This window comes from Podarcis vaucheri (assembly GCF_965113315.1).
Source record: "Podarcis vaucheri genome assembly, chromosome: 5".
NCBI classification, from domain to species: domain Eukaryota; kingdom Metazoa; phylum Chordata; class Lepidosauria; order Squamata; family Lacertidae; genus Podarcis; species Podarcis vaucheri.
The window spans coordinates 54,081,095-54,225,273 of NC_138763.1; the positions used below are offsets into that span (position 1 = coordinate 54,081,095).

General features: G+C 44.1%; 1 protein-coding gene and 2 long non-coding RNA genes across 3 annotated transcripts; 1 reads left to right on the forward strand and 2 right to left on the reverse strand.

Moving 5' to 3' along the window:
- Window positions 1-23,610: 23,610 nt before the first annotated feature.
- On the reverse strand, window positions 23,611-75,443 carry LOC309532448. Its single transcript, XR_014219859.1, has 3 exons — window positions 75,353-75,443; window positions 40,334-40,430; window positions 23,611-26,022 (listed from the first exon to the last, which is right to left on the reverse strand). It is a non-coding gene; the product is annotated as an uncharacterized lncRNA (long non-coding RNA).
- Window positions 75,444-75,541: 98 nt separating this feature from the next.
- EMX2 (empty spiracles homeobox 2) lies at window positions 75,542-86,748 on the forward strand. Its single transcript, XM_082222716.1, has 3 exons — window positions 75,542-76,606; window positions 79,439-79,623; window positions 85,162-86,748. The coding sequence occupies exons 1-3, from the start codon at window positions 76,210-76,212 to the stop codon at window positions 85,327-85,329; spliced, it is 750 nt and encodes a 249-aa protein (XP_082078842.1). The 5' UTR covers window positions 75,542-76,209; the 3' UTR covers window positions 85,330-86,748.
- A 4,600-nt stretch (window positions 86,749-91,348) lies between these two features.
- Window positions 91,349-94,304, reverse strand: LOC309532913. Its single transcript, XR_014220069.1, has 3 exons — window positions 93,949-94,304; window positions 93,730-93,850; window positions 91,349-91,748 (listed from the first exon to the last, which is right to left on the reverse strand). It is a non-coding gene; the product is annotated as an uncharacterized lncRNA (long non-coding RNA).
- Window positions 94,305-144,179: the final 49,875 nt, after the last annotated feature.

The following is a 144,179-nucleotide window of genomic DNA, read 5'->3' on the forward strand; positions in this document are numbered from 1 at the left end:
TGAGATGTATAACCTGAAAAATTAATTAAAATTGTTATTTTTTAAAATAAAATATATATTGAACAAAGCTATTAAACTAGTTTGCCCAGTACTCTGGATACAAATGAATATGCCAGCAGAGCTTAAAATAAGCTGCTTGAAGTGGATTAGAAAAAAGAGAACAATTTCTCAGTTCTCAGGATTGGCTAGAGAGGTAGGCATCAGGGAACAGAGGCTGCATTTGGAGACTGACTGATACCACTTTCAAAGTAGCAGCGCCTGCTTGTGGTTCACCTTTTCAATTTATTTATCTGTAAGCAACTGTATATAGCAGTTTCCAGTGTTCCCAAGGAAACCAAACATGCTCTAAAATGTCCCACCAGTTGAGGGAATGTGGAGTGCAAAAGAACATGTAAAATAGTGTCAGGTTTTTATACTTTGCTAATTTAAAAGTATTAATATAAATCTATCTATAACTTGATTTCCCCTGTTGTGCAATGCTTTTTTTCCCTGGAGATTGTTTATAAGGTTATCAATCCAAAAAGAGTTAAAATCTGATTTTGTCACAGCACGGCTCTTGGGTTTTAAAAGGACCAATCCCCCCCGAAAGCTATTTTCTTCAGCTTGCAATGCATTACGAATTCTGAACAACCACTGGTGTTGCCAATTTTGCGGGGGGGGGCATGCAAGGTGTCCCTGGTATTTCCTCCCCTGCTGTTGCTGTGCATTATCTTGCTGTGGAAATTTCTCATCCCCTGCCATAACCTTTGAGTCAGACTCCCTGTTCTGCCAAGGACACTTGTTCTTTTGGATTCAGAGGCCTCCAAACATTGCCCATAAGGGAATGCAACCCTCAGGCTGAAAAACATTCCCCACCCCTAACATAATGCTCACATTATTTTCTCAGTTCTGGTCAGAACCATTTACAAAATGGGTGGCAGATAGCTAGTTGTCCAGGCTGCTGCTGCTGCCGCCGCTGAGATCTCAGTAAATCTCATCTGGAGCCATGCAGCTGGTTTTTAAAGTGCACCCCCCCCCCTTTGCACTGAGAGATCTAAGCAAAAGTTCTGCTAGGAGATCAACTGCAGGAGCAGTCCAGGTGGCTGCCCTCAGCTTCCTTTGGCCCCTCCCTGAGAGCATGGGTTGTGGGTTCTGTATTTGCATTCAGAGTCCCACCCTTGGGGATGTCATTCTTTATTAATGGAATCATCTGGCAGCGCACGTCTGGGCAGGAGACAGTTGCACAATAAATACAAAATGCCTTCGCCCATCCTGGGTTGATTATGAGCAAAACAGTGACATAAAGATGAACGCTATTAAAGGAAATGCATTTCCCTCCAGGAGGAGGTGGGGAAACCCACCCTCCACTCTTAAAATAAATGTCTTATTGATTTTGATGATTTGCTCTGTCTTCAGGTTTCTAGTAAGCCTGGAAAAAGGCTCTAAGGCATTGCAAAGTGCCTCCATATTTAACCACATGATAATGCAGCTGCAGCACAAAGTTTCCTGTACGTATAGTGTCAATAACATTAATAACCACAAGCTAACAATTCCAACAGAAGTATATACTGCAATTGACTTTTAGCCCTCTTAGCAGTACACTGAAGTCATCAGGATACTTTTACATGGCCAAAACTGGCTGTGCCAGAATTGACAAATTTGACATAAATATAATATGTCATACAGATTCTATAAGTATGCAGCAAACATTATATGATGAGTGTAGAAGGGTGCTGGGAAGGTGCTGAAGGTTGATATGCAGGAATTTGGACCAATTGCTTCCACTGGCTTTTATCCTGTTGCCGTTGTGATGGGGAAAACCTTTTCCAGATACGTTTTTGTGCACCAACTGTTTGCCAGAGGATAGTAATTGCATACGATGCAAAGCTTCCATGGAGCAAACTGAACTATGAAAATTATTGCAAATGAGGCTGTTGCTCTGGGGCAGTTAGTTTGGCTGTTCCTTTGCTAATGATGCTGCACAGAGCAACACATTGTAATGGAACTACAGCAGCATCCTGCATGTAGTCCCACCTGCAACCCCACCCTTATGTTGCAAAGTCACTTGCAATCCCATAGTTAGTATAGACAAATGCCTTCAGGATACTGTGTAGGTGAAATACCCCTAGATTCATATTCATCTTGCCTATATGGTATGTTGCAAATGGCATGATGTGTTAGTGCAATCACTGTATTCTCTTTAGGGCTGCACTTACAGTCAACCTTGTAGCAGAAAGCTGTATACAGTATAAGAACATAAGAGCCCTGCTCTCCTGAATCAGGCCAAAGGCTGATTGGTTGACTGTCCGAGGTTGTGGGGAGCGGTAGTTGTTGTTGTTGTTATTTTGCAGATGACAGTGTGTACATGATTCCACACATTTATTCCCCTTACAGATATACTGCCTCCTTGTAGGAGAAATATCATGTATAAAATGAAGCAGTCCAGAGCCCACAATTCAGTCAGGTAAGAATTTGTATACTAATGACTAACTCTGCAAAACTAAATGGTCAGAGTGTTCTGCTGAGCCTGTGATAAATCCTTCTTCCATTCCTGGAATTCTAAGTATGCAGAAGCTGAAAGAACACTGGCCTAGGGTAAATAATGCCTCTGCAAAAAAATACACAAAAATCAAAAAATCCCAGGGTCAACTGTCCACCTTGTGCAAACTGACATTTAGTTAGAATACGGACAGAATGGAGTCACTCTGCTACTCCAAACAACCCTCCATTTTAACTTGTTCCCAGGTTTATTTTACCATAGGCATATTACAATTTAAAGCAAACTAATATAAATGCTAGTATTTTTGTTATGGTAAGTTACAACCAAGTCCTATGCACATCTACTCGAAAGTAGGGTCTGTTGAGTTCAGTGCGACCTACTCCTAGGTAAATGTATGTAGGATCGCATCCCAAGAGAATAAACAATTGCAACTTTTTTGTAGCAAATCTCACTTGTTTCAAAAAGATTCACCTCTTATCCAGGAAGCGGTGTCTGTGTGTGTGTGTGTGTGTGTGTGTGTATTTTTAGCTGAAGAAAAGGAAGTAGCCTTCCCCTCAACTTAGTCCTCCTTTCACAATTTTAAGCTCCCGTGGCTAATTTTCCTTTAAGACAAAAACAAAAAAACAAGACCTGTTGAAATGAGAAGTCACAGAACTGCAGTGTAGTTTGGCCCCTAACCAAAATGTTAATTCACACTTTCTTTAGAAATTGAAAAGGCTCAGTTGTCCTAATACTATTCCAGTTAAAGGCAGCAGGAGACAGTGAAGACTTGCTGATTAGATCAATTAGGTATCAGCACTACTAATCATTTCCCTTATTTGCCTATGGGCTAGCAGTGAGTGACATCTGAGCTACACACAATTAATTAACGTGGCTCTGCAGCACAGAAGGTTTTGCAGATTTATTCAGCACGCCGGCTGTCTTTAAAAGCTGGCATAGACTTCTTTAGTTGTCTCTCCTTTTCCCTTTCTAGAGGCGCTCTACAGGCAGGCTGCTTGGTAAAACTGCAGAACATAAAAGACACAACCTCAAAATATGTCCACTGAGCGTAAATTCCCAACTTAAAAAAAAAAAAACAGTCCAAAAAAACCCTCAGGGAAACTATTTATTATTACAGACAAAGTTTCATGAGAAGCTGGAAGTAGATATGCTTGTAAGAATCAGATTATCTGGATCCATTTCAATCTGGACTCAGGCCCAGTTTTGGCACTGACAAAGTCTTGGCTACCCTGGTTTATTGATTTTCTCAGGAGTAAGATAGAGGGAGTACAATCCTGTTGATTTGCCTTGATCACCTGAGGGTTTTGATACTATCAGCCATGGTATCTTCCTGGATCAGCTCTGTGGGTTCGGCGTCAGAGGCGGGATGATATGGTGGCTCTGTGCCAATCTGCAGGACCATTTCCAGATAGCAGCATTGAGGAACTTCTGCTCAGCTGCATGGCTTGAAAGGTGTGGGGTTCTGCAAGGCTGCATGTTGTTCCCCTCACTCCTTAACATCTGATGATGCTGGAAGGGGTCATCCAGGGTACGGGGTGTTATGCCATCAATATACAGATGACATGCAGCTCTGTTTCTCCTTGTCATCAGAATAAGGTGAGAACCATTATCTGAAGACAGTAATTGGCTGGATGCAGGTCAATAAATTGAGGTTGAATCTGGACAAGGTGGAGGTGCTTGGGCTGGTAACTTTCAGGTCCAGCAACTGAGTATATGGATGGAGTTATACTCCCCTTGAAAGAACCAGTGAATAGTCTGGGAATACACCATGGCTCAGCTTTCTCCATCAAAGCCCAAGTGATGTCAGGGGTCCAGCTCTGTCTGATCCACAGCTATTGCCATTATTGGATAGAAACATCAGCTATGGTAACCCACACTTTGGTAACATGTTACTGTAATGCACTCTGTGTAGTGCTTTCCATAGAGACAGTTTGGAAACTGCAGCTAGTGGAGAATGTGGCTGCCAGTGCGTTAGACCAGTTCAACTAGTTGGAATCACATAATGTTGAATCTGAACTGCTTACCTGTATGCTACTGAACTCAATTCAAGGTGTCAATGCTAATTTATAAATCTCTAGAGAGCATAGGAGCCAAGAACCTGTACTAGCTTGCCTGTGCAATGGGCTTTTGTTGGGTGAGGTATACTGTGCTGAGACATAGAGCAGGTTGTCTGTGTTGTGGTTCCTCAGTTATGGAACACACTCCCCTTGGGGATTTGACTGGCATCTCTGTTTTTCACCTTTCTATAAGGCCAAATTCGTACCAGGCATTAACAACGACATCGCGGATGCTTTGTCTCGCTTTCAGATGGAGCGCTTCCGCTTGTTAGCGCCGGATGCCGAGCAATCATCGATGCCTTTCCCGGAGCATCTCTGGAGCATTGGGAGCAAGAAGTGATGAAAGGTTTAATCGGTGCCGTGGCCCCGTCCACAATGAGATCTTACCAGAAGGCCTGGGCCGACTTCTTAAAATTTCGCAGCAGCAGGCCCCGCTCAGGGCCTTACTCCATTCCCTCAACGAGGGAGGTTCTCCGCTATTTGGCTCACCTTAGGGAGTTGGGAAGGGCCCCTAAAACTCTTAATATTCAGTCCGCAGGAATCTCATACTTTTGTAAGGCCCTTTTTGCCGCTGACCCATGTTCAGCTTTTATCGTCCGTAAGACTCTTGAGGGATGGCGTCGGCAGCACCCTCCCAGCTTAGACAGGAGGAGGCCCATAACATTTGACACCGTGACCCAGATTCACAAGAAGTTACGCTCTATTTGCTGGTCAAAATTTGAGGCGCGCTTGTTCTCTGCCGCCTATTCCATTGCATTCTTTGGTGCCCTGCGCATTGGAGAGCTAGTCTGTGAGGGTGGGTTGGCCCAGTCGCAGAGAGGCTTACTATTAAGTGATCTGCCCCTGTTCGAGTCCGAGCTGATTGTCCAGGTGCGGAGTTCTAAGACAGACCAGCTCGGTAAGGGCGCTCTTCTGCGACTTTCTGCCGTGCAGGGTAGTGGCCCCTGTCCCGTAAGAGACACACGGCGCTTTCTGTATTTGAGACCCAGTGGCCCTGGCCCATTTCTTGTACATGCAGATGGGTCATGCTTGTCTAGACACCAGTTCACGCGTGTGCTGCGGGCTGCACTTGCAGCCTGTGGTTTCCCAGCTGAGGAATTTTCAGCCCACTCCTTCCGTATCGGGGCCGCCACCACCGCAGTGCATTTAGGGCTCTCCACAGAGAGGATCAAGGATTTGGGGAGGTGGAAATCGAATGCATACAAAACTTATGTGAGAAAGAACCTATGACTTGCCGTGGTAGTCCTGACCTTGCCTTTTCCGTCTATTTTCCCTGCAGAAAACAAGAAAGTGCGCATCTGGTTGGTGGGCCACAGTATAGTCTACTGGGCCAAGAACCGTGCTGTGAGTTCCGGTCTGGGGCAAAATTTGAGCCTGCCTTCAAACGTTGAGCTGACTTGGATTGCACGTAGAGGGATGCGTTGGAGCGAATTTGAACCGGCGGTGTTTACGAGGGCTGCCGCCGAGGGGCCTCCGACGCTTTGTTAATTCAATTAGGGGAGAATGACTTGGCATACCGCAAGGCGATCGATTTGAGATGGCACATTTTCGATGATTTGGTGCATTTAAAGGCAGTTTACCCAAATATTACCATCTTATGGTCCTCGCTGCTTGAGAGGAGGATTTGGAGGGATTGTGTGAGCCCCGCGGGAATCAATAAGGCTAGAAAGGTCTTGGAGCGGGCTGTGGAGCGTAGAGTGGCGGATCTGGGTGGGTGTGTCATAGGTCACCCTGGCATCCAGTTCAACAATGAGGCCCTCTACAGATGGGATGGCGTGCATCTGTCAGATGCAGGAAACGATATGTGGTTGGGGGACATCAGTGCAGGGATTAGGGATTGGTTGCGAGTTTGAAGGTATTGGCGGCGAGCTTTGCTCGGGTGGCGGTTAGGCATTGGCATGGGGCAATGGTTAGACAATATGGAGGGGGGAAGGGAGCGCCATCACCTTCCCCCAATGTGAATGGGTAGTCCGGTAGAGGACTCCGGGGGGCGTGGCCTTGTCCGAAGCCTTGCGAGGTTGGGCCCCCGGCACGCCCCCGAGCGGTGACACCCGTGGGATCCTAGTTGCCGTACTTCAACAGGACTCCCACGGTTCTTGTTCAACCCTTCCCGGTCACCATGCCGGGTAGTCGATAGGAGCCAATGCCTAAGGCCAATACCTTCAATTTTCGTAATCAATAAAGTTGTGGCCATTTACGCCCATTAACCTTACATCATTGTGTCCGTGTCTTCATTTCAATGGGGGAGGTGACTTGCCACGCAAAGCCCTTTCCACCCCTGCAGCGGAGAGGGTGTTGCGGGCAGGATCCTCCTCCCACTTCCGCGGGGGCTTCCCTTGCCCCCGCGAGACTTGGGGGAATCCCCGGGCGTGTCTGCCACCCAGCCCGCCAATCGGCGGGCGGGGGAGGCGTGGCCCGGGCTATTTAGGGCCAGGTACGCCCGGGGACCGCCCTCTTTTCCCCCCTTGCCCCAGCTGCAGAGCGGTTTTCCCATCCCTCCCACCCTTAGTTTAGCTAGACTTGGCCTTGCTATGGACTCCGGTTGGTCGCCGCATGGGGCCTGGTAGGAATTTTTCCAAGTTGGCGCAATTTCTTGCCTTTTGGTTTTTTCGCCTACCTCGTAGCAATCGTCACAACTTTCTCGGTATTGGCGGTTAGGCATTGGCATGGGGCAATGGTTAGACAATATGGAGGGGGGAAGGGAGCGCCATCACCTTCCCCCAATGTGAATGGGTAGTCCGGTAGAGGACTCCGGGGGGCGTGGCCTTGTCCGAAGCCTTGCGAGGTTGGGCCCCCGGCACGCCCCCGAGCGGTGACACCCGTGGGATCCTAGTTGCCGTACTTCAACAGGACTCCCACGGTTCTTGTTCAACCCTTCCCGGTCACCATGCCGGGTAGTCGATAGGAGCCAATGCCTAAGGCCAATACCTTCAATTTTCGTAATCAATAAAGTTGTGGCCATTTACGCCCATTAACCTTACATCATTGTGTCCGTGTCTTCATTTCAATGGGGGAGGTGACTTGCCACGCAACTCAGTTATGGAACACACTCCCCTTGGGGATTTGACTGGCATCTCTGTTTTTCACCTTTCTACACCCATGTTATATCCCATAATATATCCCATAATAAAGTTACTGAGATTTAGGTACTTGCACCTCCCCGCGAATCCCCACGGTGGGGTGAGCTCCCGTCCTTCGGTCCCAGCTCCTGCCCACCTAGCAGTTCGAAAGCACCCCCAAGTGCAAGTAGATAAACAGATACCGCTTTATAGCGGGAAGGTAAATGGCATTTCCGTGTGCTGCGCTGGTGCTGGCTCGCCAGAGCAGCTTCGTCACGCTGGCCACGTGACCCGGAAGTGTCTCCGGACAGCACTGGCCCCCGGCCTATTAAGTGAGATGGGCGCACAACCCTAGAGTCGGACACGACTGGCCCGTACGGGCAGGGGTACCTTTACCTTTACTTTTTACTTCCAGTGCAGTCAGTTATTGGAGATTGCCTTGCTCCTAGGTAACAGCAGCTATGCCAAGCCAGCCATGGCTGTTATCAGCATAGGGCCCAGTGGCGGCACCAGAAAAAAAAATCATGGGGAACACAGAAGGAGCAAAATATGTTTCTAGGTGGGAGGACTGTGTCCTACATGTTAAGATCTCTGAAAGAAAAATAACAGTTTATTTCACACTAGAACTGCCATCTTAGGAAACTCCCCCCCCCCCAAAGTTATATATTAGTTAATGTAGGTAATAATTTTTTATTTAGCATGTGTTAACCAGATACAAATTACAGTTAGAGTCACTTCACAAACATGTGGGAATACCTGTATTCACAGGTGAATGTGTATAATACCTGATAATAATCTAAAATCGAAATTGCCCCATTGAAGTTAATGGAAGTTGCATCCTCATAATAGCTAGGATACAGTGACCCTGTTCATGCATGTGCAAGGGCTTCTGGGTAGTCAGGAGGTTTTCTCCTATTTCGTCTCTGTTTCCCTCAACCTCGCTGCCCTGCACACACACAATTGGTGCTTCTTTTGGTGTAAGAAAGGATGTTGGTAAAGCTGGCTCAAATGTCAGGGAGCATTGTTGAATGATGCTGGTGTGTGTGTGTGTGTGTGTGTGTGTGTGTGTGTGTGTGTAAGTGTGGCTGTCAGAAAGAGAGGCCTTAAAAGGTCTACTAGGTCAGGCATGGATGTTGTTGAACTACAACTCCCATCAACCCAGGCAAGCATGGCTGATGGTCAGGGATAAAGGGAGTTGTAGTTCAGCAGCATTTGGTAGGCCACATCTGTGCTACGCTGCATGACTCTTTGGACGTCAGTCAATTTTTCTGTAATGATTTCAAGGGAGAGACTGTAGCTCAGTAGCAGAGCTGCTTTTTCAAGATGGGGAACCTGTGCTGTCCAGATGTTGCTGGACTCCATCTCTCACCATTCTTGCCCATTGATCACACTGGCTGGGAATGATGGGAGTTGGAGTCCAACAACATCAGAAGGGCATCTTGTATTGGAAGGACCAGGTCGCAAGTAATATGAAAGATCCTTGCCAGGGTAGACATGGCTTCCTATGATAGCTCCCCGAATATAAGAACGTTGAAATATTTTTAACCCCTCAGTTGACAGTTAGATTCCTTTAATGATAAACTCCTTGGCCTTCTGGGAATAAGGGTGTAAGAAGATGGACGATACTGCTTATATTATTGTGAGTTCCATAAAACTCAGTGGATATTTTACCTTCTAGACCAGCCTTTTCCTCTTTCTTTATTTCAGCGAAGTGCAATGTTTTGCCATGTATAGTTACAGAACTTCACTTTCAAGGATTCTGTTCATGTTGAGAGTTTGCCCTTGAGATTCGGGCGAAAGCGACTCTCTTGCATGTATGTTTTTTAATTGCCGTTTTTAGAAGGTGCAGACAAACTTGTACTGTTTCCCTTAAAATAATGACACTTCCAGGCAGATCAGATAAATTGCTGCATGCTTTTTATCCTGATGGGGCTAATGTCAGTAGCTATGTTCTAAATGCAATCATTTAGCAATGCCCCCAGAAATCTGAACCAGGCAGCTTTAACCACATCCTTTATTACAGTAAAAGAAGCAGGGTGTGAGTGCAGGGCAGAGGGCTGGAGAGGAAATTTAAGGAGCTCCAGACCTTTTCTAGGTTTCCCATTTTCTATGTTTCCCAGTATAACTAATCATTCAATCTTGATCGATTAGATCAGGACGTTGAGTTAATGGTACAAACCATTAGCTACTGCGCTAGCTCCATAGAAGGAAAATGAAGTCTAGGCCGATTCAGGATTGGAGAAGAAGGCAAAAGAGGAGGATTGGCTTCATCAAAAAATCAGGTGGCCCAGCCAAAGCATCAGAGACTGGGAGCAAGCAGAGGCTGATCCTTTAGGGCAACCTCAATTTGTTGTCCCTATGCCCTTGCCTTCTTGCTTAACAAGTTCAGGGGGTGACTGGCTGTCAGCTTTCTCATCCTTAGTCTCAACTTTGCCCTTGAAGAACTCTGCAGGGAGGGGGGCAAAACTGAAATTAGTGGGCTTTGCCTGTCATTGTCTCTGGCTCCACCTACTGTTGGCCTCCCTGTCTTCCACCCTACCAATATCAAAGGGCACCAGCTACAACTTTTAGAAACCTTGCAATAGGCAGGGATCTAGGAGAAGGCTCTGCTAATTAGCCTTGGATGGAGCCTGAAGTGTTAATTTGAAGGGTGGACTCATATTTTAATTATCTTTTTTTGTTTTGTTTTTATGAAGTTTTGCTTTTATGAAGTTTGTTTTTATGAAGTATTGCCTATATTTTTATACACCACCATCCGATATTGTATAAACTGGTAGTAAATATTTTATTAAAAGAATGAATGAATATAAATGTATGGCAGAGTCCAGCTACCTTCTTTGTACACTCACAGCCCAATTCCAGAAATCTAATTATGATCATTGTAAAGTTTGGGAAAAATTGTGTTTGTGCTCAGAATGTAAGTGTTCCAGTTCTTGCATGATAATTTATGGTATTCACTAGAAATGAACATCGGTCCTTTTAAAGGAAGGTATCCTTCTTTGGTAGGCTCAGAACTTTTTAAAAATTGCTTTTTCAAGGATCTAGGAAACACAGAAGATCTCGCCTCAATCCATCTCCCCTCCCCCTCCCCTCCCCCCGGATATGCATGAAAAAACAGCATTGGCCAAAGTTCCTACTAGTTATAAGGGTGGTGGTTGTTTTTGTACACATGGCAGGCATACAAGATACAGGAAAGTCTCTTGTCCTTTAATGTGCATAAAATCTACCCAAAATCAGGTGCTGCTTTTCAGAAGCGTGGTGCTGTGCACTGGAATTAAGAAGGCAGGCAGCTTGTCAGGGGGCAGAAGATCCAACCGCCATGGCAGATTGTCAGGAATGGATAAGACTAAGAAAAGTTCTTACCAACTGCTTTTCATTCAATAGTCACAGAGAGAGGCTTGGGAATGCAGCCTCTTGGAATAACGATGCTGCCCCGAGTGAGTCTCCACCCCACTTCTCTCCCTTCATGCGTCATCACTACAGGTGCTGAGAAGTACTCTCTGCCTTTGAGCTCTTTGCTCTCCTACTTTCAATGCTTGCCGGGTTCTGGGAAAGGCGGGCGGTGGTGGTCTGGAATGCTTTCTAAGGACACTGTGTCTATCAGCTGTCACCCACCTGGTGCTTCCTCTTCCTCCTCTCCCTTTATTTCCTAGCTTTCCCCCTCATCTTCCTCTGAGCTGTGACCTCCCTCAAACCCCTGTTGTAATTCTGAACTGTCTTCTTCTTCTCTGGAAGGGTCAGGCTGGGGAGGCAGTCTCCACCATTCCTCCTCTGCCCCGTCCCTGACACAGGTCTGTCTGGACATGGCATAGCAGGGCAGAAACAAAAACAATGTACTTGGGTGTGGTGTGTGTGTAAGCAACAGTCTATCCAGGTGATGCTCACTGCTTGTTATATGCAACTGTAAGAATATCTTGTTTCAAGAAATAAACTGGAGCCCAGTAATTTGGGGGGGGGGGAGGAGGAGGTTAACTCTTTCCTTGCCTCCACTTGGAGTTAGCTTCAAGTTGTTTTCCCATGTAGGGTTCAAAATATGTGTTTGCGAGAGCAGCCTTTGAACAGATGGTGCTTCCTTGCCCCTAAGCAAAGTGTTGCAATCTGTACAAAGTTAGACTTCTTTTGTCAACAGTTCTTGCTGAGACGAGACAGAACAGTGGTGGTGTGTGTGTGGGGGGGAATATACAAATTCATATTTCTTAGCTGTGGTGTGAGACAGTGAAAGAGATAGGATATTTTTTTGAGTCAGAGCAGCTGTATTTTTTTTTAATCTGAGGAATTTGATCCCTATAGAATTCTAACTCTCGTGGCCACTTAGTTAAATTACTTCAGAGTAGTCTAATTAATACTAGTGGCATGGCTCCTGAGTAAGTTAGTTTCCCTGCAGGCCCGCCAAATTATACCATGGCTACCTGCTATTAGAGTGGAGCAAAAAGAGATCTCCAGGCTGTTTTCCTATCTCTTCATTTAGCTAGAGTCAGCTGAGGTGAGTGCTGCAGATCAAGTACAATCACATTCCATGATTCTTATCGGAGCTCTAAACAAGTGAACACTCTGACCTTGAGGGAAGAAAATCTCTATGCACATATTTAGCTTCATTGGGGAGTTGCAGTTACTTAAACCCTGTGCTAACACATGTTGCTGAAATCCTGTGTGTCTCTGTGTACGAGGAAGGACAAAATAGGAAGAAATGGAAGAAGGGGCACAAGGGTTATTTATTCTCATGACGATTCTTTCTGTATATTGCAAAGGGGCAGTTTCTGGGTGCTTCCAGGTGGGGCTTAATTTGAAAACAGGCCATAGATAGCACAAAATGTGTCAGTAGGTTGTTTTTAGTGATTGGATTCCTCCCAGAAAAAGTAAATCTGGATTAAATGGGAGGGTTGCAGATTGGCATTTTGATGCCAATAACACACACAGGTGGGTATGCATGATGATGGCCAATCCTGCAATAAACAGCCATCTGTAATCACCATTACTATGGATTATTTATTTTATTTATTGTATTTATATTCCCCCTTTTTCTCCAGGGAACTGAAGGCGGCGTACATGGTTCTTCCTCTCCTCATTTAATTAACCCTGTGAGGTAGATTAGGTCAAAGGGCAGTGACTGGTCCAAGGTCACCCAGTCAGCTTTAGGGCCAAGGGGGGATTTGAACCCTGGTCTCCCAGGTCCTTGGACAATATACTAACCACTGCACCAAACTGGCTTTCAGCTCTCTAGTTTTTTAAAGGTTCCCAGTACAAGTGGCCAAAGCTGTGCTTGTGTGGTGCCTTAATGAGTACTATTGATTTATTTCCATGTGCCCAATTTCAACAGAAGTCTTGTTTTCTGTGAAGTAGTTTGTGTTGCATATCCGTTTTCACAACTGAAAAATACAGGCGCCCTTGTGTACTTATTAACAGCCCTCTGTAACTCATGCCCATTGTTGAAAGCTTTTCTCTGCCTCCTGCCTTCTGTATTAATTTAGCCTGGCCTGACTTCATAAACAGTTTGTTTATTCTCTTAGGCTTTGGTTCTACACACAATCCCCTGCACACATACCCAGAAATGAGTCCCACACTGATCACAATGGTGTTTCCTCCCAGGTAAACATGCATAGAATTGGCTGGAATGTTTGTTCTGAATGTTTCATAGAATAAATGCTTTATTACACCATGCAAGTGTGCAGCTTTGGTACAAAGGTGTTACAGCTCCCATTTAACTAGTCATGGCTGCAGTTCACACTTACTTTAGAGAAGAGTAAGGGCAAAAATAAATTTGATTTTAAATGTGTGAATGCAGTTTTGAATGCTGATAATATCATGTAGATGCAAACACACACAAACACACACACACACACACACACACACACACACACACACGTACCCTGGCATGCATGATGCTGATCAGTCCCACAATAAACACTCATCCCAGTTTTTATTTTCTTAAATAATAGCAACTGGAGTGGGAAATCAGGGGCACTGGACTTAGGGAACATGGATTTGCCCCTTTCCTACTCCTGCAATTCTGATGAACCAACTTTTTGACCATTTCCCACAGGCATCTAGTTGGCCACTGTGAGAATAGGATGCTGGACTAGATATGCCATTGGCCTGACCCAGCAGGCTTTTATGCTCACCACCCCTCCCAAAGCTGCTTTCATCCCTAGGAGGCATCAATGGAAGTTTTCCTCCTGGGCTTAACAGCAGCTGTGGGGAGGAGGTGGTGATTTTCACTGGGAGTGGGAATGGACCCACTTTCTCATAGACCTGATGCCCCACCTGAGCTGTTATTTAGGGTGGGGAGACAGGACAAAAATGCACCCACACATTTAATGTCCCCTCTAGTTAGGCGCATAGTTTCAAGGTGCTTCTAGATGGCAATTTATTGGTGCTGCTCATACACATGTTTGTCACGGCATCCACATGATAGCACCAGCATCCCAATGGTAGTCTGTACTTTCTGTCTTCTTGCATTCAATCTGGGTTTCTGCTTTATGCAGAAACATAACCTGTGATGCATCCACAGTCACCACTGGTGTGGCAGCTCCTTTGTTTGGTGGGAGGCTGGTCCCATGTGGGGGGTGACATTTCTTTCCCCACACCCCTGCTTCCATTTGCTCCTCATCTGAGCACAAGCTAGCCAATTTGTTTCTGGAGGTGCAAGCAGTACAAGTGTGTCTGTTTGCACTGAAAGCGGCATGCTGAAGGCAGATTCAAAATATAAATGACCTCATATGGAGAGGATTACCTTGGAGACTGCAATCACAGAACAGACATAATTTATCATCCTTGTGGAAGTCTTGCACAAGTCATCTTGCCTAAGACTAGGGATGGGGGAGACGCTTGATTCAGGTCTCGTTTGAAGCCAAATCCATCAAATTCGAACTTTCCAAAACAATATGCAAACCAAAACACAGCTATCCTTTGAAATTTGTACCTATCCAAATTTTGCTAAAGCAAACAATGTCTTCAAAACTGCATATATTGGGGGGAAATGTTCAGAGTTTTATCTACAGTTTTATTATGTGCACCACTTGGACAGCTCTTTAATTAGGTGGTTTATAAGTCTAAATAAACAAACAAACGAATGAATGAATGAATGAGTAAATAATATACTATTAATTATGTTTATGTGGTTCTTGTATTATTTTTACTTTGATTGCAAATCATGTTAGGACTTTATTTTAGTGGGAAACCTAAGCTAGCCTCTATTTAAAACAAAATATTAAAACTATAGCTTCCTTTTGCACAATTAGTTCTAGGAGATTACATTTCCTTTCTATTGCTCATTATTGTAATAATGACAGTTCAATACAATTATTTCATGCTTTCAATTCAAACTCGTTATACAAATGGTACAAAAATATACAACAAAGATGCGCCTATAGAAAAGGTTTTTGTAAAGCTGATCCTTAGAGGAAATAGCCATTTTATACTTGTTACCACAAGGTGGCAGTATTGGTCCACTTCATGCAAGTTAGAAATCTATGAAGGAGGAAAAATAAAACACCAAAAAGTTTTCTTACTAATGTTATGTTGCTTATAAGGTATCTGCAGCGTTTGTCCCAAGCCCTGCCCCACCATCTCTCTCTTACTCTATCTATTGAACCTTATTAACAAATATTTATGCCATGTATCTGTCTGTTTCCCATTTGGAATTATGTCACACAAGATTATATATAACAACGCGCCTAATCTGTATCTTCAATAAAATGATATTGTTCACTGATTAAAAAGGAAAACTGAGAAAATGATGAACTGGCACCTTGAATTAGACTGTGATTTATTTATTTTTTAAGGCAAAGGGAGGAACTCTTGTTGCATGTTGGACCTCTGTCAGTTCTCTGTAGGAATGGGGGTGGGGGGTGGGGCGGAGAATTTTGGTTCAGTTTGCATCTTAATGGAAACATAGTGTTATGAGTTTTGCAGAGGGTAGGCTGTATTCCAAGACCCTTCTAATTCCTGAATCCAGCAAGTTTTAAAATCTAAGCAATTCCTAGAATAGCCAGACTAGCTTCCTGGCGAGGTAATGGCCCTCTAAGTATGGGCCATTAAGGTAACAAAGGAAGTGGCTCTGTGCCAGATGTCAAATGGGTGCTCCTCCCCCTCAACGGGCTGGTAGTTAGAGAGACAAAGCCCAGAGCTGAGAGCTGACAGTTGAGTTAGGAGCTGGAAGCAAGGCAGCAGGCCGGGATCAGTATGTGCCAGGTGGCACAACCCAGGCTCGCAGTGACTGCTTTGCCTAACAATGTCAAACTGATTGCATTCTTTTGAGTGACATGTGTTATTGCTGAGAACAGTTTACGCGCTTCAAGGCCACAATCCTGGACAGACTGCTGGAGGAGAGGGTTCTTAATGGCTATTGATGGCTGTCAGGGAACTGACATCGGAGCGAGAGGCGAAGGGGAGGCTCCCAGATGATGCTGGCAAAGGACCCAGCAGCAGGGGGAGAAACAGCTCAGTAGAGGGGGAAGCCAATCAGCGCAACACGGGGGATAAAGGGAGGCAGACGGGGGAAGTGGAGAGAGGGCTCCAGGACTCTTCACTGGATATCAGTGAGGAGAGCCCAGGTCCTCCGCTACCCACGCCTTCCCTTTCTGAATACCAGTTGCTAGAAACCACCAGACGAGAGAGGGATCCTGTGCTCACATCCTGCTTGTGGCTTTCCCACAGGGACCTATTTGGCCACTGTGAGAACAGGATGCTGGACTAGATGGGCCATTGGCCTGATCCAGTACACTCTTCTCATGTTCATATGTAGGCCCTGTTGCAAGTTCTGCTTTTAACTGTTGCTCTTTCTCACACCATTCCCCTGAACTGGCTGCTAGGAGATATTTGACATTCACTTAGATGCTATTCAGAACTCTTTGGTTGATCTCAAAGCCTGGGTTTTAGAAACATCAAACGAGAACTGTAATGGGGTTTATGTTTGCTGTACGTTCTTCATCAGCACCGTACTCTAATGTATCTTTGCATCTCAGCACCCAGCAGATGAAAGAAAGCTGAAGAAACTGAGTCCTCCTCCCAGTAATGTTAACATGTCATCTATAAACAAACTCCCTCCAGCTCAAGGCTCCCTTACTGTGGCAACTTTTCATTACAGATCTCTCAATAACCCCGCCGACAAAATTATTCTGACTTTAAAGGCTGAGCAGGTTATCCCTTTTTCATGCAGGGGGGACCACAAACCATCTGACAGTTTAGCATTTGGGAAGACTTCAGCCCATAGAGATTCAATTAATTTTTCATATGCCCAGAAACAGATTCAAGATGTTCTCTCTCAACTTGGACCAAAAGATCTCGGCCCCTATCTAAGTTCTAGATCAGCAAGCAGCTGACTTCAAATGTGCCAAAGCCGTAATTGCCATCATGTGTGCTCGCTCACGCAGGCGAATTGGAATCCAGCAAAAACAAGTCCTGGCACCGATTCTGCGCGCGAACTTCACGTCCATGTCGTCCTGCCGCTGGAAAGCATCTTCGAACAAGCCCACGCCCCAATTACAACGCACCTTATAAAATAAACAAGGTTGGACCCTGTCAATTTAAGTGTACGGCAATCTTCAAACTGCAAGCATATGTAAAACTTAGGTAAGCTTTGCCCATGGCAGCTTTTTAGTTTTACAGGCATTTTTGGCCGTGACCCACAGAGCTGTGCACAAGGGGACTTTTACACCCACTAAAGGGCCGCTTCTTACCAAACTATCCCTAAAACTCAGGAGTCCTTTCATTGAGAGCAGCCTTCAAGGCAGGACTGAGAGAAGCCTTGTGTGCACAGGTAGAAAATTGCTAGGCCAAAGGCTCCCGAGGCTTTTTGAAACCTAAAGGTAAAGGGACCCCTGACCATTAGGTCCAGTCGTGACCGACTCTGGGGTTGTGGCGCTCATCTCGCTTTATTGGCTAAGGGAGCCGGCATACATGACTAAGCCGCTTCTGGCGAACAAGAGCAGCACACGGAAATGCCGTTTACCTTCCTGCCGGAGCAGTACCTATTTATCTACTTGCACTTTGACGTGCTTTTGAACTGCTAGGTTGGCAGGAGCAGGGACAGAGCAACGGGAGCTCACCCTGTCGCGGGGATTCGAACCACCGACCTTCTGATCAGCAAGCCCTAGGCTCTGTGGTTTAAACCACAGCACAACCCGCGCCCAATTTTTGAAACCTAGCATCATGTTAAAATCAAATGACAGCCCTTTAATTGTTACATCCCACTACAAAGTGCTGCAGTGGGGAATGCTGCTGCTCAGTATTCCATTTCCTGGTTTTCCAGGCTCCGCTCCTTTCCCAAGAGTCAGCATTTCACCATCACTGAACACACTTGGTCCTTACTGGACTATTTTGAAAGTTCTCCCCACCCTAGAACTTTCCCTCCGACTAGTTTTGTATGTCTGCACATCTTGTGGTTCCCCAAGCCTGATACCCCCTCTTGCATGTTGATAGCAGTGCGTTGGCTGCATAAGCAATGGCACTCACCTCTGGACATTGGAACAGAGCAAACGCTGGGCTACAAATGATGGTTATTATACTACGTACGTGCCCCAAGCCTTCTTTTAATATTGGAGGTAGTTAAAAATTATATATATATTTTTGCAGATTAACAGTTTTCTTTGACTTGCTCTTATCCCAGGGAACAAACACACCTTCGTTTCTCAATTCCATCATGGCAGGGGTGTGTTCTGAAAATTTCTATGCAGCCACTGCTAAACTTTTTATGAAAAATGCACCCACATGGGTAGTTAACAGTATCCTACTATGCTTGTTTACGGTTGGGAGTAGTTTCTCTGTTGTGTGCACGGCCAGGGTATTTTTGTTTTATGCCAGTCTTGGATCAGTTGACTTTTTTTTTTTACTCCTGAGAGATGTTAGCTTATAAAAGCAAATTACACATACATACTTGTTGAATTCTTTGTTCCCCAGATGGAAGAAATTATATCTGGATGTGCTTAAGTTTATAAAATCCTGTTCTTTTCTTTTTTCAGTTTCTTTTTATATTTAAGAGATAAGAGATATGAACCATGTTATGGTTATTAGCCTTGCCTCCTACCAAATGAGGAGCTTTTTCATATATTTTGGCTTTGTCTTTCTATTAAGTTGTATGTATCAAATTCTGTAAAGTGCATAAATAAAAAGGAAAAAAGCATCAGGCAAAAAAGAAAAGGAAAGAAAAGAAAATGTAATGAAGCCGATTTGCAAGCGAAAAAAGAGTTTTTTTCTGGAACAAAAACTTTAGGATTAATTGAAAAAACATTGAAGCTCCCTGAGTGACCTTGGGCTAGTCACTTTCTTTCACCTTAGCCCTACCCCAGTCCCTACCTTACAGGCTTGTTGTCATAGTAAAATGAGGGGAGAATCATATATGCTGCCTTGAAGTCCCTGGAAGAAAGGTGGGATGGACTTGTAATAAATACATAGCAGGTTTTTTTAAAAAAACACAAAACAAAAACAAAAAACCCAGCTCAGCCAAAAGTGGTCCTCTTGAGATTTTGTGTGTGTGTGTGTCACAGATCATGATTTGGAATTGATTACTTATTTATTTATTAACAACTGCAAAGAGAGAGAGAGAGAACAGGATTGCTTCATACTGGAACTCTAATAATAATAACATTAATAATAATAATGATGATGATGATGTTTCCATTATTATTCCAATACGTTTCCGAGCACAATTCAAAGTGTTGGTGCTGATCTTTAAAGCCCTAAACGGCCTTGGTCCAGTATACCTGAAGGAGCATCTCCACCCCCATCGTTCTGCCCAGACACTGAGGTCCAGCACGGAGGGCCTTCTGGCAGTTCCCTCACTGTGAGAAGCCAAGTTACAGGGAACCAGGCAGAGGGCCTTCTCGGTAGTGGCACCTGCCCTGTGGAACGCCCTCCCAGGCGTTCCCAGATGTCAAAGAGAAGAACAACTACCAGACTTTTAGGCGACATCTGAAGGCAGCCCTGTTTAGGGAAGCTTTTAATGTTTAACAGACTACTGTAGTTTAATACTTTATTGGAAGCTGCCCAGGGTGACTGGGGAGACCCAGCCAGATGGGCGGGGTATAAATGAAATGAAATGAAATGAAATGAAATGAAATGAATAAATAAATAATATGAAAAATAAAACCAACTTTTATTTGTATCCCTCCCTCCCCGACCAAGACCTGGCTCAGGGCAGCTAACATCAAATATAAACATTGATATAAAATCAAACAATAATTAAATCACCTCTTAAAAACAAGTCGGGATAAAATTAAAATCTGAATTAGATGGCTTTCTGCAGCATTTGGGTTGGGAACAGTAAATGCTCATCAGGCCCAACTGTGTACGCTGATCTTACTCTCCAGTAAAGAGGAGACTGAGTGGAGATATGATGGCCATCTTCAGATATCTCAAGGGCTGTCACATGGACAATGGAGCAAGCTTGTTTTCTCCGGCTCTGGAGGGTAGGGACTGAGCCAATGGCTTCAAGTTACAAGAAAGGAGTTTCTGACTAAACACCAGGAAGAAGTTTCTGAAAGTAAGGAGCTGTTCGGTGATGGAACAGTATCCCTTGGGAGGTTGTGGACTCTTCTTCCTTGGAGGTTTTTAAGCAGAGGTTGGATGGCTGTCCATTGTGGATGCTTTAGATGAGATCCCTGCATTGCAGGGGGTTGGACTAGATGACCCTTGGGCCCCATCCAACTCTATGATTCTGTGGAAACATCTACCATTAATAGATAGTTATAAACAATTTAGAACATGGCATATTTACCCTATTGTATGTATTAGAGAAGAACACAGAAAGAAGGATTGTTTTCTCTTTTGGAAACATTATCTACAATTGTACTCTTTTGTTTTGTCTTCTTTTTAGTGGTCATAATATGAAAGTCGGTAGTTCTCTATCTAGAGGGAAAGGGGAGGGGGTGTCAATGTTCTCAGCCAGCCCAAACCGGCCTGTCTTCTTACTTACAGCCAATGATGTGCGGCTCTGCCTGTCATCTGCTCCTTGCCTTCCTCCCTACCTGTTCACTGATTGCCATTAGAACTGGTTCCCCCCAACCCCCCCACCTGCAATCAGGAGCAAAGTAAAGAGAGAAGGGGTATTTTAACCCCCCCTTGGATCCCAATAAAACCTAATATTTGGGACTTGGGGAAAAGCTACTCCCCGACTGGCTGCAGAAGGCTAGACTTCTAGAAGGAAAGTTGCTATTCCACTTCCATCTTAAAGCCTCACAAGAATACTAGAGGGCTGTGAAATTGTCTACATCTGGAAGTACCTCCAGTTAGTAGCTGCACAGGGCAGAACCTTCTCCATTAAGGCACCCTAGCGAATGGATTTTCTAGTCCATAAGATAGGATGAACCCCATCACTAATGGTATGGTGATAGCTTTTTTATAATAATAATAATAATAAATAATTTATTATTTATACCCCATCCATCTGGCTGGGTTTCCCCAGCCACTCTGGGCGACTTCCAACAGAATATTAAAATACAATAACCTATTAAACATTAAAAGCTTCCCTAAACAGGGAAGAAAGTTTTTTCCCACCACACCTGAAGAGCCACCCACAAAACCACTTAGACCTCTTACATGCCTCTTACATAACAAAAAGCAGCTGCAAGGGGCCCAGTCGATGACAACGGCATTAGCCGCCATGCTGTTCTGCCTCTCTGGAGCTGCTATTTGGTGGCCAAAGGTACTCTGCGCAGTAATTGGCCTCAGTTGTGCTGCTATATCTAGCTTTGAAATAGCAGTCTGTGTGATAGGCACATTGTTTCGTTACTTTGTCTTCTCAATTGTCAGTTTTTATTCTGAGAATTCTATTGGTTAATCAGTTAAGAATTCTTCTCTTTTTTTTTACATCTACCTTTAAAAAACTGGTTCATCTCTTCATGCATTTGCAGGATAGCAGACCTTTCCATACTGAAAGATGGAAAAACTGACAGGCTAAGCAATGAAAGCGAGCTTCTTACTAGATGCACAACAGGCCATCTGTAACATTCTCTTTTTCTTTCACTCCTTTGGTCCCCTGCTGATTAACTTTTTTTTTGTCTTCTGCAAATTAAACCCATGCAGTCTTGCTGCCCTACTGGAGAGTAGTTTGACCATAAACTGGAAGGAAATGTGGCCTTGCTACTTAACGAGCAAAAATATGAAAATAAGCAAAATCCACCAGCTCAGAAGAGGCCGCTCTAAATTTTACTTAATGTCTCTGCACTGTAAAAGTTAATGCAAACCAGTCTCGCTGATAAAATCTGGAACTATAATATTAAAGAGAAGGAATTTGGGGGGTTCTTGTGGTGGGAATAAAGAGTGGCATTTAAATTCTGGGGATTTCCCTCTTTGCTTATGAGCTTTTTGTGTTAGCAGCTACTGCAGGAGGAGGAGGAAAAATCCACATTTCAATGGAGCAGAAAACTGAAGACAAAACAGCATATTGAATTTGGATCAGAAAGGGAAAAGGCACAGAGCAAAACCAGAAGGCAAGTGGGGACCCACAGAGAGAGAGGCCAAAGCGGCAGGCTTTAGGTTAAACAAAAATCCTCCATGCTATTTGTAGTTGAGTACAGAACGGGGGAGGAAGGCAAAAAGAAAAGTTCAAAACCAGATATAGAAGGAAAATAAAATTCAAGGGAGGAAGGAGGGAAAATAGAAGCAAGCCTAATAGGTGTTTGGCTACATTAGCAGCTAAGGGTGATTAATGATTCTGTGTGTTATATCCACTTCTGGGGAACAGCTCCATTAAATTCAATGGAACTTACCGCTGAGCAGACATGTATAGGAGTGTGCCTAAACATGTCTAAGGTTGTGCTGGATTTGACCCATAAGATTTTCAAACAAGCTTTTTTAAATAATCAGTTTCCTCCTTCTACAATTGCATATTCCCCTCCCCCTGTGGATTGACTAAACGCCAACAGAGAAATACAAGCACATATCCAGTAGAAAGAGGCAAGAGGGAGAAAGGTTAGAGTTCTAGGGAACAGCTTTTGCTCACACTAAATCAGTTTAGCTTCAGCGATGTGTGTTCATGTCTTTCTTTGTTAATTTGCCCAATGATGTTGAAGGAAACGCATCCATCTTGCCCTAAATTAAAACCATAGTAAACTCTTTCCTATCCCAACCGCCTGCTGATTCGCCGAGGGTGAGATCATTGGAGATGGTTTAATCTGAAGAGGAAAATCCTCTTAGCTATTTTCCTAAAGACTTGCTGAGTGGGCTAAGTGTAGGCATTCATGCTGGAAGGGTTGGAGGGGAAGAGCCATGAGATTTTCCCAAGCAATAATTTGCCAGAGAACCACATTAAAAAACACAAAAACCTCTTTTTTTATATAATAGAGGAGATGCCTTTTAGGGCAGATCCCAGACATCCTAATAATTTCAATTAGCGTTACTCATATAACCATCCTGTAGCCAACAGGCCTCCATGCTACCGAATTTCAATCCGAACTTTAAATTTGCTTTGACATGGTAACTTCTATATGTTGGGTGCATGGATCAGGAATACCACACAAGACTGAATCAACTCTTGCTGTAAATGTTCTACAGGTCCAAATAAGCAGGGGGGAAGAGACACTTAGTCTGGTTTCCATTTTCATGTGATTCTAATTCCCAACTTCCTTACACAATACGTAAACCAAAGTACAGCTGTCCTTTGAAATTTGCACTTCTCCAGCCAAATCAATGCACAAAAGGGGAGATATTAGGGGAAAGTGTGCATTAAATGCATGTATTAGTGAAAATGACATACATCTACATGGAGGTGTAATTTGCTTTGCTTTGCATTTTAATGCAAACCTACCGGATTCATACTTCCCCAAACAATGCTTGAACCAAAATGCAGCAGTCCTTTGGAAAACACACTTCTTTGAAATTCTGCGATGCAGATCGCCAACCAAAAACTGTACTAAAATGCACCTACCAATATTTGTTAAATCATCATACAAAAATGGATTGTATTAGGGGTGCTGCTTGCAAAAATATGTATTTTTTAGGTAAAGTTGCATGCAAAAATGTTTATTTTAGGAAAACTGCACACTAAGGTTCTCGTGAATTTTCATCACATTTTTTTAAAAAATTGCAAATTGATGCAGAAATATGGCAAACTGAACTTAAGACTGGATAGATTAGAAACTGAGACAAACTGAAATTGTCCAAACTCAGCTGGCAGTGGAATCCCTTCTATGGTTAAATTATCTGGTGCTCCCTTCACCCAATGTGAATAGGGTTTCCATCTTGGCCCTTTCTCTAGTTTTTTCTTCAGCCTGGTGAGGAAGGTTAGGCTGAACGCTGGTGGTTGGCTCAAGATCACCCAAGAAGCTTCATGGCCAAATGGGTACTTGAACCAGTCTCACACTATAACCCCTACACCACCCTGGTCCTACAACAGCCCTGTGAGGAGCTAGGCTTTCCTAGACCTGAGCCTCCCTCCCTCACCCCCTTTCCTTATGCATTTCACAGGGTGTGCTGTGGCTCTGAGTAGAATCCTGCTCTTTCTCTCACCCAAGAATGCAAGGCGCCTAATTACGCAGCCTCTGTTCCCTGTAATTCATGTTTCCCCAAGAGCCCATTTCTCATTTTGTGTTGTATTCCCCCTTCTGTCTCTCACACTCTTTTATGATGATGTTGTGTAAGGTCTCATTAGATTATCTGCCTAATTTGAATTGGAAGGTTCCTGAGAGTAGCAGCCTTGTGTTTGGCCTAATGCATAATACTCCTCATGCTGTTAGAAGTGTCTCCGGGGACTGTATTAAATAGGAGTGGTATATCATTAAGAGAAAGCATCTGGTGGCTTATGACACCTGAGGTCTGCTCTGTCCTGGCATCAACAAAGTACAGTAGAGTATCATGAGCCAGTTTGGCCTCTTTAATGTGTGGCCATTTCCACCCTAACTGTTCATAGCTTCATCCACTTCCAGTAGTGGCCTTAAAAAGGAGGAAATGGGTGATACGCACCATGTTCCACTTTGCATGCATCTGCACAAATATACTACTTATTGATCACGGCGCTTGTGCTAATTGCTCCCACTTTCCAGGGATTATGCTGATAGGCTTTAAAACAGGGGTTGGGAACCTTTGGCCCAGAGGCCACATGAGGTCCTTCAGGGCTCTCCCCAGGCCACACCCCCTCCTAAACCACACCCCTCTCTTAAGCCACACCCCTCACCAGCCCTACTTTATATCCTCCTTGAGTGTTTTTGCCTGCGTTGTTTCCATGGATAATGCCTCTGACTTGCCTGGATGGAGAGGGATGAGAGTGTGTGTAGGAAGTAGCCTACTCTACAAAGCTACATATTGCATTCCTTGCTTTGTCCTGCCTCTCACCAGCATGTGGCCCCCGGAAGTTTGCCCAGACCAGAATGTGACTGGAAAAGGTTCCCTACCACCCCTGCTTTAAGGCCAACACCAAATGAAGAAACCCATAGCTCCAGTAATGCTACCAAGACAAAGGCCACAATTTTTCTGGTGAGCATATCTTGCCCAATTAAAGCAATAGTCCCATATATATATGCTTACCTGTGAATCAGTTGGATCAAACTCAGCAAGACTTACTTCTGAGTCGACGTGCAGAGGGTTGTGCTGCTACTGTCTAAAACTCTACATGTTCTGCATCCATGGTGCAAACTTTTCTGCAATGTCTGGAGTTTTATGACATGAAGCTTATGTATAAGCCAATAACCAAGCATCACTTCCAGAGGCAACGGATTAAAAATATAGTGAGTTGGTTGTCCTGCCACTCCAGCAGTAAACTCTGTTGACTATTTCAGTGAAAAGCCAGAATGGCTGGTTTTTGTTTTGTTGAGACGAAGGTAACAATAGAAACACAAGTGCTTCCTGCCATCTAAAAGAAGATGAAAGTCAGGAGTTTTGTGGTGGCATAAGAGTGATTTAAATGTGCAGTGTGGAAGTTGCCAAAGGCATCTGTAGAATGGGGTAGAAAAGCCCAGCTTGAACTATTCTGAGACATATTTCAATTGTGAATGTGCTCATTTCTTTTAGTCTTTCTGTGGCGGTCAGATTCTGCTCCAAGACATACACTGCCTGACTGCTCAGCACCTCTGAAAGTAAAGATTTAAAAGGGACCTTAATAGAAGGAAAAGAAGTGCTTAGAAGAGCTCAGCATCAGAAAACTCTATTAAGGCTGGCCTGGCACCTAAAAAGAGAGATACATATAATCAAGGGGGATTTGTGAAAACGAGGTGCCTTGGGAGGATTGGGGGGGGGGAATGGACCCATTATTTATTTCACATTTCTACCCCTATTCTTTCTCAAAGTATCTCAAGCAGCTTACAGATGATTTCCAGGTGGTCTCCCACCCAGGCAGCTTGTGCAGCCAGTTCTGCTTCTCTTTGGTGGTGGAACTGCTCCACACGGCGTTCCTTGCCTTCCCATCATTCTCTGGCTATGAATCTGCTGGCAACTTCTTCTGCTCACACTAGATGGCAATATATGAACACAGAAGGATCGGCACATTGCTTGTGGGGGACTAGGAAACAAAAAAAGAAAGAAAGAGTCAATTTGGAATATGGAACACATTTGGAGTAGAGTAAGCATACTTGGGTCTGACAGGATAAAAGGAGGATGAATAGATAGGCTGATAAAACATATGAAATTACCAAACTACACAGCAACAGCCATATGGGCAAATAAACTAAGTATGCTTTCACAGTGCTGATCACAACCATGGGGAAGAAGACTAAGGGAGCCATAAGCTTATTTCTTTTATTCCTCTAGAGTAAGAGGGCAGGCAGACTTCAGGCTTGTGGGATCTACTTTAAAAGAAAGAGCGAGTGTGTGTGAGAGAGATCCCTGGGGTCTTCCCAGCAGGTCAGTTACAAAATGGCAGTGCAGGGTGGACCCAGCTACAAAATGGTGGTTTGGAGGGTAAACTCTGTCACCGAACGGTATTGTGGGTGGCAAAAGCCATATGTTGGGCTTGCCTCCCAGTCCAAATCTGCACACAAGCCATTATAGATCAAGGATTCCAGCATCAGCCCCGCTAAAACGTACTATGGCAGAACCAACTTCCTGCAAAGCTTATCTTAAGCTGCAGAGCCCAACCTTCTGCAGGTTTCCTCAGAGGTAAGACCCAGCACAGCTACTTTTTCAGGCATTATCGGAACACCAGATTTGCTTTGCTCTGCTTGTAAATTCTAAACTTTAACTCGTTTTGTACAAAGGCAACCACTTGCAAAGCTTATTCTAAGCTGCAAGGTGGCATAGGACTGTAGCAGGCACAGACATTTTCTTTTCAACGGCCTTTAGCTGGGTTTAATGCCCAGCAGATAACACATTATTTTCATTCGGGCTCAGCCCTGGAACCTATGAATAGGGATCTCAATGTGTGTGTGTGTGTGTGTGTTTTCCTACAAAGGCTTCTGTGCCATTGTTGCAACTCAGAAAGAAATTTAGCAGGTAAAGCTTTTTCCAGAATGCAGATGAAGCGAAGGAGGAAAGCCTCACCTGCTAAATTTCTGTCTGCCCTGCAGCTGCCAATGGTTCCCTTTCACTGGACGTTCCACTGATATCAGTGGGTTGTATCCCCAGAGTAGACTCGCTGAAATTAATGGACAGGACAAACTATCAGTTGCTGATCCATTAGGGTGAATAGAACACTGCTTCACCCATCTTAGTCTTGCCTTCAGCCAGTGCCCCCTCCCTCTGTTGTTGTTGTTGTTAACCAGCCCAGCGGGTGGGTCTGGCTATCAGCTTCCTCCCTCTTAATCCCTGTAGAACTCAAAAGGTCTTCTATGGCCTGGTTTGCACATCATCATAGGCTACTGAATTATGGTTTATTAAGCCATGGCTATTTTATTAATATTATTATTATTTTATGACGTTTATATCCCACCTTTTTCTCCAAGGAGCTCAAGACAGTGTACATCGTTTTCCCTCTCCTCATTTAATCCCCACAACAACCCTGTGAAGTAGCTTAGATTGAGTCAGTGACTGGCTCAAGGTCACTCAGTGAGCTTCATGGCTGAATGGAGATTGGCACCCTGGTCTTCCAGGTCATAGCCTGGCGCTCTGACCGATACACCACACTGCCTCTCACTGGCTTAGTGTCATGTGTGAACCCTGACACTCTTCCCCAAGGCAGTCAATTATGGTTGGCAGACAATGACTGAGGAGAGATTTGGGTGTTTGAAATCTTGGCCATTTTTTCTGTGGTTATGTGTTCTTCTTGTGTACCCCTCTTAATTCTATCACAGAAGAAGGACACAGAAAATTTTAAATGTTGTCAACATCCTAAGAGAGAGTATCACATGTGCACTGTGAGGGATTTGGAGCCCTTAGAATATGTGGTAGCATTGAGTTCATCCAGGTGAACCATTATCCTACCACTTCTTTGATCACACATCAGGACCAAGCATATGGCCAAATCTCCCTTACCATTTGGCAGGGTGGTACAGAAAACCAACCTAATTCATGGCAAGACAGCTCAAGCCAGGATAGTTGGGGTCATTTGTGCAGGCTCCCTCCCCACCTCACCCCCTCGATCTGCTAGCAGACATTATTTCTCACAATTTATCCTGAAGAATCTTGACAAATAATTAATCCTTAATAGTGCCACAAGGCACAAGTCCTCATTTCCTTTATGTCCTGAGACTAGATTTTCAAGTTGAAGATTGTTATCTTCACATTTTCGGCCAGATGCGTAAAGAAACTTATTATGAACTTATTAACTTTGAGAGAGCTGGGTCAGATTACATTGGCTGAAAGCTGGGTTCCCTGCTTTCTGATAGACTTGATACTCCAACGATAATATTTTAGCTGTTGTATCTATGAAACCAGATGATCCCACAGATCCCAGGCATACTTTGTATGTATAAACAATAATAGACCGAGAGTTTTTTTGCCTTGTAGAAATACATCATTTGTACATTTCAACTTAATGAGCAAAAAAAGAGTTGCCAAGGTGCAATTATACAAAATATATACTGTGCTGATTAGGGATTCTGGTTCTTTAATGTTCTGAAGAAGGCTTTGAGTTCATACTAAATCTTTCTCTCTCCCTCTCTAATGAGATATGGCTTATCTGACTCAGGGCACTGAAAAGATGCAATTAGCTTGGGGAAAACCACAGTTTCATTGGTAAGGAATGAATTTATGTTGCAAAAAGTGTTAAGATGAAGGCTCGATTCTGTTAAAGCTCCCCCAAGAGAGTTATCTTATGGGGATGATGAACCTTGCAGTGAGCAATGTTAATCACTTGAAGATTCCTCAAGCGGGACTCTGAAGTGTATGGGTATGGCTTGACACTACTCCCTAGTGCTGGCTTGAGAAACCTCTTGCTCTCCTGGTATTATTGGACTGCTATTTTTTAAAAATCTATACATACACAAATGCACCTCCACACTTAAGATGCTATCAAGAACTGTCCTTTGTGATACCAGAATTGCTTCCCAGGTTAGATTGGTTTAGGTGAGATCAGGTGTGTCAACTTGGCCCCAGGACCATGGGTGCCTGGGGCCGTGGTTGCCATGCATGGCCTTGGCACCAAATTTTGTGGGTGCCCAGCCCCTTCATGGGGAATTTTGTGAGTCCTTGGGCCCCCAGGGCCCCTGGGAGTTGGCACCTATGGGTGAGATTGATGGTTGGTGTGGTAGAAGCTTTTTCCTGAAAAGCAGCAGAATACACGCATTATGAGATGAGACTAACAACCCACTTTCTGGAATTTCATCAGCTTGACTGTTCCAGCTGATGCGACTCTATATTTATTCTATGGAGCACATTCTGTGGTTTGATATGTAAGCTGTTGCATTCTGGCTGCCTCCTAGAGATCTTTTTGGGTTCACAGAGCTCTGCTGCTCTCTAATCAACCCAGATCCGCCTTAATGTTGTCGGTGACATGCTTGGCCTGCTTAGCAAGTGTTCGGATTGGTAGGTTCATCAGCTAACACTAATAAGCAGAAGAGTTGCTTGCTATGGTATGAAAAACTAGAGTTAATAATCAGGGAAGTAGGGCGAGGGGGGGGAGGGGAATTGCAACAGAGCCATTAAACGGAAAGGAAAGTCTATGGACTGAGTCAGTTTTTACAAATTCCTAGTGTTCATGGAAAACACTGGCTGGGCAGAACTATTTATTTAAGGCCCACCGCTAATGGCTTGATAATTTGGCAAGGAGAGTTCTTTTCTGCATATGACAAAACCCCTGACCTTTTTATGGATCACAGAGTGATTATAATGAAAGATTGTCTTCGACTCTCGAAAACTTGAGATTGATCGCTTTTAATATTCCAAAGTGGGGGCATTTTTAACAGCAGCCAAATGAGTTCCTGAATATGATCAGTATGTAGAAATGGTACATTAGGCATTTGCATACACAAGAAAAGGAGAACTTGTGGTTCTCTAGATGTTGCTGGACTCCAGTTCCCATAATCTCTGACCATTGGTCATGCTGGCTGGGGCTCATGTAGTTCAATAACATTTGGGGGGGCCACAGGTTCTCCACACCAGATGTGCAACCAATTGATTTCATTAGGATTTACTTCTAAGTCTTCTTTTATGTCAAGGATTGTAGCCTTTTTCAGACTGAAACTACCGTATCTCTGTGCAAGATAGGAAAATATTTTTTAAAACAAAACAAAAAATCATTTTCATTTTCATTTAAGAGTAAAGGTAAAGGTAAAGGTACCCCTGCCCGAACGGGCCAGTCTTGACAGACTGTGGGGTTTGTGCGCCCATCTCACATTTATTGGCCGGGGGCCAGCGCTGTCCGGGGACACTTCCGGGTCACGTGGCCAGCGTGACATCGCTGCTCTGGCGAGCCAGAGCCGCACACGGAACGCCGTTTACCTTCCCGCTGGTAAGCGGTACCTATTTATCTACTTGCACCCGGAGGTGCTTTCGAACTGCTAGGTGGGCAGGCGCTGGGACCGAACAGCGGGAGCGCACCCCGCCGCGGGGATTCGAACCGCCGACCTTTCGATCGGCAAGCCCTAGGCGCTGAGGCTTTTACCCACAGTGCCACCCGCGTCCCTTTCATTTAAGAGTAACGTGGGTCATAATTACAGATCATCGATGTGTCACTAAGGATCATGATATTAGCACTTATTTTAATTGGTTACTTTATTGATTAATCAGTTAAAATAAGACCTTTTGCTGATTAAAAGCCTTAAATTGGTTGAATGATGGGAAATGGTTCTGAGCATTTGGGAATATGGAAAATATTGCTCAGGAGGGTTCTTCCAAAGCCAGCTGCACCAACATGATAGTCCATTAGGGAATCCTAATGATGTCATATACAGTGAACTGAGGCCACAACTCCTTCCATACTTTAATATTACATAATTGTTTCGGGGGAGGGAACTGGAGAAGACTTTAAAGTTTAGGGTTTGGTTATATGCCAAGGGCTTGGAACATAAATTTGGTTCCTGGGATATCATTAAAAAAAGAGATTGAGCAAATGAAACACATTATATATGATGGAGTTGAAGGCAATTATGCACATATCTTAAGAGAACAAACTTTAGTGACCTCTTTTCTCCCTTTCCCATCTTTAGCCCATATACATGTGATGGATAAACCTGACAACTTCAGTTTCTCTGTTTCTCATTTTTTTCAAACTAAAGTTCAGTTGTCTACATTTCTACATCAGTTTTCAAACTTCCTTTTTTTAAAAAAAAAAAAGAATGTCCTTGTGAAAATTAGCCAGCAGTTTCACATGCATTTCTCTTAATATACTAATTATTGTATGCACTTTTGCTTAATATACATGTTTTTGCAACCAATTTCAATAATGCATTTTTGCATGTTAACATATGCATTTTCACACACACTTTCCTCTGGTTCATGCATTTCTATACACGGTTTCTGGAGATCTGCATTGCAAAATTCAGAGCAGTGTGACTTTTTTGTCAAAGGATAGCTGTGTTTGTAGTAAAGAGATAGTGCTGCTATAAATTTTCTGCTTTCACAGCTCTAAAGTTCCAGGTGCCTTCACAATCTTCATAAAAGTTTATCCCTCCTCTTGATTTGCTTCTTGTGTGGTGTAGTGGTTAAGAGCGGTAGTCACGTAATCTGGGAAACCGGGTTCGTGTCTCCGCTCCTCCACATGCAGCTGCTGGGTGACCTTGGGCCAGTCACACTTCTGTGAAGTCTCTCAGCCCCACTCACCTCACAGAGTGTTTGTTGTGGGGGAGGAAGGGAAAGGAGAATGTTAGCCGCTTTGAGACTCCTGAAGGGGAGTGAAAGGCGGGATATCAAATCCAAACTCTTCTTCTTCTTCTTCTTCTTGTAATTAATCTCCTTTACATTATAGGAACTGTAGCCCCAAAACAGCTGGAGACCCAAGTTTGGGATCTAGATGAAGTGTGTAATCCTATTTCCATTTACTTGGGAGCAAGTTTCATTGAGATTAGTAAGACTTTTTCCCCCATGTAGACATTGAAGTTGGATTGAACTTATGTCACATTGAAATCAATATCAACCATTATGTCAAGGGGCTAAGTTTAGCCCCATTTATTTCAATGAGAACTCAGGCTGCAATCCTAACCCCACGTACCCGGGAGTAACTCCCAATGAATTCAATAGAATTCACTTCTGAATAAGGATGGGGGAGAAAATTGATCCACGAACTGGTGTATAAATGTGGAGAGCTGAATTTAAGACTGGAAAAAAGAGAAACTGTAATGAACAAATATGTCTATCCCTACTTCTGAGTAGACATGGTTAGGCTTGCCCTGCCCATGCAACTAATTTAGTCCAGGCCCAACCAGTTGTTTCATCTCCTAAGTTAAAATCCTCGGTGTCTTACTCAAGATTGATTCTTCTTTGACCCTTCATTGGTGATGCATCTATTTGCAATGAACAAGCCTTTGCCTCCATCCCATTATACACACTTCTGATCGTAGAAAGCACAATGACATTTTTCTTTTCCTACGCGGGGGCAGGGGGGGGGATTCTTGCTTTAAAGAAATGCCTCCAAAGAACATAGGAATGGATGTGAATCTGCTAAAGGAAATTGTTTTGGGGATGTAAAGGCTGGAGTGGACAGCATGATTTTTACGGTCATTAGAAACAGTAATAAATATTCCAGATTGTATCCAAGAGAAGTGCAGAGGGATAAGTTCTCAGAAGCCCAACAGGATGACAGCCAAAGCTACAGTTGGGGAGGGAAGGGGAGTTGCGGGTGAAGACCCCCAAAACCACCCCCAAAAGAAATATACAATAGACACAGAAGTTTAGTTTAACGTTTTTGGCGTTAATTTGGTCACAACTTTATTGAATTACAGCATGTGAGTGGTTGCCTAGGCATTGGTTCCTGACTACCTGACCCTGCATCGTAGCAGGACAGGACTGACAACTGGACTCCACCAGAGGTCAGTAAGGGAAAACATACTGGGGGAGCATGGAGTTGAGTGCAGGCTCCAGTTCACCCATATGCTCCCAGGGACTCTGGTGTGGCCCTAACCCCTGAAAGGGGATCGGACAAAAGCAAGCCAAGTGCCTGGATTCTTTAACAGAATCCCCTAGCAGCAGCAATGGAGGGGCAGGCACAGCCAACCACTTCCCCTCCGCAAAACATTGAACCAATGCCTAACCGCCAACCTTACATAGTTGTGACGATTTGCTACACAGTAGGCAAAAACCAAATGGCAACAGCCAATCAGCCAAATGGCAAAATTCCTACCAGGCCCCTGCTCCAAGACAGACAACCCCTAGACAGACATAGCAAGGCCAAAGAACAGCCCTAAATATAGGGTGGAAGGGCGGGTGATCCGATGCATGTCGCAAGAAAGAGAAAGCTCCCAGTGATGTGCAGCAGCTTAAATAACCCCTTGGTAGCCAATAGACAACCCAACAGGCCAAATTTCTGCCCCAGCAACCGAGGGGCAACCAATGGGGTGTTGTGGCTATCCAAACGGTCCTGCCCCACAACAGGGAGGCATTTCAGGTGATCTCACCACAACACGTGCTTTCCATGATGGAGGACACGACTTATCTGTACTATTCAGTTAGCTGGGGGTGGAACAATTGGGCCTTATTTGCCTGGCTTTGTATCCATCCCAGTTCCAACTCCTTACTTTTACATCTCTTACAGGGTGATAAAAATCTTCTCATAATATCCTGAATCTCGATCAGAGGTAGTATTACCCCCCACCAAATAAAACCAGATAGATATTTCTTTCTTATGGCTTCATAGTCAAATGTCAGATCTGAAGCGCCAGGGCTGCTATTTTCTTTCATGTTCTCTGACTATCATTTCTGTCACAATCATTATTGCCTGTTATTAAGTTTGCAGAATACACAGTGCTTTACATTGCAAGGGTGGCCCATCCTGCTTTTCCATCTGAGGCAAAATGAGAAGGTGGCACCCCCCACTCCCTGTGCCCCCGCCAAAGTCTCACTTACCCAGATTGTGTGGTGGTGGCATCAGCTTTCCAACAAGATCTCATGAGATTTCATGGAACTCTCGTGAGATCCTGCAGAGAAGGAAGTTACGTGCTCCTAGGGCCTCACTCTGGTCAGCAATTGTGTTGCAGCATTCTGCACTAACTGCAGCTTCCGAGGAAAGTGCAAGGGATTGTATTGCAGTAACCTAGTCTATATAAGGGAAAGTGTGCAGGCAGTATAAAAGGTAAAGGGACCCCTGACTGTTAAGTCCAGTTGCGGATGACTCTGGCGTTGCGGCGCTCATCTCGCTTTATTGGCCAAGGGAGCCGGCGTACAGCTTCCGGGTCATGTGGCCAGCATGACTAAGCCGCTTCTGGTGAACCAGAGCAGCGCACGGAAACACCGTTTACCTTCCCGCTGGAGCGGTGACTATTTATCTACTTGCACTTTGACGTGCTTTCGAACTGCTAGGTTGGCAGGAGCAGGGACCGAGCAACGGGAGCTCACCCTGTCGCGGGGATTCGAACCACGACCTTCTGATCGGCAAGCCCTAGGCTCTGTGATTTAGACCACACCGCCACCCGCATCCCTCTACTTTCCATTTATTCCCTGATCAATTGAAACTGTAATACTATATACTCATAACTAGGAGTAATTCCTATTGAGCACAGCTGAATTTACCTCTGAGAAGACATACATAGGATTGCACTGTTGATATCTTTAAACATAGCTTTTTACCTATATTGATGTTCTGATTGTTCTTCAATTGTTCCCTGCCCCTTTACACAGTTTCTGACAGTGGACCCTGCTTGCACACTCTACCACACGGGTTACTATTTGTAGCTTTTACTCTGGGAACTAAATGCCGTGTGACTATGTGGCGGGGCGGCGGGGAGAAAGAGGATCTTGGTTGGATGCTTTGCTTCTCCCTTCCTTCCTCTCCATAATTCATGTGCAAACTCAAGGGCATGGAAACATTGCCAATCATCAGAGTCTTAAGGAAAAGCCATAGAGAAGGCTTAACTAGCAGGCAAACCTTTTAAGGGAACAGGGCAAGATCTGATCTATCATCAACAGGAATTAATGTAGGAATAAGCTCAGTAAACACTAGAACATTTAAAAAGTGGGACTAATTTCTATCATTAACTGTTAGAATTCCTTGCCATGTGAAAAGGTCCCAGCTGCTCCCTCCAATCAGCAGAAGTGGACCAAAGCAAACATCTCCCATTTGTCGGCTCTCCAGTTGTCACTTTCTGCCTTCCAGCTGGAAGGAAAAGAGGCTCTTAATGGTCATTTCATGCCTGCCAAACAATTCTTGGGATTGTAGTTAAGCTTTACTCAGAGTAGACTCATTGAAAGTAATGGACCTATGCTTATTAATTTTGATGGGTCCACTCTAAGTGGGATTAGCATTGGACACAGCCCTTGATTCAGTTTTTAGTTTCTTTCTTTTTTCTTTTTACCCCCCCCTGCAAAGTATTTCACTTTCATATCATTTGCCCAATTTGGGGCCAAACCACACAGGAATTGCTCCATCTTCATGATCATAGAAATCACATATCTAGAAATCACAGCCATAGATCAAGAAATCCATGATGGACTGCTGAGTTCATAGCTACCACCCACAATGTGGAAACAGAAAATATTAGATTATTTACTATTTTCATCTGCTAAATATGATGATGCTACCTTTTAAGTACAAATCCTCCTGAGAAAATTAATGCAACAAATACCAAAATGATATGCAAAACAGCACAGATTAAAATGTAATGAGCCAACAATAAAATCATTGAAAGCACTGATGGGATAATAAAGAAATTCAGGATCCTAGAACTATGGTTTTCCCTCCTGCTAAGTTATATTCAGAGAAGACCTATCAAAGTGAATGCACCCAAGTTAGTCGTGTAACTTAGAATGTACCTAAGTTAGTCATTTCAATGGCTCAACCCTGAGTAGAACTAACACTAGATGTGACCCAGTTCTCTCAAACATACTCTTTTGAACTAGATTAAGTATCCAGATTGCTAGGCTCTGTTTTCACAATCAGACTCTCAGGTTGAATTTTCAGGCTAGTGCTCTTGGAGTGCTTTCTCAAAGCCACTTCATATAGATTAGTTAACCTGTAACACACATTTAACAACTTTATGACACTCTCTCACTCTCTCCCTCCCCTGTGCATGCGCGTGCGCGCACACACACACAGGGATCCTCAATTCCATGATGATCTGTGACTTTTAATCTGGACGAATTAACCGTCAAAGTCATCATAATCACTATTGGCTGAATCACATCACATCATTACAATGAGAAATCGGGGACAGGGGGAATAGGTTACACAGTGTATGGTTAGAAAATGATTCAACAGACTGATTGGAAGCTTTGCTGTAGAAAATTTAGGAGTAGAAAGGATAAGAAATGGAATATTTGGAATGAGTTGAATACTTAGCAGGAGACTCTGGCATGCTGACTCGTGGTGTGCATTTTTGTTCCATAGACTTTGATAGGTTGGCTTTGTGGGAAAGAGTTCTCCATTTGTACTGTGTCTTTTGAGAAACATTTTGTTGTGTTAGCTGAAGTGGAATGTCTAGTATGTGCTTTTTGTCTAATAGCAGTGTAACATGCTTGTAGTTTTTGATGAAAAAGGCGATTTTGTGGCCACTGCTGGTCAATGGGATTTCATAACAGTGTTCCTTGCACACATGCTCAGTACAATATGAACCTGTTGTGGGAGGTGGTTAAAGCGGGTGGGCGTTGAATGGAATATTGGGTGGAGCTAGAATGACTCGAGCAGAGCAGGATGGTTGGAAATTAAAAGAGTAGCTGTGTAAGGAACAGAAAATGAGTGATGGATTGATATAAAAGCACTGACAAACCAGGCCTCAGCCTTAAAGAGTTTATACTTCAAGTAGGTCAAGTGTGAAAAGATACAGGAAGAAGAGATCACTGGAGTAAAAATCATTTGAGAGGCATGGGGTGGAAGAGGGGAAAATTGCAGCACCTGGATTTCTGATGGGCAACTTTTGAAGGAACAGGGAAGCCTTTAAGGGAAAAACAGGAGGGAGATTTAGGGAGCAACAGTGTGACGGTAAGTGCTTTTATCTTCTGAATTCCTCTTTTCCTATTTCAACTTTGAAAGGATTCGCCAGTTGACCTGAAAACTACCAGCTGGACCCACTCTGGTTCCCTTTAAAACCATACAATGTGCAGGATTCAGCTGGGGTGATGGTGGGGCATGGGAATCAACCCGAACCTTTGCTGATGTCACCCAAGGAACCAGCTGTTCCAGGCAAAAAAAGGCAGTGGCATCCAGTAGAAGTTAGCAACCCTGTTAAAGACACAGGAGCCGGATGAAGCAAAAAGCAGTTGTTGGCCTTTATTTCTAATCTTGTTTCACTTAACAACATAGGGGTGCACCGGTGGGGCTGTATGGAGTAACAGACCTAGTAGCACATCTGCAACCTTGCAATGCACAGCAGCCAGGGCAGAAGGTGGGGGAGGCAGATTGGTGTGACAGCCTGAAATTGGCACAGCAACCAGGCTTGGATGGAGATTGATGAACAATAAACCTTTCAGTTTAATATGTTGTGTTCAGGGCTTCCCATGTTTACTCAAGCTCTAAAATGTCAGGATATTACAGCTGTTAAGCACCACACCTTCAACAGATGTGTTATTTAGGTAATATGACTAGGGAAGGGTATCTTATCTTCTGGATCGTTCCAGCTTCATCACCTTTGGAGCTGGATGGTTGTCAGTGGCGGAATGGAATCACTTGTCTGGCTCAGATGGAAGAGCAAACCACAGTTTCCTTCTGTAAAAATAAGTTGCACTGGATTTCAGGCTTGTGCTCCCACTCCTCTCCTCCTTCTCTGCAGTTGTGAGATCAGAACTTAAAAACAACAACAATAAATAGCACCTTGTAGGCAAAGCCACTTACTGTTTTTGCTTACAATAAATCTTAGTCTAGGGAGTCATAGTGTTTTCAGGAAGGCTGCCGAATGCAGACCAGTGGAAAACAAATTTCATTGGCAACAAAAACTCTTGTAGCCCTCAAATTAGAATTTCATCACTCATTGGATCATTTTTGCATGCAGTTTTCCCCTCTCATAAATTGATAAAAGGATGGGTGTCTGTGTAGGGAATGCAGAATAACTTTTTTGGCACAGCACAAAACTGAGAGCAAACCAGAATCTAAGACCATAGTTTGATCCTGGCTCACTCTCATTATTCCACAGTTTAAAAATATTAAAGTTTCCAAGTGCAGGTGTCACAGGAAACTGTGGTTAGTTTGCATTTTCTTCTTCCTATTTTAATCTCCCTCTTGTGGGAGGAGAAAGAGTCCTAATCCCTACAGCTTGTTCACCTGAACCAGGTGATAAGAGTGGAAGTTATTCTAGGGATTATTTTGTCTAATTTTGTGTGTTGCCAGAATTCCTTGGTGTTCATTATGCTTTCAGCATTTGAACAGAATCTGCTAAATTACATATTAAATCATTTATGCTTGAAAATGCATTCCTAAAAGGACAGATATATGCAGCTTCAAATTTTTGAACAATCAAATTCTTTAGTCTGCAATCCTTCCTTGCACACTTACCTTGGAGCAAGCTCCATTGAACATAATTAGGCTTACCGTACTTCTGAGGAGAAATGTATAGGCTTGTGTATAGGCTGCTACAACCCTCTGCCAGTAATCCACCGTAAACATTACTCACCTAGCATAGTCTAGGTTATTTATTTTGTTGTCTGCCATGCTCAAGTGCAGAATGCAGTCAATGTAAATTTTTGAATGTGTTAATAATAGTAAGAAAGAGAGAGGGAGAGAGAAACTCTGCCACATAAATTGGATGCAGGAGGACAGCTGTAGACCGAACAGGAAGCGCTGGCCCAAGGCTAAATGAAACAGCTGTTGCCATTGTTCTGAATAGAAAGTGCCTTTGCAAATTCCACACAGCCCAGGATCAGAAAGCAGATGTTAGTAATTACAACACATGAAAAGAAGGGCACAGGATCAGGCAAGTGACGAAAAAGCAGCAGGACCAATAGATTTATAACTCACTGCTGCAGACCAGCAACTACCAAGGAGAGTGTAACAAGTGTCAGCATTTAGCTCTCCTTCTTCCTGTAAAGTTCACACTAGGGGTGTCATCACTCATTGTCTCCCCATGTTCAGCTTGCAAACAAATAACCAAATGAGCTGAGCACTGTAAGGTGAAGGTGAAAGAATTCTGTGATTTATCAAAACAAAACCTCCCTAATTCGACTGTGTTTAAACAAGGCTCCTTGGAACGCAGCAAAACCAGTACAAGATACTTTATAGTCAGTTAACTTTCATTTTTTGCTTTGTATTTATGTACATAAGCCTAGATTGGTGTTTTTTCTTTATAATTTTGAATTTATTCTGTGTTTGCTAAATTGTTGATTTTTGTTGTTTTAAATTTACTGGCATGTCCCGTATATTTGCATTTCCAGTGTTCTCTTTTGTAATGTTTTGAATGTTTGCTATAAGCCACATAGCTCATTGTGTAAAAGCAGCTTCTAGGCTTCCGGTCCTGCCTGCCTTAATGGAGGCAGCCCCCGCGACAGCGGGAGATTGTCTGTGAACAAAAAACAAGCATGGCGGAGGGTAAATCAGCCTTGCAAATACCCCCCAGGGATGGGGGGCAATGGGCTTCACTCGCAGTTCGTCTCAGTACCTGGCTCTCACGCCAGCATGGAATATGGGAGGCAGGAAGGTGTGGAGTGCAAAAGCACTTCACCTGGCGAAAACCCTCCTACACTGCCATTAAGAAACAGAAGTTCTCCGTTTAATTGGATCTTTAATTGGCTTTAAAGTACTTGTGTGTGATGGGCAAGGGATGCAACAACATACTGTGCAATATACCAGCTACATAGATCAAAGGTTTGAATTGAAATAAGATTTTATTTGGCATGAGAGTCGGCTGGGGAGAGGGAAGCCCACAGTTTGTTTATTCTAAGCTGTTTTTATATATTTATGATTAGGCAACCCTCTCCAGAATATAACATAAAAAGATATTTACAAGTGAGGAAGGGACATTGGAGCAATATTGATATTAACTAGCAAAAATGGAAACTGTGTGTGATCTAAAATAAAGAAAGGAGGGGGAGAGGAAGCTCAAGTATGACTATGTTAGAAAGACAGAGTAATTCCCCTCACCTCCGTTTAAAAACAACAGACAAGGAAAAAGAGACTGAGATTTGTGTGTGCTACTGACGGAATGTAATCTAAGATAAAATTTAATTAAGCCATAAATCTCTACTTGGAAGGAAAAGAATTTGGAGGCTGTGATAAGAACGCTGGAGAGATTCTGGGAATTGGAAAGGAGTATTCAATCTTCAGCGCATTTGAAAACTGCCCACCTTTTTCTAAGCAGAGGAGGAAATGGCAAAGATCTCCGGTATGTTTTACTAGTGAGACAGAATGGTTTCTAGCAGACGGTCACCTGTTCGGAGACATTGAAGCAAGGGTTGGAGAGATAAGACCTCTGAGAAACTTCAAGATTCGGTTCCTCCACAAGCCACGATGGGAGAAAACAACAGCTGGGAAGTGAAAGAGACAACACCATAAATGGACAGAAGGAATCTCCAAAGACATAACAGTTTTCACATGCAGGGCAGAATAAAGATAATAGTTTGAGTTTCTCACTTGAAGCTTTATACATTCATATATTGTAACATCACGAATGGAAAGCATTAATTATGTAGATTATTATTAAAACTGAAAAGTAACTGACATTAATTAAGATTATGGAATGTAGTGATAAAAAATCGGAAATGCACCCAAACCACCATGCGGGGAGCCACTTTAACTAAAATGTATTAATTGGAAGTTGGTTGACATTTTGATAATTGTACAATTTGGGAATTAATTGTTATTGTTACAATTTGGCTATTATTGGGGGTATATTGGAAAGATAGATAGATAGATAGATAGATAGAGAGATAGATAGATAGATAGATAGATAGATAGATAGATAGATAGATAGATAAAGATATCTCAGCATATAAGTGAAATCAATCAATCAGAAATAACATGAACACTATTTTGAGGTTCACTTCCCTTGCATAGTGACAATCATATGAGAGGGGGCAAGCCTGTTCCACCCAACACATTGCTTTGAATTCTATTGGTTCTGGAGTCTATAATGAATTTGAAGCTACTGGTTGATTTTTGCAGGTGCCTTCTGGACAACTGGTTTCTTATTCTGTAGTCTCTGTTATTCCCTTACTGATGCACATCCATGCCCGGTGTGCCATTGTGTGCCAATGCCACTGACGCCAGCACAAGGCCAAACATGACAAGAGACTCTTCTGGATCTCCAGCATATTTAAGGAATCTCATCCTCCTCCCAGAACTTCTACTCCAGTTTTTCAGCAATTAATCCCAAGATGCAGCTCCCAAGTATTTTTGGCAAATCTGATCACAGATGACAAGGTAGGTTGAAATTTGACATAGTCAATGTTGTGGACATTCTGCAGCAGTGGTTAGGAAGACGTCTGAGTGACACATCTCCCTTACCCTTCCAACTTACTTCCAGCTACCCGGTGAATGTGCTGATCAGCTGAGATATGTGGTTATTGCCCCTTCTCTACTAGTCAGCTTAGTGGAGTCTTGCAGGGGGGTGGGGAGCAGAAAAAAATTGCCTGGGGCCTAAATCAAGCCCCTTGGACCAAACAGTGGACCAGTAAGATGTCAGCATTGCTGCTACAACACCAATGTCAAATATGGCTGCTATGGCTGAGAGATTTTTATACCTTTTTCTTTAAAAACAGGGACTGTTTCCTGCACTTTTGGTTGGGGGTAAATCATACAAACAGCAGCGTAATAAGCTTCCATCCAGATATATAGCTTAAATTTCAGCCATAAATAGGAAAGAAGGAAGAAGATGTGATGTTGTGAGCCTGATATTGATTTTGATAAAGCGTTTTTAGGCTTAACATCCTTTGGACATCTTCTCTATTATTTAAAACCATGCACACATTTAATCAGAAAAAAGAACACACACCCCCACAGCCCATAGCAAGGAGCACAGACTGTAAGAAAGGTTAGTCAAAAGGTAAACCATGTGTTTGCCATCTTTGCTCCTGATATGGAAACCATATGCTTAAATACACCAGCAACCATACTTAATATAACACTTTTTTTTATTAAACCTGGTTTTATAAAAAGCTATCCACCATTCTCTCTGTTAGTGACTTCCAGATAGGTCACATATTCCTCACTGCAACTATCATTACATATTTAGAGCAAATTAGACAGCCCGATAGACTGGTTCTGGTTATTACTGCATAGGAGCAAGGGGGCATCTTATTTTTCTCCCCTGCCCCTGATAAATTAAAGGAACTGTAATGGGCAATTTCTGCAACCTGCAAAAAGGCAGGCCCATCTGTGACTCATTTAGCACTAAAAAAGAAGAAGATTTATTTTATTAATTCAGGCAGAATTTAGAGAGAATATAGATGCCCCCCCCACTCCTTTTTAGTTCTCCTGCTCACGACTGGGAGAAGAAAAGGAAAAACCCAACCTTGCACAGACATTTCAGGAATGAAAAACTGCCAGCATGTTGTTATTATAAGAGCAAAGTTTGCTGCCTTGGTGGTGAGATAGTGGATGGTTGCCTGGCCAACTGGAAGAACTCTGCTCAGGAATGGCTTTAATATCCTATAGGCCCTCTGCCACCATAAAGCGCTATACAGAAATGAAGCACTGCAAAGAAAAACGGGCTGGAAGAACAGGCTGCTCTGCCTACCTTGGTAAAGCATCAAAGAGACAATTTGCAAAAGCCCATTATTATTATTTTCAAATTAAGTTCTTTGGAATTATTCCCGTGGTATGATTTCAAAATCAGTGACAAGTCGTGGAAAAATCTGCCTTCCTGCCATTGGTAAACTGCAGAGTATATACGCTACATCAGTCTTCCCCAATCTGATGCCCTCCGGATGTTTTGTACTTTGGTTTCCATCAACTCCAGCCATTTAGTTCAACACATCTGGAAGACACCAGGCTGAGGGAGGGCTGCTCAAGATAATACAGGTATGTTAACCTTTCATGCCTACATGATTTGCTCTTTTCCTGAATGAGCAAGATGGTTACACTGTGATAAGATTCCTTCTTCCACCATTTCCCCTTGCATGTTGATGGAACCTTTCTCCATGGCTTGTCCATTTTGGATTAATCAACTTGAATTTGTCTTGCAATCATTAGCACAGTGTCACCACCCCACCACTTCTATCAGGCATTGGAAATCTGTGGCTCTCGACATGTCAGACTACATCTCCCAACATCCTTGGCCATTGGCCATGCGGGATGAGGATTTTTGATGTTGGAGTCCAACAACAGTTGGAGTGCCACAGATTCTCCATCCCTGTCTTAAATACTCACTTGAAAAAGTGGGAAGTGCTTGCTATTATAATGCTCTTTCATAAATGTTCTATATATTTCTGGACCCAAGAGCTGGCAAATGCTAGTGATAGTAACTGAAGAAACAGAAGTTTCATAAGCTGGAAAAATAGGGAGTTTGTGAGCCATCATTTGAGCAACAGAGCTACACAACACCCTATTGGCCAGATAGAAACTTGATTTTTTAAAGTGCTCATACACAAAAGGAAGCCTAGATTCTTATGATTTTTCTGAACCTGATGACCACTAGGGTAAAAGTAAAAGGTAGGTAAAGGACCCCTGGATGGTTAAGTCCCGTCAAAGGTGACTATGGGGTGCAGTACTCATCTCGCTTCAGGATGAAGGAGCTGGCGTTTGTCCACAGACAGCTTTCCAGGTCATGTAGCCAGCATGACTAAGCCGTTTCTTGTGCAACGGAACACCGTGATGAGTGTCAGAGTGCATGGAAACGCTGTTTACCTTCCTGCTACTGCTTGTACTGGTATTCTTTCAATCTGCTAGGTTGGCAGAAGCTGGGACAGAGCAACGGGAGCTCACCCGTTGCATGGATTCGAATTCCTGACCTTCCGATCAGCAAGCCCAAGAGGCTCAGTGGTTTAAACCACAGCGTATCCTGACTCCTGGGTAGTATGAAGGGTACAAGCAAGGGAGACAGCAGATTAACTGAGAACATGTCTGGTTTGTTCAGACCACATAGCAAGTCTGACTTGAAGCCTTTGATGGTGAAGTGAGGTGGAGTGGTGGTCAGGCCTACCAATGTTTCAACAGGATCTTATCATAGGTCATATCTGCATCATATATTTAAAACACATGACCTCCTAAAAAAACCCAAAAAACCAATTCCTGGGATATATAGTTTAAAGGTGGTGGGAATTGTAGCTCTTTGAAGGGTAAAGTACGGTTCCCAGTGATCTTTGTGGTTTAATTGCATTGTGTGGATATTATCCTAGATAGCAAAAATAACTAGGGTGGCACATAGCCTGAATTTCTGAAAGCCACCACCGCTGAGAACTCTGTATGAGTGCAGGAAGGCTAGAGCTTTCTTCCTGAATGTGTATGGGGAATGGTCTGTATGCCTGGTATGGCAACCCATTGAAGGCCATGCCAGCAATTCTATTAAGGCCTATCCAGGTCCTTCTGGTCAGCATGCCATTCTTTCCATCAGCCTCTGATCTGTGTGTGGTACACAGGCTGGATCTCTGCTTGATGGCCCCCAGGCTCAGGACAGGCCTGGGTCCTGACACACAGTGTGTTTCCTTATGGAACGGTATGAGGGGAATGGAAGCAACACCCCTTCTACCCCCGCCATTGCTTAAGAAGAGCTTTCCGTGCAGCAGTGTGTGGAGTTAGCCCCAAACTCCAGTCTCTTTATCTTTCCTGACAAGCAGGAAGAATGAAGAAGATCAAAAGCAAATGAAAATCGATAGGATTAAGGTACTGAAATTCTTCTGTTTTGCCACAGGCTGTCACTCTAACTCCACGTCCTTTGCAGCTGGGCAAGATTTCTCTTTAGATGAAACCAGATGAGAGAGGAAAGGCAGCCAGACAAAGTAGTTCAGAAGTTTGCTCCTCCTTTTTTTGTTGCCTGTTTCTGAAATATAATCTCCCTGAAGATTTGTTTGGCAGTCGAAAGGCCCCCCCCCTTCAGTAGAAGAGTAAGGAACATTCATCTTGATAACACACATGCTGAGCTATAGGGAAGTAGCTTGGTTGTCGGGTTGAGTACGGCCAAAAAAAATTAGAAGCAAATCTAACGACAGCTTTAATGTTGCATGTGCGGGCCATTTGTGCACCTGCACAAGTTTGGGGAGAGGGAGGGGAGTCTATTTGCACATTGAGAGTTGCTGAGTCCAGCTGGGGAAAAGCCAAACTCCACAGTGGACAAAGGATGAGGGTGCCTCAATCGAATCTTTCAGATGTTTCCATTGACACCAGCCAGAGATAAAAGCCCAGTACAAACACTCCCCCAGGCTTCAAGCGTCTTTGCATAGTCTGTTGATGCCTACGCTCTTCTCCCATGCAGATAATGTCTGCTAAGTTCCTGCCTGTGCGGCAAAAGCCTTCGCGTGTTGCAAGGAGTGGAGTCTCCAACCTCTCCTGCCGTGTGGAGGTACACCGCATGTGATTCCCATGGCTGTAAATATTCAGTTCACATGGTGGTTCTCTTTCAATAAAGCAGGGAGGTGGTGCAGATTGGACACAACGCTATGTTCACATTGGAGAGAGGTACACAGAGCCCTCTCCCATGTGAAAATCCTGGCTGCTACCCGAGTGAGCATTTGAAGCAGCATAACCAACATTTTTGCGCTAGCGAGAGGCTATGGCATGGGTGGGATGGTTGGTCTTCTGCCAGCCTTTGAATAGTCAATGGGGATTGTTTTCTTGCTGTCCTTCCATTTCAAAAGCAGGCCAAGGCATACAGAGGGGGAAAGGAGGTGTGAATGGGAAGGCAAGAGATGAAAAGTGCCTTGCCAAAGGTCAGTGGGACAGATCCAGTGTCCTGGAAAGTGTGCACTGCTGGACAAAGCTGAATTTTCAAAGGCCCAATGTTTGTGGGTCGGACAGACTTAAACTATGATAATCATAAGTATACTTAGTACAAAGTGAAAGCTATACATACCCCCTATTCTGTTTTTAGGGTTGTCTACCGGGATGCGGGTGGCGCTGTGGGTTAAACCACAGAGCCTAGGGCTTGCTGATCAGAAGGTCAGCGGTTCGAATCCCTGCGATGGGGTGAGCTCCCATTGCTCGGTCCCTGCTCCTGCAAACCTAGCCATTCGAAAGCACGTCAAAGTGCAAGTAGATCAATAGGTACCACTCTGGCGGGAAGGTAAACAGCGTTTCCGTGCGCTGCTCTGGTTCGCCAGAAGCTGCATAGCCCTGCTGGCCACATGACCTGGAAGTTGTACACCAGCTCCCTCGGCCAATAAAGCGAGATGAGCGCCGCAACCCCAGAGTCAGCCATGACTGGACCTAATGGTCAGGGGTCTCTTTACCTTTACCTTACTGCTCCACCTGGTAAAGCTGTGGGCCACAGTCTAAGGCAAATAATCTCTAGGTTTTGTGGAGGGGCCATCTAGATAGAGGAGCTTGTGTCTTGAATATTGAATGCCCCAGGTTCAATCCCTTGCATCTCCAGGTAGGGATGAGAAAGGTTCCTGTCTAGCACCATGGAGAGAAACTACCACTCAGTGTAGACCAGGGATGGGGAAACCTGCCACTCTCCAGATGTTGTTGGACTCCAGGCCCCAGCCAGCATGGCCAATAATGAAAAAAAACCAACTATCCTGGAACGTGGCAAACAACTGATAATCTCCTAGAAAAGCACCCTCTGCCCTGCAGAAGCCCACCACCATTTTTTATGTACACATGCTATTCCTAAATTTATTTGACCCTCCTAAAAAACCCCTAAAAGACTAGTGGGCAATCCTCCTGCAGCAAGGCTGTCTTACACAATGCATGGGGAGAGGTTATTGTGAAACACCTGGATCAGACTTAGCGCTGGGAATAAAATCTGAATTAAAAAAATAAATAAATCTGGAGAGGAGTCTTCATCCAAGTCACATGGTCAGAAACTTAATAAGCTGCCTTTAAACTCGCCTTTTTCTGGGAAGCCTTTGGATTCACTCCCTAATCCCTATTGTAACCAAGCCAAAGTACATCTAATGGAAGTCATCTTCTTGTCTATTCATGACTTCATTCCTCCCTTCCTCTGCTGTTTTCCCATGTCGATTTTGGACTGTAAGACCTCTGGGGCAGGGAGCTATCATACCTGTGCTTTGCAAAGTGCAATGTACACAGATCAAGCATGGTGAGCATTGATGAAATGCAGCCTTTGAAGCTCTCCTGAGGCCACAACCCTCCCTGGCCCTGCTTTCTACCCTACTTCAATGGTTTTTGTCTGGCTGGAATCATGGAATTGTAGAGTAGGAATGTGTCCTTGTCCTCTGCTAATGCCTCCTGCTTGCTTGCATGAATGGAGGAAGTGGCAAACTGTACACAGCTGAATTTTGCATTTGTTGCTCCACCCACTTTTGCTTCTGGCCCCTTCCATGCTGGCAGGTGGCCCTAGAAGGTTTCCCAGGAGGGACTGTGGCCCTCTTGCTGAAAATGCTCCCCATTTGTGACATAGATGGTGCTACATAAATAACAGCAATATGATAAAGACGATGCTGTCAAAACATCCTATCTGTATTTTAATTATTATTTAATTGGTTACTCACCATTTCCAACAAATCCAAACACTTGTGTGAAAGGAAAGTAGAGGGCAAGGCAAATTTGTCTGCTTTATAAGACACTGTAAATACAGTTTGCAAGGGACACCGATGGGAAGATTTTTAGCAAACGAAATAAACTCACTTGAGTTCTGCAGCAAAAGGCCCATTTAGGTTTTCTTTCCAGATCACCTTGGGGGGGGGGAATACATTCACATGGTATGGGAAATGTTTGTTGTTTCTAACCAGCTTCATCTCAACCAATCCACCTCCGCAAGCTCCAGTGTTCCCACAGATGTTTCTTGCTGGTCAAGAGGAAGCCACCCTAATTATGATCACAGCATTCTGTCTTTGTAAAAAAATAATTATGAATATGAAGTGCGAAATTAATTTGTGTGAAAATGCTCCCGTGTGCCATGCAAAGCAGAATATTTCTTCAAGCAAACCAACTCAGGAGCGGGAGGATTAAAAAGGAAAGGAAGAAGCAATAGAAATTCTTGAATTATTAGAATTATTGTGGTGTTGTGAAAGAAAACCAGAAGACTCGGCACGCGTCCATCCATAATGCTGGCTAGGAGCAGGCGCAATTATCATTATCTATTGTGGATGCCCGCCAGATGTTGTTGACTCCAACTCCCATCATACCTGCTCATCAGCCATGTTGGCTGAGGGTGATGGCATCTGGAGTACATCAATACCTGGAGTGCACCACTTTGGTTAATCCTGATCTACTGCAGTGAAAGAAGCTCTGTGTATACGCCTAGCAGAACAGAATGCTCATTACTGAGGTATCAACTGATACAGGACAGAACCAAATGCTGGTTCCCTGCTCTGAGTATCAGTTTGTGTGCTCAGTGTCTCCCAGATCAGAAGCAGCATCTGTTCTTGTGCTGTTTCTGGACCTCAGAGGTGTATCCCAGAACCCCTGTAATGCCACAAAGTAGTCTGAAGAGTGCTTTGTTCTAGTGAGGACCAAAGAAGTGCACAAAAAAGAAGGTCCATGCCAGAATCATTTTGAAGAGTTAAGGGGAGTGGGTTGTGTACTCTCAGTTTGCGCAAAAGTTGGGACACTGGGCTGAATGCAACAAACTTGTTCCACTAGCAGAAACCATTGCAAGGACTCTCACTAGTGCAATGGGGGGGCATGCCTCCCCCAAATCTGCCATGGAGGGTCAGAAGAACTCCCAGAACAGTACAGGTGGGAGGGTGATAGTAGAATGTTCTGTTGGGCAAGCAGACATGATTGCTCTGAGGGAACCATCTCCTTAGTTCCACACTGAATTCCACCCTCTGGAAGGCACAGGCAAGAGTCATTCATAGTTCCACCAGAACTGAGCCCCAGTGCAGAAATTCATAATCTGTTGTGGCATTGCAATATTCTTTCCTCCAGGTTTCACCCATGAGGGCCATCTCCTACCTTCCCCTCATGTTGAGAAACAACAAGGGCCACTGCCTTTATGAGAAAAGAGCTATAGCTGAGTGGCAGAGCATGTGTTTTCCGTACCGAAGTTTGTTTTAAATCCCTGGCATCTCTAGTAAGGGATCTTAGGTAGCACACCTGGAGAAGAAATCTGCCTAAGACTTTGAAGAACTCTTACCCATTGGGGACAATAATGGGCTAGAGTTGGGTAGCCAATGTGGTGCCCTCCCGTTGTTGCCAGATCACAGCTCTGAATATCAGCCATGCTGGTTGAAGCTGATGGGAGTTGTAGTCAAACAACATCTGGACAACATGACATATGTGCTCATACGGTACATCTTTGGTTCACTTCAGCTGCAACCCTAGAATGGGGAAAGGCATGCAGGTGGGTCATTCATGTCTAACAACCTGCTGGGCTCTTGCCAGCAGGGTGGAAATGAGGATGGAGGAGTGCTTTGTGCTCTTCCATCCTTTTTTCCTGAAAGGGAAATAAATGAGATTGTCTTCTGCCAGCTCCAGGGTGTATGGGTGTTGGGAAACTGGGAAGGTATTGGATCTGTCAGATCTAAGCTTGCCCTGATCCTCCACAGTATTGCCAACACACCCCTAACATTCCACCTTCTTGACTCTACTGACTTCAGAGCTTCAACATTGGTAGGACCAGGGCTCTGGAAGTTGCTGTGGTGGTGGTAAGAGTTTATCTTACCTGATATCTCAATCTAACCTTGGAGAGGGAGAGCTAATGCATGCCATGGCCCCTTAGATGGCTTTCCAGGAACCATAAAATAGGATAAGTTCCCAAGCAAGAAGCAGTGTTCAAGATCTACATGCATGATAGATTCCCTTTCCTTGCAATACACACCCCTTGCTGACTTCTGTCATCAAGCATCAAGGTTTTAATGTATTTTTAATCTCTTTTGGAAGCGTCCCAGAGTGGCTGGTGAAACCCAGCCAGATGGGCAGGGCACAAATAATAAATTATTATTATTATTATTATTATTATTATTATTATTATAACAGTATTAGGTTATATTTGCTGCTGAGGTGTTTAGTTTGCTGGCTGACACTGTAGCTTGAATCCCTTTGGGAGACTTTGCAGATTCTTCCCTCATTCCACAAACAGATTGATATCTGAATCATGCAGTTCAAAAAATTGCCCAAACCATTTAATTTAACCTGCTGCAGATTCCAGGGCTGGTTGGCAGGTGTCATTTAGAAAACTTTTCATGCATTGTGACAATCATTGACCACCTACCTGCTTATCCTTGCTTTATTTGACTTGTACATTGTAAATTCTGTCTGTGCTTTGTCAGTATGTAAATGATAGTGTTATATTTCCGGCTGATTTTATTGTAAGGAGCGGCTCATAAAACAGTTTATTTGACTTGTTTAAATGAGATATCAAAGGGCTTCCCAGTTACACATATTGTGATGGAGAAGTATAAATGATCACATGCAGATAGTAGAATTCTCATGTGCTCAAGAGGGTGAATTTCCATGCATTGTTACACTTCCTTGCCAATTTGGATGATCTTTCTTTTGTTTTAAATTTTATTTTATTGAAGTAGGAGTACATACATTGCAAGATGAAAAAAGCCAAGAACAAAATACAAAGGTGGATACAAGAGCATATAGCACACATAAATAAAGCCATAATCCCATAAAACATGAAGCAGATTACAGCTACTATCACAAGGCAAGAAGAGCTGCCTTTCCAAGAGGAAAACTGAGATGAAGGAGGATGAATTCTTGCCTCCCACCTTTGTTGGTGAAAAACAGGGATGAGGAACCTTTTGCCCTGCTGGCATTGTTGGACTACAATTTCCATCATCCTTGACCATTGGCTATGCTCTCTGGGGTGATGGGAGTTGGAATCCAACAACATCTGTAGGGCCACAGATATAACAACCTCTATGGAAAAGATTAACAGAACCCACATTTCAGAGATGGGATCTTGCCCTCCATACCTCTTGCCAGTTCACTCTGACACATTAACTTTTTAGACAATGCCAGAAACAACATCCTTGTGGATCAATTCTTGGGTTGACTGTACAGATTAACATGGTGAACAGTGTGTGATATAATCTCAGAAACTGGTTCCCAGAATATCTTAACAAGTCCACCATGTGCATTTCAGAGACCGTTCTCCTTAGTGTCTCCTCAAGCACAAGGAAGACACTCATTGGCTAATGTGATGAAGGCAGATGGTGGTAAGGTACCATCTATGTATGAAGTTGACTTGAGCAAGTCTTTGGCCCGTATGAATAACCTGTGGAACTCTGAAACAGGGATCCCAATGACCTTTTCACACATAGTTTTATTTTAAATCATCTGTTGGAACGAAACCTTTAGTTTTGGGAGCTGAGGCAACAAGTACATTTTCAAACACTGTCAGATATCTTTTTTTAAAGAATGCCTTTTAATGAAAATCCATAAGATGCATCGGTTGGCCCAGGAAATGATCAAGACTAGCAGAAGACTAATGCTGCAGCCCTAGACAAAACAAATGATCAAGCATTGCACACAACATTGCACAGCAATAGTGAGACCAGACAGTGGGAAAACCTTTTTCTCTATTTTCATAGTATCTCTCCAGCACAGACCAATTTGGGGTTATTTTATTCTATAGCTATTTAAAGCCAAATCCCACATTTTGAAAGATTCATTCATAAACATCTGTGTGGCACGAAGCCAGCAGAGCTACTTCATCTGCCTAGGCTCACTGAAACATCCAGCTTGGAATGGTTCTCTTCCCCCCACCCCCTTGCGTATTGCTAGCCAGAACAAATGTGATCATCTTTTAAACCATTCTTGTGCTTTCATGTGGTGTTTTGGCATATTGGTGCCTGAAGTGTCCTTAATTGTTGCTGTAATAACAACATGGGCATCCTTTGGCTTGAAATGGCATTCTCTAGCTTACGCGCCTACAATTCCCATTACTAGCAGGATAACTGAAATTCTTCAGCAATCCCATATTTGCAGCAATTTATTCTAAATCATGTTACTCAAGGGAGAAGTGTGCACAAGACTTTAGAATAATTATCTTGCTGGAAATGTGCAAAATTTAATTCCAAAATGGTTCTTAAAATGAAATCCTCAATGAAATATATAGTGTTGACATCCTGGACCATTATAGTTATTATTTTTTCAGAACATTCTGAGTCTTTAATCTTGAGGGAATTATTTGGCATATCTCTTCTCTGATGTCCCTGTTCAAGTAGCCAAGAATCTCGCTCTGTTTGATATATAGTGAGTCTTTAAATCTTGTCTTGGATAGGGTTCCAACATTCTAGACTGGTGAATATCAGGAGACAATGGGGATCAATGTAATTGCGATTTCCATCAAAACCCTGTGGGTTTCAATGCAAATTAGCGGTCAAAGCAGTTCTTGGCTCCTGATGTTGGGGAATGCACGTGACCTTTCCTCCCTGTGATTTTCTCATCAGTAGAAATTTTAGTAAATAGGAGAATTTGCTTTTACTACATCAACTTAGGAATCTCTTTACATTTTAAATGATGTGTGTTTGTATGCATTTAAGTGTGAGTGAATGTGGGGACAGGACCTTTTCTGTAGTGGCCCCACAGTTGTGGAACTTCCAACCCTGAGAGATACAATCAGCCTCCTTCTTGCTGTCATTTAAGCATGCTCTAAAAACATATTTATTCATGACTGCTTTTAGTGACATTGTGTAAGGGGGTAGGGGGCTCAATTTTTGTTGAGAGGTCAGACATGGATTAGAATAAATGAAATGTTGTTTGATCTTTGATATGGGTTTGGGTTGTTTTTATTTGTTTTAAGATACCATGGGAAGATGACATATTTTAAATGCTGCATGTTAAATAGAACTAAATAAGTGGATTCAGGGCCTTTTTTTTTCTAGAAAAAGATGCTGGAACTTGTTGACCCTTTTTTAGGGGGAACACGCACCCCAAGTTGTTGAGTGAGTTCCAGCTGAAAAAAGCAGTGATTGGATTCTTATTCACATGCCAATCTCCCAGCAGTGAGAAGCTTCAGAGGTGCCACCACATACCTTGGATTGGCTTTCTCATAGTGAAGATCACAGAAGATGGTTGTGTCTTTGAGATATGTTGACTGTACATAAAAACAGGCTGAGCATAAAATGGAAGAGCTCACAGCATCAACACTCCAACAGATCTTCCTCCCATACTAGATTTCTAGGAGTGCACCCAAAGCATAGATTTGGACACAGCACAGAGAACAGGTCAAGCTGCTGTGCCTTCTGGTTCCAAACAAGACTGGTCTAAGTCTATTGCTCTCCCACATTTACTGATGCCATCGCCTCCAGCCAAACAAAGAGGAGCCTGCCCCTTTTAGCTCCTTCTGAAAGTATCTCCATCTTGTAGTTCCGTGGAAACCAGTCACTTGTGCTCTTCATTCATGCAAAGGGGTAAATTAACCGAGTTAGCTAGAGTCATCAACTTAACAAAGGGACTGGTCTGACCACTTTAGCAGCCTCATTTTCTGTAGAATCTTACAGATATAAAACCACAGGCTTGGACCAACCCCACCATCCTATGACAATATGCATGCTTTGGCCTTGCCTGTTGCTGGTATGCATACTCTCACCACTTTCCCCCAAAGGAAGCAGACAACCAGGGGGGAAATATTCCCCACCTATGCTTCAGAATGTTTCGGCAATCATCTCTGAATGGTACCACGTGGTATAACCTCAGTTTTATTTACATCTTGCTCAACTCCTTAATATATATTGCCAAGGATGCAGCTTATTCGTCCACTCCTGACTCTCTTTATTTAACATATTGGTCTGGATTTGAGAATGTTCCCTTCCCATATAAATTAGCTTACACTGATTCATTAATGTGTTTTTCTGTGTATCTATCTCACATGATCATATACTATATTTTTAGCAGGATCCCAGGCTCGGGAAGCTTTCAGGATCATCCAAGCTTAACAAAAGAGGCAGCTGTTCACTATTTATTTTTATTGTCTTTGTTCGATGTATGTCCACATACCCCTTACATTACATACCATCCATCCTCTGTAGTTAATCAGGCAGGGATCTTCAGTAACTATAATTCATTCATCCTGACTGTGTTGTGCTGCTTCTTTCATCAGACACATGTGAGCGCAAAATTAGATCCTGCACTGGACTGTCACCCGAACTTTATTGTTTTTAAACTTCGGTCAGTCCTCCATTTTACCAACATAATGTTTATGTGGAATAATTATTTAGCCTAGAAACACAGAAGACAACTAGCAATAGCACTGCATGTTGTTCAGACTCAGTTCCCGGACTGCCAAGTCTCTTCTCTTTCACAGTCTTATGCAGATTCCTTTATGAGATCACCTCCAGGCAAGAATGGGAACAGAAGAGAAAGACATGTCCCAAGGGCAGACTTTGGTCTTTCAAGGCCAAAATTTGGATACACCCCCCCAAAAAATCTCACCTTCCCTTCTGCTGAATTCACTATGTCAGAGATTCCTGAAAAGGCTACCTGAAATTAGCATTCCAAATCATATCACAGGTTAGACAAATGGCTACAACCTTGAAAGATTGTGATACGATAATCTTGTCATTGTCCCATACAGAACAACGAAATTGAAAAAAATCTACACCAGACATTCAAAAACCCACAAGCCTGCTATCCCAGCTATCCCAGACTGGTCAGCCCCTAAAAACTCTGATACCCCATAATTGAATACAATATACCCACATAAAGACTACCTTACACTGCGTTTAAAACCAAAATCACATTTGGATAGAAACTGTTTCTCAGGTGGCTAGTCCTAGTCTTTATAACCCTGTACCTTCTTCCAGAAGGCAGAAGCTGAAAGAGATCATTTCTGGGGTGCGCACTATCCTGCACTATCTCTGCAGCTTTCTTATGGCACCTGGAATGAATGGAATTAATCAAATAGAAGAGAGAGGAAAGAAATGCTTTCTCCACCCTGTCCTTTACTGTCCTTTGTTCTTTACAACTCATACAGGCTGTGTGCACACCATACATTTAAAGCACCTCGCTCCCCTGAATCCTGGGAACTGTAGTTTGCTTCTCATAGTGCTACAATCTCAGCACCCTTAACCAACTTGAGAGGGAAAATGTGGTTGAAATATATGGTGTGTACTCAGCCACAGTGGTGATACAGTGCTAGGGATGCAGGTGGCGCTGTGGTCTAAACCACTGAGTCTCTTGGGCTTGCCGATCAGAAGGTCAGTGGTTCGAATCCCCATGATGGGATGAGTTCCCGTTGCTCTGTCCCAGCTCCAGCCAACCTAGCAGTTTGAAAGTATGCCAATGCAAGTAGATACATAAGTACTGCCGTGGTGGGAAGGCAAATGGCGTTTCCATGCGTTCTGGTTTCCATCACAGTGTTCCATTGCACCAGAAGCGGTTTAGTCATGCTGGCCACATGACCTGGAAAGCTGTCTGTGGACAAATGCTGGCTCCCTTGGCCTGAAAGCAAGATGAGCGCCACAACCCCATAGTTGCCTTTGACTGGACTTAACTGTCCAGGGGTCCTTTACCTTTACCTTTTAGTGAAATTTATTCCTCCAAAGATTTGGCCTTCAGACTATGAAAATAAGGGGAGGGGTATCATATTAATTCTAACAGGCCTTGAATTATATCTACTTTCTAACTCGGGACTCTAATAAAGTATAAGCAATCACTGTTGCCATTTTGGAAAGAATAATAACTATAGTGAAATCCTATATTAAGCTGCTTCGTTTAAGTATATGATGTATGCATTATAGACAACGTAGATGAGATGCGTATACACATTCCAGAGCCTTCAATACTTAATCATGCAATGATTTATCACTTACCATGTGCTATAATGTTGCATAAGATATAGAACATAGAGGTTTTTTTGGTGGGGAGGCAATAAAAATGTTGTCAACACATGCTAAATGTATACAATTTTCAATTTTAGTTTTTCTGGGAATTGGAAAAAAGGCCAGTATAGTATTCTATTACATGCAATATCAGAAGGAGTAGATTAGCAACACAATCCAGTTTATAGCACCATTTGACATGAAACTCTCGCTAGCTGGCCACAAGAATTTAAAGACATTCAAGACAAAGATTTTGGGGAGATTAAAGAGATTTTGGACTACCATGAACACATTAGGACAAATTCCACCCTAACCATGTTATTCTGGGCAAGAGACTACCACTTGGCTTCTTTGTGTCATGTGTAAAATGGGAACACTGACCGAAGAGCTATTGTGAAGAAAATGAGTAAAAAATTGCCCCAACGTACTTCGGGCATTAAATGTGCCAAGTTTATGTCTGCTATTAAATATCGAAAAGCCTTTGGTTGGAATTCAGTGTGGCACTATTACAAATGTTTTGGCTGCACAAGTATATCAGTTTGCCAGACAGAACAATCCCCCTTAGCCTCCCCAATGAATTTTGGGGAGCTCAAGGGGAGGAGAGTAGAGAAAGCCCCATTGTACTAGTGCAAGCCCTTGCATAGGGCTTCCACTGATGGAGTTCATTAGATGAATCCCATCTTTTATGACTATCATAACTGGATAGCTCGGTTTGTTAGCGCATGGTGCTGATAACACCAAGGTTGCAGGTTCGATCCCAGCTGCAGATTCCTGCATTGCAGGGGATTGGACTACATGATCCTCAAGGTCCCTTCCAACTCTATGATTCTATGTTCATTAACTCCACATGTATGATCAGTTTCTTTCTTTACATGTCAGATATCTTAACGAGTAAAAACAGCAAATGTCAGTGATAACAACAAACGTATGTGAAAATGCTATTTCATCATGCTTGCTGTAGTGAAGTCTTTCGTACTAATTCCGTAAATTGGTAGGAAGGCAGGGGATAGTCACACAAAAAATCAAACTGCTAACTAAACAAACATAAGAATGTTTGCAGTTCAGCTTCTGTTAGAGAAGGGGAAATCAAATAGGAAGATAAATATGGCCTCATCACTGCTAGTCTTTGATTTATGAAGTAGATGATGTCTGTGGATCACTGCTAGTCATTATCATCATCATCAACAACATACTGAAGACATATTTATACAAGTCTTTGTTTGGCTAAATTGCTGCAACTGAATTTTCATATATTTCAAAATCTTGCAAGCTACCTTATGAAGGCTGTGTGCCCTGAAAAGTGGGTCTGAAGTCTTTTAAATAAATAATAAGAGATGGAGCCAATTTTACTATGAATCCACCATGCCTCCAAATGCCAGCTGCTGGAGTAAAACAGTGGGAGAGGGCTATTGCCCTCACATCCTGCTTGTGGGCTTCGCATATGCAACTGGTTGGTTGCTGGGAGAAACAGGTTGCTAGACTAGATAGGTTTTTGGTATGATCCAGTTCTTCTTATGATCACTCATGAGTATCAGCTGGTTCAGCAAAATATACTCCTGAACTATGGACAATAATCTGTAGAACAGCTTGGTCCCTGAGAATGCTGAATTGGGCTGTCCTGGAACATTCCACTATTCTGATGTAACAGCAGATATATTCGGAACAGCAGATATAGTCAGAATTAATTTTTACTTCTTGGATGCCCAGGAGCAGCTCTGAGTTCTAGCCATGATGCTCTTAAAAGTAGTAAATTACAGACTAGAGATGAAGTGTGTTAAAGTGCACTTAGGCATTGCAGAAAGTGATTCATAAACCAACATGAAATGCTCTTAATGAGAAACGGATTACAATGTGGTCCAGATTTACAAAGAAGGGCATTAGATTGCAGCGTATAACATGGTTATGGATTACTCAAGGCACAATTCACTGAGCTTAACTTCTGCACAAACTTTCATTCACTTTGTCATTACACTGTAATAAACTATTTTAACACCTGCACTTGACATCTGTGCAACCAATATTGTTGTCGGATTTTTTACTTCATGGGCACATTAGAGTCTGGGGAGGCTCGTACACAGGATCATTTTGTGAGAAATGAAAGCATAACTGAACCCATTTGATGTATTATAGTAGTTTAATATTATTTTGGAAGCCGCCCAGAGTGGCTGGGGAAGCCCAGCCAGATGGGCGGGGTATAAATAATAAATTATTATTATTATTATTATTATTCAAGAAGGGAATATTATTATTCAAGAAGGGAATATTATTATTATTATTATTATTATTATTATTATTATTATTATTATTATTATTCAAGAAGGGAGACAGATCCCAGGCTGCACTGCTGTTGCATGGAACTGAGCACAATTTGAGGGGTTGCTGGTTTAGATAGCTTTTTAGATAGCTCCACCATCACCAACAATATTGCTGTGTATAATGTGATAGTGTGATTAGCACAGGCACCATTTGGATAGTGACTAAGGTTTCATTCATGACAAGATACACCATCCCCACTACAAGTCCTTGTGATTCTAAACTATCATTCACAGCTACTTCTACAGGAATCTTCCTTTGAAGAATCCGAGACCAGGGAGAAGAGTCGGTGGAAGAAGACTGGAAAAAGTTTAAATACTATTTACAGAAATATTGTAAAATTAATGAATGTTAGAAGAAGAATGTTGGAATGAAGTTATATGGCTTTAGTAGAAATGTTATAAGGAATTAAGTATAAATAGATTAATAGAATATTAAAGGAAAAAATAAGGTTAGAATGTTAAGATAACTATAGGATAGAAAACAGAGGAAGATGGAAAGGAATTGCTGAAACAATTAATAGAAGTGGAATACAAAAAGGGAGGTGTGAGGAGGTTGTTGAAATAAGTGAATTAAATATATTGAAATTATTTGATGTGTTTTAAATTGCTTTTGTTTTGTTTTGTTAGTTTAATGTGTTAGTGTTTTGTGTTAGTGTTAGTGTTATGTAGTGTTTTTGCATTGTATTGTATTGTCCATTCTTTTTCTTTTGTTGTTTTTTGTAGTGTTTAAATTGTTGGAAAAGCAATAAATATTATTTTTTTAAAAAAGGAATCTTCCTTTGACTGTGGTGGCATATGCCTTGATTTCTCTTATCTTCTTTTCTTCTTTAAATGGGGAAATATGGGGTAACAGTTTGATGAGGATGGCATGGTGTGGGAAGCACACAACGCCCATATGCAAGAGCAGCACACTAGTCTACAATAAACTGCTGTGCAGAAGCACCGATGGCTTTAAAAATTTAGAAAGCCTCAACCATCTGCTGTATAGTTTGGAAATTGTCTCTTGTGTCTTCATCCACACTGCTGGATTCAGGGGTGCAAACTTGAATAAAATATGGGGGAGCAGGTAAGTCCCGCCCTGCATAATTGATCACATGATGTGGTGCGCACACACCATTTCAATGCTAATGTCCACCAAGTTTGCAGAGGGACTCCTAAGATATTTTATTGGTGGGATGAAGGGACCTTGTTGGCAACAAACCACATAATAGGCAAAGATGGGAGTCTGAAGGCAGGCTGAGCCCTCCATAGTACAGAACCCCCATTGCAATGAAGATACACACAATTCATTGGAACTTTTATGTCTCCTTGAGTTAGTTAGGCATAAACAGAAGGAGTACAACAGATTCGCCCTGCCTCAACCATCCATTGATTGGGAATATAGGGAACTGCCATATACTTGGTCCATCTAGCTCAACATGGTCTACTCTGACTGGCAGCCACTCTTCAGGGCTTCAGACAAGGGGCTCTCCCAGCTGTATCTGGAGATGCTGGAGATGGAACTTGGGATATTCTGCATGCAAATAAATGATCTACCACTGAGCTACAACCCTTCCATGTAGATTCCCTAGTCTGTATTTCAGAGGGCCAATTACAAAAGTGGGTTGGCTAGAAATCGTAAAAACAAATGAAGTAAATTGTAAACATAATAAATTAAGTAAAAGATCAGTTCTCAGACACAAGTTGTCATTCATGGGTAGGATGCAGTGGTGATGCCAAATTTCAGAATGGGGGGAGGGTCAAAACAGCCCCATCCTAGTAATGACGTATTAAGCTTATTTATGCTCTAAATTAGGGACGCGGGTGGCGCTGTGGGCTAAAGCCTCAGCGCCTAGGGCTTGCCGATCGAAAGGTCGGCGGTTCGAATCCCCGCGGCGGGGTGCGCTCCCGCTGCTCGGTCCCAGCGCCTGCCCACCTAGCAGTTCGAAAGCACCCCCGGGGGCAAGTAGATAAATAGGTACCGCTTACCAGCGGGAAGGTAAACGGCGTTCCGTGTGCGGCTCTGGCTGAGTTTTGAACCCACCCTTCTCCCTCTTGAGTTCTACAAGGGCAACACTGAGAAGGAAGAAGCTGACAGTTCCTGGGCTGGCTGCAAATGGGAAGGCAGGCAGGTGGGAGCTGGCTGAGAGCCTACTAATGTTGGTGGAGCACTGCTGCATTCACCCTCATGGACCAGTTTCCACTGCCCTGGTGTGCCCCCCTCTTACTCCTGGCAGAACTGCTGTTGTTCTCCACCCCCCCCCCCATTTCACTCTGTGCTACAGTTCCCAAGAGCCACTGCAAAACCACACCACCCTCATGCAGGCCAGTTTAGAACTCTTGGGGGTAGGGATTTCCCAACAATGTTCACAATTGGTTGCTAAATTATAATTCAATATGATGAGAGTTCAACCATCACTAGGCAGATGCCGGCATCGGAAATGTGTTGCACTCATAGCTTTTTATGGAGGCTTCTGTGAATGGCTTTTGTGAGTAGCAGAAACAGATTTGCATCACCTGTTTATTGCAGACATGTTCCATTTAGGCTGATTGAGAAATAATTCCTTTAAGTGGTCATGCAAAGCAGCCTTGGCTAGCTGGGGAACCCTAGCACATGTGCAGTCAATCAGAGCTCCTTGCAGCTTAATAATTGCTACTGCTATTTGCTTTGCTCTCTGTATGGTAATGAGTTTCAAAACACATTTAAAAAAAAAAGTCTGAACAAGTTTCAGCAAGCACTTAGACCATCCTTTTCTTGCAAAAGAAAAAAAAAAGCATTGTAGTGGCAAACAGATGTTAGTTTGTTGATGCAATTATCCGCAGATCACTTTTCTACAGTTATTGTCCACTTTTCTACAGTTCGTTTAGAAAGAGGAGTGGGGGAGAGAGAAAGGTTGAGCATAGCAAAGGTCTTTGTGCTCTGCAAAGATTTGGTTATTTAGCCTCTGTGATTCTGAGCGACACTAAAACTTCACTAGAAATGTTACAACTACAGAAGACCCTTCCATGCAGCAATTAATGTGAAACCTACATGTGGATTATGACATGCCACAATCATCTCACATGTGGGATCTCATACTGCTTTCCAGCACAAATGCATGGCCCAGCCTTCCTCAGATGTACCATTTGAAATGCTAGTGGTAGTAGGAGGATACCTACATGTTCAGAGGCTTTTCACTCACGTGTGTACCCTACAGTTTTTTTCCCAGGTGGCCAGCTAGGTAGAGCTAGATAATTTTAGGCTCTGAATTTAATCACCTTTCAAGGCCTCCCTCTTTAGATGGTAATGTGTATAACTTTACTTCCTTCAAAGTGGGAACCCTGTTTTCTTAGGGGCTTTCCTGCTCATTCTGCTGAGCCGGGTTGTGGACCCAAAGTCTCCTCTTGGTGGCACCACTGCTGACGGTCCTATCTACATCTTCCCTAATAATTCCATGGTTTCAATGAAGCGGTTCCCATGAGCCAGAGATAGCAAAATACAGAATTCTACTGAGCGCTGCTGACCCCTTGCCACCATCAGCTTAGTTGCAACCTAAGAAAGTACGTCCCAGATGAACTTTGATACACTGGAGTAATCCTTGAGAAATGGATTCCGATGACTGACCTTTTTGTGATGTGTGTGGGAATTGTTATTTTTGTGTCTGTATGGTTTGTGTACATAATACTGTTGCCATATGATATCATATCCTCACTTATCATTGCATCTATCAAATCTCTGCATAAATCCCCCCTCTGTTTTTAAATTATCTATTGGTTAGATCATTTTGGAATGGCTAAATATGTGTGTGTTGAACATTCTCTCCCAACTTCCCTCTTTGGCTCCCCCTCCCTCTTTCACCCACCCCCAGGAATTTTCTTGGAAGTAAACCCCACTTCTTGTAATGGAGTGTGCACACCTCAGTGGTTTAGCCTTGAGGTGTTACCTATTGTGCAACAGGCTGTTTTATCATACACTGTATCTTCACAAAGATCTTCTTTCGTTTGCATATCCTATTGAACATCTAACCATCTGTGCTGGCTTTAAGATCAATGCCCCACCCCACCCTGCATTCTATAGGAAAAACCTGTCGTTAAAACTTGACCAATTAAATCTCTACAGAACATATTTTTCCTTTCAGGTCTGTTGTCCGCTGTTCTTGCCTGATGTGAAGCCAATATTTCACGTTAATGGTTGTGAGATCATTCTCATTGCTCTCCATGGAAAAGGCTGGTGATCCCCCCCCCCCATTTTATTTTGGATGCTTTATTTTAGTCTGGCTAGGGCTGAGAAAGGGATGAAAATGAACTCCCTGCCATGGTACAAGCAATAATGACCTCTGTAAGAATTTCAGATCTGTAATCTGACTACATTTTATGTAACGATCAGGGGGCAAATATAACTCCAAAGTCTTCCGCTGTTGAGTTAACTTAAGTTACTTGAAGGAGAGTGTAACAATGTGTATTTGGGCAACGACTGCTTCTCTTACCATTCCCAGAAATCACAGCATCAGCTCACAGTGGCTCTATGTCCCAGCCATTCGTTTCAAGTTATCTTTTATTTTAAAAGTTTACACACCCCAAAAAGGGGCCCGGAAAGAAATTAGAGTCAGACTTGAATATTTTTATTATCTTTATTAAAATATTTTATTTTCAATTTACTTTTTTCCAAAATGATTTTTAAAATCTGTTTCTAAAATCCTTAACCCACTGAATAAGTCCAACGCACAGTTTAAACGCACTGCATCTTTTCTCCCAATCCTTTCCAAAAGGATAATGATGTGCATCTTTGTAGCTAGAAAGGAGTTTTTGTGATATTAGGCCAGGGATATCCGATGTACACAAACTCACACAGGCTCACAATGTATACCACCCCTTCGCCCAACTGCAAAACTAACCACCCCATTTTGAACAAACTTGAAATCGCTCCACTCTCTCACACACAACCAAGAAACGCAGTCTGGAGCAGCTGACCAATGAGCCATTGATACCACAGATCGCCGCTCTAAGTTCGTCATCGCAACGTCGCCTGCTTTCTATTGAGTCTGGTCAGCGAGGCAACCTGCGAAAGGATCGCGGAAAGGAGGCGGAGGGCGGTCCACTGCACTCCTGTTTTCCTGTCTGTGGAATGCAACAAGGGAGCAATGTTTCTCCTAGCTTTCAAGGACAGGGGAGTGGATTGAGGACGAGAACTTTCAGCTTGTACCTTGTGAAGCCGAAACATAGCATTCTCCCAGATCTTTACGCACACTTATGCGCAAGCAAATCCCAGCTGGAGCGTGGGGGCAGGCTGTGTATATTTCTCTCCCGCTCCCTTCCTGGGACGTAGGGCATCCAGGTTGGCATCCAGTGAAACATCCTTTCTGTTTGGGGAGGACAGGAGCCCTTTCAAAAGGACGTTTGCTCCGGAGAGGGTCCCATTGCGCTCCAAGGCTTGCTTAGACAGAAAGTACTCGCCTAGAAGTCAGTTTTAAAACGGTCGGACGTTCAGTCCGAGGAACCTGGCATTTTATCCCGGCTGCGGTGCCAAATACCCTAAACCTCGTTTGTCACTTAAAGAGGTGTCGGTCGGTTGGTTTGCTTGTGTCATTACAAGCAATGATTTCATCGGAGCCTGTTTTACGAGCGGCTTGTTTCAGGGGCCTCTGGGCAGAGGCGTCTTGCAGACAAGAAGAACCAGGCGCCCCGTCGAAAACCAGCCGCAGCGCAGCTTCAGAAACGTGGCTTCGCACAACAGAAAATCCTCCCGCAGCCCCACTGCCTGCTCGCCCCCAATGCTTAAGCTAAAAATGTCTCTAATTCCGTTTCGGAATCGAGCCAACAAAACAGGTTGCCCTGTGTGACGTTAAATTAAACAACAACCCACGAACCTCCGAGTGCGTAAACTATCACGAACAAGGCAGTCTGACACACGAGACCCAGTCCGCGCCGTCTGTCTTCTCTCGGGTCCTCTAGTTTGGACTTCCCTCGAGTCGTTTTCGTGCCATGTGGGGCCACACAATTTAGGATACCTTTTCAGCTGGATGAAGGAATCCCGTAACCCTTGTGTTCAAATACCAGTTCAGTGTCTTCTGACCTAAGCTAGCTCCCGTAGACTCTCTGGCTTGCATAGGTATGCAAGACTGGGTGTGTCCACGGGGGAGATAGTCGTAGATAAGCTTAGGAGTTCAGACGTTAGGTGCCCGAAGGAATATGAGAAGGTAGGACTTTTATGCTCAAGAAGTTACGATGCTGCGCACACGCGGAGCTTGATCCACATTCCAGCGGACAGGGTTAAGCTGATCTTAAGGTCCCACTCAGTCAATGGAACTAGAAGCGTCCAGTCCTAAGCGCGCATGGACTCAAGTGCCGCGGGCAAATCCTCAAGCGCACAGCTTCTGTACCTTGACTTGAATGAAAGTTTATGTAAGACAGGCTTGTTTTAAAAGCCACAACGGGAAGAGGAGAAAAAATGGGAAGGGGTTCCCGATACAATTACTCCGGAGCAAAAGCTCTTTGGAGTCAGCAAAAGTGACTGCAAATCTTTAGCAAAGTCGTCGCAGCTTCGGCTGCGCTAGATCCTAAGTCCTCTTACTTGGAGGATTAGCTCCGGGGGATTTACTTACTCTGGAGTCTAAGTAAACGTAACTCAGGGCGTGCCAGGCATTCAAAAAGGGTTACAAAAAAGGAGAATCGTAGCTACGGATCAAAACGGATTAGGCCTAAGGGAACTTTTTGTTCAGTTTCAAAATGTTCCCAACTTCCTTTTCACGCTTCCATGAAAGCTTTCCTTTCCTTCTATATCTGTCAAATACTTCACCCCAAACAAACCTATTTCTGTCATTAAAAACTAACAGAATTCTGAAGCTTATTTTTGTGACCCCTCTCATAGATGTCCGCTCTTCAAAACATTACCTGACGAATTTAGGATATGGGCATTAAGCCGATGAGCTAAATGGAAGTGGGAAAACCTGAAGGTTTACTTCTACATAGTGGCATAAAGCCTGCTTCTCTGCAACATTATTAAAAATCCACAATAATAAATAGGCTTTAAGGTTTAGATGCCAGACTGGCACCCTGGTTCTGCCCCACCCTTTTAAAACTTACTAAGAATTTCACTCAAAGAACTTCTCCCTAAATGGGCTTAGGGAAGAAGTGTGAAGTTAAGGCAGAGACTGGGAACCGCCTGGCCCATTCCTTTTGGGTTGAATTTACTCCCAAAGGCACACAGCTAAGGAGCCAATTCTAAAGCCCTGAGCATGCCCTCTTGCACTCCAGAGACAGGAGCCGTTTTCTCATGCGTAACCCTATTCAAAAGAGAAGGAGCAGCTCAAGAGGCTGGGGGATTGTGGATTGCAACTTGGACCTGTTTGTACAACTGCAGTTCCCTAACCAATAAGCCGCCCTTCATTACTGGACACCGTGTTTTAAAAAATCCCAATATTGGAGATTTCTTGGGAAAGGAGACAAGGCTCCCAGTGCACCTGCGACCTCATTCTAGCCTGTTCAGAAGACCTCTTTGCGTTGGTTTAAACGTCACATTCGTATTAGGCCCAGCCAAACTCCGCGCACAGGAGAAACGCCAAGTTCTATCTCAGCGCGTCACGTCTCGGGAGCGAGCGTGGGATTGCCGAGCGTTGCTGTTTGGGAAATGCACAGTTGGGTGAGGGAATCAGCAAAGGTGTGTGTGTGTGTGTGTGTGTGTGTGTGTGTGTGTGTCTCAATTCCGCATACTTATGTTCCTAGTCATAAGATGCCACTGCAAGCAAATTACGCTCTTGAAGCCCTTGAAAAAAGCATGATTTAAAACGAAATAAGTATTAATTAGTATCCTAAATGACACTTTAATGTGCTAATATTGAATCTGTGCTTTAGAAGCGGGGCTGACTTATTATTTGAATGTGTTCTGTCTCCTCGGTTAAATTCCTTCTGTCTGTCTCCTCTGTAATTCACGCTCCAGACTGCTGGAAATGGGGAGAAAGGGGGGGGGAGAGAGAGAGAGGCTGCAACTCAAAAAATGAAAGCGGGAGGGAAAGGAGAAGGTGGGTGCAAAACCAAGCTCATCCAGGAAGGCCTAAAGCTCGTCCAAGCCCAGAAGAAGCTGCGATCCGCAAACCGCTTCAACAGGCGCTATGAGTTGGGGGTCAAGCTTGAATTCGCTCCAGGCCTGGGTGACGCCACTGAGCCGACTCAAGGTGGCTCTTTCTTGAATGGGGAAATAAGCAAAAGGTCTTGAACACCGACCAGCGGAAAGAAGCCCGGCCGGCCTATCTGGTTGTGGATCAGTGGTAGCAGGAAGCGGCTCCGGCGGGAGCGCGTCCGGGAGCGCAGGACTAAATGGGTGCCATTGGATTGTGGATAAACTTCTCCACAGACGCATACACGAAATGTCCCGGATGTTTCTTCACCCCAGGGGTCGAAATATTTCTCGTGCTTTCGTTTGTAGCAACGAAAGTATCCAACGAACTAGTCACACGTGACTTCAAGTACGAGCTCTCCATTTTAGCATGAGCTTGACTTGCGGGCCCCTCGCAGGACCCCGTGGAAACCGATAGAGGCGTTTGCCACTGACTTCAAGCGGGACACATGCACTGTGTGAAATCCTTGCCCGCGATAAATGGGTGCGCTACCTCGCCACCACTGGTCTAGAGGCTTCAGAGCACTTTGCAGTCCTGTGAACTCAGGAACTATTACAATAATCATATCTCTATCTCTGTCCACACCTACATACACATCCTTAATAACCGGTTATTACGCTTCATGCATCTGGCGATGTGGCCTGTACTATAAGAACGCTGGCTAACCTTTAAGGTCCTACAAGACCCTTCGGGTTGTATCCAGCTAAATTTCGCTTGGAGCAGACCCACTGAAAATAATCCACCCAAGTTAGTCGTGCCCCTTAATTCCAATGGGTCTACTCTGAGTATGACTATAGTTGGAGTCCCACCCTTAGTTGACGTTGCGCAGAGATTTGTTGTAAGGCAGACCAAGAAGACACAGTAATATCTTTCCCCATGCAGTATTACAGGAGAGAAAACGAGGAGGACAGTGTGTGAATGAATTTCAGCCCGGCAAAGGCACGGGCAGAAGGAATACATTGTGTGAATTAGATGAATATAATACACATCAGCATCTTGTGCACCATCTATTCGAGGACCTATGAAGTTTGAGGCTTCTGGGCAACCGATCAGGGCTTTCCCCCTATTCTTCTCTAAAGGAATCTGGAGAGAAACGGCCGATATTTAGGGCAGTAGATAACCAGCGGGTTAGCCACCCCGGTATATAGACTCGAGGCCGAGGGGCAACGCGAAAAATGGCATGGATCCTTCCGAAAAACGGAAGTCTTCGACAATGGAAGCTGCAGTACTATCGGTCATCAGATGTGCGAGTCTTTAAATTGGCTTGGGGTTTGCGTTCATTCTAATCATTCTGGATTTCGCCACTGCTGGTACACCCCCCTCCCCCCCCAACCACGAGGACTAGAAACTTGTAAATACGAATCTAATCTGAAGTTTCCAAATGCTTAATCCACGCAATCTACGCTTTTAAAGGTTCGAGCCAGACTCTGCTAGAAACCACAAGAAAGTTCCCTAATGATTTTAATTATTATAGCGAATGCCCATTTTAAAGATGCTAAGAGACGGAGGTGGTGGAATAATCACAGCTTCGTGGTGGAGGTTATTGCAGCACCGAAGGTACTGTGCTATGATCCTTGGAAAGGTCTTGCTTGGGAATTTCTATGGACGTTATCTGCCTTCTTCCTCGCGCTAGGAAGGACTAGCTGGGCCAGTTAGCCTGGCGAGGCTCCTGATCCTTGTCGACGCGACTTGGTCCGCCGAAGGCAAAGCGAGAAGGGGCAGCTGGAGAGAGCGGTGGGATTTGGAGAGAGCAAGCGAAGAGGTCGCTGGATCGGGCTTAAGAGTTCCGGACATCAGGCATGCATGAGGAAGTGGGAAGTGGGCTCCAGCGACGGGTCACAAGTCCAGCAGTTTGGAAAATTTTCGTGGAAGTCCCTGTCCAAACGGAGATCAAGGGAGCTCTTCCAGGGGGAACTGGCTGCCTGGGGCAACGTGTCCAGGTTGCTGTCGCGCGTAAAAGGCAGCGCAGGACTTCGCGAGCGATCTGGTCCCAGCCGGCGCGGAGCGGGGCAGCGCTTCATAGCCCTTAGTTTATTATCTAGTCTAGTGGGTCTTGGGGTGTGTGTGTGGTGTGTGTGTGTGTGTGTGTGAGGTTTATCGCCTCAAATCCCTAGACTAGGAATCAGGCACATCCCGAGTACAGTATAGATCAGGTGGAAAGGAAAAGTCGCTTCCTCTCCTTACCTCAGGGTTTTGCCAGATGCAAAGAATGGGAGTTTGATTCCCACATCCAAAGGAGAAAATTGGGAAGATGTTCGCCTGAAAATACAGACTTCAACGGAAGTGATTTGCAAATGAGGGGTCCAAAATCCATTTTCAAATGCACGCAAAGGTTTAAATTCCAAGAAAAGGAGCGGGATGGATTTTGTTGCTGCTGCAGCAGCAAACTGGTATTTCAATAGAGCCCGGATAAAAACATTTCTGGAATGTAAGAAAAATGTGGAGAGTGGGGGGGCGAAGAGCTATATTCCTCGCGTCTGATTTTTTTAAAAATAAAATTCTGGAGAAATCTATATATTTGGCACCTATAATTCGGAAATGCAAAAGACAGCAGCACCAAATATAAATTTCGCTAACCAGCATTTTGGCAACTAGCACAGGAAAGATGCGACGTTTCACTCTGTTTTCTGAGGAGTGCGTTTGCCATCCCAATTCCAAATATACTTTGATTTTTTTTGGGACATGAAAACGACAGAGAGTCTCGTAGCGCCTCTATGGTGGCGTAAGCTTTCCTGACCCGCTGTCCACTTTATCGGGTGCAAATTAGTCCCCATTCCATTGCAAATTAGTCGCAAGTGCTCTTTAGGATGGGGTACTAAAGCGCATAATAAGATACAGTAGATGAGCCAGGTGTGTGTGTCTTTAAAGACACTTCCCGTGTAAAAATAAGTTTATAATTTTCTTATGCGTATGATTTTTAAAAATAGCAAAATTATTATATCACGCCTTGGATATAATAACATCTCGAAAGTGTAAAACACCATGCATTTATAGCAGTGTTAATGATGAACGGGTAAATTACAAGAAACGTGTATGTGTGTGTAGAAAAAGATCTCTTCTTCTGCGATAGAAGATCTCTGTGTTCGAGTTTTCCAGACGTCATCCACAAGGCGGCGCTACATGCACATATATTTTGTTAAAGGATGAAAGAAGTATTGGTTAGAGAATACTTTTTTCAAAAACGTCTTTGCTGAACACTAGACTCTTAAAAATAAAACATTTGGTAATGAGCACACATTGTGGAAATAGCTTAAAGCCCAAGTTAATTTGCAAAAGCATCTGAATTAGGAAAGGCATAGAAATTATTTTAAAAATTATTCTTAATGTAATAATTTGTTTTCTAACAAAATTGGCATTTTCTCTGGCCTGTTAGAACTTGTTTATATTAATATTTAGGCCACGCTCTTTCAAAATAATGCGAATAAACAATTTCCATACAAAATTAGAGAGAGATGTTTCGTGGAAAGTTGCATCTATCCTTAACATGATTTGAACCACATTTTGCTTCTCTCTGAGTAAATGATACTATGAAAAAGAAGAAAGAGAGGGAGAGAAAAATAGTTTTAAACACATAAAATGTGCTGGGCAGAGTGCCGCCAAATTATGCTCGATGGCTGGAGCTCCAATCCGATTAAGGGTTTCAAAATTGCTAATTAAATCCTTAAAAGTTTCCGGCTTGGCTCGCTCGATTTTCTATTATCATTTAATTTCTGCTTCATATCAGTAATCTGATGCGATATGTAAAATAAGGCCGTTAATGCGAATTAATCAAGACCCTCACATCTTTTCTTTTCTTTTCAACCCTTCATCCTGCACATATATGCCCGAGATCTGGTATATATTTTGATACTGTTTGACTGCTGCTGGATTAAGCAAGACCAAGAGGGTTCAGCCACGCCAGGACTGCAACCCTGTACACGCGCAATTACTTCGAGGTAAATTCCACTCTAACTGGAGGCGGCCTCTTCCAACGAAATGCGCTCTGGACAGGAAACCAACAGTTCATAAACAGAATAGGCAGGAAGATTTGTATCTGACAGAATTTGGTCCACTACAGCCAAAAGGGACAACGATTTCAGTCCAGTATTGGGATCCAGGAATACAACTCCAAAACATCCGGGAGTGACCGCCGTCCCACCTACATTTGTTTACTAGTCTGTTCCTCCTGTTTCTCTGCTTCTTGTTTTAATGTTGTTAATTCACAGTCGGGCTACAGGGGGATCAGCCTCTGGTGGTTCGCTCAGATGATTATATTTGGACATCACGAACCACTTTATGACTCACGGAGTTTCATGGGAACCCATCTGACGCGTAAACGCCATTACTCCGGTTTAAGCGCCCACTGCGTCATTACAGTGTAGGAGTAGGAGCCTGGGTCCTATCCTGCAGGCTGTACAAAACTGGACCTCCGAGAGATAGTCCAAAATTAGCACAGGGCAGACCTTTCAATCTCTCTGCTGAGCAACCCAAACCCAGATGGTCTGCAAGTCGGAAGACTCTCCCCCAGGCTGGCAAGTTGATATCGCTTCCCCCCTGCTCTGCTCGCTGTTATTGGGAGAGTCGGTGTGTGGACTCTCTCACTTTCTAAACTGGTGTGTGTGCAATATATTCGGGGGTGGGCTGAAAAGGGATTTCCCTGTTCCAAATAGACCGTCCAGACTTTTAATTCTGACTCTGTTAGTATTAATTTTGAACATTAATTGCCCAGTTACCCAATTCTAATTCTTGACGTCGTGTGGTTCTTAGGGGATAGGAAGAGATTTGTGAATGTTAACTTGGATCTGGAAGAGAGAGGAGCAACTTGAGAAGTTTGCAGAGAGATGGGCAACTAGTAGATCGATTATCTCTCTCACGCACAACCCCCCCCAATCCCGCGCATCTTCCCCCAGCAAACCCAGAGAGAAGGGCAGTACCAGGAGAAATAAGCCGTTACCCCCCATCCTAAAGAGGCTCAATGAAAAATGGGGTGGGGACGCTCCATTCTGTTCAAGGATGCATGGGGATCCTTCTGGGGATCTGGACCCGAGAGGATCCCAGGCTTATTGGATCCCTCTGTGCCTGTTGAGGTTTGGGAACAGAGGAAGGTGGGGAATTGCAATTCACTTTGGCTGGAGGTCTCGCTCTCACCTCAGACAGCTAATCCACCTGCGCGCTGCGGAAAGCAGCTTGCGAGCCTCGGGCGGGGGCCGCCTGGCCTGACCCGCTGCCCACGAGCCTGGTGTCCGGCTTCCAGCCGCTCGCCTCTTTTATCCCGCCGGCCCGGCCCGACCTCGGCTCCCGTCTGATCTGCCTGCGCCAGCCAAAGAACGGCAGAAGGGCAAGGCCCGGGCCATCGCAATCGCTCCGGCTTATGGCGCTAAAGACGCTTTTAAAAGGGGGCTCGCAGCACGCCTAAATCTATTTGCGGAGATTTAGGAGCTGCCTTGTGCATTTAAGCCACGTAATTATCCCTCCAGTTCCCAGCCAACCAGAACCACCACCACCACCCCACCTCAGCCGCCACCCCGGCCCTGCTCAGCATTTTATTGTGGGCGCAATCCTGATCCATTCCAGTCAAGGGCGCCTGGGCCTGGGCAGCGTCTGAGCGACCTCGACGGCTCTGGGTTATTTCGTCAGGCTGGTCGAATTAATAATAATAATAATAATAATAATAATAATAATAATAATAATAGGAAGAAGAAGAAGAAGAAGAAGAAGAAGAAGAAGAAGACTAAAAAGAAGTGGACAACTGTGCGATGAGAAGAAAGATCACTGGGGTTGTGGGGTGAAGGTGGAAAGACTCAGATCTGGAGCTAAAAGGGATCTCATCTTGGAGGGGGTCCCAGAAGTCTCAGAAAAGACGGGGAGGTAGCCAGAAACGCCAACACTAGGGCAAAGGTTGGGCTTTGGGAAATAATTTCTAACCCCACATGCAGCAGGGTCAAGTGAGCGCCCTATTCTCCCCTCGCCTTTTCTGGCTCAACTTCCCCCGCTCCTCGTTGTTGTCACAAATATGCCAACCCTCTCGCAAAAGATCCTCTTCCCTTCCTGGAATCCAGAGTTCAGATTCTGCATGGTAATTTTTTTGCCGGTGCCTCCAGCAAAAGGCGCGCCAGGCACCGGCCTAGGAGAGAGATGTCGGGCTGCGATTATTAACTTCCACAGAGAAATGTCCTGGCAAGAGTTTCCTAAGGCGGCGAGCGACGCGTTTTCTAAAACCTAGCTCTGCCCGAGAAAAACTCGCGGGATGATGAGGGCACCGTCCGGCCGCCGCGTTGTCGGGAAACAGCGAGGGGAGATGGTGGGCTTCCCTCCCCACGTCCGAGTTCGGTCTCCGTTTTCCACTCGCTGTTGGTTTAAAAACGGGGGTGTTGGGGGTGAGCTGGATCGAGACTTCCTGCTCCGGATCTTGTTAGAGGACGCGATACCCCTTTTACACAGAATCCCGCGGCAAAGCCAGCTCAAAGAGGGTATCTATAAAGAGCCACGATTCCGGGACTTTTCAGCCGCGCGCCAGGCGACCTAGAAGGCTTTGGAAAGACCAAAGGCTTCCACTCAGACCGGCCATTCATTCACAACGGGGATCTCTCTATACCTGCGCAGAGAAGCAACTTTTAAGGAACTCGTTTGAAGGCATCCCTCGCGTTCAAAACAGGCAGGCTGAAATTTCCTGGCTGGAGCTATTTAAATAGTCAGATTTCTTTCTATGGGATATGCTTGTTTGGGAGGGTTCTTTTTTCTGTTTTTAAGCTGGTTTCCTTTCTTCCTTTAGCCCCGGGCTAGATTTTCCTCGCCACTATACGATCCCTTTTGAACATTTCAGACAATAGCAGGACTAAGGTTCTAACTTGGCACCTGGGTCATCCGAAGCATATTTATCTGGCATTCCTGGCCCCGCCATCCCGTTGATGGCATTAAAATACACACACACATCCGGGTAAATCATGGTGAGATCTGGGACCTGCCAATCTCTTTGCATTTGTAAATTCCCCTTATTTCAGCGAAACGCCCTTTCATACTAGTGCACTGAGGATCGCAGATGGGCGCCCTTACCCAAAGGATTTAAGAAACACACAATTCCCCACCCCCTTCCCAATAACCTACACCGAAATTAATGAGCTCATTCCCACTTCCGTGATGTCAGAGTGTAAATATGGTGAAATACTTGCTGCGGATCCCACCAAAGTCACTTGAGTTTCAGTCCAGACATACACGCAGGATGACCTGAGTTGTGGATTGGGCTATATGACATTTTAACGTTGTCTAATTTTCTCTTGAGTTTGCCTGTAACCCCAACATCCATCTCACCCCGCTTTGCTGGACTTTTAAAATTCACTTTCCATAACATTTGCGGGTGAAGGAAGAAGTAGAAATTGGTCGCTTTACGACGAGAGTTAATCCTTTAAAAGACAAGCGGGATTTTTTTTTAATTAAAAAAAAAACCTTCAAATGGGTCGGTGGGTGAAGGCAAAGCAAGGCGGCTTTGAAAAGAGTTGTCCATTGTCTTTACGCTGCCCGTTTCGATTTTTAAAAAACCAATTAAAGGCACAATAAATAAATGACCACTTTATAGTTTAGTAGCCAGAATGTTGTATTGTATTGCAGGATGATGATGATAACCCCAAAACATCAAACGCAGGGAATAAAGGCAGATTAAAGAAAACACACACACACTCCCGTCTTCTTGGTTGCATACAGCTGCCAGCGTTCCTAATCTGTCCACACACTTCCACCCACATGGGCTGCAGAGAAATAGGTGGGATTTTTGCATAATTAATAGGGCCTAATAATAATTTTAGCCATATGCAAGCTCCATCTACGAGTTTATATTTATACCCAATTTATTTCTAGCTTGTGTGGCATCTGGTCGTAAGCATAAAAGCAACGCACTTTATACTGTCTCAAGTATGTGTGCGTGTGTGTGTGTGAAAGAGAGAGAGAGAGTGAAAGAGAGAGAGAAATTATACACAAAATACGGGGAATGTATATTAATTCACCCCCTTAGTAACTCCAACTGAAGGAGAGACTCCTCATCTTATTGCTCTAGTGACACAAAGTCTGGGTTTTTTGTTTTTGTTTTTTGTTGCTACCCGGACAATGTGATTAAAATATAATTTTGTGTGTGTGTGTGTGTGTGTGTGTGTGTGTGTTCCTACAAGTTACAACGGAAAGGGCAGGATATATTTCGACTTATATTTAAATGAATGTGATAATCAGGGTTTTTAAAAATAAAAAATAAAAGTATTCCATCAAATAGCTTTTATTAAAGGGATGCTGGAGAAACCATGAAAGGGAAAACTTAAAAGCTTTTGGAAACAAGCTTTCCCCTCCCGAGTTCCATGTAGACTCCACTGTGCATCCTCTGCACCTTTCGAAATAAATCACACCGCAGCGTAATAGATTTAAAATACGCCAGATTTTTTTTTAATCATTAATTGAGAACGTGAAAAATACCTGCTGGTACTTCACTTTAGAAGAGTGTAATTGGTAAAAATAGGAGGTTGATGAATAGATAATAGATCCTTAACTACCAATAAACAGTAAGCAGCAGCCAGCAGTACTAGGATGTGATCATAATTATTCGACCGCAGCAGCCAATGGGAGCGGGAGGACTCGGCCCTAAAAATCGTCCCCAAACGCCGCGGTAATCTCGAAAATGCGGACAAGGCCGGATTCGCCGCCCGTCCCTCTTCCGGAGTCCCAGCTTTGTCTGCAACACCTACCCTCCTCCCTCGTCATCATGCTGCCCTGGAGATCAGCAGAAGGCGGCGAGCCACACCCCCGCTCCCCCCCCCACCCCCGCCAAAAAGGTGTTTGGGGTTTAGCGTTTGTCTGGGCGCAGAAAACTCCTGGAGGTTTCCTGGGCGAAAACAGCTCCAGTAAGTCGACGGCTTCCTGCTCTGTAGGGCGGTTCTGAGGAAAGGGGGAAGCGAGCCACCCCATGGCTGAAGATCAGCTGGGGGGACCCAAACAGAACCGACAGAGAGGGCGGACTCGAAAGGCGCTGGGAGAAGGAGAGTACAGCAGGCGGTAGACATTTGCCACCACTTCCAGCACCGAGAGAAAATCCTCGCCACAATTCTTCAGTTGGGCTGTTTGGGGAAAGCCAGATTTCCTCGCCAGCTCAGGCGAGCGAGCTCGGTGTTGAACCCCAAGGAAGAGTCGTCGTCTTCCTCCTCCTCCTCCTCCTCCCCCGCTCCCTCCCCCCCCCCCGTCAAAGTTGTGAAACCTCCCACGCTCCTACCTGCATCCTGGAGGGATTTCGACTCCGCTCACACGGGTGGGACCTCTGGCAGGCTGCGTCTGCTGCGTCTGCTGCGTCTCTCTCTCTCACTTTCCCCCCCTCTCTCTTCTCTCTCGTGACTTTCACCCCCCCCCTTCCTTCCCGTTCTCCCCGGCACAGAGCGGTGGAGTCCATTCCAGTCCGGGCCCGGATCCATCCCTCCAGGATCGCGCCGGCCACAAGTTCGCCTCTCCCCTCTGACGCACTTTAAAGAGTCTCCCCCTTCCACCTCCGGGCGAGTAATAGCGACCAATCATCAAGCCATTTACCAGGCTTCAGAGGAAGCTGTTTATGTGATCCTCGGCACTAATTAGGCTCATGAACTAACAAATCGTTTGCACCACTTTGGGCAAAGGGACCCGATCGCAAGCTCGCTCGCGCTCTCGCCTCGTTCTCGCTGGATTGCCGCTGGACCTCGCCGGGGCCGCCTTGGGCGCTGCACAAAAAAGGACAAGACGGAGGTGCGGGAGGGAAGGGAGGAGGAGGCGGAGGAGGAGAAGGAGAAGAAGGGGGCCAAAAGAAGAAAGGCAGAACTTCGCCCAGCAACTTTTTCTCTTCCCCACTTCGCTTTCCCGTCGCGCGGATGAAGTGAGCGCAGAGCTTTGCAGGGCGCTCGCCTCTCCATGTGGCCGCACGGCTCTCTTGCTGTTGCCGCTGCCACCGCGGGCGGCTGCCCGGCTGCCAGACTCTGGATCTAGGCGGGCCCGGCGCCCCGATCGTCTCTGCCGGACCTCGACGCCTCCGAGGAGGAGCCGCGGGCGCAGCGGAGGGCGCGCCCGCCGCCCGGTGGCCCCGGTGCCGGGCGCTTGGCCGCCAGGATGTTTCAACCGGCGCCGAAGCGCTGCTTCACCATCGAGTCTCTGGTGGCCAAAGACAGCCCTGCATTGCCCGCCTCCCGCGCCGAGGATCCCATCCGGCCGGCGGCGCTGAGCTATGCCAACGCAAGCCCCATGAACCCTTTCCTCAACGGCTTCCACTCGGGCGGCCGCGGCGTCTACTCCAACCCGGACTTGGTCTTCGCAGAGGCCGTCTCGCACCCGCCCAATCCGGCCGCCGTCCCGGTGCACCCGGTGCCTCCGCCTCACGCCCTGGCCGCGCACCCGCTGCCGGCCTCGCACTCCCCGCACCCGCTCTTTGCGTCGCAGCAAAGGGATCCCTCTACTTTCTACCCCTGGCTAATACACCGATACAGATATCTGGGCCATCGGTTCCAAGGTAAGGGCCGAACGGAGGGGGTTGCCCCACCCCCCCTCAGCTGCTGGATTTCCTATTGCACATATTGGAGGGAGGGAAAGGGGTCGGGAAGACCCGGGAAAGTGCAGAAATCTCTCCGACCAAGGCAGAGAAAATGGGAAAGGAAATGTCTCTTTTTCCAAAGGCCGTTTGTCTAGGCGACGCAACGAAAGCAGAGTTGAGGATAGGCGTGGAGGGGTGTCTGTGTGGGGCTGGGAGAGGGGGCCGAAATTCTGAACCTCTCTTAGTTCAGTTGCAAAGGCGACTATTTGCAGAGGAAGCGAATTCGAGTTTGTGCTCTTTTTTAGAATGTTGTTAACTTGAGCGATTGTCGGAAGGGTTGGGATCAAGGGACAGGCAGCCTAACCCTCCCTCAGTTTGGTCTAATGGATTCCCTCCGCAGTCTCCCTGATCCCCTTCAGGAGGATCGTTATGGAACGAGGGGCTTCAGGAGTGAGTCGGTCTCTGCAGCCCGTTCCTTGAAACTTTTTTAAAAAATCAATCTTCCCTAAAGAGTGAGTTCAAGAGGACAACCCCCCCCCTCCAGTGAATTAGCAACCGAAGGTCTTGTGAGAAAAATAAGAGCTGAAAGGCAGGTAGAGAGACAACAGGGGGAAAGGGGGGGTGACAATACTAAAAGCAGGAGTGGGCGGGGCAGAAACGATTCTCTTTATGACTTTAAAATGATTTAAAGAAAAACCTCGCAGGTAAATTTCTCCTTTTAACCTCCCAACCAAAGTCGACTTCAGCGGAGAAATGTGGAGTCAAGTCAAAGAGCGAAGCTTTCTTTGAGAGGCTCCCAAGACAGCCCAAAACAAGGCTAAATTGCAGAGTTAATGGTGGTTTAATTTTTTAAAAAGAAAAATGGGCTCCCCTTTTATTTCTTGGGAACAAAACCGATAGCCGTTCCAAGGCACTTCCGAAGCTGCCATCTCATTCACGCTCCAGTGAAACTTTACTGGGAAAGAACGCTCAGTTTGAAGTCAATGACTCCTAAATTCTCAGTGGTTTTTGTTTTAAAAGGGATAGCACTAGAATATTTCCCCAATATTTAATTTTTTGCCTCTCCCATAAGCTCACCCCGACCATCTTCCAGAAAAAAAGAATAACGAAAACAAGGCAAGAATTGGAAAAAGATTTTGTAGAGAAATAACTTTCTTCCTTTCACTTTTCCATGGTTTACACGGACAAACTAACAGGAGAGAGAGCACAAACGGGCAGGGCTAGAATATTGCTTTCGTGTGTCCTCCACCCACCCCCACCCCCCATGCAGGAGAGAGAAAGAGAGAGAGAGAGCGAGCGCAGAAGCCGTTTGTCTTCGGGAAGCCAAACGTTATAAAAACGAGTTTGAAGGGTGATAAGGAAGTGTGGCCCGCACTCAGTCAAAGGAGACCCTCCTACCTGCCTCTTACCCCACACTTGTCCTGTTAAGACCTGGAGCTTCTGGGGACCCAGAAACCGGGTTTGTTTGTATCCCACTAGTCTTATTAACTTCCTTGCTAAGTCCCCCCCCCCCCAATCAATTAATTTTACAAAGTGCAATAAGGAGTAACCAAAGGGGTTGGGAATCCATGCAAGCACCTCTTTTGAAATTGAATGGTTTCCAAGAATAGGGGACGGAGAGGGGGGAGGGAAGGGAGGGAGAGAGTCGATTAGGGTTATTAGTATTATCGTTATAACCTCTCGGTGGGAAATGAGGGGTTTCGTTCACCCAGTCATTTCCCCCGCTGTCGTGAGCAGCTTTCTGAAGGAGGCTCCATCGCAAAGGAGGGATTTGCCTGCCTTGTTATTGTGGCCCCGCGTCGGATGAAACGACCGAGGCGCAAAAATAGGTAGAGCGATTGTGGGGATGGCGGGTGTCTCTGCAAAAAGCCTGGCGAGGAAACTCTTCCAGCAATTGACAGATGACAAACGCGGCGGCTCTGTGGGCACTGGAAAGAGAGCCCCCGCCCTCCTCTTCTCCCATTTTCAGACCCCATCCCCATTTAAAAGGATGAGTCTGGATCTTTTTGCTTTGTCAGATGTTCGCCAAAGCAGCTCTTTCTACTGGAAGTTTTCAAGGCGGTCGAAGGTGGCGACTTTGTACCTGGTGCAGGTCTTCGAAAAGATGGTTCTTGTGCGGATTTTTATTTTATTTTAAAGTAACTACCTGCATGTAAAAGGCGGTGTCAGAATAAGATGATAGGAAACTCCTTGGAGGAAGAGAGGGGGGGGGTGCCATTTTTCGAAACTGGGGTTTCCTAGAAGAGTGTTGCGAATTCTCCTCCTTAGCTCGCTGAATGTTGGCGAGATTAATTTCCTTGTGAAATAATTGGTTGCTTTCTTGTGTTGAGGGGGCTCTTTCCCCCTTAATCGGAAGTCAGCTGTCCCCCCTCCCCCTTGCACACCTAACCCCCCCCCCCACGCGTTCCTTCAAATACCCAGAGTTTTTGTTTTTTAAAAAAGATATACGAAGCCGACCAATTGGCATTTCCTCTCGGTCGCTTTCTTCCTTGGGAGACATTCTCTGAGTGAATGTTAGTTTCGTTCTGATCTTGCAGGGTCTGCACCTTTTGTCTCTCTCTCGCTCTCCTCCCCCCCCCCAAAAAAAAGTCAGTCTGCTGGGTGAGAATTTAAGCACATGTTAAGTAGGGAAATCACTTCCAAGCAGAGGTGCCAAAGACAGAAAGGTTTAAAATAATGGGAAGACTTTCCGCTTCAAGTTCCCCCCTCCCCTCCCCCCTCCACCTTCGATTAGACTAGAGATGCAAAATGCTAATAAGTTGGCTTGCTTGGCTCATGAATGTTTGTTTTTTTTTTTGTCTCGGAATCCAGGCAATGAAACCAGCCCGGAGAGTTTCCTCTTGCACAATGCACTAGCCAGGAAGCCCAAACGGATCCGCACCGCCTTTTCCCCTTCCCAGTTACTGAGACTGGAGCACGCTTTTGAGAAAAATCACTACGTCGTAGGGGCAGAGAGGAAGCAACTGGCGCACAGCCTCAGTCTCACAGAAACTCAGGTGAGGTGCAGGAGGAGCGTCTCTACCCGGCAGGCCGCTCCGGCGCGCGCTCAAAGACAAGGCCTGGGCCTCTGAACAAACCCCCACCGCCCTGGGTTGAGTTTGCAAGGGCTGCGGGGGGCGGGAGAAGCCAGGTTCACGTGTAAGAAGATAGAGGTGTAGGCTAGCGTGGGAATTCTAAATTCTGTCCCTGTGTGTTGGCTGCCGCGATTCTTTCCTTCCTCCCCATCACAAAAGCATTCTGGATCTTTTCCCAAAGATTTGTCTTGTTTTGTTTCAGAAAGCTCGTGGAGTATTATTGGCATTGTTACTGTATTAGAAAAATGTATGTTATGTCAATTATTATTATTGTAGAGGCTACCTGTTTAAGCCAAAGTAACAGGATATTTCGCCCCAGCGGCATGAACAAGATTTTTATCATCTTCTATCAAGGTAGTTCGGTTTAAATAGCTTCCGGATCGTACCGTTGGGATTATCCAGGGTCAAATTTGAAGGCGGAGAAATAAATTGCATTTCTAAATTGAACTCCATTTAATTAAAGAAAATGAGGAGTTTTGAAATATTTAATGTGTGTTTATCGCTGAGAACTATCCAATCGATTTTTGGTTTGGTTTGGTTTTATAGTTTGTGAAACTGCGCAGTGCAAAGGGAGCGTTTGCTTTGTTATTGGAGGAGCAGACTTGGTTTGGGAAATGGGTGTTGTTCGTTGTGTCTTTTTTCCTGAATGTAGGATTTAAACGATTTCAAACTATAGACAGAGAGACCTCAAGCGGAAAGTTGGGAGTTCTCCCCCCCCTCCTTGTTTACTTCTGAAATTGAAAGTAGGTTCCTCCATACAGTTAACTCCATATAGTTTAATCCATTCCCCCATTTACACCAAATTAACAATAATTAAACCCTTTCACAGTCGCAACCTGAATACATTCCGATTCCATTTCGGTAGAAGTAGACTCTGAGCGAAAGTGTTTCGAATACTTTCTAGTGACGTTCTATTGACCCAGCCCGACGTTAAATACTACGCATTTTAAATGTGAGATAAATATATATCTACACACACTCACGTGTTCAGTTTGATGAAGCGGGCTTGAGTCCAGGAAAGCTTATGCCCCAACAACCGTGTTAGCCGCAAAGTTCTTTGCGTGTTAACTGGACGCCCCCCAAAACCCCTGCATTTTGCATCAGAGCAACAAAACCGCTTTAAAACCCCCGTCTTTAACAGTGCTGCGGACCGGGCGGTTTATTTCCCGGGGGCTGGCAATATTGGTCGTTGTCTCCCCCCTTTTCTTTTTCTTTTTTGAAGCCCTTCCCTGCCAACGGCGTATGTCCCGCTGACCCTCCAGCAAATTGTGCCAGTGAAATAGAATGATAAGGTTTGGGGAGGGAGGGGGGGGACCACATCAAAAAGCTGGTGCGGAGGGCGATCCGGCGATGGGAAGAATGGCGTTGTTTGACAGTCGCCCAGATGAGACTTGCGCTCGTTTCTTGGAGAGTGTGCCAGGCAGAAAGATCAATTGTGTGAACCTTGCAGTGTGCGCGCGCGAGATCAGATCAAATTAATCTGTTCGACTGCCCAGCTGCCTTGCTGTATATATGTGCGTACGTTTCAAACCAGATGGTTGGTTTGGCTGCTCGGGTTTTTTGTTTAGGATGCATGCCGTCGTTCTTCTTTTCTGTTTGTTTGTTTGCTTGAGGGGCTCCGTCTCTGGCCTCCCCCCCCCTCTTTTCAAATATCTCGATTTTCAGAGGCTTTTGTTACTGCTCTCCTCCCTTAACAGAAGTTCGATGGCCTTTTCCAAACGCTTTTCTCTCTTTCCAAGACGCCGGGGCTATTTCGAAAGGAATGTTCTCTCCGGGGCTCTGCATTTCAAGGAAGCGAAGAGGGGGAGCAAGGCAGAGAAGAAGGAAAAATAGGCGCAGCTTAGTTCAAAGTTCCCAGTAAACAGTAACGTTCTTTGGTCGGATTAAGTTGTAACACTTTCGCCCCCCCTCCTCATTCTCTCTCTCTCTCTCCCGCCCCCGTCCCCTTTTCCTGCCTTTCTTTGGGGGCGCCTTAAAGAGGGCCGGGCCTTTTGTTTTAAAGATGTCTCCCCTAACAAAACCCCCAGTAAATGGGTCGCCCCTTTGATGAGGTTCGCCGAACAAGGGCCTGGTCACAGCCTGATTTCCACTGGCAAAGGCCGTATTTAAGGTGGTCTTTGTCCCGCTTGATTCCGAAGCTGGTCGGGGTCTATTGTGGCGGTGTCAGGCCTCCAGCCCCCGACAAAACGAGCGCCCCTTTGGAGACCAGGCGTGGAGAAATGAACCGTCGTCCCCTTCAATTAGCAAACTGAAAAGCGAATTAAACTCGCCCTTGTATATCCCCCCGCTCAGCTATTTTAAATGGGAGGCTTTTTTTTTTTTAAGAATATGAAAATGCGGCCGAGATGTGGGGAGAGGGAAGGGTGGGGGGCGTCTGGCAGCGAAGGGCTTCTGAAGGGGCAGCGAAGCGGGTTAAAGGAGCTTATTAAAATGGTCCCGTTTTCGGATTTACGTCCTCCCCTCCCTTTACGGGCAGCGTCTTTATCAGGCATTTTCAGGCCGAATCAGAGCAGAAAGTGCTTAAAAAAAAAAAAAGCCGAACAGTGTTTACCTTTGGCCGCAACGAGGAACGTGTGTGTGTGTGTGTGTGTGTGTGTGTGTCCCTCTCTCTTTGGAGATAATTTCGGGATCAATACGATCTGCAATTAAATGACTGACAGGGTCAGCTGGTTATGTTTAATTCAGATTTAGGCGAGCCAAAGCAAATTCGTAGGGGGCTTCCCTTCTCCTTTCTTCCCACCCCCTTCCCCGAGATACTTGAAGGACCTCCCCATATGGCTTGCAACCCGGGCCGCTGTCACCGAAGCATCACCGGGAAATATGTCCTTCTTGCCCCTTTGATGATGAGGCAGGCAGGCTCGGGGTACAAAAGACACGTCGATTTAGAGCAGGCAAATTCGAACCTCCTACTTAATTAACGCAGCTCTTCAGCTTCCCCCTTTTATTATATTTAATTAAGGTTGAATAGTCCCCCCCCTCCACCTTTAAAACCTGAAACCGGGTTCAGCTCCTTAGGAAAATATATCCATATTGTAGGTTTTAAAGACCAGTTTTACAGCCAGGAGTTTATAAATACGGACGTTAAATTTATATAAAACCGGTTATGAGATAAGTGGTGGTGAAGATTAAAAAAATGCAACCATCTCGGTTTGGTTAATTGCTTGATTTCGAATGGCTGCCGATGCGATTAATATTTGAGGGCGGGGAAGGGGGAAATGCCCTTAGAACTCTCAATGTCCTTCTCAATCCCATCGTTTGTAATGCAAAGTGCAGTTGACACGAGTATCAAGAGAGAGCTGCCTGGAGAGGAAATATGTGAGCTTGAGAGGAGAGACCGGGACACGGCATTCACACACGCACCATTCATAGGTGCACGGAATACACGTGTGAGAGCAAAGCGAGTCGGAGTACGTGCGGTGTTTCCAAAACGCATCTGTAGCAGATAGTATGGGCGAATGGGTTCACATCTGCAGAAAAAGTGTACATTGCAATGCATATATGTATAGGAGCATGGTGCAGACCTGACTGCCACAGAGTGGCAGATCACCCACATACAGATGCGGAGAGGGGGGGAGGGACGGGACGCCACAAAATATTGTCCTTTCTGCTAGTAGATCACATGCACAGCGTCTTTCTAAAGCCAGACAGACGGTCTAAATTTGAGGGCTGTATATAGAGACCTGCGTGCATATGGGAATGGGCACGGATTGCCCAGTGGGGCGATCTCAATTTCTGCTCACAATGGAAGTCAGTCTGGCTGAATCCACGGGGCTCGTTTCCAAGCAAATTTATTTAGGATCGGAATGTAAGGCTATACAGTAAACAAGCGAACTTATATGGGAGTAAAATCACTTTTTAAGGCTAGGGGACTTGTTTCCGAGCGCAGCCTTTCGGCCTACGGTTGACTGGGGTTATAAGGAAGATCAGACGTGCGCTGCCTATAAGTTGCAGATCCCCCAGGCATTAGGATGGGCTCTAATGACTACTCTGGAGTAAGTCAGTGGAGGAGCATAGACTCGGTGTTCTCCTGAGTTGAGCGAAAATACATCCACGGCGGAGACGCCGGCAGGATCTTCTGGGGTTCCAGATCGCGTGTAAACCTCTGCACACGAGGGCTGCCTGCACCTGGGGAGGGAAAAGGGAGAGGCTCCTTGTCTGGGCCGTGCCCCGCCTTCGCGTCTCCATAGTTACACTTCCGGCTCTCAGCGCGACGGGGCCACCGCGTGCAAAAAGAGAGGATCGCCATAGCTGTAGCCTCTGCTTCGGAGTAAAGCCAGATCTCCACTGTAGTCATTTGTTTACACTGAAATTCAAAATCCAGTTCCCCCCATTGCCATCCACAGCGGAGCTGAAGCGAGATGCTTGGATTTCCAATGCATCGGCACGATGATCCTAAACGATTTGTTGTTGTTTTTTTCCTGGGACGTGAACCCTTATTGATTTCATATGGAATGTAATGCCACAAATGAGTTCAGAATCGGGGTGAAAAGCTGCAGTCCTAAGTTGAAATCAGTGGGGGCGCATTTCCAAGGGCTGCGCTCAAAGTGGGGGATTAGTCTTAAAACCCCAATTACTGCGGCTTAACTGAGTCCTAGGCGAGGCAGGAGGTGAGCTCCCGTGAAGTCAACGAGATTGCCTTTGATCCGGGCATTGTCTGTCCAAGCAACAGGAAGTCCCATTAATTTATATGGCGTTTACTTCCCAGTAAGCATGCAAAGCAGGCGAGAGAAGCCACATCTCCTCCAGTCCTGCTATAGCCAGAGGATTCTCCGAATCTGAACAGAGCTGTGTTTAGTCCACGCGATTGCTTAACAGCAGACTGAGCACAGCCCGGCCCCTTCCAAGCGAACAGCCTTAGGATCGCACTGCGTGGCCACACGGCACTTCCAAGGAGAAGGTATCGAAGTCAGGGAGGGGAAATTAGGAAGCTTGGAGTGCCTGACCTAAATACCCTTTTTTAAAAAAAATCGATTTCAAACCCGACCTTGTTCCTAATTACTCAGAAGCAATTGGTTTGTTTTAGTGCTTTGCGTTTTATAATGAAGATTTTTAACTGTTGTAAGCCGCCTTGAATTCCTGCTTGGGGAGAAAAAAGACGGGATGCAAATACATTAAATAATCATCGCAATAACCCCTATTGAGTTCACGCGCAGAGGGTCGTTGTTGCCGGGTTAGTGGGTGCTGCTAGGGCGAGATTGTCCCACTGCTGCTACGCTGTGTCCATTTTACCCGAGACAGACATGTCTACCTGATGTAAACCATCAGGAGACCAGTTTCCGAAGCGAGGCTTATTCTCTTTCTGCAGTGGACCCGGTAAAGGTGCAGAAACCGCCCCTTGTGTTGTGTGTGTGTGTGTGTGTGTGTGTGTGTGTGTGTGTGTGTGTGTGAGAGACCCTTAGGCCACGCACACCCGCCGCCCGGGAGCTGACAGTCCTGCTTGTGTTGTTTCCCTTTCTGCAGGTAAAAGTTTGGTTTCAGAACCGAAGGACAAAGTTCAAGCGGCAGAAGTTAGAAGAGGAAGGCTCCGACTCCCAGCAAAAGAAAAAGGGGACTCATCATATTAACCGGTGGAGGATCGCCACCAAACAAGCCAGCCCGGAGGAGATCGACGTCACGTCGGACGATTAAATAATCTCTCACTTTAAAAAAACACACACAATAATAGTAATAATAAAAAGACCACGACGACGAAGCGGCGGCGGCGGCAAAACTCCCGGCTGGCACTTGACAGACTTTCCCACGAACAACTCAAGTGTTAAAGGCTCGCGACAACCGCAGGAAAGTGAGTGGCGCGGCCAGGGCGAGGGACAGCAAACCGGCTGGATCCCACCAGGCGATTCTCGTTGTTTTTCTGTTGTTTTTGTTTGTTTTTGTTTCTGTTTTAGAGAGGGGCGAGAGCCGGCCGGCCAGTTTAAGCGAGCCCAGAAGTCAGTCCATCAAGGGTGGGGGCCTTGGCTGGTCCTGCACTGGTACAATTTTGTTTTAAGCGCAAAAAAGAGAAGGGGGGGGGGAGGGGAATCTGTCAATCAAAGCCAAACCACCAAGACGAGGTGATTGACCAATATTCCGTTTCTCGCCATTCGAACTCAGATCGCTCCAAATTTTGAAAGGGATCGCATACACACGCAACCGTACCGGGACACTTTGCAGTTGACGAGGGATTTTGTTCTTATTAATGATGATTCTGAGTGTCTCCCAGGCTTTTAGGAGAGAGGATCCCATACCCAGCCAAAATCGACACACCTGTTTCAGAGAAACTTGAACTGCATGCTTTCTTTTTAAAAATTTAAAAAACCTCGAGGGAGGGGGAAGAAGAAGGAGGGGGGTAGGGCCTTTTTTTTTAATGGTCCCTAAAGTCAGACATGAACTGCGCTTCCCCCCCTCCCCTCCTCAGAGACAGGTTCTGTGTGCTTTTTAAATTTATTTTACGAGAAACTGTGCAGTCTGTAAACCTTTTTATGATAACTTCTGGCGTCAACGTGGTTGTGAAAACTCAATGAAGTAGCGGTAACAAATTCTAATTTTTTATTTTATTTTTTTAATTTTGTTTTTGCTTCCCCCTCCCCCAATGGATATAACCTTTGAAGAAGAAAAAAGGGGATGGGTTGTTGAGGGTGGAGGGGTGGGGAAGGGAACTTTTGCTGCAAAAACAGACAATAATAAAAAGAGAGATTTAAAGAAACCAGTCCCCACATTCTAAAACTTCGATTCCTCCTTTTAATCCCCCTTCTCCTTGGATGGGGGTTTGTACTCAAACTCCCGCAGGACTTCAGAAGGAGCAAGGGATCTTGCAGATCCCTCTGTAGAAATCATTTCGACCCAGGCCCGTTTTCATTGGGGACAAATTTCAAGCACTGATGTTGATGATCCAAGATTATAGAGCTACTAAAAATGACAAATGTTTCCTTAATGTCTTCTTTACCAGAATGTAAATATTTTTGTGTTTTTTGTGTTTAATTTGTTAGAATTCTAACACACTATATACTTCCAAGAAGTATCTCAATGTCAATATTTTGTCAATAAAGATTTATCAATATGGCCTAACAACTTTAAGCACAGTTTTTCCCTTCGGAAAGGTTAAGTCCCTGCCACTTATCTCTTCTCTGCTGGCCCATAGACCCGATGACCTTGATTTGATGCTAGCAACAGGCAGCCACCCCTCAGGAGACGTTTAAATAACAGGGAAGCCCAATAGAGATCTCCTCACTCTGACCATCAAACGCATTCCTCCCCCAAACCGTTCCCAGAGCAAACGGAGGACTTTTTCTACAGTATGTCAGAACCGGCCCAACTAAATTCTAAGTGCGCATCTAAAAATGAATTATGGATTTCACGAAAACGTATGGGTGTGAATTCGTGTGCCGTGCATGTGCAGGCACCAGAAAGTCAGAATTACCGTAGCTGCCTGCCCTGACTGTGCAGCGCCTACGCGGTGGCAAACTCGGGTTTGCTTGAGTGTGTGTGTGAAAGGGCCCCGTGATTCACAGTAATCGGAAGTAATCTTTCCTGGAAATAAATGGGCTCTCCTTCGTGGGCGGTGTTTGCATAGCTGCTTTTTTAGTTCCGGTAGAAATTCAAATACTCTCTGACATTGGCTTGTTGATCGCTCTGCTGGCGAGTCCAGGTACCTATTAGTCAAGGACAGCTTTGTTAAATCGGAGGCTCCACTTGAATCAACGCGAATTTACTTCCGCGTTAAGCGGGGGGGGGAGGGAGTATAGAGCTCATTTGGTCATTTTTCTTTCTTTAAAAGCTGGCGTCGCGGTTCCGTTCCTTCTTTTTAACCTCGCCTCCAACACGCGCAACTGAACTCTTTTCAGTTCCACCCGAACTTCCTGCAGCTTTACACTCACTTAACTTGAGAATGCGTTCCCGGTCTGACTCAGTGGGGCTTACTGTTGAGTAGACGCGGATAGGATTGCGCTGCTTCTGGCATGTTTTTAGGATAAACGGAGCACGACGCTTTAGAAGCAAGTCTAAAACGAGGCGTTCCGCAGCTGTAGCAGGCTTGCAAGTATTCATTGGGAGCAGGAGAAGCTGGTAGGATTTTTATTTGTTTCCTTGTCGTATTAATGTTTATACTTTCCGAGAGAGAGCGAGGTGGGGACATAGGAAGGGAGGGTTGCCAACTTGAAAAAGAAAAGGGTAAAAAGTTTTCCCTAATCCTTGAGGAAGCTAGCTGGCTTTCTGGGGTGCCCCAGGTTGTTGGTTTTCCCCCCCTCCCCCCCAACAAAAAAATTAATTCATGCTTCATTTGCTCCTTAGCCTGATAGGCTGCATTAATCAGTTTTCTTTCCATTGACAGCGCAAACCTCGTCTGCAGTGTTCCAGCTACAAAGACTTTTTTGTCGAAGTGCAAATCAGTTTAGGCAATTATCATACCAGGAATATGAAGGGGAAAGAGGAGCCATTGCCCAGTGGTCTCCTTTAATCTCTTAATCCGTGGATCCAGGGGGGCTAGTTGGACATAATTTAGGACAATCTGACTACCCTTTACACTGTGATAAGGCGAAGTTACAATGCGTCGCGAAAATACCAGCTTTGTTCAGCATCCTGCCTTGAAAGTTCAGATTAGGCATTCCGCGCACGTGCGTGTCCAGTATATGGCGCTATGGAAATTCGGTTTAAAAGGTCCGGGTCGGGTTCTTTTCTTTTTCAGGCCTTTAAAAAACAATGATGATGATTAATCATAATAATTATAATGACCGTTCTTTGTTTCTCCTTTCGATCCTAATGGGTGACTTTCCACCCAGAGAGCAGTGAGAAAGAGAAGGTGCCCTGGGAGAAATTCCCTCTTCTGTCCCTTCAACCCCGCCGTTTCCCACTCCACATCTAGGAGCCAAACTCCTAAGGTAAACTTCTCTTCGCCTTTCTCTTTCTTTCTCCTCCTCCTCCTTCATCTCTCATTCTTTCCCCTCCCCCAGCCTTTCTTCTCCTCCTCCTTCTCTGTCTCTCCCTTTTAAAACTCCTCTTCCAATAAAATCGGGCCACGGGAGTTTGATTTCTTTAGCACCTTAAAAAAATTTCCCTGCTATAAAATAAACAATTGTTTCATTTCATTTCATTTTTTAAAAAAACCTCTCCACATTACCCATCTTCCTAGGCTTTAGTTCTCGAAATGGTTTCCTATCTTGATTTTTTTTGGGGGGGGGGAACAGCTTATGAAAAAATGCAGGAGCTTCTCGCTTCGGATAAATAAATAAATAAATTTCGCCTCTTTCTTCCCTTAAACCGCAAAAAGGGGGGGGGGAGAGGAGATTGAAGGAAAGGGGAGAAGAAGAAAAATATATATATTAAGCGTCCTATGTAGCGTAACAGCAATAAAATCTTCAGAGAATGCTATTAGCTTTGGGGGGGGGGAGGGAAACCCCTAAAAGCTTTATTACAAACCAAGCTTTGAAAATAGGGGGGATTAGGAGTCTGAAAGAGTCCCACAATGGCTAGAAGAAAAGGTTTCATGCTAATGAGGTTAATGCCCTTTGTATCTGAGGACTCCACAACTTCATTACTCGCTATCTCAGGCTCCACCGAGCGGCTCAGAACACTGCAGCCCACTCCAGCTTCCCCCTTCCCTGCCTAAAGAAGGATTTGATAGCAGCTCTGTTCAAACTAGATAATTATATCTTTTCAAGTCGGAATTAAGATAAAGAAAGTGAAGCAAAAGGCGGCTCGCCTTGATCCACTGCAAACAATTTGGGCGCACTTTTCTCTCTCTCCCTCCCTCCCTCTCCCTCTCTCTCTCCACCCCCCCTCCGCCCCCGTTTCCATAAGAAGCAGGACGCTCGGAATTATTAAGTCCTCATTTGCTTTATTAATTCATCTCTTTTAAAGTGCGCCCGGATTACGCAGGCCGCGCTGTGGCTGCTGCGCCCGGCGCTGGCGTCCGAAGGCGGGGAGGGGACCAACTTTGCGCCCCCCTCCGCAAAAAAAGATGCGACCCGATGGGCCGGACCCCGGGGGGGGGGTAGCAAAGCGAGGTCGGGGACGTGACAGTGGCGGAGGTGGAAAGTGGGAAGCGGAGGCTAGGGGAGGCGGTGCGGGGAGGAGGAGGAGGAGGACCGCGACGGGGGCTGACCGGGCGCTTTCCCAAAGTAGGTGCTGGAACGACTTCGGTCGCCTTCACTCCTGGTGTCTATCTAGAAAATGCTTTTCTCCCTGGCTCTGCCGTCTCTCGCCCTCCCTCTCGGCCTCTCTCTTTTAGCCCGCTCCAATACTTGGTTGACTAATAAATCCTTTCAATAAGACTCACTCCCAAGGAAGCGCACCTGGCTTGTGTTCCTCTCCGTGACGCACGGAGGGCGATCCAATGCCGTGCAAATAGGTTCCATGGATGTAACTGGGGGCTAAGCCCTCGTTGCTTTTACACACACCCAAGCAGCCCAATTCAGTTCCAGACAGTTTATACACCCTTTGAGCCAAATGGGGCTTCATTTTCACTAAGCTCACCTCATAGGAGCCAACTCCTAGGGGCCGTGGGGGATTCAGCCCCACAAGGAAATATTTGTGGCGGCTGCGCCCCTACAGAGTTGATGGGCATTCCCATTCAAATAGTGTTTGTGCACTGCGTCATGTGATCGATTATGCATGGCCTGGCTTACCTGCCCCCCCCCCCCAATATTTTATTCCAGATGGCACTTCTGGCTCACCTTGCTTTTTCGCCTCTCCCCCATTCCCTCCCTCCTCCATTTCCTTAGGTCTCCTTTCTCGTCCCACTGATTTTCCTTTTTTTTAAAAAAAAAAAGTTGAAATGAGTGCGCATGCGTGGTTCTCTTCTGAATGGAGTGGTGGTGCGTGCTTGTGATACTGTGAGGCTCATTCTCGTCTTACTTCGGATCACCAAGCCACGGTCCCGAATGTGTGTTCTTAAAAACCTGTGTCTTGCGCCGTCCCCGGGTCCGCGCGCCCCCTTTTCAGTCTGCAGGGCAGGTTCAGAGCAGGGCGCCCCGGTCACAGCTGGAGGCCTTGGTTGCATTTGGGGGCGCGTCTTTGATCTGGTTCGGTTTCGTTCTGGGGCGCAAACGTGCACCAGTCAACTTCCGACCCAGAAAAGGTTGCTCCTGAGACGTCAGGCCTAGACTCGGAGGTGGGGCCAGGTTCGCCCAGAATTCCACCCCGCCACCTCCACACGCGCTTCCTAGGAAGTCTGGAGTGCTTTAAACAGGCTTTGGGAGGGGTCAGCCAGGAATCAAACCTCAGTCTCCGAAGACATGTCTAACTGGGGTGAAAAGGAGCCTGAACAAGGTTGTCACTCCAGTTAGACTTGTCTTTTGAAACTGAAGTTCTCCCCAAGTTCTGGCCTAGAATCCCAGAGGTGGTAAACCGGTGTACCTTGCGACTAAATGCTCTTCCAGATAAAGCTAACGCTCCCTGCACGCAGACAAGTAGCATGTCAAGGAGAAAGCTAGATCAGAACCTTCCACTTCCCGGCTTGCTTCCCCTAGTCTTCGGGTTAATAATAATAATAATAATAATAATAATAATAATAATAATAATTTATTTATACCCCCGCCCATCTGGCTGGGCCTCCCCAGCCACTCTGGGCGGCTTCCATAGAAACCAAAAATACAGTTAATTCCAGTGGACTGACTTCTAGCAGTGCAAGCGAATACAAATTTCTGCAGAAGTCACTGCCAATGTGCAGGGCTTTTTATTATGCATGTTTAGGATTGCGGCTGTTATTAAGTATGTTTAGGATTGCAGCCTAATAGACGGGCGCATGGAGAGAATTATGGAGCGTTTCCCACTTCGATTATTTTCCAACTCGGGTTAGATGTTAACTATTTCTGCAGAAACAGAACAATGTATACAATGTATGCGAGGCCCCAGTGGCGGGTTTTTTTCCAGGGGTCTGTGCGCATGCGCAGATATTCACCAACTCCTGCGCTGACCATCTCGGATATTGCCTTGATATTTTTCGGTCGTCTGGGTACACAGGCCTGGGTGTGATCTCACGGAGGCCACTCCCATCAGTAGCTTTTGCCGTTCTCGCTCTGATCCTAAACCCAGTGGCGCAAACCTTTGCTTACCTGGGAGTAAGTCGCGTGGATCTGAGGAAGTATAGAATTTTAGAGTTAGAAACGGGAATCTTTTCGCCCAAGGTGGGACTCGAACTCACAAACCTTGAGATTAAAAGTTTCCTGCTCTGACCGCGCCCCCTTGCTTGAGCTTGGAGACGGTCCTGCGATATTGAGGCTGGAGATGGCAACTCTACAACCAAGGCAGAGAGCCCTGTTTTGTGGCAAAGAATGTGAATGCTTGTGATTATAATAAAAGTAAAATCCAGAAATGAGCGGCAGAGGTTAGGATCGCGATCCCAGACTGATTCCCTTTCATTTGGGTATGCCTTGCTATGAGGTGAGCACGCCAGAGTGGGATCCGACCGGAAAACCGTGTGTGCTTGGAAGTTCAGCTGCCTGCAGACCGACGCCTACGCGGGTCTCTGGGAGGAAGCCTCACCCAGTTCAAAGAGACTTATTCTCTAGTACACATGCCTAGGCTCAGACGACTGGAGACTATCAGGACCGTGAGTTCGAGCCCCAAAATGTCCTGGATGCTTTAGATGAGCCTTGGATCCCTTCCAAAACCACAATTCTATGATGCTGTGATGACCCCGGAGTCCCTTCCAACGATTCTATGCCGGCATTTAATGGGTACGCTCTCATGAACACGTGTTAAGGTGCCGCCGGTGTGGAAACACCCTTGTTCCCTAGTCTTTTGTGGTTTGGACTCTGGAGAGCCCCTGATGATTTAGGCTTTACTCTGTCGGCCCCAGATTCGTTGGGGGGGGGGGACTCCGGATTCTAAAGTGGGTCTTCCTTTCATTTCAGTTCCCCTTCCGCCTGCTTTCTCGGAAGTAAACGAGATGTTCCGTAGCGTGTGCAGAGAGCCTGGACCGACATCTCCCGAGCGCTCAGTTTCTCTGAGCACGCGGGCCGGTCACCTCTGGGTAATGAATGATCTTCGCCCCCAGCCCCAAAGGCGAACCGCTTAGGCGTGAGGTTAGGAAATGAGACGGGAAGCTCGGCTCGCCTCTTCCCGCGCCCATCCCATTGATCCAGCCCCGCCGCTCTCCCCTCTTTCCCCTCCAGTGTTTCATAACTACTTAGAGCTCATCATATATCAATTGATTTACTTCTCCAAATAGCCCCCGCTGCGCCGTGGAAGTCGGAGTTTAGAGGACCTGGTGACCCCGAGCAATAACCTCGCTCCTTGCCGGAGCTTGTCCTGCTAGGACGCTCTCAGCCATTAAAGCGCAGCGCGGAGGGAAGAGAAGCAGCACTTGAAAGCGAAAGGTCTGATTAATCGGAGGCAATGGGCTTTTAATTGGCCTTTTGTGATTAGCGCTTGAGCCAGGGAAGCGAGATGTCAAACAGCACAGAGCGGATCCCAGGACCCCCTCCAGCTTTGGCCAATATACTAATTCTCCCTTTTAGATTGGCCGGGACTCCAGAGCTTCTTAAACTCGCTGTTAAGTTTCTCCCCGCCACTGAGGAATGACAGCAAGGTTCTTGAACATTCCTGGCGTTTACCTTCAGGTAAACGTGTAAAGGATCTGGGATGTCAGTCATTTGCTTATGCCCAATATCTTTGGCGTAAGTGGCTTGAGGAGTGAAGTTTGACACCCTTCAGTCTGAAACAGGAAATTGAACAATGTGCAGTCCTCGTCTATGTACCTTTTACTCAGAGGTAAGTCTCCCTATGCTGGGCTTTCCAAGTGGACCATCTCTCCAAGCTCACTTTCCACGGAATGAAGTTCCACTGACACCAGTGGGGGCCTGCTTCCAAGTAAAAGCTGTTCAAGGAAGGGATAAATGTTCCTAGAAGCTCGATCTGCAAATCACTTAAGCCGATTTCATAAACTGATTGTCACAGCGTGCGCTAATCAAAGGCGCTTGCTTCCTCCGGAGACTTAAACCGGATTCGTACCGTGTTCGCTGGTACGAATGTGGGCTTACAAGGACATAAGTGGGTTAGAAGAATCGGGCAAGGCCCCTTGAAATTAATGGGAGGGAAAGCTGTCGGACTTACTTTGATTTCTGTTGAATAAATCTACCTAGGATCGGAGCATACTTGACAACAAGTTTCCCTGAAAACGAGGGGGGGGGGGAGGTTCCCACGTGCTTCGAATCCAAGAATGCACGGAAGTCTTCTGGGAAAGGAATAGGAGCGAAGCGAAATCAAGGAGCGATGCGTGTAAATAGGTGGGTTTAGGGTCGCCATAGGCCTAGGACGCAACTCTTGGCTTACCTGGGTGCTGCCTGGTACCTTGGAAAATTCTAACCTGAAGTGCAGAGGGGAGAGTGTCAAAGAGGCGGCTGTCATTTGACGCCTCGCCTGAATTTAATACGCCGGCAGGTGCCTGGCTGACCCGTGAGCTCACAAAAGCCTTTTCTTTTCCAAATCAACACGGCTCGGACGAGTCTCTGGTCTGGGAGCCGCTTTCGCCACATCAGCACCTGACGCGCATTTGAGCATTGTTTGGGGAGAAATCCACGGACTTCTATCACCTTCTTTGGGCATCGTCTGTTTGCGGAACAGCAGCCTTATTTGAGCGCTGGGACTTGGGCTGTTCTTTAAAGTGCTTTAAAGGCATATTTTTAAAGGAAGGGTTAAAACAGTGTGGGGAAACCGGGCAGGTCCTCATCTTAATATTCTAACTGCAGGATTTTCTCTTCTAACCCGCAAGCAGGCGGTCCCCTGAAACCAACGAGACTTCTCCATTAAAAGTTTAGGAATCTCCACTCATCCAGCTGTTTCTCAGTCACAGCAGCCAATCTTTCCATATATATATACCTGTAGATAATTTCTTCATTCACACCTTCCCCTTCTTTGGCTGTATGGTTACAATTAACATAATTTTCATTCATTCATTGACTCTGGCCAGTCACTTTCCCTCTGTTCTCATCCCACTCATGCACGCTCCAGCTCGATCAGAGACAGGATTTCCCAGGCGTCGATTCCTCCTCCATCTTTGCCCGCCCCCCCCATCCCTAGCGACTGAAGGAGAATCCGCCTCCTAACCAACTCCCTCATCACTTGGGCTGTTCCCTTTCGCCTCTTCCCCTCCGCAACCTTTCTCTCACGCCGGTGTTGATCAACATTCCGAGTGCAGAGGGGTCTTATCCTTGATGTCCACTGCAACGTATTTGTTGGAGCAGTTTCAGTCGCTGTCAGGATCCCCCGAAGGGCCGCTTTTTTTTTTGGAGGGGGTGACCTGCCCCAGCCCCAGGCCTTCCAGCCTTCCCTTCCCTGTCTGGGGAAAACCGGCTAATATTTATAGCTCAGCTCTCCATTGCACTTGGCTGGACCTGACGTCAGGAAAAAGGAAACTCTCTCTCTCTCTCTCTCTCTCTCTCTCTCTCTCTCTCTCTCTCACACACACACACACACACACACACACACACTTGATCCGGCCTGCTTCTGAAACTGATCTTGAAATGAGAGAACAGACTCTACACAATTCCCATGGCCTTGACATAAGGTACAGCGATAAATATACACCACTAATGAGCAATTACCATATAATCACCTTCCAATTAGTTCGCATAATGATGAATTAAACATTCTAGCCGGCTGGATTAGGTTTCTTACTTTGTATATTATTTACGAAGGCTAGCTTCTGCCTAGCACCAAATATCAAATGAGATAGGGAATTTTCTGTTGGGGTTATTAGACATTCATATCATGTCCTCCTTTGGGGCTTTAAAGAGGGGGGAAAAGTTATTCGCTGGTTTGTTACCACTAGCCTAGCAGGAAATTCTACCGGAAAGGTACCGGCCACCCCGTCGCTCTGCTTCCCCTATCTCTAATTTAGGAGAGAAAGTGAGAGTCTTCAAGACAGTCAGGCTTCACCGTCCAGGAGCTTCTCATTTATGTTACTTGGCTCTGAGAAAGAGAATTTTGCACGTGGTCGGTGCGCTTTAAGGCTCAAACATCTTCCAGGTTTCTCAGTCCGGTCCGCCCGTCCCACCCTGAACTGTTATTTATTTCCTTGCAAAAAGCCTTAATCAACATCAAAGGCTGGAGGTACCAGGCGCCCCCTCCCCGTCGGAATGTTGTGCGTATGTTTCTTTTCTTCTCCTTTCCACCAGGACAATGAAAGATCAGCGAAGCTTCTTTGAAATGGGGAGGAGGACTAAAAGGAGCCTCTCAACGTCCGCCGGCCGCTGAGGGGCGCCTTAAGGGCCATCCTACGGCCCAAAAGAGCGAGGGGGGGGGGAGCCTGGGGGTGTGGGACTTTGAGCAACTGCCGATCCACTAGCTTGCAAAGTTTGGGGGGAAAGTGGGGATTCCAGACTGGTTCTTTTCTCTCTTTGGGTCGTTTGTGAATGCCTTTCTTTTTCCGAGGTCTGCTTTCATCGTCGTCGATGCAGCGGAGCGAAGGAGAAAGGTTTTGGAAATTCAACTTGAAGTCGTGGTGGGAGAGAAGGGAAAGTGGCTGCGTCTTGGCTGTTTTTAGTTCTCCGGTGCAAAACTTGCCTACCCCACATTTTTAAGCCAGCAACATTCAATTCAGATCAATCGTTCATTAACACGGGGAGCTGGGAACGCAAAAGAGCCGTTCTAGGTTTTTTGGGGGGGACTGACCGACAGCAAATGCTTTGAGAGGCTGACCCAAGCTGCCACTTATGAGCAGGCTGCCTCTGCTCATTCCCGGTGGACCCAATGGGCTCGATCCAGCCACAATGAAACAGGTCGGGATCCATTCGATTATACCCGGAGAGAATAGTGGCGCAATCCTATAATGCTTCCTGAGAAGTTAAGCCGCTCTGAGTTCAGTGGGGTTTATTCCCAGGTAAGTGAGCGGAGGATTGCAGCCTAAACTTGCATTTCATTCCCCACCCCCCACCCCATGGCATTTCACTTAGGCTGCATCGTATCCCATGAAATTTTCTATCCGCAAAATATTTTGTTGCAGGGTTCCTGGGCCAGGACCCATGTAAATAAGGCAGGAGAAGAGAAATGTTTCGCTCCTAACTCTTGAATTTCTTGCCGTTTGTTGGTTTTCATTGATGACCTTTAATGTGCTTTAAATTAGTCATTGGCCTGTAAAGGAAGCCCGTGTCACTCGCCCCACCCCTGAACAAAAGGTTTTCAATTCCTGGTTATCAAATGAGCGCGGGCACAGACCTGGCGCTCGAAAAGCTCATTCAGTCGCGATTCTCACATCCTTTCGACGCGTTTTTCCACGTAGATCTCAAACTTCCTAGCAAATCGGTGTATGCCTTAGCTCCTCAAACCACATGGTGGGGGAGGGGAGGGGTTTTTCTAACATACCAGAACCTTGAATGCATTTACTCTGGAGTAGTTGCCCTTAGGGTCAAGCCTGGTTTACTATAGGGAAAATGTGCAAAGGATGACAACAAGTTTAAAAGAAGGCTGATTTGAAGGCGACAAGGTTGCATTGAAGAAACTTATTCTTGAAAAGATTTCCATGCCGAGAGATTGTAATCTGCTCTGATCTTAATTATGGAAGAAATATTCAGGAGCAATTCGCACCAAAAGACAGGAAGAAGTTGCGTTGGAAAGTTCTGCCAAGCATACGGGGTGGGAAACAAGAGACCAGAATAAGGTCCCATATAACGGAGATAATTGCATAGGAGCAAGGAAAGACGTTGAAAGGAAAACGGGGGGAAATCTTAACATTTTTTTCTCCAACACGGTCTCCTCCCCTCTCACTTTTGTACTTTTGCTCTAAATAGTCTACCTCCCCCTAGTTCACGTGAATGCTGGGGGATGTAGAGATGAAAGACTTTTTTTTTATTTGGGGCCTTTTAAAAAGAAGATGGTAGAGGAGAGGAAAGACCCCCTCCCCCAAGCATCAGTAAAGTAATACCTTTATTAGGATAAACGAAAGCCTTGCAAAATGGCAAGCAAGCTTTCCGGTTCTTCACTGTTGTTCAGTATGGATAATAAGAAAAAAAAGGGGGGGATGGCGGAGGGGACAAAAGAGAAAATCCTAGATATGACTACAGTTGAGGGGGAGCTGCAGGAGATCAGTCTTAGTAACTGGTCCAAGTCCGGCAGCCTCCTCAAATACTGCAGCGGCAAGTTCGGTGGGTTTTAATGGGGCTTACACCCAAGTAAGCACGCCTGATACTATAGAAGTGCCGCCCACCTCCCTTAGATTCCTGTGTGTGGCCGTGGGAACGACTTTTCCGCGAGCGTAAATGTGCTCTGGAGACGAAGCCCTAAGCGCACTTCATCGGAAGAAAACCCCGTGGAAATGAACTAAAGACGCAGAGCCGGATCCTATGCACGCTTCCACGGAAGTAGGTTCCGCTTCACTCAATAGGACTTCCTCACGAGTGAGTCCTGGTGGCGGGTAGTCGGGTTTTCAGACTCGCTTTCAGGTAAAGATCCGGTTGCGTACCTGGCTTGAGCGCAGGAGGAGGTGGGTTTGGAGGGGTGAAGCCGTGTCCCGGAAGGGGAGAGCTGTCCGTGGGCCCGTGGCCTGCGCTTGCTTGGCTCACCAAAAGAAGGCGGCAGGGCATTTCCAGACGGTCTTGGGAATCTGGATCTCATTCATCTAGCTCGCTCATTATTTGAGCAAACTTTTCAGGGGTGGGGGCTCTGTTTAGAAAGCAAAACCACAGGGCTTGACTTTCTTCCTCGAGAATGAGGGGAAAGAGGGAAAGGAGAGCGTTCTGCTTATTATTCTAGCATTTGATCGCAGTAGGTACTAGAGCCAGAGAAGACACAGCAGTCTCGAGGACTCCAAAGAGAGAGAGATTCCCAGATAAAACTCCCCGGCGAGTTCCATTCATAATCTCGCTAATCGCTGTTATTTTACTTGGCAGATTGGTGTTCCTTACTCTTGCGGGCGAAATTCAACCCAAACCGTAAACCTCTCTCAGAAAGGTTGTTTTGGTCGTATCCAGTGGGAGGGAAAAACAAAACTCCGCTGGATTTTTTTATTAAAAAAAAACATTTAAGCTTTGGGATCCTGCTTTCTCCGCTCCCTCTTGCAGCCCAGTCTTATGCACGTTTACGTGGAAGTAAGTCCCACTGCGTTTAGTGTGTTGTGCTTTTTCCTAAATTAAGTGCAGAAGAATGGTGTGTGGTGGTGGGGCGGAGGGAGAAGAAGTTAGATTTGTGCCTCTATTTTTTTTTTAAACCTGAACTCTCCACCCCTTCCTCGCCCGCCAAGAGCCACAATATTTACCCTTGCCTATGAACGTCAAGAGGCCCCAAACCAGCTGCTGGTTCCAAGCGTCTGGGAGTAACACTCTGTTACGGTATGGGAAAAACAGAGTCCGAAGATGTACTGCAGAGAATAAAGTGCTGGAGGTCTTAAAGTCGGTGGGATTAGAGTGAAGTGGGAGTCCACAACCAAATGTATAGTCCCATCCAACTGTATGTTTACTGACTCCGAAAGTTCACTGTGTTCAGTGTAGCACGAGGTTGCAGCCTCAGCCACAGTTTCTTGGAAATAAGCCCCATTGAACACAATAGAGGTTATTTCCATGTAAACACGCAGCGGATTGAGATTTTTCCAATCCTAAATTATAGTCCTACTGAACCTGCATCCCAACAGGCTTGTAAATTAAAAAATAAATAAAAATATTCTTGTTTTTATTCTGTGGATTTCAGTGAGGGTTAATTCTATGGAAGCCCAAGCAGACTTACTCGTGAGTAAGCCATATAAGTTTACTGAATTTAGTGGGACTTGTTAATAAAGATTGTGGTTTAAGGGTGTTCAGAATGACAACCTGAACGCAGCAGTTGAACTCTGTGAGACTCACACTCTGGGGTTTCCGAGCACAATTCAAAGCGTTGGTGTTGACCTTTAAAGCCTTGGCACAGTATACCTGAAGGAGTGTCTCCACCCCATCATTCTGCATGGGCACTGAGATCCAGCGCCAAGGGCCTTCTGGCTGTTCCCTCACTGCGATAAGCAAAGCTACAGGGAACCAAGCAGAGGGCCTTCTCGGTAGTGGCGCCCGCCCTGTGGAATGCCCTCCCACCAGATGTCAAAGAGATAAACAACTACCTGACATTTAGAAGACATCTGAAGGCAGCCCTGTTTAGGGAAGTTTTTAAAGTGTGACATTTTAATGTATTTTAAATCTTTGTTGGAAACTTCCCAGAGTGGCTAGGGAAGCCCAGCCAGATGGGGTACAAATAATAAATAATAATAATAATAATAATAATAATAATAATAATAATAATAATAATAATAATTAGAATTGCCTTCTTGGTGTGTTAAGCACTTGATGTGTTAAGCACATTTACAAGCTTCTCCTGGGATTGCACTCTGACTCCAGCCAACCCCTCCATTGGAATTTGCATAAATTGAATGACAGTATTCCTTCTTTTATGCCTCTGGGGGCAAAGTAACTTTAGGCTGCAATCCTATATACACTTCCCTGGGAATAAGTTCCTTTGAGTTTTGCTTTGGAGTAGAAATGCATAGGATTGTACTGTTAAAGTCTCTGGCGCATATCATTGGGAGTCTCAATATGATGCTATTCTGTTGATTGTGGGATGCAAATGGTCCACCTCCTTCGATTTTAGGGAAGTGGGCTGGACTTAACAACTTCAGATTAGATAGCCTGTTGTTGCCCACAAAGCCACTGCAGTTTAAATGTGGATGGAGCTGACCTGTTCCTGAAGCGCCTGGGAGCAACATCAGGCAGGTGAGTGTGTGCAGTACCAAGCAAGAGGCATGCTCCTATCCAGTTCCATACATGGAGGTTGTCTTGGGACATATCCAGAAGACCTTTGTATTATGAGGACTTAGGAGTGGTGCTAGACAGCTTCCCCATTGGATGCAGTCAGTGGGGCCCAGGCCCAGGCCTGGAATTGGCACTTGCCTGTAGTTAGACCATTGCAGTTTCATAGATTAGAGCTCTGTAAGAATTAACCACAGTTTACTGGAATCAGCACTTACTATAGAAAGCTGGCTGACTGATGGAGTGGGAGATATGAGGCCATGCATCTCCACCTGAGATCTACGTCACTGACTCAGCACCATGTAAAGTAGCATGGGGATATCTAGGACATCACAACTCTTTGGAGTCGGCTTCTTGCCAGATGTAAACATTGACAGGTCATGGGGATGTGACCCCAAACACAGATGATCAAGTTTCACCAGCATTTCCGGAGAGTATATAAGGTTGAAGCCTACCTGGGCCACTGGGAGTCTCAATGCAGACCTTGCTGTCAACACTGGGTGCTGCACCAACAGCCTGTGAGGCATTTGACTCATTGTCTTTTCCCCAAAGGGAAGGGATTCTTCACCAGCAGAGGAGACCATAAGATGATCTGTCTGTTTGCTCTTGCTTTGCTCTTTACTCTCCTCATCTTGTAAATAAAACATGTTAAAGAGAAACATTGGTGGTCTTCATTGACTATCTGAGTCCTAAAGAACTGCTGCCTTTGACAAACAGGTAGCAGCAGAATGCAGGCATGTGAGGCGAGGGAGGAGGAGACTGAGACGCCCCACCACTTCTTGGTGATTGGTCCCTGTTCCTTTGATTTGGAAATGTTTTGGGTGGGGGCTCTCCCAATCCTTCCTCACCCTCCAAATTCCTCTCCTACAAGGATCCTAATGACCTTGGGGGCATTTTGAGTATAGCATGGCTATTTTAGGAGGCATCTCCTTTAAGTCAAGGGAGCAGCAACATTCAATACTGCTGGCCTTCTGATTGGGAAAATATATGGTCCAGTCCTTGATTTATTAGAAGACGTCAGCATTTTTTGACACTCTGGTGATGGTAGAGAGGATTGTGTCCTCCTCAGGACTATCACAGAGGCTTAGAAAGAAGCCCCATAGAAACAAAACCCAACCTCTAAGCCTCCCAGTCTCATTGACCTTTTGCTGGAAGTAAGTTCTGCCCATTCATTCTTAAATACATAAAGATGCTTGGGAATTTCCCATAAAACTGAAGAACGGGAAAAAAAATCCTGTCTTCAGTTTTATGGGAAAATCCAAAAGTTGTTTTGTCATCCAAAAGTTGTTCAGAGTTAGGATACTGAAAAGACAAAGGCTGTCCACACATCATACATTTAAATCACATACCACACCCAAGAATCATGGGAACTGTAGTTTACCCATCCCAGCACCCAGTTTTCACAGTTCTTTGGGGTAGGGATGTGCATTAAATGTATGATGTGAAGTGCTATTGGAGGTGGATGAGGAATAACCTGAAGAAAAATAGGGGAGGATTTGGGCCTCTCCCCTGTATGATCAGTTAGCCCACAACTATTTCCACTTGCTGAGTCCCAGCTCCTACTCCAAGAGGCAGCTAGGACTGCTGAAGTCTTCAATCCAATCCACACATTCAAAAAATGCTGTTACTGAAAATCCACTGAAATCCACCATGAATCACTCATAATCTGGAGCACATGGTTTGTGGGAGAAGGTGGTTAAAAAGCAACAGCTGTGTAGGTGCTGGTGAGCGATACTCACTTGTATTCAGCTGACCTAGATTGTAAACGTGCCCAATGCAGATAGTATTACCTGTGTTCTGTACAAAGCTGGCATTCTATACACTGTAATTACCATTTCTAGAAAACTGCCGCTACTACTACTAAGTTAACACAGGAGTAATTTCTGCTGGGCTAGGATTAAGATCCAGGTGGAAAGGAATCACTCCAATGAAGATGCAGCAGAAATTATCTTCTTGCAGGGCTTTGTGTGTGCTTGGGCTTTGCAAAGCAGAGACGAACTTGGGAGACTTCTGGGACAATGGCTACCCATTTGGTCAATGGCTTAGCTATATGGATCATAAGTGACAAACTCAGTGGTGATCAAAGCTTGTTTGGAAGGTCTCTCTCTCTTTCTGCTTAGGAGCTTCAGGGTCACCTTGCTCAAAGGTATCCACAAACTCCCAACCACAGAACCTGACCTGGGAAGTTCCAAATCATCATTGACCTTCTTTCACTTAGCTAACTTCGCCTAACTGATTCAGACACCCTTTTTACCTGGGAGTAAGTTCCACTGAGTTCAATAGGACTTGGTTAGAATGACTCTGTTAGTCTTTAAGGTTATATGTTATATGTTGGTCTTATTGAGAAGAATGTGACTGGTGGAAGCTGGAACAAGCAATTTTATTTATTTATTTTTTTAAAAATATTATATTTTCCGTTTTTCCATTTTACAGCATTCAACAATGGATATAAATATACTCAAATCAAATATTTTCTGCAACTTCCCTCCCTACCTTTCTATGGTTTCTTATTTTTCTATTATTTTCTTACTGCATATCCAAATTTATCCTTTTTACAAATTTATCAAGTATAATTCCTTTAAATTTCTTACTGTTCGTGTTTATATCAATCCTGCTAACGTTTTTAATTGTTTACAATTTGTTTTCATATGTTCAATAAATTTTCCCCATTCTGTTACAAAAAGTCTATCATCTTGTTCTCTTAATCTTCTGGTAAGTCTCTCCATCTCTGTGTGTTCCATCAGTTTTAATTGCCTATTGTCTCTATTTGGGGCCAGTTCCAGGCATATATCATTGAGGCAGTTGTGGCTGCATGCATAGTTTTTTCTGGTCTTTCAGCACCTCTTCTCTGAGTATACCTAGAAGAAAAGCTTCTGGTTTTTTTTTTAAACAAAGGTTATTTTCAACATTTTTTTCAATTCATTATGGATCATTTCCCAGGAAGTTTTTGCAATCTTACAGGACCACCACATATGAAAAAAGGTAACTTCTTTCTCTTTACATTTCCAACAAATATTGCATTCAGACTTATACATTTTAGCCAGCTTACTTGGCGTTAAGTACCATCTATATCGCATCTTCATATAATTGTCTTTTAATGCATAGCACGCTGTAGATTTTAAATCTCCATTCCAGAGTCTTTCCCACACTGTCATATCAATATTATGACCTATATCCATTGTGCAATGTATCACTGATGATTTGACTATTTAATCCTTTGTTTGCCATTCTAATGATAATTTATACATTTTAGACATTGCCTTTTGATTATTCTTTAGCAGGTCGTTTTCTAATTGAGAGGTTTGAGTTGTAAAACCATTTTTCTTATCAATCTTGAATATCTCATTTAGTTGGTGATATTGTAGCCAGCTTGTTAATATTCCACTTATTTCTTCAAACTTCTTTAGTTTAACCTCCCCTTCCACCCCTATTAACAACTTCCTGTATGTTACCCAGTCCTCTTCCATGTTCTTTCCCCCCTACTGCTATCACTTCTACTGGTGAGAGCCATGGAACAAGCCATTTTAAACCAACTCAGTCAAGCCACCAGCTGAGTTTACAGTGATATCCTATGCATGCCAGCTCAGAAGTAAGTCCCACTTAATTCAAGCAGTATGCTTTCAATATACTTTTTTAGGCCTGTGGCCTTAACTTTCCTTTCTGTTGCCTGAGTTACCTTCCCTTCCCTTCCCTTTAAAATCAGGGTCACACATGGTCTCCTTTCCCCTCTAGCCACTGTCTCTTAAGGATGTGTATTCAGGAGTAAATCATTTTTTTGAGTGTAATGACTTGTAGGTGTGTTGAGGATTGCAGCTGTAGGTTCTTCCCAATTAGGGATGTGTAACTATGTCAGTTTTGGTTTCTCTCAGTTTCTAATTTTTCCACTTTCTACATTTCTACATCAAAATTGCAATTAAACAAAATCTTATGAAAGCTCATCACCATTTGAGTGCAAATTTATCCTAATATGAACATTTTGGCATGCAGGTTTGCACCCATAGACACATTTGTTTTGCAAAGCTTTCCCGTCTAATATAATGTATTTTTTTTGTATACTTCACTCATATATGTGTTAAGTTCACATTTTATTTTAGCTATGTGCAATTATGTACACATTACTTGGTTGGAGAGCTGCATTGCAAAATTCACAGATGTGTGAATTTCAAAGGACAGCTGTGGTTTGGTTTGCATCTTGTTTCAGAAAGGGTGTATTAGGTACCGTAAGTTTGCCTTTAAGCACGAACTGAATCAAATTTCTCCCCATCCCTACCTTGAATTTGCAATCCCATCCCTAATCTGGCTAATCAGAATTTCAAACCAATGGAATGATGTTGGAAAGCGAGGGGGTCCATTGTGGTGGTGGTGGGCTCCAGGACCAAGACAGCATATACAACTTATTTTCTACAAAAGGACACTTACATATCTCCCACCCACCCAATGATGTTCTGTTGATCACCTTTAGAGGCAATGGAATTATTGGAGGGTGGGAAATAGCTATTTTCCTATGCAGTTTTTAATGGAAAATGCTGCACCTTCCACAAAGCAAAATCAAGGCAAATCTAAAAGGCGGCCACATTTATTCCACAGGAGCCCAAGAAATGCCAGAGCAAAGAAAGGCAGCATTATAGAAGTGTTGGGTGGCTATTTGGACAGAACGCCAGAAAACTATGCTGTGCATATGTGCTTGTACATGTCTGTGTCAATGCCTGTGTGTCTGTCTACTGAAGCTTCTTTTCCTTCCTCCCCCCTTACAGCCATTCCTGCTCCAGTTTGGTAAATGACTGTAATTATATGTTTCTATGGAGGGGGAACCCCCCCCCCAACAACACAAAAAGCGGCGTCAAATAATTTAAGGCAGTTCAAGTGGAAGGTCTGTCAATTCTTTAAGTAAATGATCCTGTGTTTATTCAGATGTTTCTCCCCATAATTGTTGTCTGGAGGGAAAAGCTCACAGGCTAAACCCCAGTCAGTCTCCGAGGCTTAGGAGGAGACGTTGATTTGGGACTGATTTATTGAAACAGGGTGAAGATGAGGGAGGGGAGGTGTCTTTCATTTCAGCTGGGCTTCGGCAATACATGGGGCCTTTGCCAAAATAAGAGGTGGGACGGGGAGAAAGGAGGAGAGCAGCTCTGCAGCTCCATAGAACCATCTCCAAACGGACTGCCACTGATTCATTGTTTGAACAGGTTGAAAGTCTGATAATGAGGTTTTGATGAATCCTGGACAAATAGTCTTCCTTCAAGCCTGATTATACTATGCAGAGAAAGGGGATGGTGCGGGGAAGGAATGGAGAAGGGAAAAGGCATGGGACTCAATAGGAAGAGGCTACTGCAGAACTGTTGAGCCCTTGCACCCAAACAGCAGTAACATAGGGCTGTAAGCATAACATGCATGTAGCTCCCATGCACTGTTCATCAATCAGGCGTTTTATTGGATTGTTATCACCTGGCATGTGAAGGAGGAAAAATGCAGGTTGGATGATGATGTAATCTCTTTGCCCTCTGTCGCTAACAACTGGAACTTGGAATCCAGTGGAATTGATCAGAAGTAGGTTCCAGAGCATAGAAGGGAGGGAGGCGGTATTTTTTGCACAACACATAAACCCCTTCTGCCATTTTATGCCACAGGATGTGGAAACACTCACTAGCTTATGTGACTTGAAAAGGGCATTGGAACATTTGAGGGATGCAACTTGCTATGTTGGATCAATGGAACCTCTTGGTGAACCTCCCACCTGACAGGGCAGAGCTTTTAGTGGACTGATGTTGCACCAAGCAATGACAATGTAAAGGTAAAGGGATCCCTGACCATTAGGTCCAGTCGTGGATGACTCTGGGATTGCGGTGCTCATCTCACTTTACTGGCCAAGGGAGCTGGCGTACAGCTTCCGAGTCATGTGGCCAGCATGACTAAGTCACTTCTGGAGAACCAGAACAGCGCACAGAATTGCCGTTTACCTTCCTGCTGAAGTGGTACCTATTTATCTACTTGCACTTCATGCTTTTGAACTGCTAGGTTGGCAGGAGCAGGGACCGAGCAATGGGAGCTCACCCCGTCATGGGGATTCAAACCACAAGAACTGTTTGTTAGTCAGAGTTGCCAGCATGTGATAGCCAGCTTGTTAACTTGAACAGAAATTCGGTTTTTATGTTGGGAAGTGACACCCCTCCTGATCAGTCAACTCCATTTATCAAGCTTTAAACTTGGAGCTGTACATGAGTTCGAGTTGAGGCAACCTCTGCACTTTTCTGCTGTGTCACTCTCTAGAAGTGTGCAGACTGTGCCCCCTCCGCTGTTTCTGGATCACTGCCTTATCTTACATGACCCACAACATACCCTACCACTGCTTAGCCAAGCAGCAAAAAGAAGGCAGGGAAGGGCTCCAGATATTATTATTATTATTATTATTATTATTATTATTATTATTTATTAATTACCATCCCACTATTTCTCTGAAGACACCTTTTCCCTGCAGTCCAGCCCCACTCAGTCATGATCAGCTGTTCCCAAGTCAGCTGAGCAACACAAGATGGATTGCAGGGAGAGGAAAAATTCCTGATGGACTTTAACAACAACATTGGGTCAGTCAGCAGGGGGAAAGGGCTATGAGCGAAAGAGTGTGAAGAGACGAGACAAGATGAGAGTTCCTTTGGAGTAAAGGTGGGATGAAAATTTAATAAATAATAACATACATGTCCAGTGATAGAAAAAGAAGACCATCTTACTCTTTCATTTGCTATATGGGTAGCTTGCTTTGAGAAATGCTCATGGTCATTGCTTTTATATTTTCCCTCCAAGGGTCTTTCCCTCCCTCCCTCTCTTTCTTTCTTTCTTTCTTTCTTTCTTTCTTTCTTTCTTTCTTTCTGCTTCTCAGCAGGCTTCTTTGAATTAAAGGCCAAATTCACGAACAAATTGCACATATGGGTTTCATCATTTCCATACTTGCTGCATGCAGTTGTATAACTGTATTGTGCTCATTAGGATAGAAAGGGAGGAGTCAGAACAATTCCGAGAAGAACAGCTCGGGATTTCCCCCCTGGAATATGAATGAGAAATCATAGCAGCAATTGCTAGAAATCACCACCTTCAATAATGCAAACAGAAAAGGCCAGAGATGTACAGAAATCAGAGCCTTTCAATAGCAAATTATCAGGCCTCTTTAGAAGAAGCCTTGAAAGGGTGATCAAGGCAGCATGAGGCACTAACACTAAAGTATGAGTAATGGGTCTACCACTGTGTTGGACCATATCACTTGTTTTCCCTTCTTGACCTCTCACTTTTTCATTTTTGCAGTCTTGAGGAACAGGTGTGTCTCTCCAAAGAAGGCACCTGTGCCTGTTAAAAGTGACATTCAAACCTTTATTTTCTGAAGTTATATGAAGCTCCCACCTTGGTGAAGCTAAGCAGGTCTGGGATTGGACAGTGCTTGGTTGGGATACCTCCTGGGAACCTTGGATTCCACAATGGAAGAAAGGAGAGATATAAATGCAAAAGAATAAAATTTGATGAAAATCAACTTGATTTCATTTTTTGGGTGCTTGATTAGCTTAGGGAGTGCAGTCTTGCAACATTTCATCGTACTTCATTCTGGTCCTGCTGTGTATGGTGCAAATTGCATGTGGCACCAAAGTCCTGTGCCATAGCAATCTTGTTCCATCTCAGACCCCTTCTGCATCCAGAGCCTTCACTGGGCATTGGCCACATTTCCATACCCCATGTTAGCCTTCAGGACTGGACAGAAACTTGTTTCCCTAGAAACGAAAGCAAAGATTCTTAAAAGAAACTGTCCTTCCTTTCCCTTCCTTCCCCACTTCCTGCCATTCTACAGCATATGGATAGGGAACTTGTGACCCTCCAGATGTTGCACTACAAACTCATCTTCCCTGCCCATTGACCATGCTGTCTAGGACTGATGGCAGATGGAGTCTAACAACATCTGCAGGGCCAAAGGTTTCCCATCCCTGCCACAGAGTGATAATGGAATTATAAACTACACAGAGATCTTGTTGAAGAAGCAGAGGTGCAGATTAAAGAACGTGGGGTACGTAACAAAATGGATATATCTAATGAGCTGCATTTAGAAGTTCTGTCCTCCTGACTCATTGGTTTCAGAGCCTTGAGCAGTTATTTCCTGAAGGCATTCAGTCTTTTCTCAGCAGCCTGGAAGGCTAGAAACTTGCAATGAAATAATTAAAAGGTACAGGAAGGTTCTTAGGCTCCCGAGTGATTTACACTGCACTGCTGTGTTCTGTACCATGTGGCTCAGTAGGCTTCTAAACGTACACCACTGCATAAATTTCAAATGCTGACAAATCCATCCTTCCATCTACTTTATGTAGGTTTGAAGTTAAAGGACAGGGCTCCACCCAGTTGAAGTCAATGGTATGAGAACTTATAAGGATATATTTGTTGTAGAGCACTGATACACAGTTGGCAAGAGAGTTCTAGTTCTATTATAACTTTGGACCTGGATTCTTAATAGGAGAAGGTGGGAAGCACATGTACTTGGTCTCTCTCCTTTTTGTTCACGTACAAGCATCAGCCTGGTTAGTCCCCATCCCTTCTCCCTGTTTAAATTCTGTGTCTGATTATGATTCTGAGTCCAGAATTTGGACATCAGTTATCATCTGCTTTCCTAGCTTATTGGTGCTCACACCTGGCATGATCCTGCTTGGATTTAGGGACAATTCACATAATTGTGTCATGATAGTGGTCAGATGATTGAGCTACAATTAGCTTGACATTTTTGGTGTGAAGATCATGCTTATTAATTTTTTAAAAAAGAGATGGGTGACCCCATGGCAATTAGAAGAAGGCACAATTTGTAAGCCTTTGTGAATGAAAGCTCAGGTGAAAGTTTTCCTTAGTTTTTTTTCATATTTAAGTTTCTACTTGACTCTTGTTCTCCAACAGAGGTGCTCAAAGTAGCTTGCAGAATCCAGCACTGATTAAAAAAAACCCTTATCATTAAAATAAGAGAATACTAAACTGAAAGCTGCCTAAAAAGAGCACTCAAACCATGGTCATGTCATTAGTGCATGTGTATTAATTAGGGACACCTTGGCAAGATGGTCTGCTTAATGCATTGCTCCTCCTTCCAGGTGTATCCTGAGGCCACATGTCTCTTGTTTACAAACTGATGGCATTACAAACTGGAACTGCAGGCAGAGACAGTGGCTGTGAGGGAAGAGACACCAGAAGCAGTGTCAAATACATCTGCTCCATCATAACCGCTGTCTTGGATAGATTAACATATCTGGTTCCTCTGTCAAAAGTGGGTGTTTCTGGTTTGGATCCAAACTTTTAAATTAATTGATTTAGGAAGGAGTAACAAAAGGGTTAAAGTAAAACCATTCAAAGCAGGTGCCAATGGCAGACACTGTCATTTCTTTGAGTGACCAAACAGTTAAGTATGTGCACAACATCTGAGCATGTTCCTTGATGGCGGATAATGCCACCTGATGACAGCTGCTTGGTCATGTCAGCTGTGCAGACACAAAGAAAGAGTCCTTTATTGGTAATGAATCTTGTTTTTAATTATGAACATATTACCATTTTGAGACCTATTGGAATCAGAGCTTGATTTACATTTAGAAAGAGGCTTGATTTGTATTGCAGAACAGGTAATTACATGTCTTGGTAGCATCACCACAATTTCCCAATGTGTCGCTGATGCTTGTCTAGAGGAGCTGGCTCAGTCCCTTGTAGAAAACTTTTGACTTGTGGGCTGAGCTCAACAGGTACTCAGCAGCATTCTTGACACCTGTCAGAAGCAGGTAGAGTTATTTCTTTTGCTTTGTCATCACCATGTCAATGTGATTGTGTGAATTGTCCCTTCTGGATGGCCCTGGACCTACATGAGCTTTCAATGTCTCTAGAATCTATTAATAGCCCACCACCATAAGCATTGCCATAATCTTTTGGTAAGTCACCTCAGAACCCCTGGAACAGCAAAGCAGTGTATTGAGCAAATAGAAATGTTTGATACAGTCATACCTTGGAAGCTGAATGGAATCTGTTCCGCAAGTCCGTTCAACTTCCAAAACGTTTGAAAACCAAATCACGGCTTTTGATTGGCTACAGTAAGCTCCTGCAGCCAATCAGACACTGTGGTTCCAAACCTGTCAGACATTTGGGTTCCAAAAGAACGTTCGCAAACCAGAACACTCACTTCTGGGTTTGCGGCGTTCAGGAGCCAAAACATCCAAGTTCCAGGGTGTTTGGGATCCAAGGTATGATTGTATATGGATTTGTGGGAAGAATGGTTCTGTTTGCCAGGGTACTCAGTTTAATTAACATACAATTTTTTTGTGGGGAAGGGCAATTTTTTACCACACTGCTTTCATCCTTAAAGCCACGTGTTGTGAGAAAGTTGTGCAATTCCCTTCAACTATTCATTTGGAAATATGTTGGCTGACTTCCACCACCTCTAGCTTATCACCGTTATGATGCTTGAGTCTTGCACCCAGCCTTCAGAAACACTACAAAGAAATTGATATGAAGATGAATTCAAACAGTGGATAATAAGGAATAGTACCCTCCCCATGTGATAATTCTTGAGTGGGTTGCGCAAGCAAAGATTCTAGGACAGCTGGTAAGGTGCAGCAAATTACAACCTCTAATGCAGATCAGCATTGCAAATGTGCAGATGTTTGGGGGTCAAGTTACACAACAGGGCAGTGCAGATGAACAACACAACACACAGTGTGCGAGCCCTACGATTGCTGCCAGATAGAATGCTTGGCATTGATCACAATGCTGGCTCCTTTGTGCATCTAAATTACACCGACACAAACTCCCCAAGAGTTAATGTGTAACTCACACTGCTTTACATATCACCTATGCATCTGACCTTTTTGTCGGTTATGTATCTGAATTAAAAGCCCTCTACCAGCTGAGCATTCAAGAGAGAATGAGATTCTGAAAAAGGAGAGCCTGGAACTGTTTTTGCTCCTAATGGAAAGGTTATAGGGCCCGGGGCAACAATAGGGGTTTGTAAGGGATTGTGTTCCTCTTGAGTCTGTGAGCAAGAATGGACTGCAGTCTGCCTTCAGGCGAGTCTATCAACAATGTGCTGTGTGTAGTACTGGATCACAATACTTTTTAAACCATATTTCTAGCATTCCTGAATTCCTCTGGGTTTCTCAGAAACGTCTCAGGGATTCTCACTGTTTTACTGAACTAGCATGACAGGAACATGCATAAGATCCCTTTAGCAGCAGAAAGACATGCTATAAATGGTTCCAGCCATTGTGGCGCAGTGATTAGGCTGTCAGGACCTGGAAGACCAGGGTTCAAATCCTCACTCAAGCATGAGGCTCACTGGGTGACCTGGGCCAGTCACAGACTCTCAGCCTAACCTACCTCAAAAGGTTGTTGTGAGTGGAGAGAGGGAGAATCATGTACATCACCCTGGGAACCTTGGAGGAAAAGTGGGATATAAACGAAACAGCAATGACATCATCACTGACATTAGAATCCAGTGCTGCACGAGGAAACTTCTGTTCATACAATGGGACTTCATAATCTTTCCCACTGCAGTCCTCCATGTGCCCTCAAAGTGTGCTATGGAGGGTTGGAGAAACCCTATGGAGCACACTTTGGGGGTTCTTGGGGGCTGCAGGAGTGACAAGAGGTAGATGAAGTCCTGTTGCACAAGCAGAAGACCACTGATGTTCACTAGGGCCATGAAACTATTCTGGCTGAATTCCAGATCCCAAACTGAGTCAGGCTGATATTGGGGTGACCAAAAATGCAGCCAGGGTGGGTTAAGGCAGCCCCAGATGACCCCGGGTTGGATTGGGTCCCCCTGGAATGGTTGGATAGCGAGGTGGTGATGAAGGAGACATGGGTGGCTTGCCTGAACTGTCTTCCCTTCTACCAAGCATGTGTTTAATTAGGGTTTAAAATAAGGTTACCAGGTTCCCCCCCCAAAGAATCCAGGGGCATGTTTTTTTGAAAAGAGAAAAAGATTATTTAAAAAGTGTTGTTTTTTTTAAAAATAAGAAGTAATATCTTCTCTTCTGTGGTCTCCTCTGTCGTACGGCCTTCCTCTGGGCCCTGGCCTGCTCTCTTGGAGCGCTACCCACCATGGAGTAGGCTAGGGTCAGGCCTGAGCTCGACCACATGTCCTTGCCCTCCCGGTGTTCTCCTACCTTTCTCCCTCAGTGGCGGCAGCAGCATGGCAAGGTCAGTTCTCCCCTCTTTTTTCTCCTTCCTCTTTCTCTTCCTTATCCTCCCTGCGTTGGCTCCAGGGTTTTCCTGGCCCCAGAGTGCCGCTGGGCAGTCTGCTGGGTGCTCTCGCTCCCGGCTTGATTTGGGTCTGGGGGGGGCAGCAGTCCCCCCAGCTGATGTGCCGGGAGTCCCCGGTTCCCCCTTGGCAGTGGCGGTGGCAGTGGCAGTCTCAGCAGCCCACAGCCAGCCTGGTAGCACGGTTGGCTCTGGCTGGCTTCAGGAGCTGCTTGCTGCCATGGTGCCTGCCATTTTGCTGGAAATCTCCATATGTTGCATCTTGTGACATTGAACCAATCACGCAGCATTCATTCCCTACTATTAAATCTACAACACTTAAAATATAAATCTGGGGACGTTAAATGAAATCCGGGGACATTCCGGGAACGGATTTTGTCCGGGTACAGATTTGTAAATCTGGGGACTGTCCCCGGGAAACGGGGACGTCTGGTAACCATAGTAAAAATGTAATTAAATGTGCATGGGTGGGGGGAGAGGAGGAGATGCAGGAAGACTGCCTACGTCTTTTCTACCCACCCTCCCCTTGACAGCATGTTTAATCACAGTTAAACCCCAATTAAACACTGTGTGAGGTTCTGTGATTTGATTTGGGGTCCAGGTGTGGGGCAGGTGGCCCCCAGATCATTCCAGGCTTATTTGGGGACACCCCAAAGTACTGATTGAGCCCTGAGTCAGATGGGGGTGGCAGCCCCCACAGCCCCAGTAGCTAGCCTTATTTTACTGAGATCACTTATTCCCTACCCTACTATGGCCACAGTAATCTTTTCTGCACCTTTCTCACGCTAGTATTGTATTATCATTCATTCTAGATTTTCAAAATTTAGTTATGAAGCAGACATAGAGCTGTGGAGGGAGAAAGTAATAGAAGGATAAGGGAGAAAGACAGATGCATAATTTCATGTTTCCATTGTGCCTTGGTTGTCTTTTTTTCCTCCGGTTTCATTATCCTAAGAACATTGTTCTTGTTTGTTTGAAGTCACACCCAAATTGTAGGGATCGGCTCAAAGTATTTTATTTTGCTCTGCTATGAAATGCATAAACATTATATTAATAGGGCCCAGAAGGCAAAGAATGGCAGACTTGTGTCTGAGAAGAACACGTTTATTCCAATATGAAGCCCAGATTAAAATTTCTTCATATGCTCATGTGAAAAATATTTTTAAAAAACCTTGTCAAAACATTGAGTCATCATCTTTATGATGTTGTTGTTTATGGCTGTGTGGAATATAGAGCCAGCTTTTCCTACTGTGGAATCTAGCCAGATTTAAGAGTAAATGCCTCCAAGATTTTCTGCTAGGAAAACTCTACCCCCAAGTGCCTTTGACTGACATACAGATTTAAAAAACAAAAGCCTTGCCTTTCCAACTGGGATGCAAATCAGGTTTTCTAAATTAAACACCTTGGGCTTTGAGATATGGACTTTTATATACAGTGGTACCTCGGGTTACAGACGCTTCAGGTGACAGACGCTTCAGGTTACAGACTCCGCTAACCCAGAAATATTACCTCGGGTTAAGAATTTTGCTTCAGGATGAGAACAGAAATCGTGTGGCAACAGCAGGAGGCCCCATTAGCTAAAGTGGTACCTCAGGTTAAGAACAGTTTCAGGTTAAGAACAGACCTCCAGAATGAATTAAGTTCTTAACCTGAGGTACTACTGTACTGATTTTTGGAATATAGCAGCCATTAACTTCCCTCTGAGAGCTGACTGGGACTGCAATCCTATACTAACTTTCCTAGGAATAAGTCCTACTGAACTTGATGGGGCTTGCTCCTGAGTAGTCATGAACAGAACTGCATGGTAAGGCTACAATCCTATACACGCTTACCATTTAATTTGGTGGGGCTTACCTTTGAGTAGACATATATAGGATTGCACCATAAAAATAAACTAAAATCCCATCCCAGCACTCAGTCTATCTAAAGTAAACTATTATCACATATATGAGGAAAACACCTGCAAACTGAGAGGCTAAAACTGTTTCATTCAAAGTAATTGTTAACTGCTGAGATTCATATCAGTGTTTTTTCCCTCAAATACATTTGAGAGGGAAAACACACTAAAGAACTCTGGGAACATCACCCTCCAAATATACATAGAACTTGAAAGTAACTGAGAGTCAAATGGCATAGATTTTGCCCCACAGAAGAGAAGTTCCCCTTTTGCTGTGGAACCTTGGGAATTGTAGTTTTGCGAGGGAGTGTGGAGAAGCTTGAGATCTCTAATAGAAACTGCTTACCAAACTTCAATACCCAATATTCTTTGGAGGAAGCCATGACTGTTATTATGAGTATGGAAATGCTATAAATCAGAAATGTAGATAGGCCATAACAAACCAACCTTTCCAAGGAGAGGATATCCTATAGTCAAGATTCTCTATTACATTCGTCTACTTATTTCAGAATTCTTATTATTTTTTAAAGTTATATCGCATCCTCACTCCAAAAAGGGCCCAAGGGTGGCAAACAACAAATTACAAAGCATCATAAAAACCAAGGCATGTTGGAAGAGGAAGGTATTCGGTAGGTGCCAAAACAAAACAAAACAAAACAAAACAAAACAAAACAAAACAAAACAAAACAAAAACAAAACAAAACAGCAGAGACAGTGCTTGTCTAAAGTTTAAAGAAAAGATAACGTGTTGGTGAGAGGAGAGACATTGGACCATCCCTGGCAGAGGACCTTGAACCCATCCACTCCTGATTGGCAAAGAACCCAGAGGAGACAAGAACAAAGTGCTACATTGTTTCAACCTATCTTCCCCAAAGCACTGTGATTGGAGACCCCTACTAAAATCATTCTTCCTGATTAGAAGCTAGACTTGTCAGTCACAAAAGAGCCCCACCTCCAGTTCTCATGTTACCTTTTATATGGCAGAGGTTTCACTTTTGACAATTGCACTCCCTGTATTTTTCTTAAAAATCTGAATTTCTGAAGCACCTCAAATCGCTTTGGAGGCTCTTGCTTTTGTTCAGGTGTGTCAGACAGATCTTGCTTCAGACAACCCTAAATCTTTCTGAAGGAGCCTCCTATGGTTCACGATTAACTTGAAATAAATGCATGTCCCTACTTTATGACCCAGTCAGAGAGTGACAAATATTTGACAGCCATGTGGGCACTATCCCTGTGAGGAACTACTTTTCACTTTCATCATAACTGAAAGCAGAATGTGGGAAACTCTATAGCTTTATGCATTTTTATTGTGATACAAATTTGGAGCTGAACCAAACAACCAGCCCAGCCCCCATTTATAATTTGACACAATTCAAAGCCAAGACAGTGCATTTTTAGTTTGATACTGCAATTGCACAATTGAATTCTCAGTGTCTAAATTATAGAGGAAACAGGTAAACTGATCTTCCTAGCATAGACATCTCCACCCCTTCACCCTCCAGTGGCAGGAAACCTCATCCACAGCTTACTGCACTACTAGCAAAATAAACGGAAATGCTTGTGCTAATGCTTTTCACACTGTGCACCCTGGCATTGCTTTAGAGTTTTCTTTTCTTTTAGCCCACCCAATGTCAAAGGCTCCAGATGGGCAACAGTGCACAGAAAATATGACTAGGTTCCAAATAGCTGCTTAGGCTGATATAAGAGACTTGGACTGAGGAAGGTTTTTTTTTACTCCCCCTCCCATAAATAATAGACCACCATGCCATGCCAGAAACTCTCTTCCCTCAGTTTGAAATGCGGTTTGTCATGTGGCATGAAAGCTGTGGATTTTCATGAACAAATATAAAGCCCCCTGCAGCTCATAGAACAAGTCTCACAGGGTTCAGGATGAGGGCCACACTGTGCTCGATGCTCTCAGACTCCTCTGAGTCAGTGGAGAATCACAGTTCTGACCTGTGTAGAAAAGGTTCCTGAGCTACCTCAGTTGGTTGAGCATCTGCTTTGTATGCAGAATGTCCCAGGTTCAAACCCTGGCATCTGCAGGTAATGCTAGGAAAGAACCCTAAAATCACGGAAGGCCACTGCTAGGGGACTGTACTGAGCTAGGCAGACCCATGGTCTCACTCAGGCAACTTCCTATGTTCCTATGACTCTTGATTGCCTGCTATCAGGGTTGTTCACATATGGCAATTTGCTTTGAAAAAAAAAGAAAAAAAAGTGTGACTTCCGGAGGCGGCGCCATCGGCAATGGCGGATTCCCTCTAGTTCTGAGGGAGTAGCTCCGCGGAAATCGGGTCTTGCCGCTACGGCGAAGCGGGGACCCCTTTGAAATCACAGGCGGGTAAAGCCTGTGACCGTGGGACTCGGCGGGCACCTTTGGCGCCCCCCAATCTGCGAGGGAACCCTGTAAGGGGCTCCAGAGCGAAATGGGGAGTCTGGCACGGTGCTGAGAGTCATCTGCTTCTTCTGTGGAGTGAAGCCGCACAGCTGTCGCCGGAGAGCGCTGACCTTTTTCCTGTGACAATTCGGCTACTAAACAATTACCCGTGAGTAGGTCAAGTTTAAAGATCGGGGAATTTAAGAAAAAAAAGGATTAATTTGGCACTGAAGCGGGAAGGTGTAAACAGGAAGTCCGCCTTCCGTTTCTGTATACAGATCAAAGCAAAGACTGTCTAAGCTAAGACCTGGAGAGTTGCGTTAAAAGGACTTAAATCCTAACGTCAAATCAAAAGAACTCCCTCCCTGAATTGCAGGAGAGGGGAGGGAAGAGGGGAAAGTATTTTTTGCCTGCAAAAAAAAGGGGAAAAAAGGAGAGAAAAGGGAATAAAGACCACCATTTAATCCTTGGGAACGGACTGCCAGGATCAATAGAATTGCTGTATTGAGAGTCGCACTGTTTATGAACAATGTAACTTTTTGACAGTTAACTCTGCAAGTGAGATACTTTTATTCTGAAGGGCTCCTTTGGACTTGAAACTGTTGCTTATTTTGTTGAAGGGGGACTTTGGAAAGCTGGAAAAGAAACTTCATTGTAATACTATTGACTGTTACTGTGTCCCCCTAGTGGAACACTGAAATTGCTACAACTAACTGGGGAATTTTCTATTTCTAACTGGTTAGGGAAATTTCCACTGCAAAACAAGCTTTGACCGTGGGACTGACCTTGATCCTCAGATAAAGTGTTATGGCAAACTTGTCTCAGGAAAAGACAACAAGATTGGGCAAGGTTAGACTGCAGCAGACCAGTGCAGTATTGCAGCAACGCAGAGCATCTGCACCTGGCCCTTCTGCACCACAAGGGGAAGATCCTGCACAAGCTGGGTCAAAAGGAATGGCATCTGAAGAGGGATTGACTTCAGTATTAAGTAAAATCTATGAAACCTTGGAAATGTTGAGCAAACAAGTTACTGAAGCAACAACTAAAATTGACCAAAATACCACTAGCATTAATAACTTGGGGCAGAAGGTGAACTCAAACACAGAATCTATTGAAAAACTGCTGCAAGAATCTACTTCGAATCGAAAGACAGCTGAGGAAGCAAAGGAAAAAGCATCGGCTGTAGAGGAAAAGATAACACCGATATGTAAGCAGCTTGAGGACCACCAGTCGCTTTTGTCTATGATTGAACTGAAGGAGAAACAGACCAATTTGAGGATCAGGACGGTACCTGAACTTGAAAAAGACAGCCACAGAAAGAGACTGATATAGACCAATTTTTAAGAACAAATGGATTACAAAAAATTTCTCAAGAAAATAAGTTAATGCTGAACTATAAAATAACGGAACAGGAGGTTGAAGGTGCCATCCAGAATATGCAGTTGGGCAAATCTCCAGGGCCGGACGGTTTAACCTCAAAATAATATAGATCTTTGAAAGATTGGTTAATTCAACCACTAAAGGAGGTTTGCAATGAAATTTTGGAGGGGAAAAAGCACCAGAGTCGTGGAAGGAAGCTTACATCACACTTATACCAAAAACTGAGTTTGAAAAAACCCAACTTAAGAATTACCGCCCCATATCCCTGCTTAATGTGGATTACAAAATTTTTGCAGATATATTGGCTAAAAGATTGAAAAAAGTTTTAGTTGAGGAGATACATAAAGACCACACTGGCTTTCTCCCGGGTAGACACTTGTATGACAACACGAGAAATATAATTAACATTTTAGAGAAGCTGCAAGTGAACATTAATACTAAAGCAGTTTTGATATTTGTTGATGCGGAGAAAGCCTTTGATAATATTTCTTGGAGTTTTATGAAGAAAAATCTTCAGGGGATGGGGGTTGGTCAAGGTTTTGAAAATGGTATAGGTGCAATTTATTCAGAACAAAAGGCCAAATTGATTGTTAACAACGTGGTGACAGAAGAATTTAAGATGGAGAAAGGGACACGACAAGGCTGCCCAATTTCCCCTTTGCTTTTTATTTCAGTCCTGGAGGTTTTGCTAAATATGATTAGAAGGGACCATTTGATTAAAGGTATTCAGGTCGGAGCTAAACAGTACAAACTTAAAGCTTTTGCAGATGATTTAATATTGACATTACAGGAGCTAGAATCTAGTACTAAAAGAGTATTAGAATTGATTGAGGAATTTGGCCAAGTGGCAGGATTTAAGTTGAACAAGTTAAAGACTAAGGTTCTTGAGAAAAATTTAACACCGTTCGAGAAAGAGAGGTTTCAGAAGGAGACGGGTTTAACACTAGTTAAGAAAGTAAAATACCTGGGGGTTAACATGACTGCTAAGAACTTGAATTTATTTAAAGATAACTATGAGAATTGCTGGTCAGAAGTGAAAAAGGATCTTGAAATATGGTCAAATTTGAAGCTTTCCTTGTTTGGTCGAATTGCTGTGATAAAAATGAATGTATTGCCTAGAATGTTATTTTTGTTTCAATCATTGCAAATTTTGGACAAAATGGACTGTTTCAAGAAGTGGCAAAGAGACATTTCTAGATTTGTCTGGCAGGGCAAGAAGCTCAGAATAAAATATTAACTGATGCAAAGGACAGAGGTGGATTTGCCCTGCCAGACCTTAAACTTTATTATGAATCAGCGGCATTTTGCTGGTTGAAAGAATGGCTGCTTCTTGAGAACACAGACATTTTGGATTTAGAAGGTTTTAATAATGTTTTTGGGTGGCATGCATATTTGTGGTATGACAAGGTTAAAGCACATAAAGCATTTAAAAACCATATTGTCAGAAGAGCATTGTTTAATGTCTGGACAAGATATAAAGACTTACTTGAAAATAAAACCCCAAGGTGGCTATCACCGATGGAGGCGAAGGCTCAGAAAAAACTCAATATGGAGGCCAAATGGCCAAAATATTGGGAGATTTTGGAACAGGAGGGTGACGAACTGAAATTGCAGAGTTTTGAGAAATTAAAAGACAGAGTGCGAGGTTGGCTTCATTATTATCAAATAAGGGAGGCCTACAATTTGGACAAAAAAATTGGTTTCCAGGTGGAAAAATCAAAACTGGAAACAGAACTGTTAGATCCCAAAACCAAGATATTATCAAGAATGTATAACTTGCTGTTGAAATTGAATACTCAGGATGAAACGGTTAAATCTGCTATGATTAAATGGGCTCAAGATGTTGGACATAATATAATGTTTGCTGACTGGGAACAGTTGTGGACCACAGGTATGAAATTCACGGCATGTAATGCCTTAAGAGAGAATATTATGAAAATGATATATAGGTGGTACATGACACCAGTCAAGCTTGCAAAAGTATATCATTTGCCCGATAATAATTCTTTCACCTTTGGTGGACGTGCCCAAGGATTAAGGCCTTCTGGGAGATGATCTATAATGAATTGAAAAAGGTATTTAAATATACCTTCTTGAAGAAACCAGAGGCCTTCCTTCTGGGCATGGCCGGCCAATTGGTGTTAAAGAAGGATAGAACTTTCTTTATGTACGCTACAACAGCAGCAAGAATACTCATTGCAAAGTATTGGAAGACACAAGATCTACCCACCTTGGAAGAATGGCAGATGAAAGTGATAGACTACATGGAACTGGCGGAAATGTCTGGCAGAATCCGAGACCAGGGAGAAGAGTTGGTGGAAGAAGATTGGAAGAAATTTAAAGACTATTTGCAGAAATATTGTAAAATTAATGAATGTTAAAATGATGTTGGATTGAAATGAAACCGCTTTAGCAATAAGGTTAAAAAGAATATGTAAAAATGGATTGATAACTAGATGAAAATACGAAGTTATAATATGTTAAGATATAGAATTAAGAAAAAAACAAAGAGGGAAGGGATTTGCTGAATTAACCATGTGAACTGGAATATAAAAAAGGGAGGTGTGAGGAGGTCAGGAAACAAGTAAATGAAATATAAGACATGAAAATATTGATTTGTTTTTAATTGTTTTCTACTTTTCATGTATTTTGTCTTTGTATTTTTGTATTTTTTTCTTTTATTATTGTTATTTTTTTTACTTTTTCTTTTTAATTCTGTAACTTTTTACTGTCTGTAAAATTTCAATAAATATCACTTCTTTAAAAAAAAGAAAAAAAATGTGTGGAAATGAGACACGTGCCCTTTTGGGGGCAATGGAAAAGTGTGCTTGGCGGCAAATTCCCAGCAAATGTTTATATTGTAAAAGAGGTATTAAAACTCAAGTTTTACAGGCAAAACAGAAGCTATTGCACTACAGTGGTGTTTTGAGATCAAAATACAGGAAGCCTGAAATTTACCTGTATTTAGCTTGTGCACATTCCGCTTTATGCATGTTGCAAAAAAGAAAAAAAGGAAAAAAAGGAGTGGGGTTCAGGGAAAAATGAGTTTGGCAAACGTGTTTTGACTATATGCATACTGGGTTTTAGGTGTGATCCCCAAAACATACCCCACATGTAAGTTGTGGACTTACTGTAACCCTTTGACAAGAGTTAGTTTTAGAGATCATTATTTGCTCAGGGCTCCAATGAGAACTGGGCAAGAAAGGCTTGAACTTGCTTTGTTATTGAAACCAGAAATTCTATCTACTTTGGCACAGTAGCCTGTGTACACATGGATAGGCATTTTCCCCCATGTAAAACTGTTTTTATTTATCATATTTGTATGCAACCTTTCTTTTAAATTGTTCAGGAAGGCATAAATGGAGCTTACTTATACCATGTCAAACTATTTATCTGTCTAGTCTAGTATTGCTTACTTGGACTGGCAGTGGCTCCCTGATGTGTCTTGATAGCCTTTCCTACTACTTACTTCCTCACAGTTAACACCAAGGACTTTAAGCATGCATAGCAGGTGTTCTACTACTAAGGTATAGTGCTTCCTGGAATGGTTGGAATCAAGAAAGCTGCCTTATACCTGTTCTCACTATTTGTCTATGTAACACTATCATCTGCTCAGAGTAGCAGCTTTTCATGCTTCAGGTAGACGTCTTGCACATCACCTGGTGTCTGATCATTTTCATTGGAGAGGTCAGGGAACTGAACCTGGGACATTCTGCATACAAAGCATGTTTTCCATCACTGATCTGTGATCTGAGAGTCAGTGGCACACCCAAGGTTTCCTAGACTTCCCTGAGCAAGGTTGAAAGGCTACTACTACACCACATCTTTCTCTTTGTACATAGGTAAAAATGCCCCGTGTAAGAACACTGTACACCTGGCATAAAGTTGCTCTGCAGCGGAACTATAACTGACCAACTCAACATTTATTTCCATTAAAAAAACAGTAATTTAACAGTAAACGCCAGTTCTGCTAGCTAATGAGCATTATATTAAATGTCAGACCCAGAATCTTATCCTCTCATGGTTAGGATGTAAGTTTAAAACTCCTGTGCTTATTATGTCATTTCAAAGGTGGTTAATTTAAATAAACTTTTCATTATCTGTTGATTTATGGCAGCTAAATGAATGCAATAAAGCTTCTCAGATCCTTTTCATGTGTGTTATTGACAAAAACACTCACCAAAAGAAATGTGAAAATCTGTCTTTGTAAACTTTAATCCTTGGCTTTGGCATGTGTTTTGAATTTAGCAACTCAACTGAAATGAACGTAACTACAGAAACTCAAAAAGTCAAATGTGTATATTTCATTACACAAAAATATTCATTTCATCACTCAGTGGTAATCATCCATGATTTATATGACCTGATTTCTGGGGTCTGACTTTATGTTCTTTCAGAGTTCAAGAAGATGTGGACGAGGGTGTCTGTATGAGAAAGCAAGCCAGAAATGGCAACATTTCTGATTTAGGTCATTCTTTCTGCAAAGAAATCCTTTGAAAGCAACCAGATGCAGTGTAAATTAGAGATGCTGTGAAAAATATTTGATTTTTTCCATTAAATAATGCTTTCCGGCATGCCAAGATATCCACCAGATGAGCACAAATCAAATATTTTCTCTAACATCTGACATACACACAAAAAGAGTGTGGATTTTTTTAAAAAAATAGATATAGGAAAATTTCCATTTGCTATTTCTACATTCAGAACTTTGTCTCAAACTTACTCACAGTTTATCACAAACATTTTAAGCAGTGCTTGAAACCCTCCCCCCTTTCAATTGTTTTTTAAATGTTTGTGTATTGATTGAAATTGCCCCCCTCTCTCACTTGCCCTCAGTGACTTCATCACAAAGCCAAATCTGATTGGCTATGCAGACAAATCTGAAAGTAGCATTATCCCATTTACTACATTATCCCTGAATGGGTGGAATCATCAATAGGATTAATCCAGAAATAAGGGGGGGGGGCGATGACATGACACAGTGATTAGATAGAAACAACTGAGCTAAACAGAGGTGGAAAAATGTGAGCATCTACAAAATCTAAGTATTTGAGGTGGCTGGGGAATAAAAGGTACTTTTGCTATTTTTATTCCAAAAAACAACCTATTCAATTAATGTTTTATATTGCATAAATATAAAATGATTTAGGTGTGAAACTATCATTTCCCAATCCAGGAAAACAGTGTGTTATATAAATAACAGTTTTCACCTTGATTCTTAAGAAATAATTTGGATGCAGCTCACTCTGATATTCTGTGAGATTTGTTTATACACAAACACTCTGATTCATAAAACCTTGGGTATCAGATGTATGTATTCAGCCAGCACTTCTTTCTGATTCCCATATCAGTAAACAACCCAAATCTCATTTTCAGTGCCTGATCAGATTTTTTTTTTAACCTTGCGCTCAGTTTTAAAAAATGTTTGGTGATTCATATGAAACAAGAAGTACCAACTGCAGCAAGAACAGAAGAAACTATTTATCTGCACATTTTCTTTATCTTTCTCATGCATTACGTTCTGGCAACCCGAAACCCTAATCTACAGTAGGAAAGGTTTGTGCACATCTGCACGATTACCTCCATCCTTGACAGCAATGCTTCACCATTTAACTGCTAAACCATTTAGCCATTTTTGAACACAACTTTTTCTTTTTCTATCCAGAGGAATCAGTTTGTATTTAAAGAGCTGGAGGAAGAGCTTTGAATGCAAACCACTTTCTCTGCAGAGGGGAAAATGCACCACTTTGGGGATCATTTTTCTCTCTGCTGGGACTTCAGGGGTGTTCCTGTAATTGTCAATCAGTTTAATCAATGGTTATAGGGAGCTTCTTTGAAGGTGCAGTCCCAATGCCAATCAGCTGATTGGTGCTGAAAGCAAGTGTCCAAAGGAGACTGAAAGCAAGTCTCCAAAGGAGGTTGGTTTAACCATTGATCAGGTGGCTAGGAGTTACAGAAACCTCATTTGAACATTGACAGATGTCAATGACCTGATGCCAGCTGCTTGACAGGTGGGCAGTCCCACTTACATGTCAAAATTGACCCATGTGGGAGAGTGCCCCCCTCTTGATTTAGCTAATCTTTCTTCCTATTTTTACATGTATCCGTGCCCCCAAAATTTATTTACAACTATAACAGAAAAAAGGAAGAGAAACAAAAATGAGCAATAGTAGTAATGAAAAAATCCATTGCCAGCTGACATTGACAATAATAAAATTCAGTAGGCAGTCCAAGTGTCCAAACAGGTGTCTAAATGAAATGGATGATTATAAGCCATATGTTCGCACTCATCACTAGTGGATGATAGATGCAGTGGCGTAGCGTGGGTTGTCAGCACCCGGGGCAAGGCAAGTAATTTGCTCCCCCTAACCCGTGGATTTGCGCCCCCTAACCTGTGGATTTGCGCCCCCTAACCCTAACCCCCAGATGTTGCGCCCGGTGCGGCCGGGGCCCCCTGCACCCCCCACGCTACGCCACTGGATAGATGGTGGATTGTTGTCTTTCTAGTCTTGCAGTATAAATTTCTTACACACCACAAGGATTCAGAATCTGGGTTTGTCGTCCATGTGTTAGTCCCAGGAGCACAGAATATAATTTAAGACCGTGTGAACGTCTGCAAGTATCATTGATTTCTCCAAGACCATGTTGATATAAGCAATGATTTCTGACCGAAAAGAAAACCACACTGGATTTGCCCACATCATTTGCCCCTAAGAGGCATTTTATTTTAATTTGTTCAGTTTAATAGTTCCGTGTTTTGTATAAACCTGTGTTCTTAGTGATGTGCAGGCTGTTTCTCTTCTGCAGCAATCCTTTCTTCCATTCTGTGCTTGTGGAGTGTGTTGAACAAACTGCATATCATGTCTTGGCAGGGGTGTGTGTATCCCAATTTGCTGCTAGAAGCAAGATGGAAAGTGCTGTTTTGCCCTGCTGCAGCCAGCACTCCCACCACCACCTCCCTGCCCCTGCTGCCATTGCCTGCTCTGCTGCCGCTGCTGCATCAGCTGCCAGTGGAAAAGCAGCACCGTCATCAGCGCCAATTTGGGGTAAGTTCGTGCTGAATTGGGGTGAGATCTTGCTCCAAAAGGACACAACCTTGCTAAAAATCAGTGCCGATGGTGGCGGAACTTCTCTGCCACTGGCAGAGGCAGTGGGGCAGGCGGAGCACCCATGGGCATGCTTCCTGTGGGGTTTCTGCTGCCTGAAGCAGTGGCATCACCCTGCCTAATGACTGGGCCGGCTCAGTCAGGTCTAGTTCTGTGATGATTACAGTGGTACCTCAGGTTACAGATTCCACTAACCCAGAAATAGTACCTCAGATTAAGAACTTTGCTTCAGGATGAGAACAGAATCCGGCAGCGGGAGACCCCATTAGCTAAAGTGGTGCTTCAGGTTAAGAACAGCTTCAGGTTAAGAACGGACCTCCGGAACAAATTAAGTTCTTAACCAGAGGTACCACTGTATTTTTAAACATATAAAATGGCAGGGATCCATGAGCAAAGGACTTGGATGAGGATGGGTGGGCATGGGAAGGGGCTGTGTATCCCTTCCCGTGCCAACTGTTTGCTCAAAACTGCACCCCAGCATCTTGGCTTTCCTATCCAGAGGGAATAGAATGCAGGTCCATTTTTTTCTCTGCAGGCAAAAGCAATTATAATGGGGAAATATTCAGTGGGTGACTGGTCGGTGAGGAGAGAGTTAAGCAGCCCCTTTCTGCCCTTGGTGCCTTCACTCAGCCAAAAGCCACCTGAAACTTATTTGCATTAAAACACACAGAGATACAAAAGATTCACTATGGAACAATGTAACATGCAGTTGGGTTCCGAGAGCTTAATGCTTGCTCCCATGCTCTGTTTCCATATACACACTACTGCTGTGTGTAAATGAGCCCTCAGAAACGTGAACCTGATTTAACCTAACTTTCCAATCTTAGTCAAAGTGTTACTTTACCCAGTTTTCAAGTCAAATCCAAACAAAAGCTTTGCACGTGGATTTAGGCTTATAAATCACAGGAACGGTACGAGTGTGAAATATATATTACATGCAGGAAAACTATGTGAAAAGAGCATTATTAAAGGTTGTTTCTCAAAAGTTAATTTATAGTTTAATTTATGGCTCTTGGGGAGCTCTAATTCTGATTCGTTGTGACTCCATCTAGGGCAGCAAATGAGGCAGACCACTTATATGAAAAAGAACATACATTTTATTTGTAATAAATAAATAAATAAATAAATAAATAAATAAATAAATAAATATACATGAACAAAGGGCTGCCTTAAGGCTGCACCAAAGTTTATAAACCTGTAAATTTCCAGGTGATCCCTGACTTTAAAACCTAAGGCAGCAATCCTACAAACATCTGCCTGGGAAGTTAGCCACACTGAATTTCGTAGGGCTTCCTTCTGAGTAGACATGCACAGGATTGTATCCATAGCAGATGGATAGTAATATTAACAACAACTGGAACAGCAGCAACTACGGTGCATGAATGCATGTGTTGTTCAAGGTTTTGGTCTGAAGAGAAAATAAGAAAAGCAAATTCTGATTTATGTAATTAGCACAATCACTAAGTTTTGAAAAATCATTTGAGGGGCTTCAGGTCTGACTAAATACAGTTTGGCTATGCTTGATGATGGACCGGGCTGCTCATGAACTTGTACCATTTCAGACTGCAGGGAGGGTGTGTGTGTCATATAACTGAATATTCCCTCCTATTAAGATAAACACACAAAACCTCCTAGCATAGAAAACTGGATGGTGCAGAGAAGTGGCACTAAGCTGACCCCCCCCCGCTACCGTTTTTTTTTGTAGGGACATTTTCCGTCATGCATTTCCTCTGCCTTCAATCTGAAGCAGAACTTGATGTTTGTTGGTGCGGAGCCAACTCACAAATGAGAAGCAATATAAGTTCATTTTCCAAAGCAGAGCCCAGACACATTTATTTATTTATTTGATCCAAGCTATAAGAAATATCATATTCCCTCATATGAACCCGTTCGGGTTTTGAGATCTTCAGGCCAGGCTTTTCTCTTGGTCTTGCCACTCTTACAGGCACGCTTAGGGTGGACACAGGAAACGGCCTTCTTGGTGGCTGCTCCCAGACTTTGGAATTCCCTCCCTGGATGAGCCAGACTGACTCCCTCCTTGTTGTCCTTCCACCGGCAGGGAACTGGCTGCTTTTAATGAAAGGGCTGGTGCCGTGCAGTTTTTATTGTAAAGCGTGTTCTTACTAAAGGAGAGCACGTGTTGCGGATGGGGCCAGGCAAAGCACCCCATAGTTGCCAGGCAGGATAGATTGAAGGGGCCTGGCTTGGATTGGTGGTTGGTGTTGCTGGGGTAAATTTGATTCCCAATTTGGGGGTGGGAACAGAGGTTATTTAAACAAGGTTCACAGCAAGCTGCTTTCTCTTTCGCTGTGGGCACCGGATCACCCGCCCGCCCTCCCTTGATTGGGCTTGTGCTTTGACCTTGCTATGCCTGTCATGGGGTCGTCCGCCTTGGTGCGGGGGCCTGGTAGGAATTTTTCCATTTGGCTGATTAGTGTGTGCCATTTGGTTTTTGCCTACTGCGTAGCAAATCGTCACAACTTGTAAGATCGGTGGTTAGGCATTGGTTTAAATTGGTTGGTGGAGGGGTATGGATTGGCTGTGCCTGCCCCTCCAATGCTGCTGCTGCACGGGAATTCCATTAAAGGAATTCAGGGGCTTACCATCCTTTCGTCCAAACCCCTGGAATCGGGTTTGGGCCGGGTAAGCCCCTGGGAGCATGCAGGGAGAAGCTGAGGGTCTGTGCCGCAGCTCCAGTTATCCCTGATCTTGTTCCTCCACACTGGCTTTCGCTGGAATCCGGGAATCAGTGCTGTCCCCCAAGGCGGGGGGACGGGGGGCGGGACAGATAGTCATAACCAATGCCTAAGCAACCACTCACAATTTGTATGTTTAATAAAGTTGTGGCCAAAATTATGCCAAAAACCTTAAACAAAAATTTATGAGTGATGTGTGAGTTATTGGGGTAGGGGTGTTTTGTGGGACCTCATCACGCAATTACTTCTGTGTTTTAAACAGATTTTATATAGTTTTAACTCTATAAATGCTTATTTGTTTTTAATGATAGTCCCCCCCCTATGTTCTCAGTGATTCTTGTTTTTATCTGTAAGCTGCCTTGAGTCCCATTGGGGGGAAAAGGTCAGGTATAGCTTAACAACAACAACAACAGGATTCATAGCCCACCCTTCACCCTAAGATCGCAGGGTGCTTTTTTCTAAAAAAATGTTTAGAGGTACTCTCATTTTCCTACTCATATTGAAATACTGCCCCTCAGTGAAGCCAAACTTAGATTCACAAGATGTTTAGGGGTATGCGTACCTCTGCGTCCCCCCAGGAAAAAGCACTGGTTAAAGACAAAAGTGAGCAGAAGAATGGATATGACTTTTACCTTTGAACAGCAGGCTTTATTCCAGCTGCACAAAAGCCACAGGCTTCTAAACACATACACACACACTCCCCCCTTCTCCATCCAGATAACTAAGAAGCACAGACCCTCCGAGTGTCCCTATTTTCCAGGGACATCCCTGATTTAGAGAAGGCATCCCAGTTTCTGATTTGATCCTGAAATGTCCCTCTTTTCCTTAGAATGTCCCTATTTTTATTGGACATATGTTGAAGGGTATGGAGCTATCTGACCCCCAAGCCATCTGAAGGCAATCCTGTATTTTTTTTAATGTTTAATGTTCTATTATGTTTTTATATATGGTATGTTGGAAGCTACCCAGAGTGGCTGGGGCAACCCAATAAGATGTGTAGGGTATAAAAAGTGAAATTATCATCATGGAAGGGGATGTCCAGTGCCAGATTTACATATAAGCTAATCAAGCTATAGCTTCGGACCCCACTCTCTTGGGGGTCCCCAATTTTTTTTTTTAAAAACCATTGGATGTACATTTCCAAAATATAAGATAAAAAACAAATAAAATTACTTTGATAAAATACATATTTTGTTATGTGCAAATGGCTTTAGATACCTATTGGGTCCATATAGCATATATTCAACACAAAAACCAGTGGCAATTTGTTGTTGACAAAGGACAGCTGGACATATAAAGGGCCCCATTCCCTTCAGTAGCTTAGGGCCTCATCAAACCTAAATCCAGCACTGGGGATGTCCCTATTTTCATCGGAGAAATGTTGGAAGGTATGGAAGCATCTCCACAGACACATTCTAGACAGGAAAAGGCTCTCAAGGAGGGCATGGAGCTGGGCCTGTGGGGTGTGTGGCCAGGGAGAGGAGGTGTGGCCTAGGGAGGGCCTTGAAGGCTAGATAGAGAGGTATTGGGGCCACTTTGGCCCTCACATTTAAACTTCATCACCCCTGCTTTTGAATGTGAGCGAGTATCCTCCTGGAACCTGAACAAGAACTTGGAAGCAACAAACCCAAGCTGTGGCCATCTGTGCCAATTCCATCTCTCCTGTTCCTCTGCTTATTTATAAGAGGAAAACTGCTTTCAAAAGTTATGAGAGGGAAGAGAGATGCCACACACACATTAATCTCTCTTAGGGATTTACATGTAGCTGTGAAGCATCGGGTATGTTTCTTACACATTTCTTTTACTGTTCTGTGTCCTCTGGAAAGACCCAGGATAATTTCAAATCTGCTTCTTAAAGGGATATTTGGAGAAACTCATTTCATTCTTAAGTACCATTGACTTTGTACTGAGAGAGCAAATGGACTCCATCAGTGTGAGGTTCTCATTGGCAGGTAGCATGACTTTTGCTCTTACTTGACTCCCATAAAGAGTTGTGCACTTGCATCCATGCCTGGAGGGCCCTTTCCGGGCATGGAATGAGACCCTAGAATGCCATCCTTGACTTAAAAGACACAGGTGCAGAACTGGCCCTCCATATTACACCTTACATTTGATATTTTCCACACTGTTTTCATTTTATGAACACTTCGGCTACTGGCAACTGGGAAGGGGAAGAAATCTCATTCAGTTTGCATCTGTCAAATTTGCCCTTTCAAATTGCGAATTGAAACACAGCTGTCTTTTGAAATTGACGCTTATCAGATTTTCACGATGCAGTTCTCAGACAAATCAATGTTTTACAACAACGCACGAGGGGAAATTGCTTGCAAAAGTGTGGACATGAGTAAAAGAAAAAGTATTAAAATGTGCCTGTTAGGAGAAATTCACACTAATATGCTGGAGAATTTTCATGAAGATATTTTTTAAAAAGAAATTGCGAATTGCACAGAAATTTTGAGAATGTTTGGGAAAATGTGAGTGGATCGAAATGGACCAATCCTGCCATCCTTAATGGCATCCCTGATAAAAAATCAGCCTGTGGCTTTTGAAGTGAGCTAGTTTGATGCTTTCTTTCACTTCTGGCATGTGCCCAGCAGTTGTATCCAATCAGCCATGTTCTGACAAAGACATGTTTTCCTTTTACCAGAACCACTTGATGTAAAACAGCAAAGCCCCGGGTTTTCCCCCTTTGCAATGCTAGTACAAGACCTGTAGTACTTACGTAATCATTAGTTTAACAAAGGCCATATTTCAACCGCAAGGTGTTTCAGGGCAACAACTTTCCCTAGTTGGAATGACACAGGTATTTATTGCAGGAAATCCCTTGCAAGAAATATCTGCCTATTACAGACAGCAATAAAGCCAACTTTTTGCCTTCAGCGTAATTCTTCCTAGGGCTGATCTGCAAATGTCTAAAGAACAGAAACATTAAAATACCTGCTGAATGGCAAGAGTTTTCCACAATAGCAGTGATGCTGACAATAACATATAGTTAAGCAGATTTGGACAAGAGATTTATAGACGATAGTTCAGGATATACAATATAAAAATATGGCTCCTAGGTCATTAATGGACTTCTGTGCCAATGGGAAAATAATTCTGTGACACATCTTATGTGATTTATTTCCCTTTGGCTTTTTTTTGCAACAAGGCCTTGTATAACATAAATTTAGGTTTCTTTGTTTTGACTCAAGCAGAGTGAACTTATACATCTACTTTTATGTATATATCCCGTTCTTTGGGTATATAGTGAGGATGGCACAGGAATCTGCAGAGAATATTTTCTCCTTGAAGAAAATCCGAAACCTTTACCTGGACAGAGATCTGTGTTTGGGAGATTACTGGAATCCTCATTTCACGTTTCTTACAGTCATCATTCAGAATAATAAAAACAATGCATTTTTGGAACTGTCAACTGCACATTCTCTGCACGCAGGAAGTTCCAAGTAGCAATGGGAAAAATGACTTCATCATAGTTTGGAGTTTGCCCACTGAGTTAGGAATCCAATTGTCTCAGCTTGGAGAAAAGGTCTCTGTCACTATAAGATTTTGAAGTGTCTTCGAATGTTGGGAAATGACATGTGTAATGCAGTACTCCTTTCAGCTCTGTGCGTCATGACATCTTGCATAATATACATAATATAACTGACTGTTAGTTAGGTCATTTCCCCTGGTGTTCAGTCAGGTTATATGAACCAACCTAGACTCTGCAATCATCTCCTGAGAAGCTTCTTTGTGTGCCCCCTCCCAGGGAGGTTCAGAGGGTGGCAACATGAGAACGGGCCTTTTCGGTGGTGACTTCCTGCTTGTGGCATGCCCTAGTTTTAGGCACCAGGCAAATACTTTTCCTTTCCCACAGACCTTTTGGCCTTTTATTTCAAGGATTTTGTGGCCTCTTTTAGTTTAGCTGTGTTTTAGCCTTTATCTGAACTGTGTTTTTAGGTTTTTATTGTTTTTAACCGCTTTGAGTTACCTTTGTGAGAAAAGTGATTAAGAAATACAATGAATAATAATAATAATAATAATAATAATAATAATAATAATAATAATAATATGATCACAGAACAGTCTGCAGCAATATCCCCGTCAGTTACAAAACAGCCACCAAGTCTGACTTGGCTGATCTATCACACAACAGCTGACTATTGTGGTGCAAGCCTTTCTTCCATTGTTATAAAAAGTTATCTAAGTGGAGCATCACACACCTTTCTCAGCCGTTTGCCATTCTACTAATTCATGATAGACAAACACCCTTGGAGGTCACTGTCTGCAGCACTAGTTGTCTGAAACCCACTAGCATATCCTTTCCGAAACAGGAAAATATTTTCAGACAAGCTCATATTAAGGTAGCTTATGTAGACATACAGGGGTTGAAATTCTGTATTTTTTCAGAAGACTGCAGTATTCATCTTAAGCTAAAAGGCCATTAGAAGCAGAGCAGTTTTGAAAATAGAGGTAGTTTTTAAAAGGTAATCATAATCCCCCCCCCCAGTATCTCTATTTTACCACCTCATTTTCAGGTTGATCTTCAATAAGCTGTAGTCAAAAGAGTCTCCTCTCAGGCAAAGGCTAGGAAAATAAAAGCACAAGAACTAATGCGAGCAAAGGGATTATGGCGACCAATTAGAATATGAGGATTTGCCCATTCATAGCAATAGCTATTGAGAAATAACCGCAGTCATTATTCATATCCTTTGACTCTGATTGGTTAAATAGTGGTTGATTGCCAGACTAAAGGGATGTTCTTGTATCGTGCAGTCATTAAACACACACACACACATTTAAAAAAACCACTTCAAAGTGCTTATGGAAATGAAGCAACTGCACAAGAGTGCAGGGAAATTGCTAAACAAGGTAGAGAGGGGAGGCTGTGTATATGTGCCAGTAACTGTACAGTAGGAAGTTTATTCTCTGTCCAGTATTTTCCCCACTTTCCCACAATACAGCATGAGCACCAGTTCATTGCTTTACATTCTTTGCCAACCATCTAAAACAATGGCAACAAGCAATCTACACCATATTGTGCTCCTGGTAGGTTTGCTTTTGAAACACTGGGGAACACTCGTGATTATTTGGGGACGAGGAAGAGAACCTAGACACTCACACAGAAATACTGTCTTTACTGCTTAGGAGTTTGTCTACGAAACCAAGAAGCGACTGCTTTATGATTGTGAGTGATGATACAAAAGATACAGCACTTCATTAAACCGGTTTCATTATTGCTATTTATTCACTGATATGGTTCAAGATGGGAGTACAGCAACATAGGTCACAGCCGTGAGGTGCTTACAGTTGAAATGAATTATGCAGACCTTTCTTGTCTCCCGCCTCCCTTCTGTGAATGTGTGCATGCATTTCAATATGTGAAGTAACTAACATTCATTTCAAAGGAGGGTCCTTTCTTCTCCTGTATTTCAACCTTGGAAATCTTTGATGTTTCAAAGAATCTCCTTGCCGAACACAATCTCATTCCCACAGATGCCTAACTCATCAGCACCTTTATAATTATCTCAGGAGAATGGCAGAAAGTCATTACTCAGAACAGAGAAAAATGCAATAATTACACCACACACTCAGTGACATATTTGTGCACTACCATTCAATAATATCTTTTGATGGCAGGCAAATAAACAGATGGATGCAAAGCAGAAGATCAGGAGCCATCTATTAGCATGATTGCCTGCATTAAAAACAAGCTGACGGCTCTGGGTTACATGCACACACATATGAATTTTGCCTAAGGCTGCAACCCCAGGTCTACTCAAAACCACATTCAGTTCAACAGGGCTTACTCTCAGGTAACTGAGGTTAGGATTGCAGCCCAGAACCATCAGTGAGCACTCAGAGTGGGGGGAGAAATCTGATTCAGTTCTCATTTAGAGGTGAACCTACTTAATTTGCACATTCTAAATTTTTTTTTTTGCTATTGTTGGCAACCATTTATCAGAAACAATACACAAACCAAAAAACAGTCAGCCTTCAAAACTCACACTTTCCTGAATTTTGCAACGCAGTTCTCCAACCAAGTAACCTGTACCGAAATACACATATTAGGGTAAAGTGTGCATAGAAACAGGGGCAGACCCTGGTAATATGGCGTCTTATGTGAGGCCAAAATTTGGCGCCCCCGGCTGTCGTGGTGTCATCCCAAAGCTTCCCATAGATATTTCAGTCACCATGTACATTTCCTGATTATGTCCTACAATGCACCTTTCATCCCACTGGGATCACCAAAGAATGGCAGGTAGCTAAACACTCTAGCCCGCTCCCCCCATGCTTGGAGGACTAGACTGTGAATACCACCAACTAATAGCATTCTCCTGGCAAGTACTACGAAGGAGACGCATTTGGTGCAAGAATCTGTAGCAATGCTGGTTGGGAATATCCCAATGAGAAGTGAAATGGTGATAACGATGTACAGATGGGTCAATTGCTCTGTGGCATCATAGCATCAAGAGCACCCAAGAAAATACTGTTATTTTCGGTTGTTCCTATCAAATCCTCTATTCTGAGATTTTGATTTCTTGGAGGTTTCATGTATAGATTACAGTTCACCAGTGCCATTAGCATACCTGCTAGGAGCTTATTTCTCTCATCTCCTTGCCCATTTGTAGATCTTGGCTCAGAACTGTTTTCTGCAGAGTCCAGGGAAGGGAACTGGTCATTTTGTGTGAGGGTTTTTTATTATAAAATAATAATAATAATGAGACAGAAGTTTGGCATTTGGCCGTATTCAGAGGAATTTCCACCTGAACAAACTGCCCTCTGATACACTAGAATACTGACATATTCAAGGCAAATAGCCAGATTTTTACTCCCTCCCACCTCTCTCTCTCCTTTTATTTTGGCACGCTGAACAAGAAATTGGATTCTTTCTTTGGTAGTCACACAGACTGTAGCTTGTGCCTACTGACCCACAAAGTTGCATATGGAACAGCTACAGATGTGGCAGCGATTCCTGCAAGCTTGCTAAGAGTAAAAATATCTACAGTTAGCTGTGCTGAAAGAGAAAGGTTGCAGAACCTGGATAATTGCATGAAAAGGAAGTCTCCTTTGAAACCAATGAATTTAAGAAGAGAACAGCTGGTTTGCACCAACAGCCCACCTAGTCCAACATCTCGTTTCCCACAAGAGCTAACCAGATGCCTCTGAGAAGCCCACAAGGGGAATAGCAAGGCAATAGTCCACTGTTGTTCTCCAGCAACTTGTATCTCTGAACCTAGAGGTTTCATATAGCCACCATGGCTAGTTTTATAATCTAGTATCGTGGAATCGGCTGGCTACCAAATGGTGGACATATTTACCCCATTTCAGAGCCCTGTGTGGAATCTTATATGTACATGCCAGCTGCCCTATTCATTTCAACAAAGGGAAGAGATCAGTTATTATTATTATTAATTTCATTTCTATACCGCTTTATAAAGGAAAAAAAATCTCAAAGCAGTTTACAACAAATTCAAACATCAAATAAAACAATCCAGAGTAAAACATGACTGAAGAAAGTAATGTATGTATTTATATCAATACTTTTTATTTAAAAAGAAAGTCAATGCAGAGTATACATTCAAATCTCTTGGGAAAATAATCAATGTAATTGTAAATGTTGATTCATGGGTGAGAGCTACTCTCTCCACTGAAATATATTATTATTATTATTATTATTATTATTATTATTATTATTATTAAACTTTTGTATATACTTTTTATTATGTTTTCTGTTTTACAGTCTAAGATACTCATTTTACATCCTTAAGATATCAAGGACTCCCTTTCTTCTCTTTCCATGGTTCATTTTACATATCATAAATCCCTCCATATTTTACAAAAACTATACCATTCTGTATTCCGTTATTGTATCCCTCAAAACTGTTGAATGTATCTTAATGCTGCCAGCATTTTCAGCTGTACAGTACACAATTATTTCCCATATATTCAACAAATGTTTTCCAATCTTCTTTAAACGTATGTTCTTCTTGTACTCTTATTCTGTATGTTAAGTCTGCGAGTTGTGCATATTCTGTCAACTTAAGTTGCCATTCTTCTTTAGTTGGGACCTCCCTTGTTTTCCATTTTTGGGCTAACAAACACAGGCCGCAGCAGTAGCATACATAAATAACCTTTTTTGACACCTGGGAATTTCAGTCTGAGTTATCCACAACAGAAAGGACTCTGGGTTTTTTTTGGGGGGGGGGAATTACTTTTAAACATTTTTTTCCATTATCTATGGATCATTTCCCAATACACTTTTACCCTTTTGCAAGTCCAACACATATGAAAGAACGTTGCCTCTATCTCTTTGCATCTTCAGCACTTATCTGATTCAATAATAATAAACTTTTGGAGAGGGGTAATGCTCCATGTGCCCTCTATGGTTCCAGCATTTCTAAAAAGAAGAAGAAGAAGAAGAGAGAAATACAATTATATCACCACTGGATTAGGGTGTTGGTATAGCAGATGCACCTAGTACTGCAGCATCAGAAGAATTCCTGGAAATTGGGTTCTCCTCTTAGAGAGCACGTGTTGCAGTCACCACAACGGACTTTCTGTTGCTGGGATGGATAAGTATGGATTGCCACAGCTACCCGATTGGTCCCTCGGAAGCGTGGGACCTGCTCTGGCCAATGGGGCTGCAGAAATTGCTTCCAAGGGATAGATATATCCTGCTGTACATTGTGTTGAGTTTGGGCTTTTAGATGTACAGCAGATGAAATATCTTAAATAATTTTGATGTATTCCTTTGTACCAAAACTGTCCATGATTTTTGTGTTTTGTTCCTGTCGAAGCGTTTACAAAATAATATTTTTTTCTTTGGAAAAAAGAGAGAGATGGAGCCTCTCTACCACCCCAGTTATCACTAGAGATAATATTAATTGGTACCCCTGTTGGCAGCTCCTGTTAGCTAGGGAGAAAGAGGATTTTAATGGGAATTGAGAATGAATGATTCCCTCCTGGCTTGAAGTAATCTCTCTGGAGCTGCTTTGCAACATCATGGGGTGGAGTACTGAGGAGGAAAGGTAAGGCGTTTGATCTGGCATTGCGGTTGTTCAGCAAAGCACTGAGTCCAAAACATGAAACGCCACACAACAATAATAAAAGAGACACAATGAGCAGCCATGGGGGAGGCACTTCAAGCAGCAAATGAAGCTGGAGTCCTTGACTTCAAGCACTCAAAACATCTCAACCCTGAAAAACATCCAGTATTTGGGTAAATAATGTTTGATGCGAAGAGCGATTTCTTAATTCAAAACCACACTGCTGGTTTTGGAAAAGCCTTGCCATCATTTTACAAAACTGCTTCCCATTAACTAAATCAATGTTAATTTTGTACCCGAAATTACGAGCTTGATACTGATTCAGCAGTTTGTGGTCATTTGGCATCTTGCCACATGGCAAAGCGAACAAAAATAGGCTTGGATTCCAAACTGGAAACGGCTCAAGCATCCTGTTAAGAATCAAGCAGATTGTTCTTCAGAGGGTAATCTTACTCCTCTCTGTCTGCCTGCCAGTCAAGTGAATCTCAAGTACACTTTGTATTTATAGCAAACATTGAAAACATATTTTAAGGGATAATATGATGAATTAATATGCACGTGGGACATGCAAACCTGCAAAGTGGCTCTTTCAGCACAGCTTTATGGAGCTCTCAGTGCTCAACGCGATCTGGCTGCTGCAGAGGCTATTGTCTTCAATTATGAAGAAGCATCAATGTTCTTATGGCCATTCATAATAGGCTGACTGACATTTGAACTGCTGTCAGGGGAAATAAACTCTAGAAAGCCATTCACAGATTTACTTTCTAGAAAGCCAAGTGTTTCAAGCTTAGTAAAGGGTTGGCCTATCTAACTTCTTCCACAGAATTCAACCAACCTGCATATCCTGTGGCATACCCCACAGGTGTCCCAGATACATGAGGACATCTTGCTTTTTCTTGTGAGAAGATGGCAGCCATTTTGGGCGTCCTGATTTCACATGATTTTACACCATGATTCCCCCCTGAAAAAGTGCCTTTTGGGGGCCTCAATCTCACACAGTGGCCCAAAACGCATGTTTTTGGCCACCATACCTGAAAAAGTGTTTTGTTGTTGTTGTTGTTTTTTTTTTGGGGGGGGAGAAAATTGCAGTGCGAAATCATGCAAGATCACAGCATCCAAAATGGCCACTGTCCTCTTGTGAGAAAAAAACAGGTAGATGGTGTCCCGGAAGATGGCATCCCAGTTTTTGTTTTCAATGTGTTGGAGTGTATGTTGTGGTCCCTGGGAAGCCAGAGACTTCCCAGAGGGACAAAGAAAGAAAGAAAGAAAGAAAGAAAGAAAGAAAGAAAGAGATCTGATGTTAGATTCTCCCTACCTGCTGTTATAGATAAAGTGCCTTTGGTTTCCCACCCCTCCCTACCTTAGGACCACATCTTAAATCTTAATATAATCAGTCCTTGATATGATAATATTGATGGCTGTTTATTTAAGTATCCAAAAATTGGTAAAATGTGGACATCCTTTATTTTGCAAATGGAACTTTTTCCTGCATATGTTTGACAGTATGATGTTATATGTTTAAATGTTCTCTCTCTGTGCGTGTTTCTCTCTTGGACAAACAGTTCTGCTTCTTGTTCGTGTGCCCTCAGAGCAATAAAAATGGAGCTCTTGCAGTTTGTTGTGTTTATCCTTGGCAATCTTGTCTCAGGCCTCATTATACTTTGAGGTGGCAAAGATTGCACAACTGTGATCTTATTGCCTCATTTTATTTTATTTTATTTACACGGGGGAGGTGTTTCCGAGAAATCGCTCTCATGTGAAAATCTCTGGTTTGACACAAACACCTGCCCACGTAAACATGAGGTGGTAAAATCACTGTGTAGTGCAGAGACTTTACCATCTTCGGAATAAACATCATGAGTCAGTCCATATTCTGACTCTTGCAATCAGTCCACAGACTTAACAGCAAAACTGAAGAAACATGAAAGAATTAAAGCACCAGGTGATGATTTAATGCTGGGGCCAGAGAGGAAGACAGATAGAGAGTGAGACAGTGAGTGGGTGATGTGGCAACCAATCAGCTGCAGGCCTCTGATCATATTTACCAATTGGGAACTAGCAAGTGTGAGTGGATGATGTCATAGTATATTACAGCAGGCCTAGCCAAGTGATTGAGTAATACATCAGGAAGATAGCTGTGTCCTTAGAGCATCAGGCTGGTCCCTGTTTCCCATTATAGTAGCTTACAGGAATTTAGAAAGAAAAATAGGAAATGACATATTTTTTACGTGCTTTATTCTATGTCTCATTAGAGGGTTAGCCACTTACATATTAGCTATCTGTCTCTGTATCTGCTTAATGTCCGAAACAATTTATTTTAAGATCTACTTTAAAAGCAAGACATTCCCTAATTGTCTCGCTATAATATATGTAAAATATTTCACTACTGGGGCTCATTAGCAAAAGCATAGATGCTGTTTAGTAATCCATAAGGTGATACTGGTTAATGAACATTGCAAATGATCCCACTAGCTACTTTAAGATTAATAACAGATATGTCTCCTGCAACAAACAAGTCTCCCATCCCCAGAGAGAACTGGAGAAAGTGGATCATAATTAGGATGAGGGCATACCAGGCATTTATAGTTGTAGTTTTTACCAATGAAACTATCCTGCTTATATCTGCCTATACTCGTGTTGCTATGTGCTAGCACCATTCTTTCTGAAAATAGTGCATCAACTTAAACATACCAAAACTAGGATGTGTGCACATTTTCTTTTCTTGCTGCCCTGGGAATCGTCCTTTGGCTGTTGTATCACATGTGTGAACCTTGCCACACCACCTATGGAATCTGCTCATCTTAAATTTAGCAAAATCCCTGTGGGACAGCTTCATGGCTTGTGATGGGGGTGGCTGCAGCAGCTTGGTTTCTCAGATCCATCAGTTGAATTACTGCCTGCCATTATTTGGGGAGGGAAAACAGCTGTGTGTGTGTGTGCACGCGCGCATGCATTCAGGTAGCTACCCCACAGGGTAATTCTTCAGAACATGTAAAAGCTATTTCTACAGCCTCTCTCCTGCCATTTTCTTCAGCTGGGTGTGTGTGTGTGTGTATGTATGCATTTAACACGACATGAACAAGGTGGTCAGTGAGCCCTGAAGGGCCCCTGCAGATCCAGGTCCTCACCCTGTCCTCACCATCATGCCAATGCTGTCACCAGCCCCATCATTGCAACTGTAGCCTCACGTGTGGCTGCCCCCATGACATCCCAGCGGCAAGGGTCCAGCAGTCACAAGGACAATGGTGCTGGGTGGTGCAGGAAGCCCCAGCTGGGTTGGGGGGGGCAGATCTGCCACCTGAGGCAAATGGCTTCAAGTCGCCTCATGCGTGGTTGCCACAGCATGCAGTACTGGTGCATGACAATAGCAGAGATCCATTCATCTGAATCCAGCAGAACATGCACACTTGATGCCAGCAGCAGAACAAGCAAATCACTAACCCTTCAAAGATGAGCATTGGCAGGAGGCTGCAGCTCAGTAGATGAGCTTGTATTTTAAGTTGATGAGGTCCCAGGTTAAGTTCCTAACATCTCTGGTGAAAGGCTCTGGGGAAGCATACGAGCTTTGGAGAGCAGCTGCTTGATTATGCTTGACAGTCCTGAGTTAGAGGGATTGTTGATCTGATTTAGCAGCTCCTTACATGGTGTCGTGATTGTGTGTGACCATGACAGGAAGGTGAAAATGGTGTTAAGTGGCAACTAATACATTTTAGGTGCTCTTGAGTTTGTACTATCAGACTCTCACCAGGGAGTTTGGGTTGATTCCTTTTCTGCCCAGCAGGCTGACACACATCTTGGGCAAACTTTCTCTCTTGCTGGATCCCTGATTGCACCTCTCAACAGGTGACCGTTTTGCTTATGGCTTGTAGTTCTACTCATCCTGACAGGCTCCATATCCATTTTGAGAATAAAACTTCCTTGTTGTGCCCATTCAAAATGGGTTATTTCTGGTAGTAGAGCTCAGGTCATCCAGCTCTGGGAAATGAAGACAAAAGAAACACATCACAGTAGCATCAACAAATGGCTAATTGTACAAGATGTCCTACTTTCCCATCCAACAGGTAAGGGCTTCATTCAGTGCATTCATAATACCCCAAGATAGTGATGAAGGTTTTGTGATGAATGAGAAGCACAATTGGAAGATTCCTGTTTTTAGCAGAAATTAAGGTGTCCATTATTTTAATGGTCTGGTCCATAAAGCTTCATTTGGATAATTGTATTGGAGTCTGAAAAGCAAGGCTGTGAACACACCATACATTTAAAGTACATAGGTTCCCCCAAAGACTCCGGGGATAAGTAGTTTATTCCTCACAGAGCTATGATTCCCAGCACCCTTAACAAACTACAGATTCTTTGGAGGAAGTAATGTGCTTTAAATGCAGGGTGTGTACACAGCCTAAGTTAGAACTAAGCTGAAAGCCTGGTAGATGAAGGGAACGCAGTCAAGCCTGGTAGATGAAGGGAACGCAGTGGATGTAGCCTACCTTGATTTCAGCAAGGCATTTGACAAGGTGCCCCATGATATTCTTGTAAAGAAGCTGGTAAAATGCGGTCTTGACTATGCTACCACTCAGTGGATTTGTAACTGGCTGACTGACCGAACCCAAAGGGTGCTCATCAATGGTTCCTCTTCATCCTGGAGAAGAGTGACTAGTGGGGTGCCACAGGGTTCTGTCTTGGGCCCGGTCTTATTCAACATCTTTATCAACGACTTGGATGATGGACTCAAGGGCATCCTGATCAAATTTGCAGATGACACCAAACTGGGAGGGGTGGCTAACACCCCAGAGGACAGGATCACACTTCAAAACGACCTTGACAGATTAGAGAACTGGGCAAAAACAAACAAGATGAATTTTAACAGGGAGAAACGTAAAGTATTGCACTTGGGCAAAAAAAATGAGAGGCACAAATACAAGATGGGTGACACCTGGCTTGAGAGCAGTACATGTGAAAAGGATCTAGGAGTCTTGGTTGACCACAAACTTGACATGAGCCAACAGTGTGACGCGGCAGCTAAAAAAGCCAATGCAATTCTGGGCTGCATCAATAGGAGTATAGCATCTAGATCAAGGGAAGTAATAGTGCCACTGTATTCTGCTCTGGTCAGACCACACCTGGAGTACTGTGTCCAGTTCTGGGCACCACAATTCAAGAAGGACACTGACAAACTGGAACGTGTCCAGAAGAGGGCAACCAAAATGGTCAAAGGCCTGGAAACGATGCCTTATGAGGAACGGCTAAGGGAGCTGGGCATGTTTAGCCTGGAGAAGAGGAGGTTAAGGGGTGATATGATAGCCATGTTCAAATATATAAAAGGATGTCACATAGAGGAGGGAGAAAGGTTGTTTTCTGCTGCTCCAGAGAAGCGGACACGGAGCAATGGATCCAAACTACAAGAAAGAAGATTCCACCTAAACATTAGGAAGAACTTCCTGACAGTAAGAGCTGTTCGACAGTGGAATTTGCTGCCAAGGAGTGTGGTGGAGTCTCCTACTTTGGAGGTCTTTAAGCAGAGGCTTGACAACCATATGTCAGGAGTGCTCTGATGGTGTTTCCTGCTTGGCAGGGGGTTGGACTCGATGGCCCTTGTGGTCTCTTCCAACTCTATGATTCTATGATTCTATGATTCTATGATTCTATGAAAAAGAGTCATGCAGCTGAAATCTACAGAACTTGCAGATCATTCCCACATCCTCCAAAAAGCTTTTACTAAGTTATGCTAGATTCCAGTGACCTTGTCAGGAGTACCTAACAATCTTGGGAAGCTGTCAGATCCTAAGAACCTTGACTGCTGCTGACACCTGCCCTGGATCTTGCTTTTCTGGTAGTTCAGTATAAACTCTGGGCAGCCTGAAGCCGCCATTTTAACTTTTCATGCTGCACAGAGCAGTGGCGTAGCATGGGTTATCAGCACCCGGGGCAAAGCAAGTAATTTGCGCCCCCTAACCCGTGGATTTGCGCCCCCTAACCCGTGGATTTGCGCCCCCTAACCCTAACCCCCAGGTGTTGCGCCCGGTGCGGCCGGCCCCCCCTGCACCCCCCACGCTACGCCACTGGCACAGAGGAGCCCTTTAGCTCAGTTACATATTTGGTGGGTTCTACAGTAGTTAGGAGAAACTGTGACCTGCCTCAGTTCTCTTTGATGCTATCATATCATGTGCTGATCATAATCCAGCATAGAGTTAAGTGAGCTCAACATGCTTAATTTGCCATTGGATTGTGGCCAATGGATAGTACTTATTCCATAGAACTACAGAGCCACAGAACATTACGGATGCCTTCATCGCAGACATCATAGCACCAAAGTATTCATTTTCCTCCCCTCTTTAAATACATGTTGATCTGGCAGTCTTCATCCATCCGCAATGGTTGAGTGAAACCAGATCTTTTGAGTTCTGTACTCAAATAGTATTTTATGAAAATCCATCACTTATTTCATAGTCTTTGGTGGCAGCCTCAGAACAATGATTAGAAACAGGGAAAGCATCCCAATGAATTAATGGCAATAATTATCACAAATTGCTACATGCTTACATTAATTATATCTGTTTAAAAATAGGCTGGTGATGTAACCTGGCAGAGTTGACACATTAACCTAATGAGAAGAGATTCCCGCCCCGTCTTCATTAGACGACAATGTGCAAAGCAGACACTTACACCACATTAACCCCTAAATTATATGCTAAAGATGTCACTCCCTTCGAAGTGACAGATTGCTCTCTAACTGTATTTCAGGATTAGCAATCTCTAATCTGTATAGATGCAATCTATTCCATAACTAATCAGGCAGAATTACACCATTTCTCATTTACAACTCTATTACTGTAGCTTGTGGCATAAGCAAGTTGGACCCACGTCTGTACACCACCTTAATTCCATGCCAATAAAAGCCACAAGTTTTCCCCCCAATCTGAATAAATTATGCAAATAAACAAAATATGCAAATGAGGCTCTTGCTACTTGTAAAACAGGGATTTGAGCTCCTGTCATTTTTTGCTTCTGAAGTTTTACCCAGACCCATTTGGACAGGAGACTTTCTTAAATAAAAACACAAACAGAT

Bases quoted from the DNA above. Each gene is read 5' to 3' on its own strand.
- EMX2 (XM_082222716.1), top strand. From the start codon at position 76,210: ATGTTTCAACCGGCGCCGAAGCGCTGCTTCACCATCGAGTCTCTGGTG. The intron at 76,607-79,438 runs GTAAGGGCCGAA...CTCGGAATCCAG, and splicing joins TCTGGGCCATCGGTTCCAAG to GCAATGAAACCAGCCCGGAG. The intron at 79,624-85,161 runs GTGAGGTGCAGG...CCCTTTCTGCAG, and splicing joins TCAGTCTCACAGAAACTCAG to GTAAAAGTTTGGTTTCAGAA.